This window comes from Leptosomus discolor, chromosome 17, assembly GCF_034619465.1.
Source record: "Leptosomus discolor isolate bLepDis1 chromosome 17, bLepDis1.hap2, whole genome shotgun sequence".
Lineage (NCBI taxonomy): Eukaryota > Metazoa > Chordata > Aves > Leptosomiformes > Leptosomidae > Leptosomus > Leptosomus discolor.
In genome coordinates, this window is record NC_141407.1 from 4401468 (window position 1) to 4541693 (window position 140226).

Consider the following 140226-nt stretch of genomic DNA (forward strand, 5'->3'; position numbering starts at 1 on the left):
AGTGCTTTCTAATATCCATCTAATGCAGTATCATGCAGCAGAGCTCTGAAACGCTGCAGCGATCACGAACATAGCCGCTGCTGGTAGCCAGCAACTTGCCAAAGCACGCAGACCTTAGCAAAAATGTTCTCGATCCAGGTCTGTCCCACCCTCCCCTGTACCACCAGAGTCAGCCCCTGTCCTCCGGGAACATCCACCCTGCAGAGGTGAAGCGGGTTAGTAGCAGAGGACAAGCGCACACACAGACATGCTCTTTATTACTAACCTTGGTGATAGGACTGAGTGGCTGTGTGCGTGCAGCAAAGCCCCTTTTTATTGTGTCTGTCAAGGTCAGAGTGGGAAAAGATATGTCAGAAATTCCCATGTGTCATGTCCACACAGCTCCATTGGTGCTGCTGTCCCACTGCCCGGAGAGACACAAAAGGCAAACTTCGCTTTTATCTCTCTGCAAATGCAGCCTGGTTATTTTTATTCCTGTATTGTCAGGCGAGTACAAAGGCAGAGCGAGAGACTCCAGCTCGGGGAGGCAGCGCAGCTCTCCCAGCCTGTCTGCGCTGCCTGCTCCAGTGGGGAATGGAGGACTGAGAGCTTCGCCATTTCCTCCTGCACCTGAGGAATCGGTCCTCCTGATTCTTTCCCGCACCCCGCCAAGAGAGCTCCTGCCTGGTGGGACGTGTGTAGCCATTGGCTTTCCAAGCTGGAGCATCCCAACCTCTCGCTCAGCTCTGCTTCAGCCTCTCCCCAGATACCCTGCCTGGGAGCGGAGGACTGGGGGAGAACCTTGGGGCTTGGTCTGTGCTACCCCATTTTCTTCTTCTCAAAGGGCTTGGCTTGTTTCCCGAGGCACACCAGCCACTGCCCATTTAACACTAACTACCACAAACACCAGAATTTACTTTTCTGGTTACATGAATGAAACTCAACAGTTTTTCAGGGAGGCCTGATGCTCCTCTGAGCAGTAGTGGCCCGAGGGCAGCCCCCCCAGGGCAGGCACACTGCTGGGAAGGGGGGCTTGAGCCCCCAACTCTTCCTTGCTGCCATGGATGGACTCTGCCTTTGGCAAGCTCTGCCCAGCAGTAACCCCACCACATCCTGCTCTCCAAGCTCACTCACCTTGGCATGGAACCTTGGTTCATGGCTAGGCCAGACTCAAAACTCTCTCACCAGAGAGGTTGCTGGGTTTCCTCCACACCATTTTACCTGGGCAGACACTGTACAACACGATGATCACAGCCTGGAGCACACCTCCATCCCGGCAGCACCACCACAGGCTGCCCAAGATGGGTATGGAAATCAGCGGAGGCCAGCCAGACCCATGGCCATGCCACACGGATTTCTGTGCCAGACTCAAGGAAAAGCCATTTTAGTTGCTGGCAACCAAACCGTAGTGAGGCTTCCACCCTCTGGGCTGGCCGTGTTGCTGCCTCCCCGAAGGACCAGGTACCCCACTCCTCTTTTTGCCTTTGCTTTGGTGGATTTAAAAAGCAAATCAGGGCTGGATGCTTTTTTGCACCACATCTCCCTCCTACCCACTCCAGGCCAGGAGAAGCTGCTCTCAAGGGCAGGACCAGCACGCTTCTTCCCCAGGGCAAAGGGCCCTGCAGAGCAGCCCAGCGATTGCAGCCGGGATCTGATGCCCTGCTAGGGTGGGTGGCCGCCGCTCAGCCCCCTGGGGGACAGGACTGGTCCTCTCTGCAGCCCTGCTCTGCTCCTTCCCTGTCACAAAGCCACTCTGTGCCCCCCACGGGATCAGGGGCACTCGTGGGCTGCTTGGATTCAATGCAGACTTGTGTGAAATGAGCTGCAGCCACCTCCGGAGCTGGAAACCAGCCTAACTAGAGCTGGGTGACTTGGGACACCCACACGCACATGCAGGGAGAGGGACCATCTTACTCCCCTAGACGATCTGGATGGCTGCATCCCCCATCCTCGGCCAGGGGGTGCAGCAGTGCCAAACCACCTCTTGGCTCCCCAGTCATGTGGTCATGTCCTGGGGACACAGAAATTAGAAATAACCCCACTGAGGTCATACTGGAGAACCAGGGCGCATGGCTGCAGGGTTGCAGGCTTTTGCTTTTCCCCATTCAGTATCCCTCACACCCCAAAGCAACTTGTTATATCCTCCTGAGAGCAGGGGAAACTGAGGCACAAGGTGATTAAGGATTAGCTGCACAGCGCTGTGCCCCAGCTGGATGTGGTGTGGCTTCTGCCACATCCAGAATAGCAGTACTGGGAGCTGCTTAGGGCATGTGGCTTCAGCCTGGGCACACAGCCCAGGTTGCAGAGAGATTTTTGCAGCCCCAGGACCTGCCCTGAACCTAAGCCAGGCACTGGAGGGGGTTTCTGCTGAAGCCCCAGCAGTTGTCAGTCCTTCCATCCAGCACACAGACGTGATTTGCTGCTACACCCCACAAGTCTGGGTTCCCAGTGCCATCTCCTACACACCCTTCCGACAGGCGGATCCTCTGCCCTCCCACCCTGCTTTGGAATGAAGTCTGGGAGATTCATGGGATGGAGGAGGACTCCAGACCTGTCCCCTGTGGCTTGAGCCCCAACAGAGAGGACGGCTGGGCACAGAGATGCTCTGGCAAGGGTGTTGGACTAGATGATCTTTCAAGGTCCCTTCCAACCCCTAATGTTCTGTGATTCATTGGCTGCGCAGTGTAATGTAAGGGCTCTGCACAGTGCCAGTCTTCCTCATGAATTAAAACGCTCTCATGGAGGGGAGCCTGTAGCACCAACAAGGTGACTTTCAGCACATCAGGATAAAATGAGGTGCAAGCCCCCACCTCCATCCCCTGTGTGGGCAGTCTCCCACCAGGCTGGTGTTCAGAAGCTCAGGTCCTCATTGGGATTTGGCACCAGATGGTGCAGAGCTGAACTCCGCAGATGTGTCTACTGCAACTCCCTTAGGGAGACCATCAGGGGGGACACCAGTCCCAAGATACCTCTTGACCATGCCGTGACAGCGTGGTCAACGTTGCCAAGATGGCAGAGTTTCACTGTCCTGAAAAGCTACGGGCTCCCTCTGAGGTTACCCTGGTGGTCTTCTGCCTCTCTGTCTGTCCTGGGCTTAGAGTCAGGTTTCCACCCACACCCTGGAGGGTCCCAGAGGACTTTGGTGGGTCTGGTGCCAAGTACCTTTGCCACCAGCGCTCTGGCAGTGGGATGAGCTCTCAGCCGAGACCTACCAGCTGGCCCAGCCTCACACATTCTTCTCAGGGCATGTACTCGCCCTGCGCTCTGCTCACCCCCTCCCCTGCCTTATCTTTAAAGCGATTTTATTTTCGGAGATTCCTTCTGCAGTTCCTTCTGTTCGCCCTAGTTTCTCTCCCTCTTTGAAGAGGTTCCAGCAGGGTCCATCAAAGGCCGAGCAGATCTGTAGAAGGGGAAATGCGGAACGGTCGCTCCAGCAGCTGCTGAAGTGCACTTCCGCTGGGTTCAGGCATTTTTTGTGCTGGTGTTTGTGATGTGGTTTTCAGGGTGGTAGGAAGCTCGTCCTCCTATTGCTGGCAAGGCCTGAGCTGTGCCCTTCTCAGACAGGTGTGACGGGGCATCCTTAGTGGGGCAGTGGCCGCAGAGGGCTCCTATGGACCTCCCACAAAACCCCATGGGCACAAGGAGGAACCCACGGCTTTCCTCTGAGCAGAGAGGAGTTTGCTTTAGGCGGCTATTACCCAAAGCAAACAGTGTGCCCGAATGTCCCACCAGCCCTGCATGACCATCATCAGCAGAGGGACCATCTCCCCTGACCATTGAGGCACCCCTGCACAGCCCTGTGCTTGATGTTGGTGTCCCACAATATGGTGGAAGAGGATGGGGCTCCTCAGCTGTGCCCCCAAGGGCTGGACGAGCTTCTCCCCATGGGACAGGACACCACCACCACCAGACTGCAGAGGTGCCCCTTCAATGAGCATTTTGTGATCAGATCAGCTCCTACCCAGCCCTGGAGAGCCAGGAGGGTGCCAGGGGCTCAGCCCTGCTCTCCGGAGAAATCCCCCCGCAGCCCCCCTGTAAGAGTCGGTCCAAAGAACAGCACTGTCTCAACCTTGTCATGGGGGATATGGACAATGAGGTACCCTGAAAGTTAGGCTAACATCTTGACATGAGTCTGCAGTGGCCTGCCTGAGACGCAGCTGCTGATCCTGGGAATGGAAAGCGGTATGAACACCCCGGGAGGGAGAGCTGCGTGGTACGAAGAGCGCCGTGCCGTTCTCCGGTACCAGGGACGAGCCTGAGCTGACCCGGTGGGCTGCATAACTGCCGTCATGAAAGACTGATCAGCATCGATGGAGCCAAGAAGAGGCAGAGACACAGAGGAGTAGCAAGGTGTGTTACTTGGCATAAAAGATGGCTCCTCAGCACCCGGACTTTGGAAGCTTTCCTCACCAAGGATCACGATGATTGTCAGGACCAGCGGGACGCTGCCTGGACCTGGGACCATCGGGATGCTTTGGACCCATGGTGGTAGCTATCGATCTCTGTCCTCTTTTTACTTTACTTTTCCTTTCCTTTCACCCTCTTTACCTATCACATGCTACTTTACGGGTGAACAATAAAGTTTCACTCTCAGATTGCAGCAAACCCCTTTGGTGTGGTTGCCTTAATTTTGCACTTCAAGATCACAGCAAACGAACCATCACGAGTCCACTGAGTGGACTGTGACACCCCCGACCCCTGGGAGGAATATTTCCCATTAGCAGGCTCTGATAAGTGGCAGGAAGGAGAATTACTCTACGTGTCAGGCAGTTTGCTAGAGGTTTCCACACTTAACATATCACCGCTATCAGCTCCCTGAAATGCACTGGAGGGGAGTGCGAAGGCGGCTGATTAGATAAAGAGAATCTGCGGAGGGGCTATTTCAGGCATATTTCCATCGAGTGAGAAAGTCTGCTTACAACGAGACAAGCGGAGGTGACAGGCCAGTGCTGTTAGTCTGACAGCGTCCCTCTGGCTCAGCCTGGCCACACAAAGCTCCCTCCAAAGCAAACCCCTAAATCCCCAGAGCCCTGTCCCACCAGGGCAAGAGAGACAGCAGCCACCACCCCAGCACAGCTTTCCATACACCCCTCAACATCAGCAGGGACCCCAAAGGCCAGACGCTCCTGTGGGGGTTGGGATGGGGTTAGTGCTGGATCCCCTCATCTCACAGCTCCTTGGGCACTTCCCAGCATGAGTGCTGTGCTTCCTGGACACCCCGCCCCGAGGACAGTGCTGGTCCCCCTGTCCTGAGCTTGCTGTCCTTTGGCCAGGGGTGAAGTGCTGCCTCCATAACCCTTCACGAACGTGCATGAAGCTGCTGCTGCCACAAGTGCCTCGGTGCAGTGGTACACACCTCGCCATGGCATGAGGCTTGGGCAGCATGTACATGCTGGTGGCGGATCCTCTGGGCACCATGCTTGCATGGCAGGCAGGAAGTCTCCAAAATGAGTGTTAGGATTGATTAAGTATCTGGAAGAGACGTGATGTGAGAAATTAGTGTCCAGAGTTAGCAAGCAAAGTTGCACGCAGGCAAGGAGACAGTGAGATCAGTTGGAGACTGGGAAAATTTGAGAGGTTTTGTTTGTTCGCTTTGAATTTACCAGCTTTGAAGTTCAAGGGGTTTTCTTCTGGGGATTGACACCATAAAGCATCTGTTTAGGAATGAAGGTTGTACTCAACACTAAAAATCACAGGAATGTGTTAGCCTTCAGTGAAGATGCTTGAGGTTTTGGCAAAGCACTTCAAAACAATGAGAGAAAAGAGAATCTTCCCCTGTTCATTTGAATATTTAATAGCACCTTAATTGCAGCTGGCCTGCCAGGACAGACTCTGGCATACAGCAGCCATTGGAAATCATGACCAAGAGCTGCCTTGGAGGCTGCAAGGGAGGCACAGAGCCTGATCAGAACCAGAGCTGGGACACGGTTCTGCCAGTCCGTGTGCAGGATCTGCCCCTGCAGCGCCCCAGCTGTTCTGGTTTTGCATCAGTTTTCATCTGCTTTGAGATCTGGGAGCATGAGGGTGAGCTGTGTCCTGCACACACACCGAGCCCAGACAATCAGCCACTCGCACATCGGTCCCTGGGATGATCCCATCATAGCCCCCTGCTCTCTCCACTCCTCATGCACCTTCTCCTTTGCTCCATGGGAAACTAGACTAGGGCCTTGTTGAAGAGATAAGCTGATGGAAGTGGCTGGGCTGGGACCTGCTGCTCACCTTTAGCAGTTGTATCCTTGGCCTGGTGAAGGCCATGGCTCTTCTCTCCTGGCCCATCAACGCAGCACTCTGCTCACTGCAGGCTCAGACACTGCTCAGCTTGTCCTCCCCACTATACTTGGTCATCAAGCTTCACACTAGGTTGAGCTCGGCTTATCTCATGGCAAGGGACAACTGTTCAAGATGGTGTGGCAACAAACATGAGAATTCCTCATGGGACCTGGTAGGCTTGGACCTTCCTCATGGCGCTGTCACCTAGAAGGGAGCAATATTCCTGCACGTCCTCACATCATGGCAGGAGACTTTCCCACATCACTATGGCCCATCAGACATCAGCAAATGTCTGATTTCCAGTCTCTAGTCTGGATACGCCCTGGTGGGATGCCATCTTGCAGACGGCAGCTTTCCCCTACAATACGTCCCCTGTCCCTAAGCAAGGCTGTGCCCCACAGTGTTTGCACTCAAGGGTTACCTTGAGCATCCCAGGGCAGCAACTGAGCTGGACACGCACACGCAGCCTGTGTTACCGCCTGTTTGTTGGCTGGAGGGAGAAATAAACCTCCCTGAAACCTCCCCTGGGAAACAAGTCCTGGTGTTGGTGGGACTCTGGCCCCAAGGGACCACCTGCTGGTCCATGCATGGCCATCACAGCGGCTGCTGGAGCTGTGCCTGCAGAGAACCTGTGTCCCTTGACAGAAGAGGATCAGGCTGGTCCCCACCTCAGTGCTGCAGAAGCTCGGGAAGTGAAGCGGGTTCAGCACGGCAGCTTCGTTTTCCACCAGCCGGTCCTGCTGCCTCTCTCGCAGCCTGGCTCGGTGCTATTTATACCTCGCTCCATGGCCACTTCACGGTGCAGAAAGGCCTGGTGGAAAAGCTAAGGAAGTGAAATTACTTTGGGGAAGAAATGACACTACCCGTTTATAAATAACCCAGGTTTCATTGATCTTTTAGATGCTCTCTTGGCAGAGAGTCCAATGTCATCGCTCCAGCAATGCAGACAATACTTGGGCATTGTTTTATTCTCAGTTACAGGGAAAAGGACAGCACCAGCTGCCTTTCTATCTTTAGCCCATGAGAGCACCCTTCAATTGTTCTGCACTTCGAACAATAGGCACATGTGTGGGGGGTTTAAGATTGCTGGCCTTACCAGAGCATTTCGCATCGAAATACAGCCTTAGAGACAATAGATTTCTTTCGTGCCCTGACTGAAGTGGGTGTTTATACGACAGAGAAGCCAGGGTACAAGAGCTCGGTCTTGTGTTTCTCGTGCATGATGGGCCAGCGAGAGGTTCGGCTCCCCAGGGAGCCCTCTGCACTCTCTTCCGTGAAAATAACTCCATTGTTCTTTCTTTATTTGGCTGGTGCCGAACATCACATCATCCCCTCTGCTCGCAGGATCAAGTTAATGGCTCTGGTACTAGTCTATTGCAAAACTGAGTTTCTGCATTAATGCACAAATATCCTGAGATGCAACAGGGCTGGCCAAAACCTCAGACTTGGCTAAGTTGGTTTCTCTGCAGCTGGAAGAGCAAAGGAAAATTGGGGCATTTATTTTTTTTGGCCCCCATTATAGGGTACCAGGGAAAGCGAGTGTGCCCGCCTGCGGTTGATGAGTGATTCTTTGAAGGCACGGACGGGCAGCCAGGCACCCAGCTCCGCAACCCGCCCGTCAGCTGCAGTGTATCAAATGCCCGTGCATAGCTCAGCAGCGGTGCGGGCAAACGAGCTGCTCGCTTTCTGGTGGCTCTGCCGGTGCGCTCGGTGCCGGGCTGCCTCTGCCCCGCATGGCAGGGGGACCCGGGCTGTGCCGTGGGCATCCCGGGTGCGGGACGTGGCTGCGTGGAGGACATGCCTGCCGCGAAGCTCCCGTTCACACGTCAGTCTCTGATGAGTGGGAAAAGCAGGGTCACGTCAGAACTATTTATTCCCCACCCCGTGGTGGCTGATGTTGTATTGAGTTTCAATTGTCTGAGCCCTGGGCAGCCTTTGAAAGGGGACGTGACATCCCAAAGCCACAAAGCCCATCTTTGAAGGCTCTTTAACAGCCAGAGGAGAGGTTTACGAGTATAAACTGCTTTTCTTTAAACTTTGCGGGACTCTATTTTTAGCAAATAAAGATAATGTCCCAGTTGCTGTTGTTCATCTTTTGTTGCATGTAACATGCCAAATACTTACCATGTCTGCCATATTTTTTTATCATTTAACCTTCTCTGAGCTGCATTGCAGTTCTCTTACGCTGTAGCAGAGATTATGGGCTATCTGCATGTATAAATCCTCCCTGGGCTACTGGATTACTTTGAGAAGATCTCATTCTCCAGACTGAATTTGGAAAAGGGAAAGAAAAGGCAAGTCACAGCTCTCTATAAAAAGATTTTTCGCAGTCTGAGCAGGGAACATTTGTTCTGGGAACGTCCAAGGACAGGGCAGCACCATTTCCCAACTTTTTGTGATGAAACTGGACCATTTTTCGCAATGTTTTGCTTAGAAACTCAAGCTTTTTATGCCCTTTCTCAGACTCTCAGAGCAAACAGAGAGGATGGGGGACTCAGGACCCTGCCAGGACAGAGGACTGAGAGGGGAAATGCTTCTGTTTAAGTAAAGGCTGTCCTTCTTCATAGTCATTAAAACTCTTGGACTTTTTTCCTCACTTCCATCCTTCGACCAACATGTGGGCAAGCAAGCAGCCCTTGCCCCCGCCGTGGGGGGGTCTAAGCAGGCTCCTGGCACAGGGCAGTTTTCCAGCAGCACAAGACTGAATCACCAGTCCGCTTTCAAATTCACAGCCTGGATCTGTATTAATTAAGGTGTGAATCCACAATAACTGATCAAAGGGACAGCACAGAGGAAAAAGAAAAGACTCTCGACTCCAGAAAAGAGACAAGGTGGGTGCATTAGAGACCTATAATCACAGAGCTTAGTTTCAGAGACAGATCTCTAAGAGCAGAGCTAAGAGGCTTGCAATGACCTGGACAACTCCTGGTGCTGGTAATAGGACAAAAAGCCGGTTGTCTCTCCGCTTGGCCCGGCCACCGGTGATGATTCTTCAGTGGAGGGCAACTGAGCGTAACAACAGCGTTGCCCAGTGCTTGCTGGAGAAACCCCTTCCCCACGGGCAGGCATGCCCCAGGGCCAGGGGCTGCCTTCGCACCCGCCTCTGAATGCGTCCCACGGCGGCGTGCCCCTGCCCGGGGCTTCCCCTTGCTGCCCCGGGGTGTAGGCGTGGGTGGCACAGCGTGCATGCGTGAGCCTGGCACCCTCCTCAGCTGTCATGCTCAAGGTTCATATAGATGTAGGTATAGGTTCATATAGATGTAGGTATATATATTCAGCCTTAATCCACCCACAGCCTCGCTGCAGGTTAGATGGGTCAGGGACGCCCCTGCGCTGACAGGCTCCGGGGGAAGGGCCTGGTGCAGGGCACTTGGTGCAGTTCCAGACTTGGTGCTGCTTCTGCTGCCGGGTAAGAGCAGCTCTTAGGGCAGACAGGAAACCAAGGCAAAGGATAAAGTCACTTGCAAAAAGTCATCGAGTCAGTGGCCAAGCAAGGAAAGGATCCCCTCCTCCCAGGCAGTCCAGCGACCCATCTTACAGCTCTGGGACAGCTCACCAAGGAGATGGGGACATTTCCATCCTGGGAGGTTTTCAAGGCTTGGCCAAGTAAAGCCACAGCCACTCTGCTGTCATGCTAGGGACAGCCCCACTGTGAGCAGGAGGTTGGGTTAGAGGTCAGCCCCTTCCCTCTCTCATTCCCTGACATGAGGAAACGTCCGAGAGAATCCCTGCTGGTAGAGCAGACAGAAAAAATTAGTATCTGCAGGCAGCATGCTGGAGTCAGTGTAATAATTCCCAATTTCCCAGCTTTGTGATTGCAGGATCTGAGCATCATACATGGATTTACTCATTCCACTCCCAAAGCTGCATTAGTGAAAAATTAAGTCCAAGTAAAGATGCAGGTCTGAGGCTGGTGCTAAGCCACTGTTCTGCTGGCTGCACACAAGTGTCACACAACCCTCTTGTCACCAGCCATCGACAGTTTCAAATGTTCATAATGCAGGTCGAAGCCCCACTGCTTTTGTTGGAGCCTCACAGTTATATCATAAATGCACTGTGAAAATGCTTAAGTGATTACATATTGTCTTGTGATGACAATAAATCTTTCTTCTAGTTACGCTGTTGTGTTGATGGTACCTTACTGGCAAAGGTGTTAGGGTTGTTCCCATTTATTACGCTTACTGTAAGGGCAGAGCGGGTTAGGACAGTTCCTTTGTACATTGAAACAAAAAAGCAGGAAGGACCTGGTTTGATTTGGATTTATTTACACATAAACAAATTTTATCTGTTCCTAATACAGACATTCCTGCAGAAATAACCCTCTCGATTTGTCACACTACCATTTCAAGCCCTATGGCTGGGAAACGAATATCTTGCAAGTATATGAAACTGCTCTGAAATCTGAGATTTACCAGATGTACTCAACTGAAGAGGCACAGAACAGCCCCCAGCCTTGGATCTGTCTGAAACGAGAGCAGAGAGCAACCCTGTCTCCTGACGCTCTGAGACAGAGTGTAAATACACATCTGAGGTGGGAGAAAAAGATCAGCTTGCGCTATGCCGCAGGGCGTCCCAGGGACTGCCCAGGACCCATGAGTGCCGCCGTACTGCGGCAGGGCTCACGGCCGGGGATGTCCCCCCAGGGACACCCGGGTGCTCTCAACAGCCTCTCTGGGAACAACGGGGGGACATCTGCAATGGGGGCTGCCAATGCGCTGGGCTGCATCCACGTACCCCCAGCCACCCCCTTTTCCAGGCCCTATCGGTGCAGTGCAGCAAAGGGATGTGGGCAAGGAAGATGCTCAAGAAATGGAAAACATGAAGATGTTTCCAATACTGGTTCAGTTCTGGTTCTTTAATTTCCAAAGCCAGGCTTGCAGTTCCTCTGCCTGCCCCTGCCTGCAAAGGGCAGTTTCAGTTCCTGTGAAGGCAACAGATGATGCAGCTCCAGTACAAGAGAAGGTGCCAATGAGTCAACAGGAAGATGTTTTCCATGGCTTTTGGCTCACAGCAGCCTCAGAAATGATGCTGGGGGCTTGCAGTAGGTACTCTGGGGGTAGTTCACAGTGCACAGCAAACCAAGGTCCAGGTTACAAGTTCTCCATGGTGAAAACATCAAGACACGCTCGGAAAGGCAAGGCAGAGCAGGGGCAAGCTGGCCTGCCCACTCCTCGGGACTGCCCTTCAGGCTTGACGGGTCCTCCAAGCTGGTGTAACATCAAATGAATTGGATAGCATCAAATGGAGCTGGGGTGTCGCTTCGGCTCTTCTCCCTCGGAGGCTCTCCCTTCTGTGGGAAAGGCAGACATTTGCAAGATGTCCCTTTTGTGCACCTGCAAGGATGCTGGTGGTCACCCTGAGGTTGGGCTCAAGCACCACAGGCTCCCTCAAAGAGCAGAGTCACCAGCTGCAGTGGCCCCTCCAGAGGCTGGGGCTCTCCTGGGGGACCGTGGTGGCAGCCCCGCGTGCCCAGCTGCACCCAGGCTCTCGGCATTCAGAGCTACACAAAGATGAAGTTGTTCAAATATCGGTTCAGTTCAGGTGCTTGAACTTCCCAAGCCAGGCTGGCGGTTCCTCTGTCGGCCACAGCCTGCAAACGGCCAACTTCAGCTCCTGCGAAGGTGACAGATGACGCAGCACCACCGCAAGAGAACGTGCCAATGAGCTGACGTGCAACCCGCCACGCTCTGCTGCCTGCACTCCGCCAGCCCTGCCACACGCTGTCTCCAAGGGACAAAACGAGCTTGAATCCATCGGTTCACCGGCTGAGGTCTTGTGACTGCCAATGTCTTCAGTTTTACGAAACACGGTTGCTTTCTTCTCGTTCAGTTTTCTTTGATCAACTCCACAATGTGTGGCTTGACTTGGGCATTCACAGAGAAGACACTCGCTGGGGTCCCCCCTCTGCACGTAGGAGCAGCAGAGCTCAGTGCTGCACAGCAGAAGAAAAACTGATGGACCATAGATTTTTCCATCTGGGTGAGGTTTGGCTGAGGGAGGACACTCTCAGACCAGAGAGCTGGAGGCTTTTGCCACCAGAGACAGAACCTTTCCTGGGGTGAACGCCTTGGCTGAGCAACCCCCTGATGACCAAAAATCTTCAGAGGCTGGCTGAATCCTGGAGACACAACAGCTTCTGGAGACATCTCCTTTGGACACCGCTGGGTATCTAGTGAATGATTCATCAGCAGTGGGAGATGGTCATCACCGCTTATACCTTTCTCAGGCTGTCCCTGGAGAGCTGCACCACACTCATCAGGTCGCTCGGTCCTGGGCCTTTCTCCCGCTGCCAGGATGCTGATCCTTGGGTGCGCATCAGAAGGAAGATCGCCGGCACCGCGGCAGGCTGGGAGATCCACGGGGAAACGTGCTCAGCATTTGCACTGTAGGGTATTTCTATCCAGCACAGCAAGATCTACCCTGACAACAGGCAGAACTACTGTTCCCCCAATACACCGACAAGACACAGTCTGGTCAAGCGCTGGTGACGGATCCATTCTGGAGAACAGCCCTAGCAAGCCCCTACCCGTTCCGCGGGCCGTGGGCACAGGGGAGGCTGAAGCACCAGTGCCCACCCCACTGTTGCGGCCGCAGGGATGGCTCCCAGCCCTGGCGTCGCCGCAGGAGCCACCGAGCCCCGCGCCAGCTCCGAGCCGTGTCCCCGCTGGACGCGGCACCTCCAGCGCCAAGGCGGGGGGAAGCCCTGCCCCACTCCGCAGGGGGGGGGTGTCCTTCCCAGGGGGTCCCACAGGCTCTCCTGGAGCCTGCACGGTGCCGTGGGTGCCGCGTCCTTCCTGCGGGGGATGACGTCATTGCGGCTGGCGATGACTCGGGGGGGGGCTCTGGATGTTTCCCGCCGCCCCTGGAAGCAGAGGGTGGCTTTCACCAGCCTGAGCCCCCCGCTGCGGGCAAGCGCCCCCGGTGCCCACCCCCCCGAGCCCCGCTAGCACTGCTCCCCCCCGCCTGACATCACAGCAAGACGTCACACCTCCCCGTGACGCACTTCCGCTCCAGTGCACCACGCCCCCCCTTGCTCCAGACACGCATGCGTGCTGTCAACTCCTCCCGCAGCTCCTTCCGCCCTTCGCTCCCGGTCAGCGGCATAGGCACGCGTGGTCTAGCCCCGCCCCCCACCGCGCTGAGAGGTCGGCTGCGCTGCCTATCCGCGTCTGGGGCGGGGCGGCAGTGGGCGGCCTGTCCAATCGCTTGGTGGCGGGCGGGGCGAGCCGGAGCGGCCGGGAGCAGGTAGGGGGCGGCGGGAGGTGCCGCGGGCCGGGGGTTCGCGGCCCAGCGAGGGGCCGGGTCCAGGGCAGCTCCCCCCGGGCGGGCCCGGTGCTGGGCCGGGCCCCGGCTGCCCCAGGGCGGGCCGGGCGGCTCCGGCGAGAGGGTCCCGCGGCGCGGCGCTGCTCAGGCCCGTGCCCTGCAGCGCCGCGAGGGTCCCGCATGGCGCTCCCTGAGGCGAGCGGTGGCGGCCTCGGGCCCTGGCGGTCCGCCGTGCCGGCCCCTGAGGCGGGGCGAGGCTCGGGGGCCCGGCCCTGCCCGGCCGGGACAGGCCGCGGGCTCGGCTGGGGCTGCGGAGGTGCCCTCGCCCGGCGCGGGGCTCGCGTGCAGCCGCCCCCGCGGTGCCCGAGCCGGGGCTGAGCTCGGTGCCGCCCCGGCCCTCCCGGGCTGCCTGAGCTGAGCGGGCGAGGCCAGGCTGCCCCTCGGGAAGGAGGGCGAGACGCCGGGGGCCCGCCGGGTGACTTGTGCTCTGCCTCCTCAGCGCTGGCCATGGCCGCCCTGTGGGAGGACGTCCTGCGGGACGAGGAGGCCGTCCGGGCGGCAGCGGCGGTGGCCGTGGACGCGGCGCTCCTGGAAGGGGTGGTGATGCGGACCGCCGGGGAGCCCAACGCGTCGCACGTAAGTGCCGGAGCGGAGTCACGGGGCGCGTTCGAGCCTGGCCAGGGTGTGAGTCAGCAGAGCGAGAGGAGCCGGCTGCCACCCCGGGGCGTGCTGAGCCCTCGGCAGCGCGCCGTGCTTTGCAGCGAGCGCCCAGCTGCCTGGCTGGAGCACGGCTGACCTGGGGGGCTGTAACTCGCCCCCTGTCCTGCTGATGAGGGCATCTCCCCGAGAGACAGCCCTGCGATACAGTTCCCCTATCCCAAGGAGAGGGACAGACGTGGAAAGGTTGGGGAAATCGCTAGGAGCCCTGCATGTGTGTGGTGATGGGGAGTTCATCCCTCTCAGCCTCTCGCCACCCATATCAGTCTTTGAACCAGGGGAGCGTCTCTCGGGAGGGCCTCTGGTTTTGGTGTGCTCCCAGCTACAAGTCAGCCTTTGCCCCTTACCTGGGATGGGGGTGGCTGATGCGTGGGATTACCTCTGGTGAATCTCTGGCAGCTGCCTGGGATGGGGGTGCTGATGGGGGCTCGGCCTGTTGGAGGGCGATGCCGTGAGGGGTCTCACAGGAGGAAGTGCCCCTGTGCAAGAGAGCTGGGACGCTGTCAGGGATGGGTCCCAGACGAGCCTCGGGGCAAGCAGGCAGCTGCAGTGGAGCTGCAAGAGGTACGAAGAGGGAGGCCTCCAGCACAAGGGCTGCTCCTTGGTGTCAACCCCATGGTCAGGTCAGAGCTCTGAGGGAACCTTGAAGGGTGAGAGGAAGAGGGAGCCTGGGAGGAGAGGCCGAACACATTGCTAGTGTCCCTTGTCTCATGTGAAAATCGAGGTGAATTTGGGAGCTTCTCGCTGGTGTAGTGTTTTGGCTTTGAGGGTAGCCCTGTGCCTGAGCTATGGGGGAGCCAGGGGTCTGGAGTCACCCTTGGAACACAGTGAGCGGGGATCAAAGGAAGCAACTCTAATGGCCAAAACCCAGGACTGGCAAATTCACCTTTTCTCTGAAATGGGCATTTTGGAGACAGTGCTCTCCAGTTAAGGTGGAAACGGAGCATCCTTCAGAGGGAAGCGCTTGGGCCAGCTTGAGCTCTGGAGCAGCTGCCTCTGCAGTGCCCCACGGACGGCTCGTGAAGCAAAGCCCTCAAAAGTCAGGGGTCAGCAGGGTTGAGGCCATGTGTCTGTCCAGGGTGCAGTGAGGAGGGCCGGGGCTGGCCTCAGCCTTCAGACGAGCAGAGGAAGCACCTCTTTAGCCCTGCTTAAACCGCATAGACCTGACTGCTCTGCTGCTGCATCCTTGTGCGCAGGTGGTGAATTACGCTTCCTTCACGCTGCTCCCATCCCCAGTACCAAGTGCCCTGTTTGAACAAGCATATGCTGTTCAGCAAGACTTTAACCTGCTGGTGGATGCCATTAGTCAAAACAAAGAATTCCTGGAGCGTACTCTGGCCAGGTAACTTTCTTGCATGTTTCATTTTAAGGAAATATTTTAAATGCAGGGCGTTTATCACCTTTCAGGCATTCCTACCTTCCATCCGTTCGCGTCCTTCAAGCTGAGGTGGGTGCTCCTATCCTCTGCAGAAATTGTCTCCTTTGCTGCATTATTTGTCCTAAGATTAATTTCCATCAAGTCTTGGTGGTTTGGGGTCTGCTTGGGCTTCAGAAGATGGGACATCTGGCCAAGAGTTGATTCCCTGCAATGATCTTCGATTTTGCTGGTGTTTCAAGCTTGTAAATTTGTACTTATGAGCTTGTTGGCCCCAGGGCCTTACATCCAAATTGCTGGAGGCTTCTTTGAGTCCTAGATTTAGTGGTCCCATTTTGCATCTGCCTGTGGCTGTTCGATAACCACCAGCTCTGCTGCCTGCCCACAGTTATGAAGAGAAGGTGTTTGTTCCTCCCCCCACACCTACCTCTGATCAGTCACCCCGTGTCCCCTGCTTTCCCAGCTGTGCCGGGAAGGAGACCCGCAAGCTCTGGGTGCTGGAGGACTGATCAGCTCGGGCTCGTGAACTCTGCTGGATTTATCTGTGGCTGTTGACCTCTGCTGGAGTGACCATCCCTGACTGTGGCCCCCATAACCTGTAGGGCTGATGCTTCCCCAAAAAACCCCATTTTCCTTCCTGCTGCCTGTCTGCGTAGTTGCTGCTGGTGCTCTGGCACCGGGACAGAGTGAAGGAGACCATTTTCCAGCGTCCTTTTTGTTTTGCTGAAGCCTGACCCCTCTGAGCTGCTTCAGTGCTTGTGCCAGTTCCCGAGCTGGCTGCAAGCAGAGCCCGTGGGGGCACGTTGACCCCTGGGGGTGAGGACCAGAGCGCCTGGGGCGTCTCGGGGCGGCTCCTTGGGGGTGCTGCTTACAATTAGCTCAGGGATTTGAGACCCTGAGGAAAAGCCGGAGCTACTCTAGCAGGGCCACTGAAGCACCTGGCACCACAGTGGATTTGGAGCCCAGCAGGACAGGGAATTTGATGAAGCTTGTGAAGCTGCTTCTGTGAGTGCGTGCAGGCACAGAGAGACGTCAGATTTCTTTCCTGTATGTGCAGAATTCTGCTGCATTGCTTTGCTTTTGCTTGTCCTGTCTCTCTGCCGTGCAAATGGAAGTCACCTTTGCACAGTGGCGCTTTTCGTAGAGCAGCTGTGCTGAGCGAACTGGGTTTGCATTATGGTTATGCACTGTGGCCCTTGGCGAAGAGGGCATTCATGGTGAGATGCTTAACAGTCTGTAGGACTTGGTCTAGCCACAGCCCTGCTGTTTGTGCTGGAGAGTGTCCTCCATAAGGTGTTTTATTTTCTGGAGAGGAGTTAATTTTCTTGTTCCTCTGTGACAGTGTAAGGGGGCTGATCTCGTCTGTCTTTCTCTCTAGCACCATCAAGGTAGACGACTTCACAGCTCAACTCTTCAGGATCCACACACAAGTTTTGGAGGAAGGCTTGGCTCAGGTACTTTGGCAGGAGACCCCAGCTGTCGAGGGCTGTGCCCCTTTGCCTCACGGTGGGCTGGCCTGATCTCTGTCTGCAAGCTTGCTGCTGGGGGCTTTGAAGTGTCCCGCAGTCAGGCTGGCCGCTCCCTGCGCTGCGACGTCTCGGTTACAGCCTGTGAGCTCAGGACTTTGCCCTGTTTGACGGTTATGCCCTTTGGTTAGCGCTGCTGGAAACAGCCAGGCCTTGACTGGGAGGATTTAATATAGTTTGACATTGTCCTCTGGGAGCCTCAGGAGAGCACGAGGATGTGTGCCATGCTGGGACCTGCGCCGGACGGGCTGTCCCTGCGGAAGCTCCTTTACTCTCATGGATGTTGTTTACTCCTCTGGAGTACCGAGGGTGGCTGTGGGCCCCTGAGCAAGGACCACAGCACCCATGGGCATGTCTTGCAGAGGTTTTTATCAAAAGGAAGGTGACTGGATCTGCCCCAGGAGGATTTTGAAGCGAGGTCATCAAAGGGATTTGCAGTTAAAGGCAATGGGAGAACCCACTTCACCTCCCCTCTGTTTCAGTCTGTGTTTTTAGGCATAAACCGCTCTGATTACATGTTTGACTGTGGGGTGGATGGGACACCAGCTCTGAAGCAGATAGAAATAAACACCATTGCTGCCAGCTTCGGAGGCCTCACCTCCCGCACTGTGGCGGTCCACGGGTAAGGGAGCATCTCTGGCCCGTGCCGCCGGGCGCTGCAGCAGCTGTACCGCATGGCCTGCTGCGCTCCGTGTCCGTGTGCTCTCCTGACTCCTGCTCCCTAAGTCCTGTCAGGGGCTGTCAGGGCATTTACAGCTTTTCTGTTTGTTTTTTGTTCCACAGGCAGGTGTTAAAAGTGCTGGGGAAGTCTAAGGAGGCATCGCGCCTGCTGCCCAACAACCCGTCGAAGGGGCTTGCCTTGGGCATTGCAAAAGCCTGGGAGCTCTACGGCTCACAAAGGTGAGGAGAGAGGAGGCGCTGGAGGATGCGTTGTCTTGCCTCCCCTGGGGATGCACGTGTTTGGTGTGGAAACTGGGCTTTCTGAAAGGTGCCTGCTTGCTAGTCAAGCCGCTCCCGAAAAGCCTGTGGCACCCTGGGAAGAGCAACGTGGTTGACTTGGTGCAGAAGGGCAGAGAGGTGCAGAGGGACCCTGGAGGAGTTGTGTGCTTCAGCAACCCTGCACAGAGCTCGCTTTTCCTCCTGCTTCTTCCCGTTGTGCCTATGCCCCGCGCTGGTTTGGCAACGAGGCAGGATCAGTGCTGTGCTCTGACCCTTAGAAACGCTGGAGAGAGCGAGCGGGAGCAGCGCAGGCAGCCTGAATCACAGAGATTGAGAGTTGGTGATCCTGGGAGCATGGGGAGTGTTTCTGGGTTTAATGATATCCTTGGTATCTCTTCCAGTGCTGTGGTGATGTTCCTGGTGGAGGAAGTCCAAAGAAACATTTTTGATCAGCGATGTGTAGAAAATGAGCTTTGGAACAGGTAACGGTTGAATTTTCTTTGAAAGGAAGGAGATAGTACAGCTTTGGAAAAGGGAAGCAGAGCAAACTGCTGCTGGGTCGTGGTGTTTCCCTCAAGGGAGCCTGTGGGATATCTCCAGGCTCTGCAGCAGGCACGGCGTGGCGGCGGGAGTGTGGGAGCAGGTCATGGAAAGGTGGCAGTACGCAGAATCTGCTTTTTGCTTTGTCACCTACTCAAGGATAAAGTCAAAACACTTCATAGTTTCTGGGGCTTTGAGAGGGCATGTCTTGGTATGTAACAGGGCAGCCTTTATCTTGGGAGTTAGGCTGTGGTCTGTAACACAGCGCTCTCCAGCATTCTTTTGGTGGCCGCCTGCCCAGCCTCAGCACCCACCTTTGTCTTCGCACCAGCCTCCCAAAGCCTCTTGCCAGCTCTTCGCTGGAAACACCAGCAGCCCTCAAAGCCTCTGCTCTGCAGGGCTGATTCCTTGCTGATTTTGTGCCTGTGTAGTCCTCAGAGCTGCACCAGTGGTAGCTTGGACAAGCCAATAAGGAGTAGAGCAGGGTTAGTGAGGATCCTGCTTGCTCTCTGACTTGGGGTTGGGCACAGGGTATTTCATAAAAGCTTAATTAACAAAGCTTCAAACCCGTTGTGAAAGAGCTGGGCGCAGTAAGCGGCGCAGCAGCGGGGTAAAGGAGGTGTTTTGATGGGGTCTAGCCCCGAGCCTGTGCTGGAGCAGCAGGAGGTGTGTGGCGCTGTTTCTCCACATCAGCAAGTCCCCGCTGCCGCCGTGTGGAGGAGAGGCTGTAAAGCACGAAGGAGGTAAAACACGCGGGAAGTCACTCCTCGGTGCGCAGCTCTTGGCTTTGAAGCCAACAGCGAGTGAGTCTGTGACAACAGTGAGTTGTGTAGGGATAAAAAAAAACAAAATAGAAACCCTTTAGGAGGTAAAAGGTGAGTATGGAGAAAGCCAGGGTGTTTAGGCATTTGTTCTGCTTCCTGCAGTATTTGGGCTGGAAACATAGGACAGGTGCTAAAAGCAAGGGCTGTCTCAGCCTGTAGGATTCCTCTGGTTCCATGGTATAAACCCTGAGGTTATTTGTGAAGGAGCCTACAGATCCTCCCTGCTGGAGCCACTGGTTCCACTTGTGATTTCTAGCTCAGGTAACTACGCCCAGCCTGGTGACTCTCCCACTCCTCTCTGAACAGGAATATTCGGGTCATCAGGAAGCGATTCAGAGATGTGTTTGAAAAGGGGTCTCTGGATGATGCCAAGAGGCTGTACATGTGAGTATGAGCGTTCCCGGCTGGGTGGTGGGCACCCAGGGCTCTACATGGGAATTTTCAGCCAAAGCTGGTAGTATGTTTTGAGTGTAGTGACTTGCTGAGAGCGCAGTTCTCTTCTGTGCTCCGGGCTGCTGCTGCTGCTTCCCCTTGGAGCTGAAATGATTTTGTTTGCACAGTGGTGAGATTTTGCGCACGCACATCAGCCCCTTACAGCTGGAAACGTAATTTTGCTCCTTCAAGCTGCAGCCTTCAGAGCTCTGCGGGATCTTCGCTTCCTCCACGTACATCTGCTATGAAAAGTCCTGCTATTGCAGAGGTGTCCACCAGGACATTTCCTGTTTGCTGTTCCGTGATGCTCTGCCCGTGGGAGCGGGGCTGGTTACTGGTGCTAGAGGAGGAAGCGCTGCATGTCTGTCCGGTGTCTGTAGGGTTTCAGTGCATGCAGGGTCTTTCCCGCTCCCTGTGGAGGCCGGGATACGCAGGTCACAGGCTCCAAGTGCTGGCAGTTGGTCCCAAGTGTGACGTTTCTCCTATTCCCAGGGTAATGTGCTCGGAGCTGTACAAGCTAAAGGAAGATATGGGTTCATGCCAGTGGGTTTTTTGTGTAGTTAGGCTAATTTTTCCATGGTTTGACCTTTGGTGCCTCTGTGGTGGTTAATTAACGAATGTATTTGTCATGGCCAGATGGTTGAGGGGAAAGTGTATCCGCTGTACTTCCTCCAGAGCATCCTCTCCTCTCGCTGATGAATGCCTTTCCCACTGCACTGCCTGGCTGCTGGCAGTATCTGTGCTGCTTTCCCTGACCACGGACAGTTTGTGTGGCCAGAGCTTGGGGGTGTGGTGCTGCAGGTATGCTGATGGCCCTGTCCTGGCAGGATGCTTTGGTGCAGCAGGTTGGTTAGTTGATGTCCTGCCTTGAATTGCCACAGGAGGAGGACCTTGTTCCTGCCGAGCTTCAAGAATCTCCCAGGCCTGGCTCCTGGTGGCAAAAGCTGTTAAAAAGATCAGGTTCTTACCTGCCTGCTGGGCTGGGTGCCTGAATTACTGAGATTTGGGTTAGTCAGGGCAGAGGCCGTGTGTCAGCTCCCTGTGTCTCAGGACAGGGCAAGCCAGTTGGGGCTCAGTGGAGAGCCAGCCAGGAGCAGAACAGCCCCGGAGGCCAAGGAGAAGGGGCAAATGCTGTAACGCGTTGCCTGCCTGACCCCTTTGCAGCCCCCTTGGTGCTGGGGGAAGAGGCAGGCAGGGACTGGGTTCACAGACCCGGGTTCTGTGAATGCTTCTGGTTTCTGTTCCAGGGACGGCCAGGAGGTAGCAGTGGTGTACTACAGAGAGGGCTACGTGCCCAAGAACTACGACCAGCAGGTCAGTCCTGACCGCTCTGCTCCAAGAAGCCGCCCCCACTGTCACACTGTGGCCTTGCCCAGCGAGTTTGAAATGCCCTGGGATGGCGGGGGCATCGCTCCTGGCCCGGGTGGGTTAGTGCTGTCTGGCATGGCTGATAGCGTGGGGAAGCTGGGGCTCCACGGTGCGTGTGGGCGTCCCTGGCACTTGTGCGATAAGAAAAATGATTTTTTCTTCCCCAGTACCCACTTGGGTGGTGAGCTGTTCCCGCAGCCCTGACCGCTGCTGTACCGGGTGGGTTAACACGGGTATGAGCATCTGCTGACAGGGTTTAGACCTGAGCTACAGATCACGTGCTGCCCTTTACTAGCACTGCGAGGCTGCGGGTAGGAACAATACAGACCAGATCTTGCTGTCGTCTGGAGGTGGCAGCACTGGACAAGCTGGGGAGGGGGTGCAGGCAAAGGCTGACTGACACGGCTGTGCGGTTTCCAGAGGTGGTGGGAAATCCCTGCGTGCATGTCCGCTTGTCTCTGGAGTGCCATTCCCACCACCCATCCCTGCCAGGTGGGGAGAGAGGAGGCAAATCCTATGTCAATAACTGAGCAGAAAAGAGTGGAGAAAACCTTATTCTTGTTTTGGTTTGTGTTGTTGTTTTTTTTTTTTTTGCTGACGGGTTGGTTGCGCTCTTCCTGTCTCAGAACTGGGAGGCACGGTTGTTGCTGGAGAGATCGAGGGCAGTGAAGTGCCCTGACATTGCTACCCAGCTCGCAGGCACCAAGAAGGTCCAGCAGGAGCTGAGCCGGCCGGGGACGCTGGAGAGCTTACTGCCGGGCCGCGCCGAGGCTGTCGCTCGAATAAGAGCCACGTTTGCTGGGCTCTATTCCCTGGACATGGTGAGTGTGAGCGGGGCTGGAGCGGGAGCGGACGGGCGGCTGCGTGCTTGGCCTGGGTGGTGCTTCTCGTTGGTTAAGGTGATGAGAGGGCTTTGTTGTGCTCCCTGGGGGACCCTGTTGATCCTGCTCAGAGGGATCTGTTGAGGAGCCCTGCTCCTCTCTTGATGCTTTGCTGTTGCCATCCTGTCCTGCCAGGGCGAAGAGGGTGACAGGATAGCTGCTATGGCTATTGCTGACCCCGACCGGTTTGTGCTGAAGCCGCAGCGAGAAGGTGGAGGTATGAGCTGGGCTGGGTCCGTGTGGGTGTTCACTGGGGTTTGTGCTGTATCCAGGAGAGGCAGTGGCTCTCTGATGGCTCCTGGTCCTGTGCTCAGGGATCAAAGGTGGGGTGGGGTGGCTTGTAGCTGCTTGTAGCCATGGGGACTGGCCGTTGCAGTAAGGTAGTGCTGCTCCTGCAGGAGCTCCCCAGGCCCCAGAGCTGGGGTGTGAGGAGGCAGCACATGGGGGGGGGGGGGCAAAGGCTGGGTCTGTTTGGGCTGCCAGGGCTGCGTAGCTGGGGCCAACGGCATCTGCTGTGCTGGGAAGTGCTTGACTTGCTGGTTTTATTGTCAGGGAACAACCTCTATGGCGAAGAGCTCAGGCAGGTTCTGGAGAAGATCAGAGACAGCCCTGAGAGAACCTCCTACATCTTGATGGATAAGATCAAACCACAGCCAACGCGGAATTACTTGCTGAGGGCTCACAGTCCCCTGCAAGTGTCCGAGTGCATCTCAGAGCTTGGTATTTTTGGTGTCTACGTCAGGTGAGGAAGGTGCTTGTGTTACGGGGTGGTTACCTGCTCCGCCTGGCGCTTGGGGTGGGAGCGTTTTCCCCTCTGTGCTGCCTGAGCACAGCAGCAGGGCAGATGTCTCTGGGGAGGTGGAGGCACAGGGGACAGGCGTGACAGTTCAGTCTCTGCCCCGTCAGCAGCTCTCTGAGCGCTGTGTCCAGATGCTGAACGGGTGCTCTGTACCTGCTGCCCAAGGGGTTGTTGGAAAAAACCGCAGAGCCGGGGTGGCGGTTACTGGTTTAATGGCCATATTGAACTGGTGTGTCTCGTCCCCAGTTCCCAGGAGCACTTCCCAGGTTCTGCATGCAGCCACACGCTTTTCTGAAGCCCTGGCGATCTGCAGTGTCTGAAAGCTTAATGCAGTCGTGTTCAGCCCTAAAGAGCTGCCACTTTTCTTTAAGCCCTCGCAGGCCCATAGAAGTGTTTCCGTAGCTTATACGTTCAAGTCCTTCTCGTACCGTTTCAGAAACAGATGCGCTCTGGCAGCGTTCAGAACCCGTGTGCAGAGCAAAATGGCCCAGCTGAGAAAGGGCAGTTGCTGGCAGGCACAAAGTGGGTGTAGCGCTCTTGCCAGCAGAGACTTCTGCATTAGCCCTTGGGGCTTTTACTTGCCAGTTACTTGCCCCGTGCTGTAGCAGGGACCGTGAATCAAATGGCCAAGATGAAATGCCGTAAGCTTGCCGCTCTGCAAGGGCTCAGTTGTTTTTTTTTTTGCAGACAGGGCAAGGAGATGGTGATGAACAAGGCCGCCGGCCACCTCCTGCGGACGAAGGCGGTGGAGCACGCAGACGGTGGGGTGGCGGCCGGGGTGGCAGTGCTGGACACCCCGTACGTGGTGTGAGGAGGTGATGCCCCATCCCGCCCGCCTCGCTCTGCTGCCTGAAGAGCTGAGCTGCCGCAGTGATGTTCTCCTTCGGGGGCGCTTCACTGAGGTCTGACGTGGTGGGGACTGAGGAGGGACGGTCTGGACACCACTGCTCAAACGTCCTGTGTGCCAGCCCCAGCTTCTCCTCTGCACTTCCTCCTGCAGGAAGAAGGGACGCCCTTGCTCTGCCTGCTCGGGGGGCCCTGCCCCCTGCGTGTCCCAGCTGTGGCCTCCCAGGGCTGCACTGGTCTGGGTATTCCCTTGGAGTCCAGCCTGCGGGCAGGGGTACCAACAGCAAAGCTGGAGGGTTAATGTGCCGCACTAGGCACTTGCTCTGCCCCCAGTTTTGTGCTTCTTGATGCTGCCTTATTTCTGGAGCCACAGAAAGCCAAAGCCTAGGGAATGGGAGGAGAAAGGTGGACGTGCAAGAGTGAGCCTTCGTCTGTGGGATTTGTGGCCCAGTGCCTCAGTGCTTTCTAGGTTAAAGGGGCCTGGGGCCCCTCCAGCCCTACTTCAGGTGCTGCTGCTGCTGCTGGGATTTCTGCTTTGGGATTTCTGCTTTTCCCTGAGCCTGAGGATCCTCAGGCTTCCTGCACCAGGGACAGCTGCCCCTGGTGTCACTTGCCCAAGGGCCTCTTGCTTGCTTTTGCTTTGCCCACCTCCTGTTTTGGGGGACTGGGTTCTCATCCCAAATCGTGCTTCTGTGCCTCACGAGGCAGGCAGCAGTGCAGACCGCAGCTGGCAGGCCCTGCCTTCCCCAGGGGAGGGCTGCATCTGCTCCCATTGCCTCGTGCAGCCTTGTCCAACAGCTCCCCATGGCATAAGACTCCCTCAACAATGGTGGCAGAGCCCAACACGCTGGCTGTGACACAAGGCTCCAATGCAGCAGGGTGTTGATAGACCCCAAATCCCTGAGGGCTTGTGCCAGTGTGTCCCTCCGCAGGTCGTGCACCGATCATCTCCCAGGGCATGTACAGCCAAAGAGGGGTGTTGGGGAGGCCCGACCTCGCTCATGGTCCTGCTGGGACGTGGGGTGGGCCCCACTGGGAGCTTTGGGGTAGGGGAGTGACAGACTTGCAGGACAGGCTGAGTGGGCACAGCTCCAGCTGCACAGTGCATCACTCTGGGACCAGCACGAGGGGAGGGCCAGATGTGCCCCCCTTCAGCTTTCATGACTCAGTGGGAACAGCACAGCAGGGGCGGGATGGAGGAGCGCAGGCTTTCCTTCCCCTGGCTTTTGCCTCTTCCTCCTCAGCCTGGCGGTTCAAGGGGAAAGGTGAATGATGCGCCTTTCTGGCCGTGCCCTGGTAGAGCACCCGGGCGGCCTCAGCTCTGCCATCGGTGACGCCAGCAAGAAGCAGCAGAGAGGGGTAATTCCTGCAGCATGAACACGCTGAGTGACAGACCTGCACCCTGCTGGGCACAGCGCTCCTGGGCAGCTTCAGCCGTCAGTCTTTCGCCTCAGAAGGCGCTCAGCTCTGTAAGCGTGACTGATTCTGCGGTTTCCTGGGTGGTGGGTTCACTGGGGGGGATGATTACCCTCAGCCAGAGATTAAAACGTACGTGCAATCTGAATGCTGCTCTTGTGCCAGTCTGGGCAGAGGAGATGCAAAGGGGAGGTGTTTGCCTCCTCCCTGGCTCGGCGTACGCCTTTCCCTGGGCTGGAGCTGTGTCCTGGCACGCGGCTCTGCTGCACTGGCCCAGCACAACCAGGGGGCCAGGAGCTGCTGGGGTGAGGGGGGCCAGGTATGAGTCTTGGGAAGACATGCTCTCAGCCTGGAGCTGTGCCTGCGCAGTTTGCTGGAGCAGCGTGGGCCCAGGGGTGGCTGCAGCTCCAAGAAGCAGGAGAGCACTGGAGCAGGGCCCGGAGGGTGAGGACCAGGCCTGGGCTGGAGGCAAGGCAGCTCTCACCAGCCCCCAGCTTCCTTGGCTGCTTGCAGGGGGTGCTGGTCTGTCTCCCTGGGGCTGGCGCTGCGGGGGGAGAGTTGATCACAGCTGGGTATCGCACTGTCTTGTGCTCCCCATGAGCCCTAGTGGAACAACTTGGCTGGAGACCAGGGAGAAACTGAGGCACAGGCTCCAGCCCTGGAGCCAGAGCTTCCCCCAAGGCAGAGCAGCAGCACAGACCCAGTCACCGCCTGTAAATCCCAGTCCGTGAAAACAGCACCATGGCAGTAACCTACCCCTCCCCCTCCCCCCCAGCCTACCCCCAGGTATAGCACAGCAGGTCCAACAGCACTGGCTGAGCACCCCCCTCTCCCTCAGACAAGCACCTACAACCCCTGCACATGCTCTAAGCCTGTTTCCATTTTGTTTCCTTGAATTTTATTCCATTTTGCATAAAATTCTGGCTGTTTCCAGCCAAAATTACACAGTAGACAAAGAGAAAGAGGAAGAGAAATGATGTGGGAATCTTTGTCAACAAGGTGGCACAATCCAGCGGTACAGAGCTGTAGGGGATGTGTGGGACACTGGCACATGCTGAGGTTATAGATCACAGACAAGTGCTGTGCCAGTGAGAGCAGCAGGTAGGAAGTGAGACTTGGGACTTGGACAACAGCCCACCAGAACACCCTCAACATTTGCCCTGGGACACCAGCCCCAGAGGCAGTTGCTTCATCCCTTCCAGCCCAGCCAAAAGTCAGGTCAGGTCACAGGTAAAGCCTGGTTGTTGGTGCTCGCCCAAACAGCTGTTGCAGCAAGTTTTAAAGCCCATTTCTCCTTTGGTTTTAGTGCAAAAATCAAACAGTTCACATGCAGTTTTCATACAGACATTGCAAAGGAGGTATCTCTTCCAGCTCAACCCAAGGCTGGAGTTAAATGTAATGCGGTTGAAGAATGGCTTTGGCAGTACCCTTGTGATGGTCAGGCTCTTGGGCTAGAGGTTTTGCGTTCGTTTTTGTTTCCTCTCATCATAAAGCCACGTCAGATTTAAGCAAAAGCTAACTTGAAACATCTTCCACCCTTTTTTTTCCTGATGAGAAAACATCATCTAGGACTAACGCAGCCCTGCCTGCCTGGGTTTCTTTGCTGGAGCCCTGGGCAGGGTGCGCGATAACCCAGCGCCTGGTTTGCGTGCGCTGGGAAAGGCGCCTGGGCCTCCCCTCCCTCCTTTGGTAGCGACAGCGCCCGCTCCTACCCCAGGACACACAAGGAGCACCCAGCTGCGAGCTGGTGGCAGCGGGGCTCCATGGAGCACGTCAGACCAAGACCTCCCAGACCGTCTGTGGCTCCCTGCCATGCCCACAGCCAGTGAAGGCCCCGGGACTGGCCCCCCCGCAGTTCGGGAGTAGCAGATCTTGGTACCAAAGAACTCTACAAAACCTGTTCAAAGTACAGAGCTCCCTCGAGCCTTGCCCCCTCCCTTTGAGGCTCGGGGAGCTCTGCTAGCAACAGGCTTGGGCAGTGGATGCGAGACTAAAACTCGGCTGTAACGGTTCCAATGGGTTTTTCGGTTCTCCCGCAGCTTGCGGCACTCCCAGGAGAAAAGGAAGCTTAGCTGGTGTGCGGGCAGTGGCAGATGCTCCCCCTCGCCCGCCTGCATTGAGTAACACCAGCACCACTTCCCCTCCAACCCCTGAAGCTCCTTCCCACTGTGCACAAGGTGCCAGGGCCCCTCAATTACATAAAGTTAATTAACACACACCCCCCTCCCCCTGCCCCAAAAAATTAAAAATCAAGAACAAGGTGCTGAAAAGGGAGGAGGATGAGTCCCTCTGCGCCCAAGGCTGAACCTCAGAGGTATGATCACCCCCCCGGAACACGATGCACACAGTCCTCCAAGGCATGGACAGGCTGGCGAGCCGCAGCCTCTCCCGAGCCAGCCTCTCCCTCATTCAGCACGTTTGTACATTCAATTCAACAGGTGAAGGTTTCCTTCCCAGCCGTTATTCCAGGGACCTGCTCATCAGGACACTGCTGCTGCTACAGTTCTGCTTAGCAGGGACAGGTCATGCTGCTACTGTTTAGTGTCACATCTGCTGTTGAAAAGGTGTTTTATGATGCCCGGGTTTGCCAAGGTGGAGATGTCCCCCAGATCTTGGTCATTTTTGGCAATCTTCCTTAATATCCTCCTGGTAATCTTTCCTGCAGTGACAGCCATGAAAGGAAAGCAGGAGTCAGGATCTCTTCAGCATCCTTAGCAGGAGTGGGAAGTGCCCAGACCTGCAGCATCCTGCTTGCCCTGAGGTTGCTCCCCCATGAATCTGAGTGGCCCTGGACAAGCAACTGAGGGCTGATTTCCTTCCACAGACCTCCCCAGCACTGTCACCGGCCCCTTACCTGAGCGGGTTTTGGGCAGGCTAGGGGCATACTGGATGTAATCAGGTGTTGCTATCGGTCCAATTTTCTCTCTGACTAAAAAAAATAAAATAAAATAAAATAAATAAAAGTGTTCACTGTAGGTACAGGAGATACCAGAGACGGGCCTCACGCCTTTCTGGCAGGATGACCCCAGCTCCCGGGGAACGTGGCAGGGCAGTGCTCAGGGCTGCTGCACCCGAGCCTGAGGGCTGTGGGAGAGGGCAGCACCACCGGCACTGCCGACAGGGCTGTAAGCACATCTTCCCAAGGCAGGAGCACGCATTGTCTCATTCTCTCCAGCTTCAGGAGACCTCTATAACGGCTACACCAATCACTGTTACCAGTTTGACAGAGCAAGAACAGAGCCACTGTTGGGTTCCTACAGAGGAGAAACTGCCCCGGGTCCATTTCATGTATTAAACGCTGCAATCTGTGGCAGCAAGGAGAGACCTCTGTTGAGACCAGAGCACCACCCCAACACCGCCACACGATCCCGGCAGCAAGTCACAATCTGGCAGGGAGAGCAGTGGGAGCGGTGCCCACACAGGAGAGCTCTGCTGCAGACAAAGGCCTGCCGGGTACCCCAGTCCTTCACGTGGCTCCAGCTCCCAAGGGGTAGAGGTGGCATCACATGAGCAGCCAAAGGCCAGGAGAACTAATTTTAGTCTTTGCCAGCCCTGCTCTCTAATCGGAGGGGGCACCTTGTCGCAGTTGTCCACGCTGCATTCCCCAGCCTACAGGCACCCTCGTGCAAGCACCCGAGCCCTTAACCCCTCTGTCACCTGCCCAGAACTGTCCTCCCTCTCCCTGCCACGTAACCTCCCAAATATCTGGCCGTTCCTACCTTGTTTTTTCAGCTCATCCGTCAAGTTCTTGGTGAATTCATGGCCATCCCTCAGGGTGACGAAGCAGTAGATGCACTCGCCTTTCAGGGGGTGGGGGTGGCTGACCACTGCAGCCTCCGAGATGGCAGCGTGCTCGAGCAAGGCCGACTCCACCTCCGCGGTGCTCAGCAAGTGGCCTGGAAGCCAGGAGAGGCAGTGCTTTATGGACCCGCAGCCCCCCAGCAGCTGGAAGAGGCCTGGAGGCATGAAGGGCCCTGAACTATAGGCTTGAGAGCATGGATGGCATTTGCTTGAGGAAAGACAACAGTTGGTTGGAGAGAAACTCGTTTCGGCAGTGCAGGGGCTGGGCTGCCCCAAAGGCTGTTGGGTATCACTTGGCTGCAGAGTGAGGCCACCTCCCCTGGCTGTTCTGCCTCTCACCTTCAGGCTTTTTTCTTTAACAGATCAGGAACTACTCACAGCCATGGGATTAAACAAAGCACAGGCAGAGGGGCTGGATTTGGTAAGAGGAGAGCTGCCCACACGGTCAGCTGGAAGGAGCAGAGGAGGAAGAGGCTGGATCGGCAGAGTCCAGGAACCGGCCCTGCCACGCACTGCTCCGGCTCAGTGCCGTGGGGAGATGAAGCGGTGCTCACATCTCGGGGCAGGGGCACAGCTCCTGTCCACCTCTGCTCCTGTACCTGCACACTGACACTCCACCCTGGGACTGCTGTCACAGCAAACCACAGGAACGTGGTCGGCTCCCAGAGAGATCAGTTGGTGGAGGATCAAGCCCTGCTGGTCAGATGAAAGCATCTAGTTTGATCCAGGGACAAGTACCGCAGCATCTCACAGCCAGCAGAAGTACCTGTAGGCTACAGCCTCCGGAAAAGGAGGGAGGGAGCTATTAAATGCAGTATATGGAAAACGAGAGGCTGAGAAGCAGCTGAATCTCAAATACTCAGTCAAGAGAGATGGGAGAATCTCCACTTCTGTAGACACAGCTCCAAGCAGCCTGATCCAGCTTCGGGGTTAGCCCTACACGGGGCAGCAGGTCAGATTAGGGACCGCATGGTCCTGCCCAACCTCTGTGATTCCCTGTGGCCCTAAATCCTTCAGCGCAGAGGCCCTTTGGTTGGTCAAGGACCTCCTGTAAGAGGCTACAGCGGGTTCCTTCCCGTCAGTGCACTGTCTCCAGAGGAAGTGATGCAGAAAGTCACAAGTGACAGACTCACTGTCTCAGAAATAACCCTGACCCAGCAATTAGATCCACTTTGAGGACAGGTTGCCGGGCAGAGTCACGGATGCAGAACCATCTCCCCTAAAAGCAAGGTGGCTTTTTAAACTAGTGTCAGAAACAGACGCAGCAGTGTCCCCCATAAAGCAACCAGTGTCAGGAAGCATATTAGTCCCCACTGAAGACAAAACTCATTCTTACCAGAAACATTCAACATGTCATCAATTCGCCCTGTGATCCAGTAATAACCATCTTTATCTCTCCTGCAACCTAAAAATAGCCAGAAATGACAGCGTGAGGAAGCAGTGCCAGCCCCCGCAGCACCTGATAAGGGATTCTGAAGCCAGGACACACGAAGATTTAAATTGCTGTCCCCAGGCCTCTGCAGCCACCCACTCCCTGGCCAACCTTACCATCGCCTGTCACATAGTACCCAGGGAACTTCTTGAAGTACGTGGTTTCAAACTGCTGGTGGTTTCCATACAGTGTGCGCATGATTCCTGGCCAGGGCTGCTTAAATACCTGACGGTGAAGAAGGCAGACCAGAGTCAGTGAGAGCAAAACCAATAACCCTGGCTTTGCACCGCGGCGACAGAGATGCATGCGATGACAGAGAGGCAGCCGTGACACTCAAGACAATTGCTGCCCAGTGCTGATCTACTGGGAAAGTCTCACCAGGCTTGGCATGGGGGAAGGAGCTCAGCTGAAAAGTTGCTCCCATCCTCTTGCCTTGCCCATGTGTGCAAGTGTATTTAATGATCAGTTTGTTCACAGCACAAAGCACCCAGGGAGTTATGGCAGTGAAGGGAGTTCCTACCACCCAAGGGGGTCCCTTGTGCGGACCCAGAGTAAGCAGACATGTGCATATGCGACCCAGGAAGGTCCCAAAGCTCATGGGGAATGGACAAGGGGAGGGTGGGGAAGATCAGCCCTTCTTTACCAGGTAGCCTTCTGCTTCTCCTTCCAGCTCTTCCCCCGACTCGTTCAAGATGGCAGGGACCACACCGAAGAAAGGGAACGTCTGCCATGGGGACCAGAGAGCAAGGAGACACGGAGGTGAGCCCACACACTAAAACCCCGCAAACCAGACAGAGCAGGAGGCAGAGCAAGGGCAGCTTTGGAGAGAGTGTGGCACATCAGGCTTGCGACCGCAGGCCGCACAGGGCCAGGCCTGGGACTTTGGGTGGTGGCCACCTCCCCACATGCACCACCGTCCCACGACCACCCTGGCAGCCTGGTAACCGCCAGGCCATGGTACAGACAGTGCCAGCTGCTGCTGCTGCGGTGCCTTGCCGTGGCCCCTGGGGAGGAGAACAGAAGTACTCACGGCAGAGCCTGGCTTCATGGGGGTGGCGGCAGGGAGGGGTGTCAGCATGTGGCCACCCTGCAAAGAGAGGCAAAAATAGGTAAGTTTGGGCCGCACCAGCCTGTCCCACAGCTGTTCGTATTGGCTGTGGTCAAATCATGTCCCAGTCAGATGCAGTTGTGGAGACGGGGCCTTGGGAAGGACACAGCAGGGGACAGGGAGCCTGTGTTGGGGCACAAAGCTTCAGAGCTGCTGGGGGAGAGGAGGCGGGGGAGAACAGGGTCCAGAGCAGACCTTGGCAGGGACCCCTTGGAGGGGAAGGTCTCCCCTTGGAGCCTGTTTGAGGTCCAGGAAAGGAAGAGGAGAAGGGGAAGCAACACTTGCAGGCCACATCAGAGTCTCCTGGGCAAGCAAAACTAGTCCACACAGAACCAAAGAAACGCTACAGCAAACCTGCAAGGACACCCTGCAGGGAGCACAAGGGAGAGGGAAGTCCCAGGGACACTCGGGCAAGGACTCACTGTCTCTGTCTGCCAGAACGTATCCACAATGGGACACCTCTCTTCTCCCACCACGCGGTAGTACCACAGCCAGGCCTCGGGGTTGATGGGCTCGCCAACGCTCCCCAGCACCTTCAGAGACTTCCTGCTGTGCCTGCAGAGAGGAGGGGGCTGGCAGGGGCTCAGCAGGCCATGGAGAGCAGCAGCTGCGAGCCTGCTGCACAGCAGAGCCTGCAGGAACCCCCAGGCTACCCAAAGTGTACTGGGGGCTTCCAGGCATGGTTCAAGACCCTTTTCTCAGGCCTCTTCCATGGGGGGAAGAAAGGAGACCTCTGTGATTTTAGTGTCTCCCACTCCAAACTCACACTTGACTCTGCTCCATCCCCTCCTTGGGCCAAGGAGCAGCACACAGAGGGGCCTTGGCCCAGCACACCTCTGTGAGCTTTGCGTCAGGAGCAGGGAGAACCTGCAATCCCTGAGCTCAGCTGCAGCTCACAGTGAAAGAGGAGGACCTGCTCAGAAGTGCCACCATTAAGTTAGCACTGGAGTGCAGAAACAAGGCTTGTATATTGCTGTGTAGAAGGTAGAAAATCCTGGTCTGTTCAGAAAATACACTGGGGAAGCTGCTGCTCAGAGAGGAAGCTGGGGCCCCCAGGCCCCCCCTGGGAGCCTCTGGCTGTGCCAGAGCCAGAGATCCCTGTGCCACTGGGGACTGGCACTCACTTTTTGACCGGCTCCTCCCCATGCTTCATTAGCAGCCGGATGGCTGTGGGCGCTGTATAGAACTTGGTCACCTTGTACTTGTCAACGATGCTCCACATTCGCCCAACGTCTGGGTAGGTGGGGACACCTTCAAACTGAGCAGGAGACAGGGCAGTGACACAGATGTTCCTTACTGCTACTGACCTGCAGCACCTTCCCAAGCTGGAGGAGCAGAGTGCAACAGGGAACAGCAGCTGGACCTTAGCATATCCTTACAGGAATGCCAGGGGCACCGTGCAGTGAAACCAGCCCAGTCCAGAGACCTCTCTTGCTGCTTCCTTGGAATGGATTTGGCATCACCCCAGCCCAGGTGTCCTAGCAAGTGTCCCCCAAAACACCCTAGCAGCACAGGCACTTCAGTGGCTGCCACAGTGACACAGTCCCACCAGCCCAGACGACCCTGCCCACATGGTAACGGGCAAGAGGTCCAAACACAGTGACAGAACCACAACCAAAAGCACCAAGAACTCCCAAACCAACTCCCCCAACACGATGGTGATTTTCCTGCTTGCATTTCCCCAGTGAGTCTTGGGCACAGCCCTCTGTCTCCCTGATCTGTATACAAGTTACAGCCGCACACTGCCAAGGGAGATACAGGCACAGGAGTTAAATGCAGGTTGTCAAGTCAGCATCAGCAGTGAAAACATCACTCCCTGCTGTTGATCCAGCTTTTCCATCACCCCGCAGCAGCCCTGGCTCCCCTGGTACACAAGCCTTGTACTTCTAATGGAAAGAAACAGGGGAGCATTTGAAAAATTAACCACTCACAAACTAGCCCCCCCCATCTGCCACCAAGCAGTCACCCACACCCTCCTAGGGGACCACCCCCCACTCCTCGCAGAGCCCAGGGCACTGCACGCAAGCAAGCAGCACGGTCATCGCAGAGCAATGCAGCGATGCAGCTCAGCACCGCAATCTCCGCTTTCTCAGCGCCAAAGCGCCCCGCTGCCATCCAGCACTTACTAACACACTAGTTGCCCCGTTTGCCAAGGGTCCGTAGGTGAGGTAGGAGTGGCCCGTTATCCATCCAATGTCGGCTGTGCACCAGTAGACATCCTCAGGTTGGTAATCAAACACATATTTAAAGGAGGTGGCAGCAAACAGCATGTATCCACCCACCGTATGCAGCACACCCTGGGAGGAGAAGGCATGCAACCGTCAGGGGAAGCTCCCACCAGGGCCCTCACCCTCCCAGGCCAAGCTGAGCATCACCAGTCCACTGAGCTCCAACAGCAGCTGAGCAGGAACGACCAGCACAGCCCCTTTCCCAAGTCCTCCATCACTCCTCCTCTTACTGGGGCCTCCCAACACGACCCTCACCAGTTCCCCCAGCTGAGGTGTTCCTGTGGTTCAGCCCAGCCCTGTGGCGGCGAGCTGGGAAGCATACCTTGGGTTTCCCAGTTGAGCCACTTGTGTAGAGGATGAAGAGTTCGTCCTCTGAGTCGCACCACTCGGGCTCGCACTCTGTGCTGGCGCTGCTCATCAGCTCGTGCCACCACACGTCCACGGCTGGGTTCCAGGGGGCCTGAGAAAAGCAGAAGATTAGAAACAGGCCCATCCAAAAGCAAGAGAGAGGGGGAAGGGGGCTGCAGCCCCAACCTCACCCCCCCCACAGGCACAGCTTCTGCCCCAGAGCTGCAAACCATGCACCAGGGCTGCAGCTCCCACTCCAGAAGCTCCTTTTCTCAGCTCACAGCCACGAGGAAAACCTTTAAAGACGGTCTGGCTGCCAGACCCGAAGCACATTGTCCAAACCACTGGTAATGCTGATAAATCCTTCCCAGCAGCAGCAGCCAGGAGAGGGCCTGCAGCAGCAGCTGCCCTGCAGTCTCGCAGCAAACAGGCTCCTCCTGCCCTCCTGGGCTGCCGCCAGCCGCAGCGGACCAGCAAAGCAGCAAGCCTCACTTGGCACAGCCACACACCCACCGGTCCCGCACACCTCGCAGGGAGCCCTACAGCAGCACGGCCCGAGACAAACAGGAACACGTTGAGTTCACACTGCTTGGCCCTACAGACCCAAAAATAGCTGTATCTGGATTTTAAGGTAATCACCCTGGGAAGAAGTGACTGCTCCAACACAGAACCACCCAGCACTGGCTGCCCAAAGGAGCTGCTTGAGGATGCCAGAGCTGTAGCAGAGCCACCAACACTTGTGGCTGATGGGCAGAGGTCACCCCGAGAGTTGTGTTGGCTGGCCAGCTCTCCGGGGTGGCACAATTCAGTGTAAGACCCAACTCCATCTGACCTTCTTGCCTTTTGTCAGAGGAGCCTGGGGACAGCTGAGCGAACAGCACTCCCCAGCCTCAGCACAAACCTCCATTTTCCACGTCCCTGCGAGGGCAGGCACGCTGACCCACAGCCTTGCAGCTCCCAGCTGCAGCACATCTCCCCCTTGCAGCGTTAGAGCCCCCACAGAGTCCCCACAGCTGCCTCAGCTGGGGGGCATGGAGACAGGGGGAGCAGCCACGGGGTCACACAGGGACTCTCTGCAGCCCTGAAGATGTTTGTGTACATTTGGTGGCACCGCGCCCCCACAGCCCAGCACGCAGCTCCTGCACACGTGCTGCAGGGGACACTAGCTGCTTGACAGCTCGGCCTAACTGAGCCCATTTGGAAAGCTCTCGTGGATCCCCAGGGCTCCTGGCTTTACCTGTGGAAGCAGTTTCCACAGGTCTGTCCCATCAGCAAGCTCCCAGCAAGGCACACAGTCAAACAAGCCCAAGGAAGGCTCACACCAGCCCATCCAAGAGTTGTTTCTTTCATCCCTCCTTCAAGGATCCCTCCATTTTCGCACCCAACTCTCACTGCCCCATGGAGGTGGTCAGACCCACGGCACAGCACGCAGCCCCTGAGGCCAGGCCTGCTTTTGCCTGCCTGCTCATGGGGTCCTGAGGCCACGGCTCCTTGGATGGGGCAGGCAGAGTCCACAGGGGTCCAGAGCTCCAGGTTTGCGCCCGTGGCACACCACTGCAGCCGGGAAGATGCGGGCGATCCCCGCCAGCCTCCCCACAAAGGAAAGGGCATGGTGAGAGCTGCTTTTAAAAGCCAGAGAGATGAACCATCGCCCAAACGCTGACAGCATGTCCTGGCAGTTCTGCGTTCCCCCCGGCAGCACGCCGACGGGTGCTCGGGGGCTTTCATGGATGCAGTTTGTTTCCAGCAGCAAAGTTGGTGGCACCACGGTCACCCCGACACCACGGGCAGCTCTGGCCAAGCAGTGAGTGGTCTCTATCACTAACATGCAACTGCCGGTAACCCGGTTAGGAAGGCACGTGTGGCCGTGCAGAGTCGAGCGGTTAGGAAGGTGGAGCGCCGGAGGGGGAAGCGGAGGGGAGGTGCCACGAGGAAGAAGGCAGTGCTGTGTGTAAATACCTTGGGATGGAGTCTCTGTGAGCTCTCAGTCTTTTTTTCCTGTTAAAAATCCACAAAGAGGGTGTGAAGGTCAAGAAGCAGAAGATCCACACCTGGCTTTACAGGCAGGGGGCTGGAAGCCCACAGGCTGGGAAACTGTCCTGGTAGGCTGGAGAGCGCTCGGATCTGGGGCCAGGCCAGGAGACACCCTCTGAGCAAAAGCCTGCCCACTTCCATCACCTTCCCTGGGTACCCACCGCCTCTGGGGAAGGTCACAGAGGCCAACCCTGCGCACAGCCAGCTGGGTGCAGGAGCCCAGAGCTGGCATACAGCCCACGGACCGTCCGACAGCGTTACACAAGCCAACGGCATGGCAAAAATGTGCTCACAGGGGAAAGCGATCTTTATTCAAGTGGTTAAACCTTAAGTAGAGCAGCAAGAACCAAAGGGTAAGAGATCCCCTCCAGCCTCCTCCCGGGACATTCTGCACAAGAGCCTCATCTCACCAACAGCAACCAGCACAGGGACAGGCTTCTCTGCAACCGCCTGACAGGGAAACCTCGCACAGGGAGGCTGGTCTGCTCCAGTTTCCCCACCCTTTTGCAGCCACCCTGCCCTCGCAAGAGAAGGGGCAGAGGAGGCCAAGGTACCACGGCCAAGCTGGCAAACACCGAGCAACACCCCAATAAAATTAACGCAGCTGAACGAGGAAAATTAAAGATACAGAATCTGCTGGACTTCTTGTTCCAGGGATGTGCACAGACCATCCCTTCTGAAAGCAGAGCCTAGAGCTCAAATGCACTCCCCAAATACAGCCCAATTCTGAGAAAGCAGCAGCCTGGGGATAACCCACTTCAAATAATCACCAAACACACAGGGACAGAAGACATCGTTGCAAGACGTGGAGCTGTTAGGCAGCTGAAAGCCATCTGCCTTCCCAGCGGATGAAGGCAGCCGGTAGCAGCCGGGCACAGCAGGGCTGCACCCCAGCCTCAGGAGCTCAGCAGGCAGCCACGGCTCCGTGACACCTTCTCCTTCTCCCACCCCCGTCTCACCACATGCCTCTGGCCCACATCCTTTCATCTGGTTTCAGTTGCAAGGCAAAGCCCCAGCCCCGACAGCTGACACAGTTGCTATGCCAGCTACCCAGAAATGGCACTATTCTCAGCGTGTGACTGCTGTCATGTTGGGGGGCTGGGTTGAACCCACACCACAAGCACAAATCTCCTGGTTTTCTTCTCCTGCTTCCACTGTCACAGCTACAGTGCAGGACGGCATTGGTCTTTGCACAAAAGGGGAAGCAGATACAGGGCGAGAAAGGAAAAGTCCTTCACTGGGCAGAAGAAAACAGGCACCTTGTCCTTGTCCTAGCGGCTTTGGAAGATGCACCCGCTGTGCTCTCAGAGGTCCTGCGGGCTGGCAGCTAGTGATGGTGTTAAAGGAAGCAGCAGGGAGGGGATCTTGGTAAGGCAAGGGAACCGTTTTTCAGACCACTCGCAATGCAACAACAGCAAGGAGGGGAGAAAACAGGAACAGGAGTCAGAACACAGGAGCATCCAGGGAAGCACTGCAGTGGTTTTGCACGGATTGATTTGCTGGGCTCGGGCCCGTAGCAAAAAAATCCCCCCTCCCATCCCCCAGAAGCATACCTGTACATCCTGGCACAGCCTTTTCAGCGGCGGAGACTTGCTGCATGTCCCATCCACCGCTATCTCCTCCCTCCCCAGATGCTTCACCACGATGCACTTTTTCAAAGGGGAGCCCCTGTGAAAGGCAGGAGCTGTCAGATCAGGCTGTGCAGGCAGGGCCTACACCTGCCCTTCGTGGGCTTTACAGCAGCACTGGCGGCAGAGCAGGGGCCTGAGCCGCTTCTGTTGAGCCAGAGCGTCCGCTGCCACGCAAGCTCCAGGCCCACCATGAACTGCCAAGGGACACCAGCCGCGGGAACAGAGCTGGGAGAACAGTAAAGGTCTGTGCACACCTTACTGAGGGTTTATCCAGTGTGATTCCTGTGGAGGAAGCGGGGATCACACAAGCATCTCTCAGAGGTCACTGCTGGGGAGATTCCTCACAAACCCCCAATGTACCCTCCTGTGACCACAAACAAGACCTCCCACAGCACCCAGGAGATATTAGGTGGCTGCTCCCATCCCTAGGCATGACCGACTGTCTGATTCAAAAGGAGGTAAGGCTTCCAAAGCCAGATTATACATCAAGGAAAACAGTGGGCATCTGTCCCCTCCTGAGGGCCACACAGTCTACCTATAATGCAAACAAAATGATCCTATCTCCTTTCAGCCCTGTCAGGGTATCATGACACTGTCTCCATCAGGAAATTCCAACTTCAGCATCACTTCTGTCCTCCCAGGTATCTACTTTTACAGATGTATAAACTTATGCTTTCAAGTTTTAGATTTTTAAATGCTTTTGAAGAGTTTGAATTTCAAACATGCAGAATATCTGCCCTAAATTTTCATGTTTAATCTAACTTACAAGACCATGTTGAGCCTCATACAAGCTACGCAGACACTGTGTCTGGAAGCCTGGCAGGGTCATTTCACCACGATTATTTCCCTTTCTGTAAAATCTGGTGACAGATCTGTCTGTCTCTATGGTTTACAGTATCTCAGTGAAGACGCTTAAAAAAAAATAAAGCAGCTTCACCATATACTTGTGCGCAGTCAGGCCTGGATCCTGTGCACATGTTGGTGCACGTCAAGTGCAATGCCTGTGCCTGTTTACAGAGCATTTCCCCAAATGGAATCATTTCTGGTTTCTTTCATTATTGTTGAATGAGTGGCTTTGGAGCAGGACTTAAGCCTCATCTTGTCGTGCCCCACAGCACCGTGTCCAACTGTTCACAACTGTTGTGGCGGTGTGTTATTCCCTCCCACACCAAGAGCTGCTGCTGCAGAACTGGGAGATCTGCCATGGGCGACAACGATGGTGGATCAGTGCCTCCAGCAAATCCTCTCATCCAACACACGGGCCTTCGGGTCAGAACGGACAAGAGGAAAGGTAAAAGAAAGCATTTTTAAGATGAGGGAGTCGAAGCACGTATTACTTCTGAAAGGGCCAGGAATGTAGCACAGCTCGTGTCTGACCTGCTGCAGGGTCTGCCCACCTACGGAAACTTCCACCCCCTGTGCGCAGGAGCAGACGCCGGCAGCAATGCCCTTCTTACAAGGGAGCCCAAACTTACTTGTCTTTACATTTCTGGAGGGCTTCATCTGCAATCTGCTTCAAGTTGACCAGCTTGTCCCCTCGATAAAAGGCATCTGCAAAATGGTGAGGAAAACATTAGTGGGGCTTCACAGCCAAGGAGGCCTGGGACAGGTGGAAGCCACGAGCAGCTTCAGGAGGGCAGAGCAGAGCTTGTGCACTGGAGCGAGAGAAAGCAGAGAAGCAGCTTATGGGAAAGATTTCCTAACACACACTTTTAGCCTAGAGAAACAGACACCAAGAGAAACGGTGAAATTCCTTCCCTGGGAGAGGTTCCAGTTTGACCCGACAAGCCTCTTGGGACTATTCTGTGGGAAATAATCCAATGCAGCCAGGACACAGATTGCAGTTTAGTGCACCCTTTCCATGCCATGAACCTATTAATAAACCCACTATTTTTTGCACTATTGCAAAAAACTGTTGGGGAAATGCAGTGGGCTTACACGCAGACACTACCACTTTCTCGATCCCTTGCTTTACAAGGCTGAGTTGCAACAGAAACGTCCTTGCAATTGGGAAGGGAGGGAATCCTCATATTAGGACTGCCTCATAAATAATACATCTTGCAAACACCTGGCTGATTTTGAGGAGGAACACGGATGAGAAACATTTGGAAACATGTTATTAGCAGCTGGTGACATCATGCTTTACAGGACAAAGTGGGCGGGCTGCTTAGATGCTTCACTGTACATTCAAAGTGGAAAACAGTACTCAAGCCCAGCTACAAGCAGTGCATCCGCTGTGCGGCAGCTCAGCTGAAGCACTACTCCTTCCTCTTCCTCTTCCAAGCGCATCTGGCTTTCAAAATAAAGAGCTTTCAGACAGGCCACGGTAGTGGTTCAGGGGTACAGACGCGTGTTTTACCTGCTGTGATGAGGAGAGAACAACCGCAGTCCAGAATTCGCTCGCAAAGAGAGTCTGCCGAGAAACCTGCAAACTGGCAGAGATCACACAACCCAGTCAGCAAGAACACAAAAAAACCCAACTCAAAAAACCCAACAGCAGCTGTGCAGGTCACCCATGGTAAATGACACCACCAGGCACTGATGGAGAGCGCTAAAGGAGCTCATTCCACAGTTAATGCAGGAAAGGGCCAGGAAACAGCAGCACCTTAATTGAGTCTCTATCCACCTCATGGTCAGCACCCACCTTTCCAGCTCCTCTCCTGAAAACAAGAGCTGCTCCCCCAAAGAGCTCAGCACCGAGAGCAACATAAAGGGCTTGTTCCTACCACAATGGAGTGCAGAGCTCCAATCCTGGCGCAGGCGAGCATGGCTACAACCAGCTCCAGGATCATCGGCATGTAGATGGAAATTCGGTCTCCTTTCTTCACCCCTGCGGAAGGAACACGAACACGGCGTTTGTCAAAATGAACATGCCACAAGAACAGGATACAGAAAGAAACTATTAAATCAACATTTATATGCACACAGTATGGTTTCAGCTGGAGTAAGAGCTGAACCAGTGTTGGGGTTTGCCTTTCAAGCCCTACGGCTCTCGTAAGATGATCGCATTGAAACTCCATGTTCTCAACTGGACACAGCCCTTGAAGGAGGTGGAAATGTAACAAGTGCCCACTGCTCATGGGAAAACCCCAGAACAGGAAGTTTGAGCACAGATTCCTTCCTTGTACAGATAATATGAGCAGCACTGATTAGTTTTCACAGACAGAGATGAATCTCCAAAAGTGTACTGCAGAGCAAATCTGCATCCACCCTGCTTTACAACTGTGGGAGCAGAGAGAGAGAAGTGAAGCATTTTGCACAGAATTACTCAACAGACTGGCAACCACCCAAAAACCAAACCCAATCTCCAAAACCCTGGTCTAATGTCTCCCCACTACCCAACACTCCTATTGCTTCAGCCGCGTACCTTGGCTGCGGAGGACATTGGCGAACTGACAGACTTTGTGCAGCAACTCGCTGTATGTGATTTTTGCCGAATCCCCAGGTTCATTGCCTTCCCTGGAAAAACAAGGTAATATTTGTTACTGTAAGAGCATTATGAGGTAAGAGTGACACTGCAAATTCAGAGGTACTTACTGCTTTGGACAATGTGTATGTCCTCACCTTGTCTTTCAAGCACAGAGTAACCAAACCCCAGAAATCCAATTCTGGCCTAAAGTTCCCCAACAGTAGGAAAACTTAGTCCGAAGTCCCCATCCCTGTGTAGATCATTACACCTGACAGCAACTGAATGCATGCAGTGGAAATACATGGTACTTTCCGAGAGGCAAGAAGGGTCCAACAGACCAAAGCTAAGGGTGCACACGCTCAAGAGCGAGCTGGGATTTACAGCACGGCCCCCTTGCTCACGTGCACTTATGGCTGCGGACACGACTGCGTGAAACATTGACCAACGCTGTTGTGCAGCAACAGGCAGCCCTAAATACCCACCATCTGATGGACTGGGATGGGATGCCAAGGGCTGTCTTATTTTCCAAGGTCACATATAAATATACCCACGTATATTTGTTCAGGGCCTTGCCTGGTCTGCATTATTCTCTGTGGTCCTCCATGAACCAGCTCTGGCCTCCTGCAGCCCAGGGGCCAGTTCAGTGCGACCTTGCCATTAGACACACCGGTGGGAAGAAGAGCCAAGAGCTGCACCCGGAGATGGAATGGGAATGTCGCATCCCCAGAGAAAAGGTTTGCTACCAAAGTAGAACCAGCTGATTTTAATGTGACACAACACTTCAGCCATGCAAATGGGGTGACACTCCCAACAGATCAGGAGATTAACAAAGAAATCAAAATGACTTCACACTTGGCAGAGCAGCCGTCTCCCACACCCAGGAAGGAGGGAGACACTTCCCCAGGTCTCTCCCCAGGGCAGCCAGCACAGAAACGTTAGTGATCCATGAAAGAACAGGGATATTGCTCTCCGTGATAGTCCCCCTGGAAAAGTGTTCCCTTGAGTATGTGCAGCCAAATGAAAAACAACTCCAGTGCTGGGGAGAAGCCAGGAAGCACCTCCATGCTGTGTCGTCCCTTCGGACTGCAGCCAAGCCCTGTCTAACTTGGGAACGAAAACCTCACTTCTTTAACATCTGAAGCAGTCCAGAGGATACAAAAATATGTACCGAATTCTAGCTAAAGCTAACCACCGCTCCCCCTTCCCCCTGCAACACAAACAGAAGGAGGGCTCCTGTGACGCAGAAACGCATAAAGAAACACCCTCATTCCTCACGTAATTCTGTGCCATTGTGTGTCAGCATAACAGTGACGACGTGCTCCAACGGCAGACGTGGTCCTGGTGGAAACAGCATAAGAGTTGGGAGAGCCCCACTGATACAAGCTCTGCGCCTCCTGCCCCGTGTAGGACACGGGTTTCAGAACTTGGGTACACGTGGATCATCCCATTCAAAAGCTACTCGTGGATCTGCTGCTTACAGACTTGACCTATCCCTCTTAATACCCAGTTGTACTCCTGACTTCCATGGCACTGCAGCAGTCAGGTCCATCGATATCAGCACTGACATGCACAGGGCGGTGTATCATCCCACCAGTGACTCCTGAAAGGGGATTCCCTGCTTGATCCCATACGGAAGTTTGGCCCTTGTAAGTACAAAGAGGAGAGAAACAAGAATACAAAGGAAAGCGTGGGAATGAGAACCTGTGCCCAGGGCAGGTCTGTAAGCAGACCTGGCACCCGAGCAGTTTCCTCTCCTTTCCCCACCATAACAAAGAGCACCACGTTGAGCTAAATGACATGGGAAACCTCCAGATGAGGTCCCTTACAGCAGGGCTCTCAGCTAGTAAAGAGGAACCAGGAAATCAGAGTTTCCTTTTTGATTTTATTACTTGAGGCTCAAAGATCCAAGAGCTGATTTCAGTGCTGGACTGAGCAGCTGTAACTGGTCTGGCTCAAAGGAAGAGCACCTGCCTCTGTTGCATCTGGCTGCACGCTGCGTGCCTTCACTCACCGTGCAGGGGTTTTTCTTGGTGCACCTACACTACGGGTGCAGCAACATCAAGGCCAGCGCTGTGCAAGCCTCCTTGTGTCCAGACGTGCAGTATCACTGTGTGCAGCTCCACCCCTCAGCGATGAGCCTTGATATGAAATATCACTTAAGACAATTATAATGCTTCCAAACACAAGCTGGAGCATCCCAGCCCACTGATCCTGCACCTGAAGATCTCTGCATGGGGGTCTGCTGGGCACTGCAGGCTGGCCCTGTGCAACCCAGCCCCCGGCCCCAGCATAAACCTGCAGAACAGGGCAGGGAGGGGGACTCCCCCTTTGCCGATGCTCTGCCGCAGCAGAGGATCTAATTACAACCTTTACTAAGAGAGAAACACATTCGGAGGAAAGACTAGCACAGGCTGTCCCATCGGGAAGGCCTCCCATGTAAGGCAGGTAGGCAGGCAGGCAGCCCGTGGCCCTGTGTGCTATTTGGGGGCTCAGCTGGGCGCTGGAGGTGAAGCACTCTTTTGGCTGGCAGCAGACTTGGCCAAGGACGCAGCAGAAAGGATATCAGTTCCCCGTGCCAGGGAAATCAGGTTTGCCCATCAACTTGGTGGTGCAATACCTGTCTAAGGAGGAAGAGGAAGGCTTTGCCGGGCGTGCAAAACTTTGGAGTCCTCCAACACAAGCCCTGCAATCCTGCACTCCGGGAAGGCTCAGCTCCCTGCCCGCGGCCTTCGCTGGCTGCATTTCTAATGAGCCTCAGGAGGTTCCACCAGAGCCTGGCCGTGCCCCACGCTGCAAACAGGTCTCCGCAGGCGCCTGTTCGCTTCAGGCTGGGGTGGCTGCTGCTGCCGCAGGCTGACGGTGGGATGAGACAGAGCCTATGCGAAGGCTGCGCCGAGCGCCCTACGCTTGCCTGGCAGCCATGGGGAGACGGCGGCCAGGCCACACCAAACCAGGTCTGCTTGGGTGAGCAGCCCTGCGTACCCTCTCCAGGCAGAGCTACGCTGCCTCCCACACACAGCACCCACGAGGGACACTGACCTGCCCCGAGCCACTGCTCGGACAACCCTGCTCTCCCTGCACACAAGAAGCGTATCTCAGATACGCCAGGTCCTCCCGCTTGCCGGGCTTCAGGAGGGAAATTCAGGCCAGGGAATGCACCCAGGCTTGTCCTCAAAGCCAGCGCATGTGGGGCACTGCAGGAGAAACACAGAGCAAATGCAAAGAGAACTTAGAACTTTTGCAAAGATTTTCAGAGGGCTTTCAAAGTCCCTTCCATTCATTCGCGTGACTGCGAAAGAGCTCCGCTAGCATCAGTGGGGGAAACCTCAGGCTTCAGATTTTAAGATGATCTTGTGCTTAATGGGAAGTGAGTCACATCCACATTTCTACAGGACAAGATGCCTCCTTTCACCGCATCTCCAGCAAAGGCCTCCAAGCAGTCTCTCAAGAGCAAGCGATTGCTTTAAGCCTCCCCATGTCTGAAAATAGTTTGGAGTGCCCACAGCTACACTCAGCAGGCTGCAGCAGCACTCAGAGATGGCTGCGTCCTCTTCTTGGCACAAAAGCCCAGACAATTATGTATTTTAGACGGGGCATTTAAAAGAATGCCCACTCGCACGCTACCAAGTACGCTGTGCATCGAAAGCACGCCTGTAAACTGGCAGCAAAGTTCTGCGAGCAGCATCTTCCCTTCGGCACCCATCGGATAAAAGCAAGAGATGTCAGTCCTGAGCCTCTCACACTGACTCACTTGTCCAAATGAAACTGAACAAGAAAAAATAAAATAAACCCCCTCGCACTTCTGGAAACATTACCACAGTGCTCACCTCCATACCTACAGCGCGCAGCCCAAGCCCCATAGAATCCAACATCCCCCAAATATATCCATTTTTAAGAACTGGTGATGAAAATAGTTGGCATACTAGCGATTGCTAGCGTGCAACCTTTGATCTAACAGCAAGCCTTCTTCTGAAAGAAAAAAACCAATTTTCAGCTCCCCAAACTTCTCAAATACATCATTAGATGAAATACGTGGCAAAACACAGTTTAGGCCTAATGTTCTTCTCTTCTCCCTCAAACCGAGTGCTGCATTTAGCAACAGGTAATCAGAATTTTACAGTATCATCTGGGTCACAGCAGGAACATATTTGAGTTTTTTTAGCACTTGAGAGGCCCGTGTTTTACATACTGCATGTTGCGTGCACGCTCAGATAGAGAAAGGCCATATGGTCTCCGCTGAACCACCCATCAACTAAGTAAACGCAAGTCCTTTAAACTAAACACACAGATGCTCAACTGGGGACCTTCTGAGGCAGGCTTTCTCCTAGAAATCTGTGCTTTGTTGAAAAAGTCAGGTTTCATGCAAAGATGACAGCTTTCTAGCTGCCTACAGCCTTTCCTTGCCAGGACCAGATAGCCCAAGGGTATCGGGGACCATCATGGAGCCGTGTGCAGGACAGTAGTGCCCAGCTCTGTACAAAATAGATCCCTATCAACATATTAAAGGAAGCACAGGCTCTGCAGAGCACTTATGCTGCTTCTTTCTGCCAGAGGTTAAAATAATGGGCTCTCCGCTGCTGAACAGGCGCCTTGATGCACACATGCCCCACAGCACGTGACTTTGGGGGCTCTACCAGCATCTCAGCAAGAAACGATCATGTGGAGAAGTCACCCTGGACAGGGGAGGAAGAAAACTTCAGCTAGGAAACCTGAACACTTGTCACCTCCGTGGCACATCCATGCCTACAAGAGGCTTACAGGCTGCCTGCTTGCTCAGCTGGGAGTTTGACCTTGGAGATGCAGAGCCACAGACCTGCTTTACCTAGTGCCCATGTAGCTAAACCAAGGTTAAGCTTCCCTGTGACCACGTAGGCTAGCAAAAGATTTAGCATTGCACGTACTCTGTGTAGCAGGCAAAGTGGCTTGTAGGAGCAGGCAAGCATTTCTTTAGAGCCACACTAACTCCAGAGTTGAGCCTGTGGAGCAGTCAGGGATGTGGCGCAGCCGTGCGGGAGGGAAGCTGCAGCCAGATGCACTCCTGGACATTTGCACCAAAGCAGGTTCAGAAGTTACTGTGCTCTGCCAAGCATCAGGGCTGCCTACAGGGCTTTTCAAAGCACTGGTCTGCTTCAAGCACTCGTCATGTAAGCAAGCGAGCCTTATGCTGCTGTCCCAGCAAGCTGCGCCCACCCCAGCTGGAGGATAAACAAGCAGTAGGGAGGGGCAGTAACTTCTTAACCTGCTTCATCTCGGTGGCCAAGGGGATGTGCACTTCCCAGAGCACCCGAACGGACCAAGTGAAGCTGACCTGAAAATGAATCAGCAATGCTGTTTGGTTTCCTTTCTTTCACCGGATTTCTAAATAAAAATTATTTGCATAACCTGTTTGAGTAACGGATGGATACAGCTTCCTTGTGCAACGCTGCCTCGGTATTTGCACGGAGCAGCAGGAAGCACAGGTTGCATCAGTGGGAATTATGGTTTTCGAGGTAATTGCCAATGATAATTGTGGTTTACAAAGGTTATAACACCACTAAGAGAAGCTGGTGTACAGCAGAAAAATGACAAAATGAAGCCAAGCAAGCGAAGTGTTACAAGTATTCAAGATCTGCCAGACTATCTGCAGATCCACAGTCAGTCAGAAACAGAAAAATCACAGAGCAAAGCAAACTAGGGCACAAAGCCAAAGCCTATCTGGCCCCTGTAAACACTCCCACTGAGGGCCAAAGGGGATGAAGATCATTTAAGTGTCTCCTTTAAGCTCCTGCGACCACATCACCCTCAAATAAAAGCATTAACCCAGAGTTACCAAACACAGCTGTTCAGTTTTCAGAGCAAAGCAAACCACCTGAAAGCCACCAGGTTTCATTCCCTGACCAGCCCACAAAGCAGTTTTGCTTACTGTAGGAAGAAGGCTCTCTGCATTTTATCTACAGGAAAGCACTCTCTTAAGAAAATACAGATTCCCAGCTTGAAAAAGGTGTTGGAAGAGGGAAAGGACCTTTCCCAAATGATGCAACGTCACAGGAAGAATTTGCACAGTGGGGAATCACAGAAAGCCTCCAGTAGAGCAGAGACAAGAACTGTGGGAATACTTGACCTAAAACATCCATCTCTGGTGCCATCTAAAGTAAAAAAGTGCTTAGAGCCCAAAGTCCCTCCTAAGCTGGTACACGAGAGGCGCACAGTGGAGACAGCAAGTGCTCCAGCTCCTGCTCCACCAGCAGCGTGTTCCCAGAGCAGGGCACAAGGCGAAGGAAGGAGCTTTCCTCTACCTCAGGCTCCTGCACGGTGGCACCTCCTCACGTGCAAGGTCGCCGGGGGCGGCCAGGCAGGCTCATGGCTTCCTGATCCACCCTGCGTCCAGAATTAGAGCGGCTGAAATGCCAGGCAGAGCTCAGCTGGCCAAGCTCCCGCCATCCAGGGAACGGGCTCACGGGGACGCCGCATGGGCAGCGAGAGCCCCGGGCCTTCCCGCCGCCTGCGCTGGCACGCACGGGCGGCGTGCTCCGCTGCCACGGCCGTCAGCTGCTCCCAAACCTCCTGCTGCCACTGGGCTTGGCTGTTCTCAGGAGACGCAGGAAACCCGCAGCCCGAAGAAGGGTCTGCCTAGAGACAGCTTGGTAGTTTGGGAACAGCAGCCACCAAAACTGAAAAAAGTACAATTTCTCCCTCCACCCCCAGCCTTGCTTATCCCATCTGACACAGGAACGGCACTCGAGTAGATATCTCCCTCTAAAATCTGTCCTTGAGAAAACAGATTATGCTGAAATGCAAAGTTTGGAGAGACCAGCTGTACAAGATAATCAGAAAAAGACACCATTTCATTGGGAAAAAATGCTTGTATTTGCACGGATTGTTCAATATGGAAATGCTCGTAGACAGACTATCCAAAGCAGAAGGGTCTCCACCGCTGACTCCAGGGGGGAGCTGGGGAGGCTGAAATGGGTTTACAAAAAAATCTGCATGAGAACATTTCATAATAACGGGATGGACTGCCCAGCCCTGCCCATGCTTGATGTCACCTATCTCCCACCACAGTAATGCACGGCAGCAAATACCCAAAGGAGTTCTGGAAAGGCTCAGAGGTTTTTCGAGTAAAAGGTTTACCAGAAAGCTCAGCCTCTATGGTCCCCACAGTCATCCTCGAATCCCGTTGCATCATGACAAGGATAAAAAAAAAAAAAAAAAAAGTTGTGTAACAATGGACCATAGCCTGGGAGGGGCTGGCGAAGAGGTTTTCCCCATATATTCAGAAATATTTGGCAGCCCTGAGAGAACACTGTTGAGTAAGTCTGGCAAGAGAAATCCCAGGAAAAAGAAAAATGTCATCAATTTAACAGCATCACCTTCTAAAATCATACAGTCAACTCTGAGACCTGCATTAAATCCACCCTATGATTTTCCCCTCCAGCACCCCCCATATGCTTAGGCAGGGCTTAACAAAGCTCCACTGTCAAATCCATCTCTGAGCCAAACCATCTCAACTAAAAGTCGATCATGTACCTATGATGAATGGGTTCCTATTGCCGTAAAGAAACCCAAACCAGGCTGGCACACAGCACCGTGCTGTGCCAAAGCAGGAGCCCTGTGCTCTGTAGAGCACGATGTGCTGTGTCCAGCCCCCAACACGCATCTTCTCCAGCCTGACTCAAACGCTCAAAGGCGTTACCATGACTGTATTTTACAAAACAGCTAAAATGGAGCTTATTTCTAAAGGGATGCTGGGCCACCATCTGCTCTGTGACCAGGGAATCAGTCTTCTCATCACCTCTAAAAACAGCCATATGGAAACGCAGCCTACATCCAACCAACACCCCGCATGGTTGCCAACATCCCATAGGAAAACCCACATCAATCTTTCTGTCCTTCCTTTTCATTACATACACTCTCAGCAACATTTTCTATTTGCAGCCTTTCAGAACCTGAACAAATACCAGAGGCATCTAAAGAAATAGTATTTACCTTGTGCAGCCCAACTGTTGTTCGCTTCACCAGACTCCAAGCAATGCCTACAGCAGAGCCCAGCTAGAGACAGACACTACTCCCAAATCACCTATTTATCCCTTGACCCTCCAGAATTTCCTCCAATTTTCCCCACTCACCTGCCAGGCTACATCCTAAAATCTGCTTCAAGCCCCCTTCTATAGACTGTAGGATACTCTCACATCTCTAAACTGACCAACACCTCCCAGCCTACTCTGCTGCTGGTTCCTCAGCCAACGTAAGGAAGCAAGTGAAGTCAATGTCATGGGGTTTGCACCGCCTGTGTTCACACTTGAGAGCCAGAATGCTCAAGCGTGACAGTTTTAGAGGAGGTAGGATCGACAGCAGTCAGCACGACCCTCTTCAAGGGGAGTCTACTATTACTTTGTCACATTGGACAAAATAAGGCAGTTTACAAGGAATATAGACCACATGCAAATACCCCGGTGACGGTGTCAGCAGCCATTCTGCACTGGCGGGTGCCTGCTCAGTGGCAAGAGGAATTCTGCTCCTCTGTGGAGCATTTTTCCTATTTGCTTGATATTGAGCAACCATCAAGTCAAGATGGTATGCATTACCTCTAATCATGTTCTCACTTTCATAAGTATTTTACAACACAGGAGAACAGCAAATGAAGAAAAGTTATAGCTTTTTACCTATTTTATTCAGAGGAAAGTTTAAGATTTTTAAACAAAAAAAATGTTAAAAGGTTTTTTGTTAGATTGTTGGGTTTTTTTAAACAAAATGATTACGTAGTGTTGCAACAGAGCTTGTATGCAAGACTTACGCAGTAGGTCAGAGTTTGCCTGACCTCAGCCAGCACTTCCAACCCTGCAAGCCAAATCCACAGAAGGCTGTAGAAGAACGCAGGAGTTAGATATGAGAGGAAACATTTTAAATGTTTACCGTAAGCAACATTTTCAGAGGAGCACAGACTATTTTTACCAGTCCAACGGCACGGGAGCTAGAGCTTATTTCCAGCACAACAGAGCTGATTCCTTGCTTAAACAATTTGGAGTCGGGCCACAAAACATGTCCTGGACAAAGCTTGTATGAGTACAATGGTCAACAAGCTGCCTGCAGCTGGGAAATGCCCCATTTGGGGAAACATTGCATCTCTGGATGGGGCATACTGCCAAATTTTCAAGACCTTCTAGAAACACTGAAAGCCATGCAAGCTGATGTCACTGGAGGCTCAAACAATATCCATCAAGGCTATGATAGGAATTTAAACTTAATCAGATTTTTGGTGGATATTTTAACTTCATGGCTCAGAAAACTTTACAGGTGATGGCCAGACGTCACCTGCTGGACTGTCATCTTGTTCTATACAAGGAACATCTCTTAGAAGATGGTCAGCAGCCACAGGAAAGCAAAACATGTTTCACTATCAGGTACCCAGGTATGAAAAAGTAACCAGGAAGGCCATCAGTTTCCTTGAGGGATTCCCCTAAAGAAGGGAGGTGACATCTGTGAAAATGACAGGCTTTGAATTTACAGAGAACTGCCAGGCTTCAGGATTTCGTATCACACCACGCTTCAACATTTACAAGTGACGTGCAGAAATGCAAACAGAACTGAAACCCTGCTCTGACTGTGTGCAACAGGCACAGGGGGAAAAGGCAAGCTCATTGTGCTGCTAGGAGTCAAGGGGTCTTGCCAAAGCACTGGCAATCAATACTAGAGCCTAATAGCTTGGAGCACAGAAAGCCCACCAGGCACAATGCACCTACCCACAAGAAAAGTGCCACATTTGGAACAAGCACCCACTCGTGCCTCTTTTGGCAAAGCCTGATCACTCTGTCCCCTGTAAATGCCACTACTCTGAGCAAGTCTCATTCACATCAAGCCCAAGCCCTTGTCCACTTCTGCTCCATTCACACCATGGTGCCAGGGGAGAAGACACAAGCCACTCACTCAGCTGAAATAAAACAATTGGGTTTTCTAGTCCGATGAGCAACCTGAAGGCTCTGATCTTTCATGTCCTGAATCTGTACAGGAGTTCACCATCCTCTCTGTCCACAAACTCCATTTACCCACCCCAAGCTTCAACTCTTCTGCCAATACTCACAATATGCATCCTTGCATAACTGCAGTCCTCCTCCCAACAGTAAGTAAACTATTCTTAAAACCTATCAAGGTGCCTGTAACATCTGCCAGCACTACAAGATACTGGTTTCATAGATGTAAGAAAAACTGGGAGCTATTGTCTGTGCACACACACCTTTCACTACTCCCCCAGGTAGTTACTGCACAACCACACACCCAGAACCATGCAGAATGGTGGCTTTGGACAGGATATAAGCCAGCATTTTAAGATGGGGGTGTAAGAAGCAATTAATGAAAAAATATTAAATCCTTTCTGCTGAACGAACAGAGCCAGAGCCTCTGCCAAAGCAAGGAGCAGCATGAGGAAAAAATACTAAATAAGAACATAAAAGGCACCACAGGTCTCATTTACGCAGTAGTATTGCACTTCAGCACAGGGATGTTCACAGCAGCTCAGCCAAGAGCCTCTTAGACTAAAACAAAATACCATGCTGGGTCAGAACCAGGATCTGGTGCTTCACCTCCAGGAGCAGAAGATGCTGTTTATGGAGGGCACAGGAGCCTGGCTCCCATCAGCAGTTCAGCTTCAATGTTGATCCTTGGGGGACCTGCTGCTGGTCCCAAAAAGCGACCAGTAAAAGCAAGGAAGCAAAGGGCAAGGCTAAACCAGCTCCACAGAAAGATCTTTCTTCCATTCACAGTTAAATTACTTTCTTGAAAAAACCTTCTGCAGGAAGCCTCTCAAAGGCATTCTAAAAACACCCGTATCCGCGTGCTCAGTGCCATCCACCTCACACTCCAGCAGGTCTGCCAGCAGGACTTCACTTCACAGCAGCTCCACCACCTTTCCCAGCAGACTGCACGGGTCCATACACAATGGACCCAATTTCACTGTACCACTAGGGACACAAGTCGGATTTACCAGTTCCCAGGACCCCCTCTATTGCCCTCTCTAGATGGAGTGGGGCTGGCAATCTCCCAGTCCTTGGCACGGCAGCCCTTTGCAACAACCCTGGCCAGCAGCTCTGCTATTTCACATTCAAGATCCTGCAGTCCTCTGGGGTGCATGCCATCTAATCCAGGGCACTTACTGACATCCAACTTGTTTATCTGGTCAAATACTTCCTGGATATTCCCTTGTATTTTTATAGACAGATGCTGTATCCCTGCCAGTAGCACTAACCAAGGGTTTCAGAGCAAAAGGCTGGGAGCAAACAGCTCCAATAACCCAAATGAAAGCTGCTCCCCTGATTCTAGGCTGCTGCTGGTGTGTTCACAAGCAGGAGAGCTTACACAACCCCTCTTCTTACTGCACAGCCATGAAGCAACCACACAAGTGCTGCCCGAGGACCTTCTTACTTTACAGAGTAGGAAAGTCCCATTCTGCCTACAGAAGCAGGATTACAGGTTATTTGCACTCAGTAAAAGCAACTTCCAGTGAAAATCTTCACTAATGCTGAACACCCTCCCACGGAGGCACAAGTCCGGGGTGCTTCTGAATGGGCAAAACCCCAGGAGACCACAGGTACCGGGTAATCAAGTGGTCACCAACCTTTTGGTGACCACCAACAGGACAATACCTGTCCCCTTCCTTTGTTGCACTGCAGAGAACAGCAGCATGGGGCTGAGAGTACTTGCCGGCTCCCAGCTCCTGCCCTATGATGGAAAAGGCTCTGCAGAGCATGGACAGGGCTTGAGATCTCCAGAACATCAAACCAACCATCCTCCCTGGCATCCCCCTGCAAACCAGCATGCACATCTGACAGGGATGAGTCAAGCTCTGCTTCCGAGTAGCCCTCAGAAAGGAAAAACAGCTTCAAGTGACTCCGTGCGTGCCAGATGAGTAACGTGGTGCTCAGAGCCCTGCCTCATGGGGGAAACTACACCCCACACACTGGAGGCCCACGGGACAGCACTTGCCTGAAGGCGGCGTTTTGCTGCTCTCACATATTTAGTTCACCCCTTTGGCACAACCACTCACCTGGTAACTACCTCAGAGATCTCACAGCAACATGGAGAATGTAGGATGCAGCACACAAGTGCTGGCCACTAGCAGAAACACTTGGGACAGAAGAACCTAGAGATATGACAGGAGAAAACTGCTGGATGCCAGGTCTCAGCACACACACGTAGCCTTTGGAAACAAGCTTCAGACCATGATCTCTGCATTGCCCAGCCCCTCAGGCCAAACCAAGAATCTCCAAACCCTTAAGCAGGCATTACCATCTTCCCATTTCATCTGCAACCAAACCCACAGTAGGGCAATCAGAGCAATTAGATGAAATTGGTTAATTCACAAACCAGCATAGCCTTGCTCTAAACAGCTCACAGCTGAAGACGGAGACTCCATCCACCAATGGAGAAAAGCCAGGGAGCTACGCCTGAGGACACGCTATGAGGCCCTCCTGTCCCAGTTTGCACTTATATACAAGCACCCAAACGCAGCCGCTGCCACAGCACTAACCACACCAGTTGGTGACTGTCCCAGAACCGGGAGAGGAAGAATTCCACCAAAGAAATCAGGAAAGCACATGACCTGGATGTGTCTGAGCTACAAGAGCTACTCCCTTTACTCCTTGTTTTAATACAAGGGGTCTATTGATGCTCCCACCATTCCCACTCTTGCATTACCCACACAGCTCAGAGTCAGAGAGGGCGCCACAAAGCAGCGGTGTTCTTGTTCGGAGGTACAGAAAACACTGCTCTAAAGCTTCAGGCAGATGCATCCAGGTTTGTAAACCCTCTCCCAGGCTGTCAGATTTCACAAAACCCACCAGAAGACAGCTACACGTTCTGTGATGGAAAGCTACAACTATCAGTGCCCTTGAAGGAGGGTGCAAGATCTACAGCTTAATAAAATACAAGTACGTTCAACACGTTTTATTACCTACTTCAGGCGCACCTGATCTGCCCGATTTCCAGAAGCAGAGCATTGTACTGTCCAGCAATGCTTCCAAAATAACGAACACCTGTCAAGACCACCAATTATCACTCCACTCTGAGCACAAGCAATGGGGGATGACATGAGTGGCTGAGGATGCAGCCCCGAAAGCCTCTCCGGTTTTCAGGGCTGAGTGGGGCCACCCCTTTTCCCACGGAGAATCCTCATCAGGGAAAGGAGCTGAGCTGAGCCTGGGTAGTGCTGTGAACATAAACCAAACACATGGCAACCTTTCCACAATGCTTCTCACTGCTGTAGAGCTTACTCAGATTCCCTGATGGAAGTGATCCCTCCACAGCAGCAACAAGGGAAGAGCAGCATTGGGTATGGCTGGTCGGTAGCACCCCAACACAGCTTTGGCTGCTCTCAGCAGCCTGCAGGCAAACATCTGCAAATGTGTCTCAGTGTAAGGAACATTCTCAGTGGTGAATTTTTGTTCTTTAAACTGTGTGATTTCAAGACGTACTTCCACTACCAGAAGAGTGTTGAAAGAGGCTGCTTCACTGGAAGCACGACAAGTCATCCAGGAAGTTACCAAAGAAACGAAGAGCCAGTTTGGCACAGGACACTCCAAAGCCCTGAAGCCAGCGGGAGCAGCAGAGCTGAGTGCCTCATGTGGAAGCTGGCTACCGTTAAGTCTGGATGTCAATAGCCAGCATCCTCAGTCGCAGCATCTGTGCATATGACAGTAGTGGGAGACTGGCACCTGCAAAGGTAGCTAAAGAGAAAACCAAAACACAGTGCTGATCTGGATAATGCAGAGAAGCACTCCACGGCGAGGAACAGCCACCAGATCGAGGGGCACCAGCAGGCCGCAGGGGCCCCAGGGACCCACAGGTGTGGTCTGGTCCCATTTAGTCCCAGCAGCACATTTAGACTGAACCAGTGTTTGACAATCTCTATCCTCTCTGGAATGCTGCTGTCCAAAAACTATGCTCAGTTTCTTAATAAAGAAACTCCAGAAGTGCTCTGGACATGTTTTGGTTTGTTTTCATGGGGTTTGTTGGTTTGGGGTTTTTGTTTGGTTTTAAACATGCTCTATAGTTGTTTTCTTCCTTACAGAAAGATTTCTGGGAAGAAATCTCACAGCTACAAGCCCTACAATCCTTTATTACACTTAAAACCCCCTCAAACCAACAAAACCACCTTCTCTGTTTTATCTTCACATGTCATGTTTGTTCTAGGCCCAGAATGGGAACCATAGACAGTTATTCTTTTGCTTAAACAAAGCTCTGGTAAGCTCTGGCAGCCTTTACAATATTCATTACTTCATACGCAAGCATAAGCAAGCAGAAAGCACTCTCCCAAAGACGGCAGAAGCCAGCAGCACCCTGCTAAGCCCACACACCTAGGCTACAGGGAAGCTAAAAATAGCGTGCAAAGCTCTACCTCCTGCCCCTGCCCCCTGGTTCCACCAGGCACCACCACTACTGCAGTACACCAGCACAAAGGCAAGAACTTAGTGCTTCAGCTATGCACGGGTTACACAGAGAACATGCTTCATCCAGGTACCTTCACACCCCATGGTCTAATTAGAGAGAGTTTTGTAATAGGTGGTGTTCTTTTTGAATTCCCACCTGGTTGTATTTTTACCTCCACAAGCTGCCCAGGCTGATGGTTATACGAGATTATTAACTGGCACTTCGGCCTAAGGGTTTGTCCACGCACACAGGTACGCCTACAGCACAGCGAAGGCACGCTCTGCTCCTGCTCTAATTAACACTGCCCACCACAGACCAAGTCCTCAGCGCTGCTCCAAGTCCCCTGCAAGTGCCCTCAGTGTCCCAGCTGGTTTGCTCTGTGCATTTCACCTGCAAGGCCCGCAAACGCCACCGTAGGTATCGACCTGCACAGTAACCAGGGTTACCCACTTCAGCCTTTCCATGCAATTATGAAAGAGATTTCACTTTTGAGAGCAGCACTTTATCAGAAACATTTCCTGGAGCTTCTGCTCCTTTTTAGGCCACATCAGCAACACCAAACAGAGAAAGAGGAATCAAAACCAGCAAAAACAGAAATACTTGTAACGTTCACAAGCAGCAAGAGATACCATAGTGAAACAGGCAACAGGGAAAACGCAAGCGTTTCCTACCAACTCAGGATGGGCGTTTTGAACCACCTAGTCCTAACAGCACCGAGAGGACAACACGACGACAGCACGCGTCACCGACGTACAAGTTCCGCAGACGAAGCAATCCCATGTACTGCCCTTTGTGCTGAAAGAGTAATTCCATGTGACCTGGGTTCAGACCCTCTGAGTGGAGCCAGTTTGGCCAGTCCTAGATTGATGGTGGTGCAGGAACCTTCAGAGCAGCTTAGCCGTAACAGATCCAGATGAACTGCTCACTCCTTCCAGTCCACGCAAAACTTGAGACAGCCACAGTCAGCAGCGCACTGCAGCTCTGAGGTTTGTCAGGACGCTTCTCAGAGACACTCAGCAAGGCCTTGAAATATTATTCACTTTTCCGCTATTTTCTCCTCTCTAAAGCAAAGACTACAGTTTTGTATCTTTTCAAAGCTCTCAGAGCTGGGCAGTCACAGATACCTCGGTATAAGCTCAGCACCTTTTTCCACCTAGCAAGGCACAGACTTTTTTAAAAGCAAGCAAGTGGCCAAGGTATTTTTTCCCAGGAATCCTCTTTGGCTTTCAAAGGCTCTCATTTCTTTTTTGACCTTTCATACAGTGAGACAAGTCTCAAGTGGTTCAGGAAAGCGGGCTCGTTCAGTAGTGTCAAACACACAATGTGAAAGGACAAGATGACAGCAATCACATTTGGTTACTGAAGAAAAGCATGTGCCCACAGAGGCGTGCGCACGGTCCTGGAGGAGTCATTTTTACACGTCCCAACCCTCAGCCCCGCTTCCTCAAGACCTCAGTGCCGCAAGTTCGCAGGTCACACGCGCACGTCACGTTCAGCGTGCCTCTTCCACCCCTCCCACCGACATTCCCAGCTGACAGCTCCAGACATCCCAGTGCCAGGTCACTTGTGACAGAACCACACTAGGAGAGTTTATCCCAAAATAGTCAGGGAAAACTGCCCGCTAAGGGGGAAGACAGACCTTGTTTTTCAGCACTGTGAACACCACAACTGACAGACACCCACCATTTTAATATCCGCTCCAAGTTTTGCTCAGCATCACAAATACTCCCACAAAGGCTGCTAAAATAACAAGAAAAGTCTTCACCAAGACTAAATTAAAGCTGTAGGCTGCTGCTTAGCTGTCTCCAAGATTTATGTGCAAGAAGAACAATGCACCCACTCCCTCCGTAAACCCCAGCATAGCTGCCAGCACTGGCCTGCCAAATGGCTTTGTTTGCTGACACACCTTTACCTGAACGAGTTTGCAAAGGAGTTTTAATTCAGAAGTTGCAGTTATTTTACGTCCAAGTGAGTTTGAGAATGTATTTAACTAGCAGGGAAGTAAATACTTTCCGCTATTTCACCTGTGTCTTATCAGTATGATTATTTGCTAGACATTACGTGCAATTCTTTTAGTGAGGAGGTAGCTCTATGAATAGAAACTCCAGTATAAACTCATTTTACAGTCGCAGCCAGAACTATACCAGTATAAACAGACTCTCTGTAGCGGGGTAGCCCCTAGTCACCTTTACATCAAGTGACTGCGGGGGACCCTTCAGCTGCACAAAACCACCTAGAGCAGCACAGCTGTTCATCTGCTCCCATCCGGTATTTTTATTGCAGGGACAGTAAGACCCCAGCTGCTCCGCTGCAGGGACTCCCCATAACCCAACAAGTTACTGCATCCCTACCAAGCGGCAGTTAACTGTGCTTCTGTACCGCCACACGCAGTCACGGCGATGCAACGCAAACGTGCGCCAGGTCAAGGGAAACGGCAAAACGCCCGGGTGAGCAAGGCACTGCGCTCAGTTTGGGGACATAGCCGTGGTGCCAGCTCAGCTAGGTCAGCAGGGGAGCATTAGTTCTGGATCTCGGACACCACGAGTAAAATCTATTTTGCATCAATACGAAAACTTCAAGTTTCACATGGCTTTTAATACTAGTAACTATGGTAAAAAAAAAACAACCAAACATATTTCAGATAGGGCTGCAAGTTAACTTTTCTTCCCAAAGGTAGGGCAGAGAAGCCAGCCTTTCTAAAAGCATCAGCGTTACTCACGCACGAGTGCAAGGAATCAATGTACAAGCTCAGGTTTTTAGAACTTTTCTGCCACAGGAACGGAAACTTGCCAGACTCACAAAACATGAAGACGGGAGATCCGGGGTTTATTAGCCTTTTGGTGTGGATGTTAGCTGTTCCTCATCCCATGTCTCTACCCACCACTACCTACTTCACTCGGGAATCGTGGCACCTGCCTCGATACTGTCTGACTGCTCTCAGCAGGTACAACTGCACCGGCAGAGCTGGAAGTCAGGAGCTTCCCACTGCTATGCCGGGCCACCTCAGTGCACCCCAGGATGGGCAGGGCAGCTCCATTGCAGGGCTCTTCTCAAACACACAGAACACAAACACCTCTTGTACCTATGTAAAGATTAAAGCCTGTCAGGTTTTACCATGTTTTAATTTACCTCAGTAGAAATCAACACTATTTGTACACTTAGCATGGTATTTACACACGTTCTCCACCATAATAAAAACAGAAATTTACCAGTAAAAAGCAATTTTGTCCCCAAGTTTCTTCTCATTGACATTTCTATCCAGGAGGTTGTAGCAGATGTTGGTGGTCGCCCCTTTCATCCACTCAATGAAGATCTTTCCCTTTGTCACATCGAAGTTGTACTTCAGAAAGGGTCCCCCGTGCTGACTCTTCCAGTAAAACTCTTTGGCAATGTCACCCCAAAACTCTGCAGAGGCAACGGCCACAGCTCACGACCCAGAAAGAGGGACGGATGAGGAAGACAACACCTCAGGGAACAACGGGGCCAGTCCCCACGCTCCTGCATCCCACGCGTGGGGCCCCGCCGCGGCACTGCGGCCCCAAGGCCCCCCGCAGCCCGGCCGCCCCCTTCTGCCCCCCGGCACCCCCAGCCCCGCTCCCCCCGACCCTGCGAGCTGCCCCCGGAGAAACCGGCGGTGCCTTGCGAGAACCGCTCCCCCGCCGGCCTCCCCGGCCCGGCCGCGGCCCTCCCCCGGGGGAAGCGGGCCTGGCGGGGGCTCCCGCCGGCGGCGCTCACCGTGCGGCTCCTCCACGGAGCGCTGGTAGAGGCGCTCGTAGTGGGACAGCGAGGGGACGTGCGCCGCCGGCAGCAGCTCGGACCGCGGCCGGTACAGCCGGGCCTGCTCCTCCGGCAACACCATGGCGGGGCGCCGGCGGCTCTGAGCGGGTGGGCGGCCGCCGAGCCCGCTTCAAAGCGGCGCGGAGCCGAGGGCGGGGACGGCAGCGGCCCGCCCTCACGGCGGCGGCGGGGGCAGCGCCGCCCCGGAGCGGCAGAGGCGAGGCCCGCGGAGCCCGGTAGGCCGACCCCGGGGCGGAGCAGGCCCGGGCCGGCAGGGGCTCGCCAGCACTCGGCGGCGGGGCGGCGGGCGGCGCGGTCCTGTCAGCCATGTCCCCCTGTCAGCCAGGACCCCACCCGTCAGCCAGGACCCCACCCGTCAGCCAGGACCCCCGGTCAGCCATGTTTCCCCCCACCCGCCATGTGCCGCCTGTCAGCCCTGTCCCCGCCGCCAGTGGTGTCCCCCGGTCAGCCATGTCCCACCCGTCACCCCCATTAGCGGTGTCTCCCCCTGTCAGCCGCGACCTCCCCGTTAGCCCTGTCCCCTCTGGTGCCTCTGTCAGCCATGCCGCCTCCACTAGTGGTGTCTCCCCGTCAGCCATGTCCCCTGTCAGCCGTGTGCCCTCCATCAGTGGTCTCTCCCTGTCAGCCCATGTCCCCCCATCATCAACCATGTTCCCCCACGCCGGCAGTGTTCCCCCGTTAACAGTGCTGGCCCGTCAGCCACATCTCCCTCGCCAGCGGTGTCCCCCGTGAGCCATGTCCCCTCAGGGCCAGGCCCCCCCCACTTTGCCAGGCAAAGGGGAAGAGCCCGGGGTGCCATCGATATCTCCACCAGCCCTAAAACAGGCCCAGAGACCATGGCCGCACTCAGTGCCTGGCCCCCTGCAGAAAACAACCTTCATTTTGATTCACAACACCACTTGCCCACCACTGACTGGCTGGGTGAGCACAGTGAGCCCCGCCAGTTCACTGAGCACCTTCCCCCCCTTGCAAAAAATTTTACAGATCTTGTGTAGTTGGTGAAAAATTAAACTTTTTTTTTTTTTCACCAAGAAGGCAGTCAAACGCTGGAACAGGAGCCCAGAGTGGCAGCAGGGTCTCAGTCCTTGGAGACAGTCAAAACTCAACCAGACAACCCCCAAGCGACCAGCCCTGTCGAAGCACAAGGTTAGATCTGGGGTCTCCCAAGGGACCTATGTGATTCCATCAGTCTCTGGCCTTAGAGGCAGGAGCTGCCTATGGTGGTACCTCCCGCAGCAGACACACTGCCAGCTCAATCCTTAACATCTCCTGCATCGAGCCAGGCTGCCCTGATGGCATTGCCTAGATAGGCTGCTGAAACCTGGAACATCTGTTCTACACTGGGGTCTATCACCCCTTCGAGCGAAGCTCTGCTGTGCCCCGGGAGCCACTTGCTCTGGCGCCGTAGGCAATTTTTGTAGTGGTTTGGGCTGGAGCCAAGGAGCGCTCAAAAGATAAAAGTCCATAACCTTGAACTTGGCACAGTATGCCTCAGGCTGGAGAGCAGTGGTGTGGTGTCAGCGAGCAGGTACAGCCTACTCCGGGATCCTTAGTGTTTTCCATGGTTTAATGCACTCCCTGGGAGCATTGCCTTGCTGTACGCTGCAGGACATGCAAACTGTGGGCTGGTGAGCATTGCCTGCCGCCCCATGCAATGTTCTCATCAGTAAAGAGGCCAGAAACTGTTCTTCTACAGACAAAAGTGGCTGGTGCTGGTGTGTATTTTCTGTTAAGGATGCTGCCTCGCTTTGAAGGGCACATCTATGCTGCAGCTCCATGCTCTGGTGTTAGTCTGCTGGCTGCCCACACTGCTCGAGAGCAAAGTTTTTTCTGTGACTCCATTTGGGAGCACATAGCTGGTTTCCTCCAAGATGAAACCCAGGAGTAATTCAGATACCTCCCTCCGTGGGCTGTATCCTGCAGGCAGCACCACTCCAGAGATGCTCTCTACACCTCTCCAACATGACCTTAGCAGGCTTTACACCCCAAATCGGTCAGCCGCCCTCACACAACGCCGTAGCACATGTAACAGCATACATACTTAGTGGTATAAAACCACTGTCCTGGAAAGCTGCAGTGTGGCCTCATATTATTCGTTTCACTGTTATTGACTATTTAATCGCAGGAAGGAATTTTTAGAGCTTAGAGTGCAGGGACTCAGTCTCTACAAGTAAACCACATGGATGTAGGTGAAGTCTGCAGTACAAGTCCACATCCATCTAGATGCTCAGTTTTACCACATTCACTGTTGGATTTTCAGCCTGTGACCACCAGTCTCTGAGCCCAGGCTCGCTCTGTGGGCAGACATAGTGCAGATACAGCCAAACCCTGCAAGGTATTTCCCTCTGCCAGTCAGTGCTATCCTTACCTCCAAGTTCCCTACTACAAAAAGAATTTTTTGAAGAAAAAGTCAATTTGTCCATGCAGCCTAGGCTCTCTGGCATGGAAATTTTTTAAGCTCCCAAAAAGCTACAGGATTTGCGCTGCTCCAGCACTCCCCTTGGAGTCATGATCCAGGCACAGCCCCATGAGTTTTGGGGGACACGTGGCACACCATTTAACAACCCCAACTGGAAATCACACTGATCCTCTCCTGAGAAGCCCGACAAACCCAGCACCTCTAAAGTCCTTCAGAAACCACGTCCCACTGAAAATTATCTATTACAAGTCGCCAACCCTTAGTTTTAGCAGCCTCCGTCCCGAGGATTTTGCATTTACCAACAAGGCTTAGCGGCTTGCTAACAAACCTTCCGTCCCCCTGCATGCCAGGCAGGGGACTGCAGCTCACCCCAGTTCTGGGGAAGAGCTTTGTCGCCCTCCCTGTCTCGGGAGGGGTGCCCCAGAGCCAATGAAGAGGTGTTTGCGGATCTGGGAGGCAGCCTCTGGTTTCCTTCGCATTGGCCTTTTGCTTTCAATGATTTGTCCAGCTGAAATTCTCCGCCAGGCTCAGTGACAGCATGATTTCTCTCCAGCAACTGTTGCCTGCTGTGGGCAGGATGTACCGAGCCATGAGGCCAGGGCAGCACCATGTCCCAGCAGCCCGTCAGCTCCCCTCCGTCCAGCATGGCCCAGTATGGGCTGCCGCAGCCAGGGGATTTTGTTGTTGTGCTTCAGCTGTCCGCAGCTGTGGCCCAGGACACTGCCTGATGGGAAATGGTTCCGTCGTCTCTCACAATGCACCTGCAAAGCAGAAAGCTCAGAATAGCCTCCTGGATGCATTTTCCTATGCTTTCTTCTCTTGCAGGAGTCCAATTACCCCCCAAGCGCCTGTGTACAGGGCTGTGAACCTCATAGTTGGTAGCATCAGTCAGCGCCCCCCGTGGCACAAACACAGCCCTTCTCACACTTTCATTTCAGTGGTCCACAGCTAAACTACGGGCATGTCCAGGCCTCCCTTCAGTGATTTTGTAGGCTTTAGGGAAAGGCCTCCTGCTGCGTGACCATGCTTTGCTACTCCAGCTCCCTCCACCCCAGGGCAGCTCGCATCCAGCTGCGCTCCTGCGCTGGGAGCTGGTGTGTGGTGGGGTTGGATGCTGCAGGGTTTGCTCCAAGCTTGGCTCCCAGCTCTCCTTCTGACTCACCAAGCAGCCCTGGAAAATCGGCTGCATTTTTGGGCCCTTCATTTCCTCTTGCTGCAAAGCATAAAAGTACATGAAGGGTACACCTTGATGTATGTTAAGGTCTCTTGTAGAAACTCAGAGGGTCAAAAAAAAGATACTGGCCAGGATAGGTGGTGCCTTGCTCACACTGTCTGCTTGGGATACACTGGAGACAGCCTTTCTTGTGCAGCACCTGCAGCTGCTCAGCGACTGTGGTGGGACTCTTCACTGCACCTTCCCTGACATGCAAGACCTCAGTCCTAGAGATGCTGCAGGTCGGGGAAAGAAACTGGAAAATCAGAAATGGCCCGTGTGTCTCAGGCCTTCTGTACGGCGGGGTGAGCGGGAGCAGCCTTGCATGGAAACTTGTATTAATTTGGGCAAAGCACTGACTTACCTGTGGGGCTCCAACTGGGGTCACAGGGCGTTCCCTTCTGACTGGCCTTATTGCCAGGAGTGTGTGAATCACATCCCTGTTCAAGCCAATAACTGAGCACGTCAGATATGTGGTAGCTTGAAACAAGCAGACCTCTCCTCCCCCCGCCTGCCCCCACTCCCTCTCCTGCCAACTTCATCCAAACTCCCTTGAACTCTAAAATCCACTTGCTGATAAATCCGTGTGAGTCAGGAGTGGTTAAAAGCTCCATGCCCCGCTGAGTGCATGCTAACAATGCACCTCGAAAGGTCTCTCCATGCTTCTCACCATCTCTGCCGCTACACAGCTTCTACTGAGACATGTCCCAGGCATGCCATGGCACGGCCCTCCCGTGGGAGCACACGTCTGGGGCACTGGTGAGGGTATCCAGTTTGCCTGGGACGAGGCTCTGCTGAGCATGGGCTCTGTGTAGAGGATGATTTGGGTCAGCTCTGGGGTCCTGTCAACGACAGCTGCTTTTCAGACCAGCTCTGAGTGAAACCTGTGGAAGGGGCTCTTCTGTAGCTGAATGTCTTTTCTTCTTTGCCAAAATCTGGGTGTGCAGGTTGAAGCACAGCAGGAAGGAAGCAACCCACAGCAGCGAAGGAAGCAACCCAGGAAGGCACAGGGGTGTCTGAGCAACACTGAGGTCAGAGTGATGACTGAGGTCCATGTGCTTGCATGGAGGAGGAGGACAGCAAGCCACCTCCTCTCCCGCTGCCTGTCCACTCTTTCCAGAGCATCTCCTGGACAGGGCAGCCTGGACCAGGGCCTGGTGAGGCCATAACAGGTCTGGCCTGGCAGGTTCAGCAGCTTGGTGATAGAGCTGTCAGTGATGGTAATCAGAGAAGATATCTTCTTAGCATGGACTCAACCCCTGGTGAATGTCACAAGCACAAACAAGCTTATGCCTTGCATGGACATGCCAGAGGCAGTGAGAGGCTTTATCTAAATATCCTGCAGTGGGAAGGGAATATTTTCTTGAACTACAGGCAACTGCAAAGGCAGGGAATCGAGGGTCAGAATAAAAGAGCAAAGACTCTGGAAGGAATCCCAAGTGGCACCAGCAAATGCTCCTGGGACCTGCAGAGCAGGCGTGAGAGAGGGAGCAGGGTGGATATCTGACAGCAAAGATCAGCTTACGGCCTGGCCCGTGCTGGCAAAGGGAAGAGCTCAGGTTAGCTACATTAAAATGGGCCTGTGGTGCTCGTTCCTCTCGCAGGTACTCATGCTGGCCCTTGCGTGGGAGATGACACCAGAAGTGGGCAGCGAGACCTCCAGCAGAAAGCTCGAGGCCAGCAGGGCCTTGCAGGGACAGAAGGGAAGGCACCATGCAGCACCACGGCCACTCTTGGGCTATCCCACTGGCATGCCCCTTCTCCCTCATGTGACGGTACCGTGTGGACTCTAACACTGTGGGTCCCCAGAGCAGCATCCTCGGAACAGCGAGGCCAGAGTGAGCCAGAGGAGATGGGGTGAGAGGATGTGACCGGGCTGTGGATCTTCCTGCTGAGGTTTTCTGTGCTCATTTTCAGCACACGGCCAGGCTGGGCAGCCCTTCATTTGTGCTGAATGAACCAGCCCATCGAGGCAACAGGGTGAAACACTGAATCGCACATGTCTTCCCGCTGATAATGCTCCTCCTCTGCGTTGGCTGCAGAGGAAATTTTAATCAGCACCATGATAACAGCCTTTCAGTCCTGTGGGAGTTATCAGCTCCTTTGTTTGTAAATGTAACTGCCCAACACCAATATGGCTCTGGGTTCTGGCATGTGCCGGCTCCACAGCCCTTTGACTCAAGTAGCCTCCCTCCTCTCCAGCCGCCTGCTCCCAGCTATTGGGGTGTTAAAACAGGCCAGGTTGTGCTGAGCACAAGCATGAGCTGCTTCCTTCCTGCCTCTGCTGTCACTGGGAGAGAGATCTCTGAATTTCAGGCTGGTTTAAGCTTCAAAGAGTAGCTGATAAATATGAAAGCCTGGTAATTTAGCCCTCTGCAGCGTACAGACAATATATTCATAATCATTTTACATGTAGATGAGCTAGTAATGAAATCAGGGTTATAAATCAAACCCACGAGACACGTTAGTGCTGTTTGCCTGAGCTTTTTGAACGATCTAGCAAGAAGAAAATGTCTGTCTGTCTCCTAGATGGGGCCAATTAACCTTATAAAGATGCACTCTCCTCGCACAGCGGCTCAGTTGTTTACTTGGACTCTGCTGACTGCTGCTATTTTCATTCTGGATTCAGCCGAGGCACGGGCTGTGGAGGAAGGGAAACCAGGCTCAGGAGAGATGGTGCCTTCATCAGTGGCACGTTAGAGGAGGTTGGGGTTTAATAACTGGCATCCCCATATGGCTTCATAGCTGTCCCCAGCCTTCAGAGAGTGTCTAACACCCATGACACAGCCACCCTCTTTCGTCCTTGTTTTACTGAGCAGTAAGAGACAGCTGGAGCTCTGGGGTGCTCAGTGACTGTGGCCCGTGGAGCAGCCACGTCCTGCAGGCTCCTGCCTGCACCTTGGGTAGCCCAGGCCCACACAGCCTGGGCGGGCAGGCGGCAGCGGCGTGCCCTCTGCTGCTGAGCTGCCAGCCGGGCAGGTCTGCCGTGCCAGGGCTCGCAGCGCCAGCCGTGCGGGGTCCCCAGCGCCAGCCACGCAGAGTTCTCGGTGCAGGGCGTGCAGTGCCAGCACCACAGGGCACGCGGTGCCACCGATGTGGGGTCTGAGGTGGCAGCAATGCCGGGCCTGCGGTGGCAGTGGTGCAGTGTCTGAGGTGCCAACAACACAGGCTGCAAAGTGCCAGTGTTGCAGGATCCAGGCATGAATCCACGGCAGCCAGGTCTCACGGCACAGCACGGGGTCTGGGCACACTGTCCCCTGCCACCATCTGCTTCTGCTCTGCCCAGAACCTGGAGCAGGCCGGGAGCTGAGCTGTACCAGGATGCTTCCCTGGTACCCAACAGCAAGAAAGCCATTACCTGCCTGCACAGGGGGGCTTGAAGCTGTAACCCAGCCGTGCCCCCCGCTACCTAACTCAAATATGAAGGCCGGGAAAGGGCGAGGACTTGCGTGTGGACACAGGAGGACGTCCCACGCACAGGCAGCTTGTGGGGGGGGGTTAGCAGGCCTGCACCAGTGCTTGGTGGGCACTGTGAGGGCGCTGATGACAGCACCCACCAAAGCTGGTCTGCTTTGTTCTTGCTTTGCTTCCTTCTGGCTTGGCCATGTCCTGCCCCGCACCACGTGGGGTTGTCCATATGCTGGGAGAAGGAGGGGGCCTGCTTCAGGGAGCAGGATTTGGGGTGGTGCAAGGATGCGCTGGTAGCCAGGCAGACCTGGGAACAAAGGGACACGGCTGGAGCAGGGCCAGCGTGGAGCTGAGGTCGGTGCTGACACCAGAGGGTGGTGCGGTCTCGTGCATCCCCAGCACCAAACCTCTTTGCTGCTCAGGCCTCGGGGCTGCGGTTCGGCCCAGGGACTGGCCATTTGCCACAAAAACCCAAAAACCTGTCGGACCTTGCAGCACCACGGGCCAGGGTGAAAGGCAGCGGGTGACTCGTCTGGGAGCTGCCTCCAGACTCAGTGGGGACAGGCAGCAGCTTGTCCCACTCTGGCCATGTCTCCGGTATCCAGGACCCCAAAACTGGGCTCTAGACATCGCTCACCTGTGGCCTCAACTGTGCCCTGTGCCATGGCGGGGACACAACTTTTGGGGACCCAAGGGGGCCACTGACAAGCACCCCATGCTGCCTCACATCTGGGGCTGAGGATCTCCGCAGTCAGGCAGATGCTGTGAGGTGGGGGCTGTTTCCTGCATCGCCCAGGACATTACAAAACCCCAGGAGCTGCATCTTCACAATAGCTGGTATCCCCAGGGGCTGTGGCTGGCTGGGAACAGGCAGGGCTGGGAGCAGGAAAGCCACCACTTGGAGGCGCATCACTGCTTTGACACTTGTGTAAGAAAAGGACTTGGAGACAGCTTTTGTGTATTTTTTCATAGAGATTTTTAATGTTTATTTTTTAACAGACTTGGTTTAAATTTTTGTTTTCTACAATAATTCAATGTAAAAATCCCAGTACAATATACAACAGTTTGAACATTTGGAATAAGAAATCCAGCTTGGGGAGACATGTAAGTTCAGCTAGTTTCTAACACAGGTAGCAAATTCCCTCCACCCTCCCCCAAATTCACCAGCCAAGAAGGCATGTGGACAGGAATGCTTTACAAATGTGACCCCCACCCCGTCAAGACATTGGCTGCCCTGTCCCTGCCCGTATTGCAGCGGGATGGTCCCTCAGACCCATCACCTTGGAAAGGGCAGGGTCCCTTCCACGGGATGTCCGGGAACCTCCGACATGGCAAGGCAAAGTCTGCAGGTGGGCAGGCTGGCTGGCTGTTGTGCGTGGGGGACAGGGGATGCTCTGAGTAGGCCCTGCATGCAGGTCCCTCAGGGTCTGGGGCTCCCTCGGGATGGAGAGGAGACCTGTCCTCCCCTTGGCAGCAGTGCCAGCAGCCTTGTACCCTAGTGCAGCTGTAAAGTCATTGGAAGGGGATGGCCCTGTCCCTGCATGGCCCAGCCCGAGGGAAGGAAAACAAAGATGATGCAAGTGTCCCTGGCTCTAGGGGCTGAAGGGTCATCTCAGGGATAGCTCACTGGCCTGGGATCTGGCGGTCTTTCAGGAAGCCACTTTGGCCTGGCCCAGGGTACTCAAGCAGCCTGAGATGGTCCTGCCTGAACAGCCTGGAGTGGTCCTGCTCAAGCTACATGTGGTGGCCCTGCTTGAGCAACATGGGAAGGTTCAGCTCAAGCTACATTGGATGATCCTGCTCAAGCAGCCTGGAGAGGTCCTGCCTGAGCAGCATGGGGTGTTGCTGCTCAAGCAGTGTGGGATGCTCCTGCTCAAGCAGCTTGGGATGGTTCTGCTGGAGCAGCATTAGGGTGGTACTGCTTAAGCAACCTGGAGTGGTTCTACTTGAGCAGCATGGAATGGTCCTGCTGGAGTAGCATGTGGTGGTCCTGCTTGAGCAGCACGGAATGGTCCTGCTCAAGCAGGCTGATGTGCTCCTGCTCAAGACATATAGGGTGGCCTGCTTGAGCAGTGTGGGGTGGTCTTGCTCAGGCAGCATGGGATGGTTCTGCTTAGGTAGCATGGGATGGTTCTGTTTGAGCAGCATGGGGTGGTCTTGCTTGAGCATCATAGAGCAGCTGCAGGTGGCAGGGATAGTTCCTCACGTCCTGCAGCATCCCAAGCGCTGCATTCAAAGCCATGTCTGGCCTTTGTTGCCCCTCTTGGAAATCTTCCACTGCTCAGAGAAGTCTCCCAAAGATGTGTGTGCTTGAAGGGATCCCAGAGGACTCTGGTCGAGCTCCATGTCCCAAAACAGTTATTGCTAATGCTAAATGAGGACATTGGTGACTTTATCTAGCTGAGTTGTGAAACCCTCCAAGGGCAGAGATCCTCCCACTTCCCCAGTGACCAGTTCCAGCTGCACCAGCCCTGTGGAGAAGTGTTTCCTGATGTCCAGCATGAATCTCCCTGCCTGCAAGCTGTGGCCATTACCTCTACTACAGAAGTGCCTTGAGTAGTGGGGATGGGGTGAGAGGCTGATTCTCCATCTGACCTAGCCCCACATCCCATCCCCAACAGTAAGGGCCCTTCCTGCTTGCATCAGGGATGACTGTGCTGGTGATGGCTTTCCTGGGTTGGTAAGGGATGGGATATAAGGCAGAGGAAGGAGGAAGAAGAGAAAACAACAGCAAGAGTCATGTGCTGGGAGTAAGAGTGCAGATAGGATGGAGAAGATGAATGGGAGAGGTCAGGCTGGAGAAGATGGTAGGTCAGGATGGAATTGGGAGGTGGTGAAGGAGAATGAAAGGACAGTGAGAGAGGGAGGTGTGAGGTACGGGAGGATGGTTGGAGGTAAGGGAGGATGGTTGGAGGTCAGGAAGGGGTGGAGGGTAAATTTGTGAGGTAGGTGGGACACTTGGAGCATAAGGAGGGATAGGGAGATGGGGAGGGGTGGAGGAGTATGAGAGAAATGACAAGGGATGGTGAGATAGCCAGAGGTCAAGTATGAGGGACAGGGCAAGAGATGAAAGAGCATAAAAAAGGATGGGAACAACGGGAGGTAGAGGTTCACAGGAAGGATAGAGAGGCTGAGGTCAAGGAATAAGAGATATGAGATGGAGGATGAGGAAGAAGGTATGGGAGATGATGGAAAGTGGAGGACAATGAGGTATGGGCAATTGAGGAAAGTGAGGGACAATGAAGAGAAAAAGAGAGGCTGGAGGAGGATGAGGAGGACTGGGCAGATGGTAGGAAGTGGAGGATGAGGAAGAACGGGCAAACAGTGGATGGTGTTGGGGCATGGGGAAGGATGGGGGACAGTGGGAGGTGGAGGAGGATGAAGAAGCTGGAGATAAAGAAGGAGGATGAAGTTGGGCAAAATGGAAAACAAGGAGAGATGAGATGGCAGGTAGTGGAAGATAAGGAGGGAGGGGGAGATGAAGAAAGAAGAGGAATGAGAAGACAGTGGTAGATAGATGAGGCTGATAGAAGGGGTGGAGAGATATTTAGCAGGGAGAGGAAGACAAAGACTGCATGGCAATGGAGGAGAATGGAAGAGGAGATGGTGGGAAATGGAGAAGCACAAGGGGGGAGTGGAAATGTGGAGGAGGAGGAGGTGGGATTGGGTGATGTTGGCAGCTGGAGGGATGGGGCAACGGTGGGAGGTGAGGGTGGATTTTGGGATGGGGAAGTGGAGGAGGATGAGGGGGTGAGATAGGAGGTAGAAGAGGATGAAGAAAGAAAGATGGGGAGAAGATGAGAAGTGGAGGAGGTTGAAACGGGTTGGGGTGATGGTGGGAGCATGGAGGATAAGCAGGGACAAGATGGTAAGATGTAGAAGAGGACATAGTGATGGTGGGAGCTCATGGAGGATTAGAAGGGATGGTGAGATGCTGACGTAAGGAGGAATATTTAAAAAAATGGCGGCAAAGCAGGATAAGGATGATGGGACAGGGTGGAGGTGGAGAAAGAAGAGAAGACATGAGGAGATGGTGGGAAGTGGATGAGGGTAACAAGGAATGGGATGTGGTGGATGAAGCAGGAGCACGTGAGAGGGATGAGATGCAAGTGTGACAGATTGGAAGGCGGGATATGAAGGGCAGCGGAAGAACACGGGAAGGAGGGATGGGAGGTGGTGGGTGATGGAGGAGAACAATAAGAGATAGGACAATGTAGGATGCAGGAGAACAAGAGGGCAGGAGAAGGCACGGTGGGTAATGGAGGAGCACGGCATGGCACGAAGGGATGGAACACAGCGGATGACAGCACACTCTGGAAGGAGTGGGGAAGGAGGGATGTGATGTGAAGGGGGGAGAACAGGGAGGGATGGGAGGTGCTGGGTGACAATGGAGCATGAGAACAGACAGCACATGATGGAGGATGGAGGAGCACAGGAAGGAGGGACAGAACGTGGCAGCTGATGGAGGAGCACAGAAAGGAACAATGGGACCTGGTGGGTGATGGAGTAGGATGGCAGGGAGGGATAGTACACAGTGGGTGACAGGAGCACAGGAAGGAGGGATGGGATGGAATGGGATGGGATGAGTGGACAACAGAGGAGGAGTGGAACACAAAAGATGGAGGTACACAGGAAAAGGGATGGGATATGCTGGGTGATGGAGCATAGGAAGGAGGAATGGGATGGGTGAGTAATGGAGGAGCACAGGAAGGAGGGCTGGGTTGGGTTAGGTGGGTGATGAAAGAGCAGAATAAAGAGGGATGGGACATGGTGGGCAATGGAAGAGCACATGAAGGAAGAAAGGAATGTGACTGAGGATGGAGGATAACAAGATGGAAAGATGGGACACAGGGCATCAAAGAGCAGGGATGAAAGGAATGGGACATGAAGGATGATGGAGCAAAAGGAGGGGTGGGTCATGGTAGGCGACGGAGGATATCAGGGAGGGACAGTTTAATGTAGTGAGCCTGGAGGAGGCTGGGACCTGCAGGTGACGAGGGCCACAAGGGCAAGAAGCTATAGGCAGTGATGGGAAAGTGGATGTGGGGTCCGCCTGCAGGCTGGGGTGAGCTGCTGGGCAGGATGGGACGGGACAGGGGAGGCGTGAGAAACACCAGCGTCACAAGAACAATGCAGAGCCGAGAGGAGCCTGGTGTGAGGTGACAGCCCTGGCAGTGGGGCCATGGAGGACCCATGGGCGATGATGAGGAGCCCTGGTGGCGTGGCACAGTCAGGGTCAGCACATGGGGATGTGTAAGCGAGAGACAGGCGGGTGAGGGGAGGATGGGAGAGCATCCTGACCGCCAGCTGTCAGGATGGCGGGCACACAGGGACAGGATTTAGATGCATCTCCCCACCCACGGGTGCCCCAGCCACCCCCCAACTCTCCTCTGCAGCAGCACCAGTTCCCCAGACAGGACACAGGCATCACGGTCCCCCCACCGCAGCACGGGAAGGCAGCACCGAGGGCACGGGTGACAGGTTGCAGGGCCTTTATTCATCACACGACAAGCAGGCATGGCACAGGGGGGCAAGACGGGGCGGGCAGGGGGCCCGTCATCGGGGCAGAAGGTGCCCTTCATGCGACCTTGGCATGGGCTGGCAAGAGGAAGCAGGAGGACAGGGCAGGGGCAAGCGTGGCTTTGCCAGAAGCACCTCGGCTTTGCCCCAGGCCGGGCACTGGCGTGTGGGGAGGACAGGGGCAGAGGCTGCGTGGGGGCCGGGGCCGAATCAGCCACCTCCACACCTCAAGCAAATTTTCCCCGTTGCCTTTGCAAATCCCTTGCTGGCCTCAGCTCAACCCCGCAGGAAATGCCCAGCACCTCTATTTACAGAGTAAGACAGAACCGACCAATATTACAAATAATTGAAAGGCAGTTGTAAAAATGAGAAACCACATTCCAAAAGTAGAGTCTTTTTTTTAAAAAAAAAAAAACAAAACAAAACCCAAAAAAACCCCAAACCAAAACCCCTGTTATCCATGAAAATGCTAAAAACCACCCCGAAAGGATCTATGTACAGCAGGAGATCGCCCACGGCAGCGCTGTGTCCGCCGGGGTGCAGGGACCCGACGTCTCCGTGGCAGGCAGGGATGCTGCCCAGCCCCGGCTGCTGGTGTGGGTGGGCAGCGCCTGCCCCACGCGTCCCGCACCCGGGGGGACAAGGGTCCCCGTGGGGCCGGAGAGGCGCTGCAGGAGCAAAAGGCCATCGGTGCTGGGCCTGCTGGGCCCTGGCTGATGCTGGTGTGTCCAGAGACACAGGCAGTGAGTGGCCGTCGCGGAGATGCTGACGGAGGCTGCGACGTGGCAGCGATGCAGCCTGCCTGCTGCGGGCAGCGTGCGGCTGGACGGGAGGGGGCAGCAGCTTCGGCAGCAGCGATGTTTTTGGAAGTGAAGCTGCAAGATGACAGCAACACGCAGAGGCCCTGGAGCAGCGTATGGAGCCCCAGAGCAACGTGCAGAGCCCCCCCGGAGCGGCGTACGGAGCCCCTGGAGCAGCGTACGTGGACTCCGACCAATGCACATAGGTCCTGGAGCAATGGACACAGCCCCAGAGCAACGCACCGAGCCCCTGGAGCAATGCACACAGCCCCCAGAGCAACGCACCGAGCCCCTGGAGCAATGCACACAGCCCCCAGAGCAACGCACCGAGCCCCTGGAGCAATGCACACAGCCCCCAGAGCAAGGCACACAGCCCCAGAGCAAGGCAGAGAGCCTCAGGAGGTGCAGGCACCTGCAGGCGGCTCCATCTGGGTGAATCCCTGCCTGGCCCCTGGCAGGCAGCTCGAAAATAGGTCAGGCAGCCGCCTCTGAAATTGCTGTTCTCTCCTGGGGCTGCACAGAGGGACCACCGCTGCTCTGCGTGGGGCTGGGACGCAGCCCCTCGGCCCTGGGAGCTCTGCACCGCTGCAGGGGCTGTGGCCGCTGCCCCCCTCCCTCCCCGGATAAGGCTTTTTCTGGTGGTGACCGAGGGACGTGCGGTGCAGACCGCCGGCCACGCTGCAGCCTCCCAGCCCACAATCTCTTAATCCAATTGGTGCATCTCCAATGTAGCTCATTTCGGTATTTTTAAAATGCACTTGGTTTTACATTGCAGGCTGTCCAGAGTGGGGCAGAGCCAAAAGTGGAGGAAAGAAAAAGGGGAGGAAAAAAAAAAAAAAAAAAAAAAAAAAAAAGAGAGAAATATGTATATTCAGCACTTGGAGGAGTAAATAACTACAAATGGCCCCAGAGCAGGGAGGTGGGTGCAATGCAGGGGGCACCACAGCCGTGGCCCCTCGGGATGGCGGCAGGAGATACGCCCGCCCATGAGTGTGCACACACACGCACACGCACACGCACACACGCCATCTCTCCCCACGCTGTGCACCCAGCAACCCCGTCTCTGCAAGCTGGAGGAGCCAGGGGGACTGCCTGGGCCCTTCCCAGCCACTACGGACCTCAGCAGCCCCCCGAGAGCAGAAGGGTGGCTGGGGAGGGCCCCCACACCCAGCCCAGCCCGGGTGACCGCAGGGACCTTCCCCGCCTCCTTCCCGCCCGGGGAAGCACACGAGGCCCGGCGGCTGATGCAACCGCGCTGCAATGGGGGCTGGCAGGGATGCGCCGGAGCTCCCGCGGGGCGGGCAGCGCTGGCAGCGGCCACGGGGACCGGAGCCAGCACCCTCCGCCCACGGGGGGCCAACACGGCATCACGCCTCCATCCATCGCGCCCGGATGGCGTCCCTGTCCCGCTTCACCCCAGCTCTGCCTGCCCTAGCTACACCAGCAGCCTCCCCAGGCTGCTCACCCCTTCCCGGCGCCCCGGCGAACCCTCGTCACGGCAGGGTCTCAGCTGACGTTCCCGGGGCGGTGGGCACCGGCGAGGACCCCCTCAGTGGCAGCAGCGGCTCCGAGGGAGCGGGTCTCCGCCCAGGCAGAAGGCGAAGCAGCCACCCCAGCGGGATGTCCCCACGCACCCCGGGGGCTGCCGGCCGCCTCCGCCGACAGCTCCACATCTGCTTCGTAAGCGTCCCCACGGGCGAGGGGACGGTTAGGAGACAGATGCGCCCGCGCCGCCTCCGAGAGGGGCCCCCGCGGGGCGTCAGCACGGGCGCTCTTCGGGCAGGAGAGTGCATAGCAGGCTCGCTGCGTCCCCCGGCCCCCCATCCTCACTCACTCGAGGCCCCCAGCTTCTCCTCCGCCCTGGGGGGGTCCGCGGGGTGCAGTTTGCACTTGGAGGGGGAATGGCGGACAGCGGAGCGGGACGGCCGGGCAAAGCAGGAGGTGAGGGACTGGGAGCTGCAGTCACACGCCGTGTCCTGCAAAGATAGACAGGGCATAGGGGGGTTAGAGGGAGTCGGGCACCCCAACCCCCACCGTGGTGGGACACCCTGGGGGGCACACTGCCTTGTTACCTCGCTGGCTATGGCCGAGATGAGGTCGGGGTCCCGCAGGGCTGCATCCTTACCCCCCTGGTTGGGGGACGAGGGCTTGGGGTCCTCGCAGCTGCTCTGCTTGAGGATTTTCTTGTTCAAGACACGGGAGATGTTTTCAGCTGGGTGGTGGGTGGCTGGGCTGGGGTGCTCGGCTCTCTTGCTGCCCTCCTCCCCGGTGGCCTCCTTCTTCTCTGAGGGGGCAGTGGGGCTCTGCGCCCGCCCGCAGACGTTCCTGAAGAACTCCTGTACGAGGCCGTACTTGGGTGCTTCAGGCTTGGCCCGGCTGCTCTCGGGGCAGCCTGGCTTCCAGATAGACTCCGTGCTGCCCGTGTGCTCCACCACGCTGAACAAGCTGGACAAGCCGTCGTTGATGTTGCTGAGGACGGGGCTGTCACGGGTGGTGGTGGAGCGGGCCCAGGCAGAGCCGTTCTGCTTACTCTGGTGCAGGTTCCAGAGACTCCTGTCCTTGGAGGCATCCAGCTTGGAGGAAGACCTCCTCTGGAGCTTTGGAGAGCCGTATTTTGGGGAGCAGCATGGCCGCTCAATCCTGGAGTGGACCTTATCCAGGGAGGAGGTGATCTGCTTGCTGCGCACAGACACGAGGGAGGAGCTGCGCGGGGACCAGCTCTTGCCGTGCACGCCGCCGCTGCGCGGCAGGTCAGTCTGCAGGCCGACACTCACCGTCTGGATGGTCTGCGTCCCCACGTGGGCCAGCCCCACCGTCTGGCTGGAGGCGCTTTTCACCTTCCTCTCCAGCGAGCTGGAGCGGATGGCCTGCCGCACGCAGTTGGTGATCTCCTTCATGTCGTCGCTCATGTTGCCGGAGATCTCCAGGTCGTGCAGCGATGGGGGGAAGCGGGGCACTGGTGGCACCGCGCTCTCCACCGTGCTGCCGTCCAGCAGCTCCCGCTGCTGCTTGGAGAAGTTGCACAGCCACTGGCTGTAGGTGCTCTCAGCGCTGGCTGACTCCTCCGGCTCCTTCGGCTTGGCCATGGTGAACAAGAAACCGGGTTCAATCATGATCTTCCCCTCCTTGTTGTGCACCAGAGGCGCCTCCAGCCGCCGCACCACTGGCGGGCTGTAGTAGATGCGGATCCCTGTCTTGTCAGGTGCAGTGTAGCTCCTCTGCATTTGCTTCTGGGCTGGATCATGCCCAGAGAGGCTGCTTGCCTGCGAGTAGTCCCAGGAGGAGATGCCCAGCTTCTCCTTGGCCAGGCTGTCAGGGGCAGGTTGCTCAATATTCACATATGTACAGTTTGAGGGAGGAACGCCGGCGCTGTCCCGGATCCCATTGGGCACCAGCTGAGCGGCCGCAGACACCTTTTTGCCCCGGGAATGGTCACCCAGCCCCGGCGTGGTCTTTCCAGGGAGGTAGGGAGAACAGTCGAGCAAGCTTTCGAACTCTGACATTGAGGAAACTGACTTGGTCCTGTGGGAGAAGAGAGGACGGGGTTCACAAGGGGACAGGGCAGTGGGTTGCAGGGCAGCAGGCACCCTGCTCCCATCCCAACGGGACCCTCCTGGGCACCCAGTCCTGCTCCTCATGGGAGCCCTTGGCCTCCAGGATAACCCTGGACCGTGGCTGCATCTCCCCCTGGCTGCCAGAGCTGCCAAGCCCGAGGGCAGCCCCACGCAGCCTCCTCCGGCCCCAGGCACCATGCAGGCACCAGTGCATTACAGAATCACAGAACGTTAGGGGTTGGAAGGGACCTCGAAAGATCACCTGGTCCAACCCCCCTGCCAGAGCAGGACCACCTACAGAAGGTCACACAGGAACGCGTCCAGGCGGGTGTTGAATGTCTCCAGAGAAGGAGACTCCACAGCCTCCCTGGGCAGCCTGTTCCAGGGCTCTGTCACCCTCACAGTGAAAAAGCTTCTCCTTACGTTAACGTGGAACCTCCTGTGCTCCAGTTTGCACCCACTGCCCCTTGTCCTGTCATTGGACATCACTGAGTAGAGCCCAGCTCCATCCTCCTGACACTCGCCCTTTATGTATTTATAACCATTGATGAGGTCACCCCTCAGCCTCCTCTTCTCCAAGCTCAAGAGACCCAGCTCCCTCAGCCTTTCATCATAAGGGAAATGTTCCACCCCCTTCATCATTTTTGTGGCTCTCATTCACCTTTTGAGGTTGGTTCCCTTGGCTTCTGCTTCAGAGATTGTCTCTTTGTCTGTGATTTTTTCATTAAGAGCCTAGAAGGACACAGAAGAAAGCTCTGGTGTCAGCAAGCACAGGACCACAGTACACAGATGGGCTGGAGCAGGGGCTGCACCCTGCTCCTCTCCAGCACTATCACCTTCCTCCACGCACCCAGGCCGGGCATCCCATTCCCAGGCCTACATGGGGCTCACTGTGCCCACATCCATTTTAAAGCAACTTTTTATAACCCCACGGAAGCCCTTGGGGTTCAGCCATGTTCTCCACCCTTTCTCCCCAATCCCTGGTGCTCCACTTGCAGCCTCATTTGCTGTTCAAGGAAGGGGGTGTTATTTGGGGTTCAGACAACCTCCCATTTAACCCTGAGCATAGACCTGAGCCCAACAAGCACCCCGAGAGCTTTCTCTTGCCCACCTCTTTCCAGTTGCTGCCATGCTTCTCCATTTCAGAGTGTTTCAGTGCCCAAGGGTTGGCTCCTTTCTGCAACTGGAGAACATGTCGGTCACTCAACATGCACCCCTCTGGGCAAGCAAAAGCATTTGCTGCTTGCCCGCGATCTGTGCCCCAAGAGGGCACAAACACTCTTGGGGCACACGTGGGGGGACAAGCGACAGAGGCTGGAAGACACATGCATGATGGGGGGACACCATACCTGGTTGATTTTGTTCTGCAGGTCCTTCGCTTGCTGCTCTGCCTGCTGCTGCTCCTCCTTGAAGCGGGCCAGCAGCTCCACTTTCTCCTGGTTCCAGTTCTTCTCGCTGATCTGTAGCTGCTTGGTGAGGTCCATGACGGCGCTGTAGGACTCGGCTAGGAGATGCTGGTGCTCCTCACGCTCCCTCTTCAACGCCACCTTCCAGTCCGGCAGCGCGCGCTCTGCGATCCCTTTGCCTGCCTTCGATTCCAGCTGCGGTGATACATGGGTGGCTGTTGGGGACTTGTGCCTCCAGCATGGTGCTGGGCACCCCCAGCCAAGGGGCAAGGCTGTGGGCATCCCGGTTCCCAGGGCAGGTCCCATGCTGCCCAGGTTGGGCAATAAGCACGTCCCCAAGGCCACGCTGCACAGCACAGCTCGTCCGTGGGCACAGCCGAGCCGCAGCCGGCCCTGGCTTGCAGCAGTGTCACGCCAGACGGCAGGACAGACGGTCACCCAGTGGGATGTGGGCTGAACGTCCTGCCTGCTCGGCCGTGCTCTGCCTGCAATCCTGCCTGCCCGACCCAGCTCCTGGAGAGGGGCAGCATCACCTGCAGGGCTGGCAGAGCGGACCCCGAGGATGCTGCTGCTGCTGCTGCTGGCAACTAGAAAGGCACCTGAAACTGGGGTGCTGCCACTGTGGAAGCTCTGCTCTCTTTTGCAGGGGAGAGAGGGGAATTGGGGACCACCGCTGAGCTCTGCCTGGAAAAATCCCACCTGGGAGGTGCTGGGAGGTGCTGGGAGGTGCTCTGGGGAGCGGAGCTGATGTACAGCCATGGGCTGCTGTCAGCACGGTGTGAGGGAGCGGAAAACCCTCATCGCTGTGCAGGCAAGGCTGGGGGACTGAGGGGACTGCTTCTGTGGGCAGGAGCTTTCCCCAGTGCCGAGGCTGCCCTCCCTCCACCCCCTGCCCTCGCCGCAGCCTACCTCCCTCTTGCAGCACCCGCCCCCACCCGCACCCTGACCTGGCTCTGATGCCGATCCCAGATGCCTGCGCTGGGGAGGGATGCTCAGCCCTGGTACCATCCCAGCCACCCCAGACAAACCCGGTGGAGGAATAAAGAGCATCTTCTGCTGCTCCACAGTCAGATTTTCGTGCCAGCCCTGTTGCTATAGAAACTCGCCTGCTCAAGCGGCTGCTAATTGAGATTCCCACAGTGCCACCCTGCCTCCCAGCCCTGCCCAACAGCCAGCGCTTGGCACGCTGGCACAGGCAGCCCCCCAGCCCCACCAGGCAAAGGGGAGCTCCACCAACCCGCGGGGTGCTCGGGGCTCCCACCTGGGCGATGTGGCACTTGAGCTCGGCACGCTCCATCTCCCAGGCAGCCTTGGCCTTGGTGAACTGCTGCTGCAGCTCGCTGGCGCCATGCCGCTCCTCCCGCAGCTCCGTGCACAGCTCCTTCAGGGTCACCTTCATGTCCGCCAGGGTCTTGATGCACTCGTTGGGCTGCCGGGGGATTGGGGGGTAAGCAGAGGGAGCTGGAGCCCCGCACTGGAGGGGACCCTAGAGGGTGGGACCCAGTGGGAGCTGTCCTCTCTGCATCCCAGCCTCACAGGCTGTCCACCCCGGGGGTGAGGGACAGGGGGTGCCACCAGGGCAGTGGACCACCCCTGGGGGTGACAAGCCAGTGGGGATCACCCCCTCCCAGACATGCACCCCATGCCATGCAGCCGCAGCGGGGGCTGATCCTGCCCACCCCCCGGGCTCATGGAGACCCCCGCTCACCGTGTTGGGGGTCCAGGTGTCCCCGGCACATGTCTTGTTGTCTGCCTGCTGCTGTGGGGCGAGCTCCTCTTCCTCCAGCAGAAGGTACAGCTCCTTCATGCTGTTCACCTGCGGGAGACACCACAGCTGGGGTGATGAGGGGACCCACAGCCCATGACCAGGGATCGGGGACAACCAAGCAGCCCTGGGTGGGACACGTAGACACGAGGGACAGCCCCGGGGATGCCCAACAGCATGGACCCCCTCCACAGGAGCTGAAGTGGGAGCCTCTCAGCCCACATTACCTCCAAAAAGTCCTCGCCCTCACTGTGCACCATCTTGCCCTGGCGCCAGCGCTTGAGGAACCACTTGAGCTTCATGAAGAGCAGGAGGAAGCTCTGCCTGAACTGCTGTGACTCCTGTACCAGCAGGTTCTTCTCCTGGCTCCAGAACTTCTGCTCTAGCCGCCTCTGCAGGTTCAGGCTCTGCAGCTCGAACTCCCGCCGCAGCAGCGCTTTCTGGTGGTCCTCCTTCAGCTGCAGAGAGACACACGGGCTCCGAGACAGAGGCTGGTGGCAGTGATGTGGTGCCTCCGCCACAGGGTCTCAGCTGAGCCTGGTGCCAGCACCATATTTAATACCCCTGGGGAGCTGCAACACCCTGGCAGCGGGCTGGGGACAGCAGGACCATCTAGGCATCGCCATGGATGGAAGCCCTAAATGCCTGCACACCCATGTGCAAGGAGGAGTATGCTCAGCCCCTGTGCCCCTTGAACAAGGGACAAGCTGGGTGAGGTCCTGGGTGACACCCGGGTCCCCAAGAGGGTCATCAGCCTGGGGCTGGAGGCGGCACGGCTGTGGGTGTGGGGACACCCGTCTCTCAGGGATCGGGGCTGCTGCCTACTCACCTGGCAGATCTTCTGCGAGAAGTTCTCCACCTCGTCCTTCCTCAGCTGCCTCTCCTGCGAGAGCTGCTCCTGCAGTCCCCGCAGGCTCTCGTTGGCCTCCGACAGCACCAGCTGCAGCTCCTTCATCTGCAACGGCAAGGGAGGGGATGGGGACAGGGGGCTGCACCCAGCAGCGCCCTCCCTGTGTCCCTCCCCAGTGGGGCTCTGCAGCTTCCCTTGTCCCCTGCTCTCAAGAGGGACAGCCCTGTCCCCAGCCCCGCTGGCCAAGGGGACACGGCTCCCCGCCTGCGTCGTACCTCGGTGGCATAGGAGTCGTTCTCCTCAGGCCGGCAGGTTTTGTAGCTCCAGGGATGCGGGGGGTCCGTGTCCTTGGCGTGGGGGATGCGGTAAGGGTCGGCGTCCCTAAAATCAGGCTGCTGCATGCGTGGGCAAGTTAATGAGAACAAACCAAAAGAGCGGGAAGAAAAAAAAGCCAGAAAACAAAACAATGGGTCTCCGAAACAGTAAAGAACTACAAGACAACAAAAAGGATGAGGAGGAGAAGGAGCTTCATCACCATGGCGGGAGACAATGCGGAAACCAAAAGGAAAGACAGGATGAGGAGACACGTGGCCTGGATTGTTTGGGGAAAAGGGAAAAAAGAGAGAAAGAGGGAAAAAATGTGCAAACACCAGTTACGGTGCCATGCAGTGACTGGGGGAGACTGGGACCTGGGGCTGGTGGGACGGCATGCAGAAAAATAGGACTCTGAACAAGCGAGTGTGCTCCAGAAAGGGGTCCCCTGGAGAGGAGGGGGACGGCAGGACACAAACTGCTCTTTGCTGCTCCAAAGATGCTCCCCATGGGATGCAGATTGGCCCTGGAGCTTTTGCTCTCCAAATCACCCTGCCTGGGTATCACTGGGGGCAGAGGCTTCTTGCAACAGGGGTCCCTGCAATTTGGGCTGCTTTCAGGAGGCTGCAGGCCGCTCTCCTCCCACCCAGCTCATCCCCAATAAGCAAAGGGCTCCCAAGCCAAGGATGTTGGGCTGAGCCGGGGGAGAGCAGCCGAAATGTCAGCCCCTGCTAAGGTGGGATCGCCCCTGAGAGCCCCTGGCCACGGGCAGGGCAGCCTCGGCACGACCAACCCGTGCCGGGATGCACCAGGATTCCCACAACCTCCTGCCCTGGGCACACTCTGTTGGAGCAGAGTCCTACCTTGTCCCCGGTGCCACTGGCATGCAGCGAGGTGTTAGTTTGGGTTTTGCTCTGGAGAGGCAGGAGGGAGGTTACATTGGGGAGCGGGGTTTGCTCCGTTAAAGCGGAAAGAAACGGGGCGGCAAATAAAGCGGCGGCTGCTGCAGGGGATGTGGGAAGAAGGCCATACCTGGAAGTCGGAGGCATGTTCCTTCTGCAGCCCCTCTTTGGTGGCGTCGTGGCTGCTGGGGCCAGAGAAGGGGAAGGAGTCTGTGTGCTCCTTGAGGCCGCCGGTGAGGTGGTCCACCTTCCTTGCGAAGCAGCCCAGGTCCTGCTGGAGCACGCCTAGCCGCATGAGGAGCACATTCATCAGCTTGGCATCGCTGGGGCTCTCGCCGCTGCTACCCACCGCCTCGCTCAGCAGCCCCCCCACACACTCGTTGTCCAGGCAAGCCTTCAGCCCGGAGGTGAAGCCGTTGGCATCCGAAATCAAGACGTCAATCGCTTTGCTGACGAGCGCCGCCTGGTCCCGGATGCCCAGCAAGGTCTCCAGGTCCTTGGGCTTGAGAAGCTTGATGGGACCATCAGGCGCCTTCCCACCGCCAGGCACCCTGTCCTGCCCATCGGCTTCGCCGCTACCCATCCCGTCCCGCCAGCTGGCGGTGGGGATGCACTGTGCCGAGTCGCCGGCCTCAGCGTCAGTCTCCAGCATGGGTCGGGTGGTCTGGCAGGAGGCCAGGTCGCAGCGCTGGAGGTTGGAGAGCAGCACGCGGTTCTCGTACTGCAGCTTCTTCACCTTGCCGCTCAGCTCGCTGATCTGCACCTTGGCTGTGGCCAGCTCCTCCTGCGAGGGCTCGCTGACCACCGAGCAGCTGTCCTCTGACAGCGTCACATCCAGCTCATGGTCCGACTTGTACTTGGTCAGCTCATTCAGGAGGAGCTTGTTCTGGTCCTCCAGTTCCAGCAGCGAGCGCCTCAGCAGCTCGGCCTCCTCCTCCACGAACTGCAGGTGCCGGCGCAGCTCCGCCACCGTGTCCCCCGCGTCCCCGCAGCCCGAGACGCCCGCCAGGAACCGCACGTCCTGCCCCGGTAGCTCTCTGTCACCCTGGCCCTTCATGTCATCCATCTCCGCCCGCAGCCCGCGGTTTTCCACCTCCAGCTCCACTATCCTCCTGCTCAGGATGTTGGCTTCCTCCTCCACCAGCTTGAGGTGGACCTTCAACTCGGCCTCCCGGGAATGGGGAGAGTCAGCCAGCTCCTCCACGGAGAGGGAGCTGTCGAGGTCCCCGTACAGGGACCTGTACTTCAGCAGCTCCTCCTTCATGCCGTCGTTCTCCTTGGCCAGCTTGGTCAGCTTCTTGCACATCAGGGCTGACTCCTCCTTGGCAAAATGCAGCTGACACTTCAGGTCTGCGCTGTCCTCCTGGGGACCGAGAGGACATGGATGTTAGAAACACGCTCCCAACTGCCATGGTGGCTCTGAGCAAGCCCCAGGACATGCCACCCTCCCATCCTGGTGATGTCGGGGCAGCCACAAACCCCACTCATGGAGGGGAAAGAACTCCATCCTGGAGGCTTTCAGGGAGAGCCTGGAGACAGGACAGGATACCTGGGTGAGGAGACCCATGGCTCCTGACCTAGGAAGGACATCGAGCCACTGCCAGGGATGCGGGGACCGAGCCCAGCCCTGCCACAGCCCAATCCACTGCGGGGAAGAGGGGGAGGGAAAGCTGCCAGATTCCACAGAGCAAAATAAAAGCCACCACAAGGTTTCCTCCCGAAACCTGGCAAGCGCTGACACAACTGGAGCTGCTGCTGCTGCAAACCCCCCGACGGTGCTCCGCTCCTCCCGCTCAGCCCCAAACGCTCCATCGAGGGGCAGAAAAGCAGTGGTTTTGGCTGGAAACGTCCCGAAGTCCCAGCCCTCGCCCAGCACTCATCCTTGCTGCCACTACCTTGCCAGGGGGCAGAAAACCCAGGCAAACCCTCTGCGTCAGCTCGCTGGTCCCTCTGCTTCTTGGGACTGTTTCTCCACGTGTTTTTTTTTTAAATTTAGCAGTTGGGATCTCGGCTGTTTGCCCAGGCAGACCGCTTCTCTGCTTTGGAAAGCTTTTTGGATGGAGGACCAGGATTTCCTGACGTCCAGCTTGTGGCTTCCTGTGCCGTGGGGTCATTTGAGTGCTCCAGGCTCCGGCACGGTGACTGCCCGGAGGGGACCTGCTGGGCTGTGACCCTCACCCCACACACCCACTGGAGCACCAGGTGAGTGCGGGAGGTGACTGAGCCCCTTGGCCAGGTGGCTGCTGGCCCCGGCAGCCCTCTGCCTGCCTGAACTCATCCCCTTCCCTGTTTCCTGGGCTGGCAGAAACAAGCTGTCCCCCTCTTTGGGTGCTCCCAACCCCTCAGCCCCCCATGCTTACACCCCTCCAAACCCCACAGCAGCTATTTACTCTGCAGGCTTCCCAGGCTGCTCCTATCGGGGCCGGGGGCAATGCAGGGGGGTGTGGGGGGGTGTCCCATGAGTTTGAGGTGTCATTTTATTCCCCAAATGCCCTGCTGTGACAACAGGACCCCCCCCTGCTGCTCTCCCGTGCTCACACACAGAGACAGGGCCTCGCTAAGGCGCATTAAAGCTGTGCCCCCCGCTAATTAGCTGCGGAGATTAGGGGAGGGCCAGCGCAAGCAGCTCTCCCCGCCGGGGCAGACATGACCTCAGTTCCTGTTTTTTCCAGGGGAGAAAAAAGCAGCAGCTCGGCGTGTGCCTCTGCCCCTTGGCATCGCTGGAGGGACACACACGTCCCCAAGACCACCTCGAGGTGGTCTTGGGGTCTGGGGCAGACCTCAGCATTGAGTCTCTGCCCCCCAGCTCCATTTTCGGTGGGTGCCGACGCTCGCCCAGCATGGCCGGGCAGGAAAGGGGCCTAGGAAGCCATGAGTCACAAGCTCCTGTGCCCAAGGGGCCACCGGGTCACTGTGACAGAGAGGCAGCGGCCAGAGGGGCCACATCCAGGGGCATTTGCACCCAGGGAAGCTCAGGGTTTGCTTTCCAGCACCAGCTCCTTCCTGGAGCATCGGACCCACCACAGAGCTGGGGCTGCATCCAGCCCCACGTCCCCAGGCTGAGAGGTCTCGGCTCTGTGGGAGTGTGGGAAGCAGAGCTGGGGGTTTACTGCAGTCCAGGGCTGGGGTTTGTTTCCTGCCCCGGGAGGAAGCAGAGGAGGGGCTGTATTTCAGCCTCAGGAAGGGGGGTGATGGAGGGACTCCTGGACAGACCCCTTGGCTTGGGGCACAGCTGGGTGTAGGTGCAAAGCCACAGTCTGTGCCTGGGTGAAATGGGGGGCAGGTCTCTGGGACCATCAGCTGGCCTGAAAGGACTCTCAAGGATGGAGAAGGGAGATGACAAATAAAAGACTGAAGCAGAAACTCTTTGAGGGACTGGGGATCCCCGTCCTGCAGGTGGGTTGTGCCAGCAATGACACAGGTCACTCGGAAACCTCGGGTTCACCACCATGAGATGCTCTCAGTAGTGCATGGCAGGATCGCCTTTATGGGCGTCTCCCTCCCTGCCCAGGCTTTGGAGGAGCAGATCTACTCCCCAAAATAAACCTTTCAGGTCTTTTGCCTTTGAAAGAGGATTTTTCCAGTATTAAAACACTGGCATTTCTATTCCCGCCACAGCAGCTCTGCCCCTCCAAGCCCCGGTAACAGCATTAGCGAGTCACAGCAGCTCAGCCCAACAGCAAGTGACAGCTGAAATCCTGCTGCCGCCGGCAAATCCCCCCTCCCCTGTGCTGCCCCAGCAGCCTGGCACAGGGCAGGGACAGCTCGGCCTCGAGCAGTTCCCCATGGGGACCCTCAGCTCCCCCAAACCCCTTGGGGCTCCCAGGCCACGGCTGTTGGCACAGGCAGGGGGGACCCAGGCTGCAACAGCCGCAACCCAAGGGCAGAAGCAGCTTTGCAACAGAAAAGCCAAAGTCCTTCAGCTCCTCACTGCAGTCCTGACACGCGGAAAGGGTTAAAGCCACCGCCTGGCCACTGATGCTCCATTGATAAATGAGACAAGGGAGCGGCTGAGGACAATAAGGATGGCCCAGCACATCAATCCCTCCCTTATGCAGGGTCTCTGAAAGGCCCTTCGAAGGGATGGCGCTGCCATGTCCAGATTTACTGCTGGGCCAGGTGTAAGTCTCCAGCTGGCACCAGGACCTGGGGTGCTGGTGGGCCACCGCGGCATGCCCCAGATGCGCCGGCGCCAATACCTGCACTGACGGCTTCTTCTCGGTCTTCCCAATGGAGCGAGACCCCCGTTTCTTCAGGGAATTCTGCAGAGAGAAGAGAGCTGTTACCCATGATGGTATGGCATCCCGGTGCAGATGGACATCAACGCCAACTTCTCCAGCCCAGGAGAAACACCAGAGCCCAGGTGGGCTGAGGCCTCTTGCTTTCAGGGACCAGCAAGCATTATATCACGGGTTTGGCCAAGAATTTCCCCCGCAGGCAAGCGAGCAGTCAGTGAGCAGGAAACGAGCTGTGGAGAGGCTGAGTCACGGTCCTGTCAGGGCTGGATGGAGCTGGGAATGCAACCCCAGGCCAAGGGATGGCTCTCGGGGCATCCCAGTGTGGGAGCAGCAGATGATGATAGTCCCCATTGCCTCTTCCCCAAGGAAGGAACATGTCCTGGCCACTCAGCATTGCGGAGGGCTCCTCAGCAGGATGATGTCTGCCCTCAGGGTCTCTGGGGACACAAGGGACAATCTCCAGGCTTCTGAGGACAGCTGGGAGATGGGGAGGCCAGACAGAGCAATAAGGGAGACTGGAAGAGGGGAAAAAAGCAGGCAGCCAGAGCAGGGCCAGTTATCTGGGGAGGAGAGCTGCGGGAAAACCCTCAAGAACATCCACGCAGCCCCCCATAAGTGCCGGCTGATCCACATGGCCACCCTGGACCTATTTCCAAGCTGGCGCTGAGGCCCAGCAGCCAAAGAAAGCAGCTGTGCAATGTAAGCTGCTGCCTGTGCCAAGGTGCAGGGCTCCAGGCTTTCCTATTAAGGCCACGACCATCGCTGGAGCTGCTGCTGCTGCTGCAGAGCCTCTCCCAGGGGCTGGCTGTGCCACGTCGGCATCCCTCGCCCCCACTGCGCTGGGGACCAGGGCTGGCAAAGGGCATCGCCCGGCCCCGAGCAGCCCCAAGCACAGCACCCCGGGTCAGACGGCGGCTGCCATCCCTCCCACCCTGGCTGCAGCCCTTGGGGTGGCCATGCCTAAGAGGCTCATCCCTCGATGCGGCAGGCTTGGTACGGGGTACCTGGACTGATCCCACCTTTCACCTGCCCCCCAGGAGATGCTGTGATGGGATAGAGCTGGAAGCGCAAATGCATGTGCCTCTGGGGATGATCTGCCCATCCCAACAATTATCCAATTATGGGAGAAACCTCTCGTAAGGGAGAAATAATCAGCCCTGAGGGGTGAGCCCAGCCCTGCACAGCCTCCGCTCCACGTTGGCTTGGCTGCTAACAAGCTCTGCCACGCTCTGCACCCTCCAGCAGCAGGGAGGAGGCGGAGGAGGGCTGTTAACTCACTCCTTTGTCCAATTAGCGCTCTGCAATCAGTGAGTAACCCCAATGCCCTTGCTAGCCTGGTGACATGCCATCCCCAGGCTCAGGGAGCTGCGCTGCGAGCTGTGCCAGCTCTCCTGCCAGCCGGCAACGTCCCCTTTGGGCTGACACAGCTGCAGAGAGGGGCCGTATCCTGTCCCATGCTCTTTTGCCAGGGCAAGGCAGCAGCTGGTGCTCAGGTCTCCCTGTGCACTGACCACGCAACCATTTTCTCTGCCTGTTTTCCAAGCACGACAGTCCTCCAGCCTGGCTCCCGCTGCTGCCATTTGTTATTCAGCCTGCGTTCACTGGCTGCAGGGAAGCCCATTTCATGCCTGTTAGCGGAGGCTGCGCAGCGGAGGGACAACGCACCCCGCCGGGGGGGATGCTGCTCCGTGCCACCCCATGGGAAGGGAGCTGCAGAGGGGATGGGTGCGGCCGCAGCCGGGTCCTGTGACTTGCCGGGAGCCGGCCCCAGAATTAACCGGAGCCGGCCCCAGCCATGCCGTGCGCTGGCTCCCTGCCCTGCCCCCCAGGGGAGCACGGCTGGGGGCAGAGAGAGCCCTCCCCGCGTTGTGTCCCCATCCCTGGCGGGAGCAGGGCCTGAGCTCTGCCATGGCACGTCTCCTCCGGCGTGCTGCCCTGACGGCTCAGCCAGCGATGCTTCCCGAGGCTCCCCGGGGACCGACGGCATCCCAGGCAGTAGGGAAGTGGGTTACAAGGGCGGCGATGGATCACGAGCCCACACTGTCACCGGGATGCCTTTCCTGTCACTGAGGATGACACCACTCCTGGCCGGGAGCTGGTCCCAAACCCGGCACGGCACAGAGCACACCGGACCCCTGTGTATGGGTACATGCACGGCACACAGCCTCCCGGGACACAGACGGGACCACGCACCATCCCAGCGCCGCGGTGCCAGCGGGACATTGCTGCCACGCACCCCGCGGCTCGGCCCAGTTTGAACCAGCAGTGGGCGGTGAGGATACGGCCAGCACCAGGCACTGTGCCAGGGACGTGGTGGACCCCACGCGTCACGCAGAGCTTTGGCTGGTGGGAGCTGGGCACGGCCCAGGTGGTCGGCTCTCCTCAGCTCAGGCTGAGGACACATCAGGTGGTTCTAGCGCAGGGGTCAAGTCCCAGAGCCCCCCTGGGACGGCGTGGAGCCAGCCCGTGCCCGCAGGGCGGGATGAAGCACGCCTGGCCGAGGGCAGGCGCTGCTCCGGTTTCGCAAGCATCTGCAGCACGGTTTGGGTTTCAGTGCAGCGAGCAGGGATGGGGGATCCCATGGGGCCAGGCCAGGACACCTGCTATGGGCAGAGCCTTGGGGACGCCTCCCAGTCCCCCTTCCCTTGTCCCCCTCACCTCTCGGAGCTTGTCCATCTCGTTCTGCACCACCTGCTTGGCCAGCTCTGTCTCAATGAGGCGCTGGCGCAGGTCCTCATTCTCCTCCTCCAGCCTGATCCTCTTCTTCTCCACTGCCTCCAGCTCATTGTGGAGCCGCACGGAGACGTCCTTGGCCACCTAGGGACACAACGTGGCTGTCATCAGGCTGGGCATAACATGAACGGAGCTGGGACTGCAGTGCCTGGGCACCTACAATCCTCGTGCAGAGATCACCAGGTGGTTACTGAGACCATTTGGAGCAGACATAGTGCTGGGTGACACCCTGGCCCCTGCACGTGTCCCTTAGATCGCGTGCTGTGACTGCCATTCCCCCTTCACCAGCTGCAAGGCTGCCCTGCGTCCCCATCCCCTAGCCAAACACGATGCCGCATCACCTTTTTGTAGTTTTTCCTCACACTGCGAGGCTGGAAAAGCCCCCACAAGGCTGGAAAAGCTGGCGGGCAGCACCAGAGCAGGCAGCCTCTCACCACAGGTGGCAGCTGTGCCGGCCGGGAGAAAGGCGAGCTGCTGCATCGCGTTACGGAAAAAACCAGCAGCTGCCCCCGGGGTGAAGGGTGCTTTGGTCCACCCTGGGCTCAGCCCCAGAGTCCCCACTCTCCAGATCCCTGCAAGGCATTAAGGGAGCTTAACAGCACAAAGTGTTCACTCCTGCGTCTGTGGGAAGGGAAAAATGGTCCCCAATGCCCCTGGTCCCCTGCCCAGCCCAGGGTACCAGCACTGTGGAGGCAGCAGCAAGCCCTGCTGCAGGGCTGGGGGCGCTCAGGCCCTGGGGTCAGGCCCTCATTTCCCCCAAGGAAGGGCTGTTGCTTTCTTTCCCAGAAAGGGAGAAGCTGAAGGGGGGTGTTTTTGGCAGCAGCACCCCAAGCTGGGTGCTGCTGGGCGGTTTGGGTAGGGGGCCAGCTCCCACCAAGGACAGACAGGGCAAGGTGGGTTCACAGCCCATCTCAGCTCTGGGACCAGCTGTTTTCTGCTCAAAAAACTAAGCTACTCCTCGAGCTGTTGCCCGTCACCCCCGAGACGTCTCTGGCTGCCACCGCACCCTGCTCCTGGCAGCAGCCGTGTTGGCAAGAGCTCTCAGCAAACACTCACCGGCACCGGCAGCTCCTCGAGGGCCAGCAGCCGGCGAAGGCAAGGCAATGTCACCCGGCAGAAATCCCCTTGTCCCTGCCCCAGCCTGCCTGCCACAGCACCGGGGCTCTGCAAGGCTTCCCCGACGGCCGAGAGGAGCAGCACCCAGGTCCCCAGGATCCCGGTCCCCACGCTCCCTCCCTGCGCACTCCTGCTGCTCCAGCCTGCGGTGGTGGCCCTGTCCCATCCCCATCGGTGCAGGATAAGGAACCTTGACCCGCGGGCACACGGCCGGGCTGGGCTCCAGCCTGCGCAGGATGAGCCTTGCATACGGCACTGCGAGATCCCCATCCTTGGGCAACACTGGCCCTCTCCACCTCCAGGATCCCCCAAAACGCCCCCATGCCCAGACCACCTGTGAGCTGAAAGCGCTGCTCCCCACTTCTCATCTCACCATTGCTAGCCGGGGAATTGTGATGCCCCCATTAACAGCATAACCCGAGAGAGCTCCCTGCACCCCAACATCCCCTGCCATCCCCTCGTGCCTCACCAGCCACCATGTCCACACCTCACCAGAAAGCACTTGGGGGGACCTGGGGGACCGCCCGGATGGGGACGTCACCCTCCCAGCCTCACCTTGACGTCCTGCTCGAGGCTGTGGATGAGCTCGCCGTCCACCTGGCCCGTCTGTGCCACACGCAGGCTGCGGCGCTCGGCCTTGCGCAGCCGGTACTGCAGGATGCGGCAGGTCTTGCTGGCCTGGTCCAGCTGCTGCCGGAGCTCCTGCAGCTGGTAGACGTCTTCCTCCATGTAGACATCCCTCATCTCCAGCATCTCGGCGCGCAGCTCCTCGATCTCATCCTGCGGGGAGATGTGTGTTAGAGGGCACAGACCCCGCAGCTTGCTCTCCCTTCTTTTCCCCACGGGACACCTCCCCATCACGGCTCCCCCGCCCTCCTCCATCCTCATTTTCACGGCCTTTCAACCCCTCAGGTCAAACCCCACCCTTGCAGGAAAATGGCTAAAAGCCATCTGGGCCCCATCACCCACCAGCGAGCCGGCAGGGGACAGCCAACATGGGTGCCTATAAATATTTGCGGTGAAAGAAAGAGGAAGGTGGGGGAGGGAAAGGAGCTGCAGGAGCAGCACAGGCGGCAGCCGCGGCAAGAAAAATGTAGGTCGTCTTTGGAAAAGATGTGTCAGGGAGGCAGGCGAGGAAAGGAGGAGACGGCAGGCGAGGACAGGGCAGGCAACACGGGGACACAGGCAAGACGCCATCAGTGCCAGGGACCAGAGGTTGCCCCTCATTTTGCCACCAAGCAACAACTGCAGGGCTGGGGACCCCTTCCACCCCTTCTGGGTCTCAACAGCTCTCATGGTGACAACCCTCTTCCAGCCCAGCAGAGCCTCCGACGCGGGGCTGTGCCATCACTGTCACAGCAGGGCCAGGGGTAACATCCTGCTGGCACCAGCGCTGACCCATAGCCTCCTCTGGGTCTTCGGCACATGACTGCTGTGGGAACCCCTGCAACAGCCCCAGCCCCACCTCCCCAACCAGCGCAGGGCTATGGCCACCAGGGATGCTCAAGGACTGTCCCCTCTGGTCCCTGGGGACCCACACAGGCTGTGCTGCCCAAAGCTGTTTTCACGTCCCTATGAACACAGTCTCCACCCAAATCCTCCAAGCAAACACTCCAGCCATCGCACTGGCTGTTCTCCTCCTCAACAAGACCTGGTGGACCTGGCATGCTCCTGAGAAGGGACTGAGCATCTGCTTTGCTGCCAAAACCCCCTGCTACTAACCACCTCCCATTGCCACCAAATGCAATTGCCACTTGAGAGGTGAAGGGCTCAGGCTGCCCCCTTGCACCGCGGCACAGCCTGGGAAGGGACAAGATGAGGATCCAGTGCAGGCAGTGGGGACTCACGTCCTCAGTTCAACGCATGTCCCCGATTGACCCCAGGCACAGGGGGACAGGACCCCGCTGCTCCCAACACCGTCCAAGACAGTGACCTCCAGCGAGAGACAGCAGCACCATGCCGGCTCTGCCAGGCACTGGCACACTCGCCGCCACGCTCGCCCGGCCCGGACAAAGCCCCAGCTGCAAGAATTCCCCCAAAAGGCGAAGCCGGGCCTGGGAAGGGGGGGCAGCAGCTGTGGGGACAACTCACAGTCGCTCACTGTTGGCTTTAAACACTATGTGACAAATAAGGAACGTCAATTAGACAATCCCAGATTATCTCCCGGCCCAGGCTGCTGGAGCCCAGTGGCACCGTGGCCACCAGCACCCTGTGGCCCCCCGCTGCTCTGCTTCTTGCCGGGGGTCTTGAGCACAAGAGCAGTGCAGAAACAGCCCCGAGGCACTGAGATGGGCAGCGGGGCATCCCGGGGACCCCTGGTTGGCCTGCTCCAGGGACAGCCAGAGACTGTCCCATTAAGGGGCACTGCAGGCATGTGTCAGAAACACCCCCAGGACAGCTCAGTCACGAAACCCCCCAGGGACAAACTGCACATGCTGGCAGACAGCCCTGCAACGGCTGTCATGGACCCTGGGCCAACAAACCCGATGGAAACCCACCGCCAGCACTGCCCACCCCACATGCCAGTGCCATGGCTCTGGGGAACACAGCAAAACCCCCGTAAGCCAAACCAGCCCAGGGAGCTGGTTTGTGGGATCTATTCCTTGGGAGCTTTCATGGGAACAAAAGGCATCATGCACTGCAGGCCAGCAGGCGCCCTGCAACGAGGTGGTGGAAAACAACATTTCACCACCAAAGTCACACGAACCGTGGCTTGAATGTGATTGCGGAGGCACGCGGGGCTGCCTGCGTCCTGCTCCAGCGCTGACCGTACTGGCTCCCCTTTGCCATGCAGCTTCCGCAGGCAGCAGCCGAGCAGGGCAGGGAGCAGGGATCTTGGAAAAAGCCCAACCAAACTCTACATTTGCTGGAAGGAAGCCTGGGCTTGACGTGCTAAGAGCTCCCGCTTGTTTATACCTCGGGTTGTAGCAACCGTTATTTTAGGGGGAGGCCGTGTCCAGCACGAGCCACTGCTTGGGCAAAGCCCGGCAGCACAGCCCGGAGCTGCTCCCTCGCAGGGTGCTCCCGTGAGGAGTGGGGCTGGGGGGGTTTGCAGCAGGGCCGGCACTGCGGGGGCCAGGAAAGCGGTGCCTCCCTTCGCTCCAGCTGCAGGAATTCACCCACACCCCATAACGCCAACAAACCCTTCGAGTGGCCGCAGCCCGGCAGCCACACAGCCCGCCCCAAGATTGCCCCTCGGAGGCAAGCCATGCTGCTAAGCTGCAGTAACTGGATTAGGATCGGTGAGCAAAAAAAAATGCCAGCAGACTGGAAGAGAGCTTAGGACGGCAAAGCTGACCCTCTCCGCGGCTGGGCTGCGTTGGGCAGAACAGCCCCGCGGTGCCTGGAGGCAACGTGTGGGGTGCACAGAGGTCCCCTGATGGCTTCGGGGGTCCGTGACGGCTGCTGAGGCTCACCCTTTGCATCTGCACCTTTCCTGGAGCTGATGCCCATCTTTGCAAAAAAGATCCCGTTAGCTAAAGGCAAGAGCAGAGCCAGGAGTGGAGAGAAACACCCTGGAAATATCCCAAATTCAGGGCTGGTGTTGCAAGCATGAAGCACTGTAAGCGATGCTAAATAAAGATGCTAAAAGAAACAGAGACGAGGTGGGCAACACTGAGGATGAGATAAATGACTTCTTTCCAACACAACCACACCCGCAGGCTGCTCACCACCTCTGGATTATCTGTCCATCCACTGCTGCACCCCTGCTCACCCCATCTCTGCAGCAGCAAAGGTTTCATGGGGGTTTTTATGCCAGAAGTCACCTGTCTTGGAAAACGACGCTGGGGATCTGCAGTCCAGGGAGCCTTTTTGCAATGCCCAAGGGACAGCAGTGTGCAGAAGCAAACACCCCGCTGGTGTTTGCAGGAGCCAGGCTATGCCTGATGGAGGAACCCAAGAGACACCATCAACCTTCTCCAAGCAAACCTCAGAGACACTCGTCTCCCTGGGGAGATTATTAAGGTAACTAAGAAGCAGCAAGGTGGGATGCAAACCGCTTGGTTCCAGTTCAGAAAAAAACCCATGCATTTTCAGAGCAGAAGGCAACAGCTACAGCCATGTCCACACACCCACTTGCAGGACATCAGCTCCTCCAGGAAGGGTAAGACCTGGAAGGGGCTGAGCTTTAGGGTGATGGCCCTGAACGGTGGCATGGCAGGAGGGGGAGCAGTGGAGATGGCAAAGCACACCTCAAAATGCAGATCAGACCCATCGCGGGTTGCGGCAGAAGAGTTAAACCCTCGGATCTCCTGCCCAAGGGGAGTTACATGGTGGCTTAGGCGCCTGCAAGAATGCAGCAAGCTCAGACCAGACCCGGGGACTCGCGCTGTGCAACGCTCACAGCTCCTCAGCAGGATTCACTATCTTTTAGAAGCAGAAAGCAGCAACGGATACAAAACAGGATCATGCAAATAACGACATGGCTGGCTGTCGTGCTGCTGACAGCACATACACCCTCAGCTTTGGCAGCCCCGGGCTCTGGGGCGCAGCCAAGCAGCAGCCGCCTGCCCGCAGGGGACAGGCAGCCCTCCGGGGAGCACAGCCCTGCCTGCATTTGCACCCTCCACCCGCACCCCCAAACCCCAGTGCAAGATGCAAAAGAGGAGAAACGGTGGAAGCTGCCTGTAGGTTTTGCATCGACGCCTTTGTGCAGAGCTCAGGGCCGCGCTGGCAGTGGGTGCGCCCACGGGAGAGCCTGCAATCCCTCGTGCAAAGACGGGGATTACCATCCAGGAGCAACAAGCACCGCTTCCTCAGAGATTACAGGACAAAAGCAGCAGCTTTCAATTAACTCTGAGCCCTCACCAGACAGAAGAGGGAATTATGCTATAATTTGCTAGGGAAAAAATAAAATCAAAGGATTCCTAAAGGAAATTGCCCGGGGTGCCCAGGCACGTCCCCTGCCAGCAAGGGGATCCCAGGAAACAGCTCACATCGAGCCTATGCTGGGGTGCAATGGGTCAAAGGATGGGTAAGGCACACCCTTGTGTCACACACAAAGGTTTCTTTAGGTGCATTACCAGCAGCTCTAGCCCGGCTCTGACAGTAAACGTCGGCCATCCTTCCCTCCATGTCATGCTGGAGCTCAGTGCGGCAGCCTGGGCGCTGAGCCCTGCCCCTGGCTGGCACGGCAGCTCCCGCTCGGCAGAGAGCACAGCACGTCAGCGAGGGAAAAATCAACATTTCTCAGCTTTACACCTGCCCCCATAAATTAACAGGCAGGCAGCTGGGGGCTCTCGGCAGCCAACCCGTGTCGTGCAGCATCCGAAAAGGCAAGAGGCTGCAAAGCCCCTTCCAGGGTGGCTGCTGGGGGGGTGCTGCATGGCAGAGCCCTGCTCCCCAACTCCGCCTGCCATTACCAGGACCCCTGGGCACATTCCCTGCCCCTGTGGCCAAGCAGGACCCGGGCAGCAGCAGAGCTGGGACCGAGTGCCAACCAGGCTGCCCAGGCACAACCTCCGGGTGCCCCACGCAGCCACGAGTTCCCCTGCGGGATGCTCTCAGCGAGCCCTCACCAGTGGCATGCACCAGTCGCCGGATGCCTTGGGGGAAACAAGGCGCCCACCCACCCTACATGTTTCTCCACAGAGTTGGGAAATGCCCACAAACCCCGAGGGACACAGGGTGACATAGGGCAGGGAGCAGGCAGGACTGCGCTGCTGGCGTTACGTGGCTGTCGCCTAAGCCGTTTCCTGTGGAGAGGAGAGGAAAGGGTTTGCAGGCACCCCCTCCCCTCCCTCCAAACCCTCTCCCATGCCCACTCTTTGTCTGCCTGTCCTTCCGCAGCTGCTGCCGTATCGCATCTCACATTTTCCAGCCTGCTGAGCAGGGCCGGGAGCTGCTCTCCATTGCATGGCTCGGCAACAGCGAGATGGGGCAAGGACACCCGAGACGCCTCCTCCCTCGCTGGGTTGGCAACCTGCGCGCGAGAAACAGCCCTTTTTGGGGAAACGCTTGAAATAAATAACCCATTTATGGGGGGGTCACAGCAGGTGCACACACCTGAGAACAGGGGCAAGAGGAGACACCAGCCCACTCAGTACACCCAGAGCAGGAGAAGAAAGGCAGAGCCTTGCAAAAACCTGGGTTGGAAAGAGAAATGGGTGAAGTGTCCTTAAATATGTACATTCATATTATGGCAGCCAAGGAAAGATGCAACGTGAGCTGGCACTGCTACAGAGGGCTGCGATGCGCTCTGCTGGGAAGCTCCAAAACCCAGCGTGCATCACACGGACGTAGTAGCACCATGCACGTCTGGCCTGTGCCAAAATGTCATCAAAACCCTCCCACCCCCAAAACCCCTCGTTTCTCTTTAAAAGGACATTAGGTTTTAGCTGGGTCCAATGAATAAACGAAAAAATACTCATTTACAGCTATTTGGGTGACTCCTAGGAAATAAGTCACCTCTGATAAGTCTGATTCATCTCTACCCAAGGGGAGGGGAGCTGCCGAGACCAGAGGCTATCTCTGCAGGGTCCCTGCACACTGCTCTCCAACCTGGACTGCACAGCAAGGTGGGTGACACTGATAACCTGGGTTAGGGCTTTATTTTTGCCGTAAGGCCCCAAATCCGACAAATTTTTAGCAGAGACAGCACAAGCCAGCACCCTGTTGCAGCCCAGCACAGTTTTCTGCTCCTTGCTGAAGAAACCAGGCAAATCTTCCACCTGTTTTTGGAGCACAAGGGGTGCGTGCGTCTGGCTGCAGCTTCTGCCCAGCTGGAGCCAGGGTACCAACCCGGCGCACTCCTGCTCAGGTGTCAGGAGAAGTGAGGTACAACGCTGAAACATGGCTATAAGCAGGATGCACGTCAGGGAGGAGACCCACGCGCTGGTGTGAGCACACATAGGAGATGTCGCGGTCAAGAAGAGAAGATGCCACCAGCATCCCACGGCACTGCTTGGTGCACGCCTCCAGCAGCTCTCCGCCCTCCCCATTGCTCCTGGCCAGGGGATTTCAGTTGCCACCCCTCACGGCAGGTAAAATACTCGCACCCCACACACCTGCAGCTTGCTGGGAAGAAGATCATGTGGAAATGGAGGAAGCAATTGCTTGGTCCACAGGAATGGCAGCGTTTGCACACACGTTCCTGGAAACCGGAGGGGCCTCATCTGTATTTTTCCAGCTCTCAGTAAATCAAAGCCCCTAAGCTCTTGCTGCTAATTCTGGCAGGAGCTGGGACACCAGCTGTGAACCAGGGCTTTGCTAATGGACAAAGGGCCTGATTGAGCATCTTCAAGCACATCACCCAACGCCTAGCTCCCACCTCGTAGCTGTAATCCCAACGCATTTACAAACTTTGGCACCAGTGGGTAGAAAGCTGGCCTGATTTCCAATCTGTGACATCTGAAGAGCAGCCAACAAGATGCAGTGCCTACCCCTGAACCTGCACAAGCGTCTCATCCACAGCTCCACCCCGAAGAAGAGCAGAGGGTGCAAAACGCCTGCAGCCCACCAGGATGGCACCTGGTGGGTGTCTGTGCCACCCTGCAGCAGGCAGCGTGTGCTGAGGTGCATCAGGTCGATGTGTGACCAGAGGCAGAATGGCTCTGTGGCCCTGTCCCCACGCAGCAAGTCTGCTCTGTGAACCAGGCAGCCACGCCACACGCCTGGAAAAAGGCCCCAGGGAGCACGGGAATCGGTGGAAAGAAGCGAGCTGGAAAATCTCCCCAGGGCCAGGTAGCATCAGCAGGCAGGGAGGGCAGCGGGGAGCATCCCACCCTGTGCCAGGCTGAACCATGCCCAACTGCGCGGGGTCAGGTCATGCCAAACCAGGCTGAGGCAAACTGTGCCATGCTCAGCCATGCCCAACTGGCATTCGCAGCCCAGATTTTTGCCAAACCACAGCTATGCCACGCTGAGTCGTGCCTTGCTAAGTTGTGCCAGCCCATGCTGTGCTGAGCCCAGCCGTTCCAAGCCAGGGCCATGCTAGACTTGGCCACGCTGTGCTGAGCCAAGCTGCACCCATCTATGCCATGCCAGGGCAAGCCATGCCCAGCTGGGTCATGCCAGGCTAAGCTGGCCCACGTTGTGCCAATGTGTGCTCTGTGCCAAAGCGTGCCATGTTATGCTGAGCCAAGTGGCACTCAGCCATGCCACACCATGCTGAACCATGCCCAGCTGGGCCTTGCTGTGCTGAGACAGGCCAGGTCTTGGGCCCACTCAGGCCATGACGTGCCAAGCTGAGCTTTGCCCTACGTCCAGTTGGGCCACGTCAGGCTTAGGCAGCTCATGCCCTACCTCCAGCCATGGCACACTATGCTGAGCTGAGCCAAGCCCAGCCGCAGCATGCCAGGCTATTCCCAGCTGTGCCACACTGTGCAGAGCTGAGCCCAACTAAATGGTGCCAGGCCACATTCCGCGATACCATGCTGGGCTGAGCCATGCCACGCTGGGCTGCCCAACTCAGCCAGGCCAGGCTATGCTTGCTGATGTCATGCCAGGCTGAGCCAGGCCATACTGGGGTGAGTTGAGCTGAGCCCTGTGCCCAGCCATGCTCAGGGATGCTGCACTGTGCTGCATGATATCTGGGGGTGCTGAGCCATGCTATTGCCCAGGGATGCTGTGCCATGCTTTGGGATGCCGCCTCATGCCATGTCACGCCATCCCCAGGGGTGTTGTGCCGTGCCACTGCCCAGGGATGCCGTGCCATGCTGAGCCATGCCCAGGGACACCACGCGCCGTGAGGACCCTTACCCTGGGATGCTGTGTTGTGCCCAGGGATGCTAAGCCACGCTGACCCTTGCCCTGGGATGCCACACCACGCCTTGCTATGGCCAGGGATGCTGTGCCATGCTGAGCCATGCCCTGGGATGCCATGCTATGCCCTGCCATGCCCAGGGCTGGTGAATCACGCTACGGACAGGGATGCCGAGCCATGCCCTGGGATGCCAGGCTGTGCCACGCTGCTGCCCAGGAATGCCGTGCCCCAGCGAGCCGTGCCCCGGGACGCTCTGCCGCCGTGCCCACCTTGAGATAGTCGTTCTCGGAGCGCAGGTCCTCCAGCTCCCGGAGCAGCCCGTCGGTGCCGGCGTCCAGCAGCTCCTCGGTGAGGTCGGAGAAGGCGAGCGAGGTGCTGAGCTGCAGGCGGCTGGAGGCCATGGAGGCGGCCGAGGGCTCCTCGGGCAGCGGCGAGGCCTCGCCGGCCGAGGGCGGCGGCGGCGGGGCGCTGCCGGGGGACTCGCCGTCGCTGCCGCTGAGCCCCAGCTCCAGCGAGAGCAGCTTCGCCTCTTCCGAGGCGCTGCAGTCCGACACCTCCGAGCTGCTGTCGGTCAGGCTGGCCCCCGGCACCGACCCGGGCCCCGACCCCGGGCCGGGGCCCGGGCCCGGGGCCGCCCGCCGCGCCCCGGTGGTCGCCGTCTCCGCCCCGCGGCACCGCCCCTTCGCCCGCGCCGCGCCGCGCCCCGCCGGCCCCTTGCCGCCGGCCCGGGCCGCCGCCGCCGCCCGCTTCTCCGGGCGTCCCTCCTTGCCGCCGCCCGCCCGCCGCGGGTGCCCGCCGCCCGCCGCCAGCCGCGGGGCCGCGCCCGGGTGCCCCCCGCCGCCGCCGCCGCGCCGGCTCTTGGCCAGCGACCAGCCGGGCACCTCCTTGGGGCGGGCGGGTGACGGCGCCCGCTGCGGCTTCTTCTTCTTCTCCGGGAGCGGCGGCGGCGGCGCGGGGGGGCCCTGCTCCGCCGGCGCGGCCTCCATGTCCCGCTGCGCTGCGCTGGGCTGGGCCCCGGCTGCGGCTGCGGCTGCGGCCCCGGCTCCGCCCGCCCCGCCGCCGGGCGGGGACGAGCGCGGGCGGCGAACAAAAGGCGGCAGAGGGGGGAGCGGGGGGCGGCCGTGCTGGCGGCAACAGCGACCCCTCCGCCCGCCCAGCGCCGCGCCGCCTGCTGCCACCCCCCCCCCCCCCACCGGCGCATCCCTGAAGGATGAGGGGCACCCCCGCGGGTAAGGGGTCCCCCGGGCATCTTGAGCAGCGCAGGTCCTTGGGGGCAGCCTCCTGAGCGCGGGGCCCCCCCCCCCAGCGCGACCCTCTGAGTGAGGGTCCTTCCCGTGCATCCCAGGGCGCTGGGGCAGCCCTGTGGGGAGGGGGCACCCCGGGACATCCTGGTGGGTGGGGGTCCCTGGGACACCCCTGAGGGTAAGGGTCCCCCGGGGGGGGGTCTGGGGAAGGGGGTCCCCAGGGCATCCTCAGCAGTGCAAGTCCCCTGGGAGTCCCTGTAAGCACAGGGTCCCTCAGGAGTTGAGGGTCCCCAGTGTACCCTATGGGTAAGGGTCCTTGGGGGTCCCTTTGGGTCCCTGGGCCACCCCTGTAAGTGCAGGGCATCCTCGGAGGCAGAGGTCCCTCATGTACTCCATGGGCAGGAGGTCCCCGAGGCCCCTCTTGGTGAGGTTCCCCTGAAGCACCCCTATGGGTGGGGGTCCCCTGGGGTCCCCCCCACCACGCTGCCCAGGGCCGGCTCCAGCTGCCTGCCGAGCTGTCGGGGCGCACACAGCCCCACACAGTGCCTCTCCGGGGGGAAGCCATCAGCGGCGAGTGCCTGCGCGAGTCTGCTCCCACCCACCAGCCCGCGTCTCTCATACGTTACAACCCGGCCCCAAACCCACTGCGAGCATCCCAAGCCAAGGTTTGAAAAATGCTCCTCCGTGCCTGCCCCCGCGGCAGCGCAGGAAGCGGTGCTCTGCCGCCCCGTACAGACCCCCCGTACCCCCACGCTGCTCAGCTTCAGCTTTTAATGCCCGTCAGCACGACCCCAAGGCAACAGCTTCTTTTCTCCATCGGCAAAACTGAGCCCAACCAAGGCGCAGAGCCCACCGCACGTCTCGGTCGGCTTTTGCCTGAGATAAACACATGGGGTTGATTAAGCCATTGCTTGACACCCCTCCTTGCTCGGCACACAGCCCCCTGCCCTCCCTCGGGAGCCTCCCCAAGCACTGGGCACCCTCTGGGACACGGGGTGGGATGGCAACCCCACTTTGCCCTAAATCAGCCGTGCATCCAGGGTAGGAAAGCCAGGATTGTACAACAAACCCAGGGTTTTGTTTCAGGAATAGCTCCATGCTGCTCCTGGCCCGAGTGAGCACTGTGAATTGGGTGGGTGCCCCTGCCTGTGGCTTGTTGAGCCCCTCCTGCAGCTCTGAAAGTCCCTTGGTGGTGGCTCCAACCAAACAACCGCTGACGCCCGTGACAAGAGGGATGTGGGTGGAGTGAGGGACCCCAGGAAGTCGAGGGGGTCTCAGTGCCCCAGCCCCACGCTGCAGCACAGCCCCTACACCGGGCGAAGGTCCCTGGGCACTCCTGCCCCTTCTGGGCTGAGTCACAGCCACGGACACTGTTTTCCAGGCTCTGGCACATCGCCTGATCCAACACCTTGCAGGAAAGCAGGTTGAGCTGTCACAAGTCTTATCCCACAGCCCAGGGCACGAGGGATGGATGGAGGGTGGGATGGAGCTGCCTTTCCGTACGTGCTGCAGAGCAACACGTGCCTAGAGCTAACGGGAAGGCTGCTCTTCCCCACAGGCCTTGCAGCATCGTTAGCAGAGTTATGATTCAGTCCTGCTGCATGACTGCACATGCCCCTGCGCGGGACATCAGGCCCTGACCAACAAGTGCTGCGCTCATTAATGAAGATCATTATTTTCCCTCTGAGCAGTGGTTAATTGCGCAATGCAAAGCACGCCGCGGGCTGCCCTCGTGGAGCCCAGAGCAGCAGGGGAACAAGAGATGAAGGCAGCATGTCCTCAGCCTTGTCCTTGGGGACAGCCCTCAGGGTGCCATGAGGAGGCATGTGATGTGCTCCCAAAACTGCTCGGGGCTGAGCACAGGGTAAGATGGCCTTCCCGGAGAGCAGCTTCCTTCAGCGAAGCCCATCTGCCACGATCTAGCTGGTCTCATCACCCACCACCCACTTGCTGAAGCTGGGGACTCACCCCTGCACTCCCAGGACGGCTCTGGCTTGTCCCCACTCCTGTCCAGGTGGCCTTGGGTTGTTGTGCCCCATGGTGGACATGAACCTCATTGCAGCAGGACACGCATCCAGTGGTGCACATGCATCCCATGACAGGCATACTGCATCTCATCACCTTCGCAGCACAGCGAGCAGGCAACAGGCTCTGGAGGCAGGCGAGGGCCCGGCTGAGCCAGCCCCATTCTGGGGCCATCGCCTGGGGGACAACCACTCAAAGGCAGAAACACGTTTGGGGTGGAGTGGAAGGGTTTTTAACAGACTGAAAAATATCCCCTGAGGCTGGAGGCAATGCAGGCGGCCAGGTTCAGAGCTGAGCCAACACTGCCCTGGGCCAGACACCTGGTCCTGCGCTCACCATCCCCTTGGCAGGGTTGTGGAGATACCCTGGAGGACACAGAGCCCTCCAGGGCCTGGGCCACGCCACCTAGTCTCATTGATGGTCTGTTGTAGTGGCTGGTCTTGAACGAGCTGCTCCCAGGAGAATTATTCAATAAATTTGAATTAAATGCGGGCGGGCGGCTTTCTGAAGCCTCTGAAAGAAAAGCAATGAGCTTAACCAGCCCCCTGGGCCCTCCGGAGGTCTGGCCAGCAGCCAGCCAGAGCCAAGACTCAGCGCATCCCTGAGCAGTGCAGAGAGAAAGATCTGCTCATCGGTGTCTGCCACTGGAGACAGAACTCGGGCAAGGCAGGAGTCCCCATGGCCCCACATGGGGTCCCTGGTGGGTGCCAGCTCCTGGCACAGAGACACCAACCCTGCAGGTTCCAGCTACCACCTCCCAGGCCACCACCTCCCAGTGGCTGCACTGGAGGAAACCCCACCAAGCTTGCTGTGGACAAGGGCAGAAGCATCCCAGGGGTTCAGGGGGATGTACCCCTAAATATGTGTCCTGAGTGCAAAGGGCAGAGCCCAGGTGAGCACTGGGAAGCAGCAGCAGGTCTTCACAGCCGAACACCTTTCTGGATCAGGTCCTGGGCTCTGCACGCTGTCTGCTCCCTCTCCGCTGGCTCTCAGTGGCAGCACTGGCTTCACTCCAGACCTCTGATGAGGCTGTTAGGTGCATTTTGGGTTAAGATGCTAAAAACCTTCTAGTAAAGAGTAGCAAGCCCTGGAGTATGGCAGGAGGCAGAGCCTGAGCCTTCAGCCCCCAAAGGTGCAGCAGGACCCAGTAAACCCACATGCTGGCCCAGACCATATTGATCAAAGCCAAGAAAACCCCATAAACTGATGTATTTCTTAGAGAAAAACCATTTTAAAATATGTTGTAATCCTTAGAGGATATTCAGCATCCCCCTTGTTCAAACCACGTTTGAATCTGATATTAAGCATTATATATACACACACACACACTATTTGAATGACAAGTATTCTGATTGTGTTATTTTTAAACGCCTGCATGTGTTGCTTAGTGCAAGTGCCATGCTTTAACCTCCCCAGTGCTGCTTTCACTGGTGGGGTTTTTGCTGCCAGGGAGGGACCTGGGTAGGGACAGGCGGACAAGGGCACAGCCAGCATCCCAGGGGAGGCTACGGGAGCAGAGGGGACCGTGTGTGTGGCCTGCCATGCCATGCTCACACCTGGGGGAATTGCTTTGCCTCCCAGCTGCGGCACATCTGCTTGCAGAGCTGCTTGCCGTCATGTTGCATCGAGGACAGTCTGCGGCAACCATAGCAACGGGGCTGCCTTGATTTTCCACCTTTCCCAGCAGAAATCATACTGATTTCTCCCAAATTCGCTGCTGCCTGAGAGATGCCAGCAAAAACCTCTGGCCAGGCAGGAGACAGGGGTTGATCTGCCCGTGGGGAAGGTACCCAGGCTGGGGCTCTGCTGTCCCACGTCAGGTAAGGACTCTGCTGTTGGGCCCAGAGAGCAGCTCCAAAAGTTCCAGGCTCTCCCACCTCCACCAGTCTGAACCTCTGCAGAGCCCTGAGCTGCATCCCAAACCCTGGTGCTCTGCATCCAGCATCAGCAGGGTAGGAAGCACTACCTACCTGCACCAACAGCTTGGATCTCACAAGAGAAATGAGGATGAGCAAGAGCCGAGCATCCAAATATCTCTGGGGTCAGCAGCAGCTTGTAAGCAGTGCCAGGACAGCATTGTACAGCAGCACAATGGTGTTGCCCGCTGAAATGGCTTACTGGGGTTTGGAGATGGGGGACCCTGGGTCCAGGAATGGTCATGGGGATTCAGGGTGTCAGAGGGGCCCTCAGAGATGCTAAGGGCACCCTGGACCAGAGCAGCAGCCGGTTTGCATGGCACACCAGCACATCTCACAGACCTGCGGGAAGATACAAAAAAATGCAAAGATGAACAAACCAAAAGATGTACCCCAGAGCTCCCTTCCCTGGCCACGAGCTGCACCCACTCCTGTGCCAGCTGGTGTCAGGGTTGCTGCAGCTGTGGCACCCACTGCTCTGGTGCCAGCTGAGCCTGGCCCTGAGCCCCACAGCCTCTCCCCAGTCCAAGCCCACTTTCCAGCATGGCGGACTTTGCAGCTCACGCTCTCCTGTCATCACTGGTGATGCCCGTGGTTCCTCACCCTGCCCTCAGCGCAGGTCTTAAATCTCCACAAAGCCCCTCAGCCCCCTTAAGGCATGCTCTGGTGGGGCTCTGGGTTGCTTTGCTGCTGCTCAGTGCTCCCCGTCTCTCTCCAGCAGTGCTCCTGGGAGCTGCTTTTGGCGGGGGGGGGGGGGGGGGGGGGCTCTTGCTCTTAGATTACCAAGCCACCACACTCAGGTGCAGGCTGCACTCCCCTTGCACAGCTTTCCTCTCCCACATGCTGAGAAATCTGGCTCTGCAACTGCAGCAGCACAGGAGCGTAAGGTCAGGTCTCGGGACAGATACAGGCAGCACACTGAGCCCCCCAGCCTGCCTGTCCCCAACGCTGGTGACACCGCAGTGTGGCAGGATGGGGATGTTCACGAAGAGCAACGGGGAAAAATTTGTTCCAGGAACTCAACACAGCTCTCAACACATCTCACCCGTGTTTTACCGTGTGGGCACCAGGGTAAGTGCCACTGCACTGTGACCCGGGACCCAAGCAGGCAGCTGGCCCTCCCAGGCTAGAGATGGGTTCCTTGGTCCAGGAATGGTCACGGGGATTTAGGGCATCAGAGTGGTCCTCCAAGATGCTGAGGGCATATCCCAGTCTGCCTGCTCCCCCAGCTCAGCTTCACAGGAACTGCTCTGTTTGGGACAGGGGCAAGGACATCACCACGGCCCAGGTGGGTCCTCCCACCCGTAAGCCTTCTCCTGGCTCCACACCCCAAAACGCCAAAGCAAACCAAGGTCCTTAGCAAGCACACAGTTCTGCAATCAACATCCAAATCGGTGCTTTCTGCCCCATTTCTCACTGGGCTGCTGGCCGACTGGGCTGCGTGGCTGCATTGCCATCTGGCGACCATGTGAAGTAGCGCAGTTGCCCTTGAGCCGCTGGTAGCAGCGCTTCCAAGAGAGCAGCTCCTGCGAAAGGCGTTCCTTAAAAACAGGTTACCGAAATGACACTTTCCAGTACTCTGCAGAGACAGGAGTGCCTGTACATCATTATACAGATAAATGTTATGACGTTCGTATCTATACAGAGATGTGACGCAAAGTTGCTTCCTTCTTAATACTTTTTTTTTTGGTTTGTATTTTGCATCCCCGTGCCAGTGCTTTTGTGCCTTTCCCTTGGAGTGAGGGGCAGAGACCACAGCTCTGCCAAAGCACCGTCCAGGGCACCAGTATCAACCTGTTAGCAAGACAAAAAGTCTTCCTTTTGCTCCCATCTCACTGATGGGGCTGCGGTAGGGAAATGGTGACACTGCAAAGACTAGGCTGATATTTAAAGGATGCTACACCCCCCCCATACCCAGCAGCACATTTTAGCAACACTACAAGTACAAAGCCCAGTCAGGGCAGCCCAAAGACCGAGCTGGGAGCACAGGTGTGGGCATTGGTCCATCTCCCCTACAGCCACCAAAGACAACTGAGGCAGAAAGAACCACTCTGTGGTTCAACCAAAAGTTTAAGAATACACATGGAAAAGCCTAAACAAGTTCTTCCCTTTTCTTCACTTGGCCATTGAGAAGCTACCTCCTGCTATATGAAAGTTTTCAGGGTTTGACAGGCACATTGCTGTGCTGACCACAAATGGACTTTTAAGAAGTCTCTAGTACATATACCTAGCTTTTTAAAAAATAGAGAAAGGAAAAAAGAAATCCAGCAAAGCCTGAATCTGTAGCAGGGCTCAGAGCTTAAAGCTTTGAGCCCAGCTATATTTGCACTCACCCTTTAGAGCACACTTCGTAGCCAGAGCCTAAAGCAAACCTCAACAGTAAAAAGGAAGAGAGTTATAGAAAAAAAATATGCTTTTCCTTAGGAAAGCCTCAAACTACATATTGTAGGCAACATGAGGCCAACATTTAGTAGCAGGAGAGAAGCAGCAAGCAAACACAAAGGAGAAAAACCACTCATACATAATCCTTTCTTTTGTGGCTCATAATAGACCTTGGTCAATAATCTCTAGCAGTTGAACTAGGAACTCATCATATAGGCTCAACTCATCCAAGAAGCACCTCCACTTAGCCAGCTACTAGCACGGTCCCTGAGGGCACTATTAAGTCTGAACCCTGACAAGCCTCACCTGGGACCCCACTCACACCCTCCACCTGTGGTCCTGGAGCTCTATTTAAGTTCAGCTGCAGCCTCAACCCCCTTTCAGTTCTTGGTTGTGGTACCTTCTGGGATGGTCTCTCTTGTTGCTTCTTAGAGATGATGTTGGGAATTTTTTTGTTTATGGCAGTCATTGTTTATATCTGCTGTCCTCCCAGAAGGCTGTCTGAGCTCTGTAATGGCTCTGTAACCTGGTGGCTGGCTTGTGAGCAGCCACCTTTGCATGCAGAGGAAATGTTTGTGGCTGCCAGCCCGAAGGAGGTGCATGCCTGAATTATTTCTCTTGGGAGGGGAAAGCCTCAGAGAAGAGTTATGTTGCAGTGGGCATTTTTCCTAGTAGGAGGTATAACTCTTGCTGGGAAACTTCCAGTGGCTGTTGTGCTGCTGCTCCCCATGGCATGCTGGGGGGCGTACCCGGGGGCTCTGGCATGGGGCTGTGGTGCGCGTCCTTGGGCAGCTCATCCTGCTTGCTTCGGTTTGGTGCTAGCTTGGGTGACCTGCAATCTTGCTCAGCATGACCTTCATTTAGGAGAAAATTAGATACAAATTCTAAGGGTTTGGAAGAAGCAGCAAATTGTTCTGCATGTTTTTCCGTGCCCTGGGCCTGTGGTGGTAATGTTGGCTGGTTGCCTGCACCTTCCTGTGCGAAGCTGTTTGCTCAGGCAGCTGTTGCTGATCAGGCTCAATGAAGAAACTTTCTGTTCCCTTGTGGGAAGGGAAAAGGGCTGGGAATGAAGACTGGGGCTGCAGGTTCCTGTAAGGAAGAAGAGGAGTGGGAGTGTCCACCTGTGAGGAAGATGGGATATATGTAAAAGGCAAGCCAACAATTTAAATGAGTTTTTCATTTTAAATACAGGCTTCTTTTGATCAAGTGAGGGAGCCTTCCACCACTCCATCCCCTGTGCCCTAGATCTACCATTTCCTTGTCTTTCAAATCTGTTGTGTGTGCTGTTTAGAGACTACTTCTAATTGCCAGAGTGGAGCTCAGGCTGCAAAATCCAGAGGAGAGCCAGTGCAGAGACCAAGCCTTCGAAGTTCAAAGAGGCTTTAGTTCAGCCAAAAGAGAATGGCCTACTTACAAAATCCCCCTGAATTCATGTTTTGAACAGCCTCGGTGTCTGAAAGTGCTTGCATTCAGAGAATGAGGAAGGCTCTGTCTTTAGCGATTTGAGTTGTGACTCTTCTCCCTCTCCTCTGCAGTACGTGGGTACCGCAGCCTTGGAGCAGCACTGCTGGAAATGCTGCTGTCCCTGCCGCTGCCCTTTGGCCTGTGTTCTCAGTGTCTCTCTCCCCAGGTCAGTGTTAAATAGAGGAGTTAGGATTCCTTTAGAGGAGTGCCTCTTCAGAAATAAAACTTACACAGGTAAGTGTAAGGGTTTTTACACATTTTTCTTGAAAGCTTGAACAAAATGGGATTTTTTTAAGATTTAGGCATTGTAAAGCCTTCAGAACATGCAATATCAGCAAAATCAAACATGCTTTTAAATAGTAGATGCTGTGAAAAAGAATCATGTTGAATAACAAACAATTATATTAAGATATGTTCCCAGTTCACTTCTAGCCTAAACCTTAGATTGCCTGGCTCAGCTGTGTTGCTCTGTCCTGTGCACCTGGCACCCTTTCTGGGCAGTGTGGGAAATGTTATGATGATGCTGGTGACAGAGGAGGGTATGAGGTAAGGTGCCTTCAATGCTGTCTGCACTGAAGATGGCAAATAAAGTTCCTGTAATGAGTTGGCTGGTGCACAAGAGCACGGCTACCACCTTTGGATGGACTCAGAGTTGCTTGGCTCTGGGCAGAAGCCCTAATGACTACTCATTAATGGAAAACCTATTTCAGTTTAATTACAGAGAGTTTGTGCTTCTGAAATAGAGGGTCTGATCTCTAATCTTGCCTCTGCTATAAAGCTCTAAGCAAGTCCTACAGTGTTGGTAGAAATTTTAGTCTCTCACCTGATCACAGCAGACTTCGAAATGTGATTGGAGCTTTTTCCGTGTTGGGCTTGAATTCCCAAAGGTCTGGATGCTGATGGCAAATCCTTTCCATCTTTGCCTCTTGGCTGCTTTTCCCAAAAAACAAAGGATGAGTCATGCTTGATTATACCATGAATTTGAGGTATGGAAACACTGGGGAGCTGATGGGCTGATAGTATGATAAACAGGTTAATAAATGTTAGAGAAAGCCCATGAAAGTGGACTCTTGGGATGTTTTGGGAGGTTTAAGCTTGTAGCGAACTCCCTGTACAGGCAGGTCAGCCTTTCCTGGGTGGGAGACAGCACAAAATGCTCATGGCTGAGAAGAAAATCTGTGCAAAACAGGCTCCAGGACCTGAAATACCAGAACTTCACTGCAAGGGCTGCTTCATTCTGGGGATGGACAAAGCAGGAGGGTGAACCTTGGTTTTTGCCATGCTGAGCTCCACAGGGCTGGACTTGCAGTGGTTGTGAGCATCTAGTGAAGATGGATAAAACCACTGCAAACTCCTCTGTCTGCTGGCTCCCTCCTCTGAGAGGTCTAAATGGGCAGACAGAGGTATTTTCTCTCCTACCTGTGTCTGATAATGGCTGTGGGATGAGCATGTACAGTGCTTTCCCCATCACCAAGTTCTCACTTGCTCTGTTTGGAAAAATAAATCAGCCTGGATGTTAGCTCAGCAGGATACCTGAAAGCTTAATGGATGCCTGACACACCACATTTCCAATGTGCTGGTATAAATTGAGCAAATTAATAACCCTCTGGGGCTGATATCTAAAAGAATTGGAAGCACTGAGCTCCTACAGTTGCCAGCCGGAGGCTATACTCTAGTTTTGGATACATGTATGGGAGATGCAGTCAAACATCTGGGTCTCCTGCCTTCTCCTGCAGACTGCCGCTTACCAAAGGGGATTCTCAGCATGGGGCTGAGGGCGCTGCGCTGCTGAGTTGTGTAGGTATGAGGCACGAGCTGCTGAGTTGTAGAGATGATTTGATATGCTTTATGTCAAGTGTTTGTAGCAGATAGCAGCTGTTTGCTACTCCTACTATTTTCTCACTGCAGTGCTGGCTAGGAAGGGTGATATTTTCGTTAAAAAGGCATAAGATGTTTCTAGGGGGAGGAGAGTTGGTGTGAAGGCCCATCAGGAAAAGCTGTGCCATTGAAATGGCCTCAGGTGGTGCCTTTCTGGAGGGTGGAAGGCATTGGGTGCCTCTATGCCCTGTGGTGGGACCAGGCTGGTGGCCTGCAGCAGCCATGTTTGGGACCCTTGGTTCCTCTGGTTTTCCCTGTATCCCAGCAAATCCTCTGCAGCTGCAGGCAGGCTCCTAAGACAGAAATCATGCTTTTTCAATAAACCTAGGTAGAAAATAAGTCAAATGTCATTTTAAACCCCCTGTTTTTACTTTTTTCTGAGGGGTGGTGATTCCACCCTCCCACATGCCTTCCGGGAAACCTCGTGAAGGACTGGCCCCGTGTCTGAGCCTGGCACAGCAGGAGCCTTGCCTGCATCCCCTGAGTCTGGTTCCCCTCTTCCTTAACATACAGCAGCCCTGTTCTGGGAAATCTTATAAATATGGGTGAAATCACTCAAGCAATAGCTGGTCCACTTTAATCATCGCCTCCAAAGGGACCAAAAATATAAAAATTTGAGATAGTGAAAATTTTCTCTGGTCTAGACTTCTCTTACACATCCTTGAGATGTACGCTTTTGGGTCTGCTTCAAAGGGCACAGCTTTTGCAGTGTGATGCAGGATGCTTTGCTTCCTCCTGGGAAAATCAACTCACAGTGGGGCTGTGACATTGTGGGGGGCTCCCAGTCACTCCTTGCTGCTTTAGTTGCACTCAGGAGGCAGTGTAAGCCCTGTAAAGCTGCAGGGCTGGTTCTGCTGTGCTGTGGCAGCTGCTTTGCAGGGATTTGAAGCTCTGGGGAAGTAATGGTACTCTTGGAACTGGATTTAATCTAAGTTGGTGGTTTTGCCAGTAGGTTTTTTTCAAACTGCAGTCTCCCACGAGATGGTGCTGTGGGATAGGGGACACTGCCACCGAGCTGTGACTACAGGGCCCTTGCTGTGGCTTTATGGCACTGGGTATAACAGGAAATTAATTTGTGGCTTCAGTAGAGGAACTGAGGATTTCTCGCAGTGTTTTTGCAAAGGTCTCTTCAGGGAGAACAGATGGGGAGTGAGCAACATTGGCTGCAGCTGGGAGAGTCCCCTCCATAGGAAAACCCAATCAGAGGGAAAGTAGTCACCAAATCCTGTTAAATAATATATAACAACTTGTGCTGAGGCTCTTTTCACTCAAATTAATGCTGCTAATATGATGCTCAAAATCTTTATGGGCAAAATGGAAGAACACCGTAAGTGTAAGTAAAGCCAAGAACACATTGCTCGTATAGACAGTATTGTAATAATCTAATAATTATTAGGTGAGATTGGTTGTTACAGAACAAGAAATAATGCAATTAAAATGTTTATACATGCACTTGGCTTCTACCCCTTTTTGGGGAGGTTATGCTGATCCCTGGCTTGCTGCCCTGGCTTGCTTTAGGCTCCTCTTGGGGTCATTTCTTTATATTTGTTAACATGCCTTTACACCTTTACTCTTTCACTGTTGAGCAAAGAAGTCTTTGCACCATCGCTGCTTTTTTCATGGTCTGCATCTGTGTTATGTCTAAGTTTTTCATATGCAGTGGCCTCTTCATATATTAGATTCTGTGTCTGTCACACCTAAACCCAACTTTGCCCAGTTCCAGGTCTGCATTTCTTTAACTGACCATTAGTGAGTTGTTTATAGCTGTGGGGTTCACAGTGGCAGTCTGTGCCTCAGCATTTGCCACCCCACACCTGCATGCTTCTGTGCTGCATCCCATTTCAGTCCTGAGGTTTTGCAAGCTTGGTATAAAGCTCACAGCCTGCTACTGGTGATGGCAGTGCTGTACTACAGGGTATGTGGGTACCGTGGCCGTACAGACACTGGAGAGCAAGCATGGGATTTCTGTCCCACAGCCATTTCTGTGCCTTTCCCTGCCAGTTATGATGCTTTGCACATGGGAGGGCTGTTTGGGGCACTTTTGATGCTGAGCTCCTGATCTCTGAGAGTCTTGTTAGGAAAAAAATTGGTTTTTTCAGTAGATGCTCTGTCAAATGATGTTCTTCATTAATAGTGATACCTTTGATCAGTGTCATGGAAAATGTGGACAGTTCTTAGAAGGTCTGGTATTTTACAAAGAAACTGAATGAATGAGCAAATATTTGCCACGGGGATCCTTCTTTCTTTTAAAGCAAACACTTGGGTTATTCCAATTGATGAAAGATATTCTAGAAAATACAAAAAGATCCCGGAATCATGTGTCAACCTGTGGTTTTATTTTTAATTTCAAAGCCTCTCCATCTAGAAATAAAAGTATTACTGGGGTTTGATCTAGAGTCCTCTGAAGTCAAAGGAAGATTTTTTTCTCAAAGTGATTCAGTAGCTGTTAAACTGGATAGTGAGGCTAAATAATTTAGTCAAATTCCTACCACCATGTTTGCTATCTGAACATGGTGTGAGCCAAAGGGTGCACTGAGATATCCAGGAATAGAAATCCCCTCAACTTCCAATACACAGGCTGGGTCCAGCAGCAGCTGTGCCACTGCTGCTTTGTCTGGGTCCTTTAAACCTTCTTTTGTGGCAGCTGCTGGGTTTTGTCCATGTTCCCACTGTAGGGGTGGTGTGGGATTTGTCCCACCCAGGTGTAGAAAGCTGATGAACAGAAGTGTGTACTCTTGCCTGGTGATGCCTGTACCCCAGGAGAGCTGTTGGAGACTGCCAGAGGCACTGTGGTCTCACTGGGTTGAATTGGTGCAGTTAGTTAATTCGCTCAGTTGAATTTGTCTTTTTCTGTTTGTTTTTATTCTGAGGAACAGGCTGGCCAGGTAACAAGCATAACACAAATTGCAACCCATTTCTGTAACATGCCAAACCCAAAATAATCCTGGGTCTTTTCTCATGCTATTTGTTGATCAGCTGGGCTTTCTGTTACTGTCCAAACAATGATTTTGAGTTCCACTTCTACAGTAATAAGGAAGATGATCAGTTGCATTTTTCACCAAAGTATGTTTTCCTCTTATTAATTTATCTAGCCCAGTCACTCAGGTGTGATCTTCCCCCAGCGCTTTCTCTAATGAACTGGTTTTTGATATTGTACATGTCTGCTCTAAGACAACAGCGACTTGTTACTTGCTGTTGGCAGAGTGATGTGGTCGTGCTGAGTCCTTGTTCTTGGCTTGGGGTTATTTGGCAACAGCAAGACCCAGGGTCAAGGCTGCAATGCGATGTTGACTTCCTGTGGCGAGGCCACCCACCTCTGACTCACACGTTCTTCTCCTTAGGCCTTACCTGGGGAGGACAGCTTCTGCAAAGAAATAGTCAGCTCCTGATTTTGTGCTGATGACTCATCTCTGATCACTCCAGTCCTTTCTCCTTCTGTCTATATGAAAAGCTCAGCCTGTCTCTTCAATGTCCTCTAGAGATGCAACCATCAGCTCAATCTCCACGTGGCTGAGACCTCAGTATCTTCCCCATGCACTTTCCTCCATCTTCCTCCTTGATCAGCTGCCAATGCTGTGATTATCATTCAGGTCAGCTCCCTGTTGCTGACTGACTCAGATTTCCCTCTGGGTCTTGATGTTGAAGCTACTTCTAAATTTTGCAGACTTTCTGCTTAACATTTCTATAATTCAACCCTTCTGATCATCTAGGCAGGTAGGGTGTCTGTGCCTGTTAGCTTATCTAGGGCTCATATGTTTCTTCTGGTGCTACCAGGTACACACAGGGGGAGATATTAAAAACTTTCATAGCCACAGTGGGTCTAGAACTTGACCAGCTTATTGCAGGTTTTCTGAGGATTCTCTTTGTGCATAGGCAGGTTTGTGGATACCCTTAAGCCAACTCAAATTACTTCTCTTACTGGGCTTCCAGAGTAATAGAAAACCTGGGAAAGTGCCATGAATCCTGTTTTCTTCCCCTTCCCAAGATTTTTTTCATTCAGAGTCGAAGAGGGGAAACATAGATAAACTCAGACATGTCAGAAACTTGGGAATGTGACTTCATCTCCACTACTGCCCTGTCCTTGCCTCAGCAAATGAAGTTCTGCCCCACTCTGCTCAGTCAGAATGTTTCTCTGAGAATCTTGTTTTTACCAATTTGCTATGACCACCCCTCCTCTGTCTCCACCCCTGTTGCTCCCCTTCCCTGTCACAGCACAGACATGCCAGCAAAGCTGCTGTCTTCACTCTTCCAGGCTCTTCAGTATATTCCTTCCCTGATGCCAATCTACCCTTTCAACAAGCATCTTTGTGGCTTCTCCTAAGCAGTCTCCCACAGCTGGACAAACTGCCTGTAAAGACTTGCTAGACTCCTCACGGTGGTCCTTTACTTTCTTCCTTTATCTGTTTTGCACCTTCAAATCGTGACATTGGGTAGACCACTGACATGGGATTTTTGCCTGTGGGCCTGCTCAGTATAGTCTCCCCCATTCCTTATTGCTTCTCTTGTCTTACTGAAGGCAGCAATAGATCAGTGAGGGAATGAGTGGCGTGCAGGAGACCAGCAGCTCTTGCTGCTCTCAGCCCAGGGCCTGGAGGTCTACTCCCAATTCCCTCTGCCATCCCATCAACTTTGCATGTGATACCTTCATTGTCTAAGGAGGAGAGTTCTTTGCTCTGTACACCGAGTGCCTAAAACAATTGAGTCATAGGCCGGTTTTTACAGCCATTAGTGCAAATAATTGCTAATTGCATCCCAGAGAAGTGGCTGTCTCTCAGATCAGTATGCAGAGAGAAATTGAGTGTGCTGGACAGGGGTGATGGTGGCCCAGATCTTTCTGGCATGCTTTGTCTGCCCGTCTAATAGGCTTTGTTTATTAGTGTTAAGTCACGATGCCTTTGGTCACCACAAATGCAAAGCAGAACAGTTCAGACTATGGAAACTGGGTCAAATCACTAAGGAGGAATACAAAAGACTAGTGTGTGAGCCTGGGAGGTTGGAACTGAAAGGCCAAGGCACAAAATGATGACGGAACTAGGAAGGGTATAGAGGATGAGAAGAAGTTACTGTGGTACATTAGATGCAAGAACAAGATGAGGAAGTGTTGGTCTTGTCCTGAGTGAAGAAGGAAGGTTGTGGATGAGCAGTGCCCAGCACATTAGTGTCTTTCATGTTGAATTGCTTCAGCTTCAACTAAAATGGCCACATTGGAGCCAACACAGAAGAAAGCAATAAAAAGAAAATGTATTGTTCTCAAAACAACTAGGTGCAATGAAAAATCATGGTAGGGTATGTAGAGAAAAGCCTGAGGCAAAATCAGAGCTGTTCACCGCTATTTTTGAGACCTTATGAAGAATGGGTGATATCTCCTGGCAAAGATTAAAAAACACTTTCGAATGGGGCTAAGGAAACTCCATGTACAGACTAGCAGTTTAATTTTATCTGCCAGGAAAATAATGGAACGAATAATGAAACTGTTAGCACATAATGAGGAGGTCAGCATCCCATGGGCTTTGTCTAGAACAAATGGCTTTCAAAACATTTTGATTTTTCTCCTGTGAGTGTATAATCCAGTTTTACGGTCAAAAGAAAAGCAGTGGATATTGTATAACTTGGCTTTAATAAAGCTTTTGATTTTCTTCAATTATATTTTCATAAGCAAGGTAGAGAAATCTCATTAGAAGAAGTTTTGATGTGGTGGCTGAAAAACTGGCTGGAAAGCCATGCTAGAAAGCTGTTTCGTATCAAAACAGCAGACTTTGCAAAGTGGGGTTCTGCAAAGATTTATCTTGGGTTTACTGGGTCAATCACTGTTTTTGTTAATGGTCTCAAGGATAAGAATAGAGATTGTTCTTATTAAATTTGCAAATAAGGTCAAGTAGAAGGTCTCAGCTGCAAATATGTCAGAAGGATTAGGATTTAAAACTATTTTGAACAAAGAGGCGAGGAATAAAATGCTCTCCATGCCCACTGTTCATGGGAGAAGTCATGGTTTTAAGCTTCATCTATTTAGACCATTGAGTGCAACTTTCCAATAGGAAGGATAATCATGTGCTGGCATCCCTTGCTTAAGGGTAGTGCAAAAGCTTCAGCATATGCATGATAGGAAAGAAGGAAGGAAAGGAAGAGGAAGGAAGAAAAGAAGTAAGAAAAGGAGATTCAGATACAATTTGTGTAAAGGCGATTATTCCCCAGTGCAGAAGGATGGCCTGTTGAGGTCTCCTCCCTCCTTGTTTCCTCCTGTAAGGCAGGAGAGGGTGGTTCGGTTGCTGTCTGTGATCACTACGAGCAGTCAGGAACCAGCCCTGTACGTGGGTGCTGGAAGGCAGTAACTTGCTTGTTCTCCTGCTGCTGACTTTCATCTTTTCTTGTTTTATAGCATATTTTCTACCAACTTGCACACCACCAGAGTATTCAAAACACTGCTTTTGCTGTTTCTCCAAATTTCTTTGGTTGAGGGGGTGAATGTGGGAATTCATAATGTGCCTTATCAGCTACACAAGTTAATAATGTGGATCTTGTGTAATTTGGACCACTACCAAGGAATGAATCAATGATGCATAGATCTAAGTTCACTGAATTCCCAGAAGTAAAACTCCTCCAAAATTTATCTGTATTTGGAATAACATTTTCCTATAATTCACACTTTTCTATTTCTGGACTGATACAGCCTAACATGTTTTTCACTTCCAGTTTTGAGCTTGAAAGAGGCATCAAAATGAAAAACCGAATTTGGTAAACAGGGATTTTCATTTTGGATTCTATAGAGAGAACAAAATTTACTGTGCATGGGAACTCTTACTGGTCTGAAGTGGTTAATTTGCCTTTGTCTTCAGGACACATGACATCGGATTGCATCAAAGTGTGCTCTTAAGTAGAGATGGATCAAGACTTGACATCCCCCAACTTTAGGTTTGCTTGGGAGCTGGGTTAGACTTCTGTGGTAGGAAGCACTCCTTCCTAGAGCCAAGGAATACCCATGGGGCTTTCCCAAAACCTTGGGTTAGGACAGGTTTTTTTGAACCTGGACCTGACCTGGATCCTCATGCTGCATCTCAGTTTTTTCTGTGAGGAGAAAACTGCATAAAGGGAATCTATAGGCAAGGAACATATTGTGCCACATTGTAATAAGATTGAGTTTCATCAATATTCAGTACTAGTACATGCTGGGTGGTGTTAGGGACTGAGCAGATATTGCTAGCACCAGCTGTTGCTTTATGGCAGTTTTTCATGCTTAACAGTAGGAGGCTAAACTATAGCATCGTGCAAAATGGAAAGCTATCACGAGCTGTGAGCAGCACAGCAAAATTCATGCAAATCCCCCTTTGCTCATTAATGGATGTTTGTTTGTACCAAGGAAGAGCAACCTGGTGGTCTGGGGCTGTAAGGAACATGGCTGTTTCCCTGCACTATTAGAATTTCCGTATAACCGTGGGCAAGTCTCTAAGGTGTAATTATTTTAAGATAATTAGGTCCACAGAAGCCTTTACTTTAAGGTTGTCTAATGCATTATAATGTCTTTTAAAACACTGGCCCGTAGGCTTCTTGAAGATGAGTCATCTGACTAAAAGCATCTGTCCATGTCTTATTCCCTCACGCTATGGGGGGGGTGGGGGGTGGTGTCTCTAGTTCTCTGGGCCTTTGGGTGGGTGGCATATGGTTCCCTAGGGCCTTGTCACAGAATCTACCACGCTGCACCAAGGAAAGGTGTCCTCAGGCTACGTGCAAGCAACCTGCCCAACTTGCCTTCCATGCCTCTGCATGCACTTATTTTTCTAAATTCTCAATCATCTCCTTTGCAAAATGACCTTGTAGGTCTTTGTCCTTTTTGCAGGTACTTTGAAAAAAGATCTTGCGGGCCTCCTTGACTTACAAGACCAAAAAAACCCCCAACAAGGTCTTCAGGGATGAAAAGTGCTGAAGGTGGAGGCCGTATTTCCTTCTGCAGTGAAGCCCAGCCAAAGACCTTATGGCTGGCATACAGGTTGTCCTGGGGCCACCACCAGCACTCCACAGCCAGCACCAGAAAAGGTAGGTCCAATGTCACCAGGATATTCCATAGCTGCCTTGACAATTTCTTGGATGACCTTGGCCAAGCTCTCCAGCTCGTCCAGGTCTCAGTATCTTTTTATGTAAAGTAACAGTTCTCACTTTTCCACTCACTGTCTGCCTTGAGTAGTCAAATCGAGATGTTCAGTCCTGGGATGTCCTTTATTTCTTATTGTGACTGATCTATTACATGGGGAAACTCAAAGCTTGGTGGTAGTCAGTGTAATTTTAGAACTACTGGGGATAAAGTGCTGGGGCTAATGTCTGGAGAAGGTGGCTTTTGGTCCTTTAAAATCCAAGGACAACTGGAAATTCTTTTTCAGATTTGTATTTTCAAAGCATATATGAAATCTTATGAAATGTTCTTTTGACTAAGAGTAGATGATGCTCTGAGGTTAGAACCTGCTTTGGTTATAAGTCTGTAGTGTGTGGTCAGAAATATCGTTCTTGAATAAGTAAGACGTTTCCCCCAAACACTATTGTTATTGTTAATGGCAGCTTCTTGCCATCATACAGAATTTCAATTTATGGGAACATTTTTTTGAGAGCAGGTCTCTATGTTGAATGCCTTTAGGCTAATTGAACTGAAGCATCAAATTACAATTAAATCAGAGCTCAAAAATGGTTGTAATCAGGACTCATTGAGGGTTATTATTATTACTTTTTGTAAATCAAGATATAAGAGCATACGTCCCGTAAAATTCCAAGTTTTACTTTTGTTCATTTTCTTCTACCAAAAGACTAACTGGAAAATTATTGGATTTTGTTTCTGATTTGTGAGGGTGAGGGATGTGGCATCAAACAGCAGTTTACATACTTTCTGGTCAAATGACAAGATGGTGCCTCTGAGGAACAGGAACATACTGGGTTATGTGCCATTTGTCAGGGGAGGAAGCAATTTCCCATGGTGACTAAAGGCCTCTGTTCCCCTACCAAGGTCAGCAGAAGCATTTGCTGCCTTTGGCTACATCATAATTGCATTAATAAAGACTGCAGCTCCCAGGGATAAAGGCTGCAATTAGAAACAGTATCAGAGCTTTCATTGCTGTCTCTGCAGTGTACCCCTGCAAGCAGACAGGCTCTGTCTGAATTTATCGATGCTATTCCCTGCCTTTGAAAAAGTGGCTCCCACTGTGCTTTTGCCACCTGGCAAATCTCTCTACAGTTGGAAATAGGTGCTGTGGGTACTAATGCGGAGATCAGATCTGCTCCCTGTGGTTCTCAGCTGAGGAGAGATGTCAGGAGCTACGTAGTCCAGCAGTGAAAAACCAAATGATTTGGAGGATCAGCTGGTTCTTACCGGGAAGGAGGTGATCACAATCACTGTGTTTTGATTGATTGGTGAAATGGCATGTCTTGGTGTAACTTCTGACTGCTCTGCCTACCTTGGCTGCTCTTTCAGGTTTAAGGTTGTCTAGGAATGACAGTATCTGCACAGGTTATCCTGCTAGGGACCTCTGAACCTCCACATCACTCACTTAGGTGACAATCATTTGGCAAACCTTAGCTGGGTTGTCTACAAATGGCTCTTCGTTTTATTGCAAAACTGTTGAATACGATGTTTGAGGACCTGTGTTCCACAACATCAACTGAGAATTTATAAATGCGTGTCTGTGTATACACACACATAGAGCTGCATCTGCACATATGGAGAAAGAAAGGCACAAGCCCAAATGAGCACTCACGCTGGGACTGTCAGTGACCTGACAGCCGCTCTACCAAGGCTCATGCCATCCATCTAGCAGGCAGGCTCTCCAGGGGAGCTTCTGCCTGGCAGAGCGAGGCAGAGCTGCTGCTGAGCTTTTCTCTTCTGAAGAGTCACTGCTATGTATTACTGCCTGCTTAGTAGCTTATTAATTTTCTCCAAAAGTTGAAGGTACTGGGAAGGTCTTAAATAGCTTCTTGGCTGCCTCATTGCACTTTGTGGAGTTGTTGCTCTTCAATATTTCAACTTAAGTAAAACTCCTTTTAAAGAAAAAGTAGTGTGGTAGTTTACTCACATTTTGTATTTGGGAAGTGTGGCTAGAGGTGTGTATGGAGCAACATGCAGGAGAACAGGTGGTCTCCTGTGTTTATCAGCGGTCTCCTTGTAGTCTCCAACGAGGAGGGGCACAGGATGGATGTGCAGGACACAGACTTGACCCGTAGCTGGAGTAAACCAGCCAGGGCCCATGCTGGCTTCAGTGGAACAGAAGATGGAAAAACTCCTATCCAATAACAGGAATATATATCTATATCCAAGGGTATCGAGCACTTTGGTTAGTCTTTAATGCTATTTCATTCTATGTCATACTCCACAAAGTAGGAAAATGCTACTGTTTCCTCTCCTCTTCACATCACCACCCACCAACCTGCTGCAACACACCACTCCTCTCTCCCTTTTCCCCTTGCCAGTCTGAGGAACCTTAAATGACCAAAAAAACCCCATCTGGTTCCCACAAACATGATCGGATTTTGGGCCGTTTCCTCAGCATAAGCTGGCATGGTTCCATCCTCCACAGCAGATCAACTTGTCTTGCTCTAGCTTTGGGTTTGTTCCCATATGGTCAGTGCCCAAATTTATATTATTTATACTGCTGTTGTGCCTCAGGTCTGGGACCTTTTTGTGCTAGCTACTGTGCAGAATCGAACAAAACTGGTCCCTGCAGTGGGGACTAATACATGTTAGTACTGATTATGCCTAATACCTGTCTGTATTTAAGTAATAGCCCAGGAGCTTCATAGTGTTTCTCTAGTCAATCACTGGCCCATATCTCCTCTCCTGCAGCATTTGACCGTTTTCTTCAAGTCCCAAGTGGAGTCATGTGCTTAGATGAAAATCACTACTTTTAAAAAAGGAAATTGATGTTTATATCACTGTTTTTGTTATGAAAACTGAACTTTCTGAAGACTCAAATCTCAGTGGGTCTAGCAAACTGAATGGCTTTCTTATAAGATTAAAGTTAAGACATTTACAAACTTGGGCTGAGATGAGAATTGGGACTAATAGTTTGATAATTACACAATTCTGTTCCAAGAAGTAGTTCATAGTGGAATTATACACATTTATTTTAAACTGTCTGTTTTCTTATTTACCTGGTAATTGGAAAAAAAAAGGATTAAATTATGTTCATCAAATGAAATATCTGTAGCTTTCTTTCCTGCAATAGTCAATGAATAAGCAATAGGAAGTCATTTCTCCTGAACTCACCTGGGCACTCAAGCTGTGCTGTCTGTTCTTTCAAGATGTCAGCGATAAAGTCATCTGGACCAGTGGAAATGAAATGTGAAGGAATTTCCACCCTTTTGATGGAAGCCTGGGACCTTCTGGTGGCTACTGCCACAACCCATGATTGCCTCTCACAAGTCAATATAACTGAACACAGAAAGCACAAAAAGAGCTTATTACCTCTAGGAACCGTGTTAGGAAGACTGAGGTTTTCACTGTGCAGCTACTTTTGAAGAATTTTGCTGACCATGTTCAGAACTCACCACCAGGGTTGTCTTCTACATTTGGAAGCTGGATGATATTAATGGGTAGTACTCATGATAATGAAGAAGCCAAAGCCAAGCAGAAGATGCTGTAGAGCTAAGCAAAGTCTCCACAGGCAGTTGGGTATGGAAAAGTTAAGTTTGGAGTGAGGGGAAGAAAAGAGCATTACTGGAAGAAAAGCTTCTCAAAAGTTTGTTCTGGTGGAATGACCAAACTTAGTAGAGTTGAACTGAGGGTTTCTGGCCTCTTAAAGTAGCAAAATAGCTTCAAATCAACTAACCTTTCATTTCTAAACAAACACTAATAATAATAGATCAATGTTTAAAAGTCAATTGCAATTCATTTAAGCCATGACCTTTAAACCCCCTGGAATTTATCTGCTCTTCTCTCTAGTGACACAGCAGAGCTCCCAAGTCTGCTCAGACAGAGAGGGAAGCTCTCTTCACTTTTAAAAACTGCACTTAGCTCTTTAAAACCAGAAAAATACTGTCCTAAGTGTGGCTTTCTTCTGAAAGAGGGAAGAATTCCTTATCATCTGCAGAATTGTCAAGTAAAGAAGTGATGAAAAATACATATACCCATCTGAAACTGAACATTTTGATGTGCTCTCCTACCATTTCCCACAGGTAGTTACTACTTATGTGACAGCCACTTATGCCTTTTGAAATGAAACATGGCCACCTACAGTGTACAGGATACAGTAATCTAGAAGGACTCAAAAAAAAAAAAAGAAGAAAATCAGTAAATTTATGACCATAGCTCTGCTGTATAATCTCAGAGTCTACATTTTTACCCCCATTAGATTTCTTTAACTCCATGGTTGTTATTGAAGCTTTTCAGTGATGGCCGCATCTTTCCTTCCTGATGGAAGGCAAAGGTACATCCTGGGGAAGCCACCGAATTTGAAGGGGCGTCAATAGGTTGATGTCAGGATATCCCCAACAAACTCAGAAACAGTCTCTGTAGACCTTCTAGGCAATAGTTTCCCTGTTCAAGTATATTAGAAATCAGCCTTATCTGACATACAAAGGAGCTAAAATGGAAGGGGAGAACCTAGTGAAGCCCCTAGATTAAAAAGTGGTAACAGCTTTGTGGGAACCTTGAAGTTACCTGGTGCATGTTGAAGTGTTTTAATTGTGCAAGAGAAAGCACAAAACAGATTTTTCTCTGTAGTATTAAAGTATTAGGCAATGACTTCTGCTGCATGAGCTGCATGTAGGACAGCTTAGGGGGTGGTGGGAGGACTGAGGCACCTGCAGCTGCCCCCAATGCTGCTGGTGCCAGTCTGAAGGGCAGTGCTTGCATCCACTTTGTCCTGGTGAATCATGAAACTCCTTTATCTTTCTAAGTTTTGAGTCTCAAGGAAGAATTTTGTGACTGTTTTAGAAGACATTAGAGTTGGGAGTTTGTTTACCCTGGGGAGGACTGATGTGTATGGTACTTCTGTAAGGAGCTGCATTCACGTTACCGTGATCCAGAGAGTGCAATGATGTTTTCACTAAGCCAGATGCTGAATTTTATGTACTAGTTACAGGTAAATACAGATGTCAAAAAGTAGTAGCGTGTAACAGTGGAATGACTTTGTAGTTAGGCTCAGTAAACAATTATTTCTCAGCCTGTAAGTGTCCCAGGCTTGATTTGCTGGGAGTGACGAGGTCTTTCTCCCTGCAGACTGCACTGGGTAAGAGGGAGGCATCGTTTTATGTGTGGGCAGGGTTGGTCTTGGTGACCATCTCTGATGCCTTTCATAACAAAGGGAAGAAAGATCTGTCTCTAACTCAGAGTTAATCCATTAACATCCTTTTAATTATGCTGCTGTCAATCAGGATGTGAGTGAGCATGTCTGTGCACCCTGACCATACTGATGTACTAGTGAACCTGGGATGCTTTCTATGTAGGAGGAAAAGAAGCTTCCAGAAAATGTACCTGCTGAGGCTTTCCAATTACTGCTGCCCTTTTTGTGCTTTGTTCATTTTGCATTAATTTAAATGAGTTCAGAGATATCAGGTTAGCCAGGACAATAAATAAATTAACCTTTATTAATTACACTATTTAGGACTGATTAATTTTTTTTCATTTCAGTATTTGTGATTCACCAGCACTATTTTCTGCTCTGTCTCTCTGCCTCACAATCTGTTTGTCTTGAGTTTCAGTTTATTGTTGCATCTGTTCAGGATCTTTTAGTACAGGAGAGAGCTATGACTAAAGATTATAAACACATATAAACGATGTAGGAATAAACTTGAGAGGCTTTGGCATATTACCTTGGGCTCCATGCCATGCTAACGTGACTATTAGGATTATCGAGTCTAGAGCTGTCTCATATCTGTCTGCTTTGGACAAGAACTGGTGCTAACAGGCAGCTGTCTCTGTCTGTCCATGCTGACACACTTTGAGCATGACAACATTCTTGACATCACTTTGGGTCCTGAGGTACCAGGCTGAATGATTCCTCTCTGCCAATACCAGAGAGTACTTCTTGGTGAAGCACTGGTAGCGTGGGTTATAACACACAGCTACCCTTCAGCAACCAGATTTTGAAACCCTGTTTTTTGTTTGATAGACATCAATTGTGCAGTTTGCTTGTTGGACGCACCTGACACTGAGCAGAACCTTCCTGACTCTCAATTTTGTGGAATTAGACTGAGGATGGCCCGAGCTATGTTTCTACTCTGATAAGCAGACTACAGATCTAATGTCCTCTGTCTGGACACCGTCTAAACACCCCAGTAGATAGGAACAAGCACGAGGTTACTATTACAGCTCTCACCTTGCCTTACCCAGTCTTGGCGGCCAGTAGAAGACAAGGCCTTCATAGTTATATTTGCATTTCTCACAACTCTGAGTTTGTGCTCTGTTGATTTTTCCCCTCTTGATGAGTCAGAAGAATAGCAGAATCATGGAATCATAGAATCATTTTGGTTGGAAAAGACCTTTAAGATCACCAAGCCCACCACTAAACCATGTCCCTCAGCACCATGTCTGTATGTCTTTTGAACACCTCCAGGGATGGTGACTCCACCGCTTCCCTGGGCAGCCTGTTCCAATGTCTAACCACTCTTTCAGTAACATCTGACCGAAATCTCCCCTGGCGCAGATTGTGGCTGTTACCTCTTGTCCTGTCATTCGTTACTTGAGAGAGGCGCCCAACACCGGCCTCCTCTCAGGCTCCTCTTCACTAGGCTAAACAACCCCAGTTCCCTCAGGCACTCCTCATAAGATATGTCTGCCAGACACCTCACAAATTTTGTTGCCCTTCTCTGGACCCACTCCAGCACCTCATTGATGTGTTTCTAGGAAAGCGCTTGCCCATGCCCTGAAATGCTTCAATTAATTGTAGACAAGCTACTCAGAAGAGAAATTTATGGAAGGGAAAAGAAGTCGTTCTGGGAAGTGCAGCTTGCTCTCTGCAGGGCAGCGGTGTTTCCAGGGGATTTTGAGCCCATTTCTCCTCTGAAGTGAAGAGGTTCCTGGCTTATATGGAGACGCATTTGTTCTCAGGAGTCTGACTTACTGCTGGCTGTGCTGTTGAGTACACCACGGTCAAATCCTGCAGATGCTCACTCTGATCTCCCTGGAGGCAGTGCCTGTGTCACCTGAGTGAAGACGGCTCAGTGGGTGCACCTCTCCCGCATGCTGAAGTGGCCTGGAGATGCTGCAGGCAAGTAAGTCTGGTAAGACATGGTGGTGGTGTACAAAGGGAAAATTAATGCTGTAGGAGTCCACAGAAGGTTAAAACTCCAGCTGAGCTGCTGCTTTGAGAGCTGAAACTACTGCGTCCCCCGCAGTGGCTCCCCGATGAGGACACATCCAGTGCAAACCAGCACTGATGGCAGCTTGCGCTCAGAAAGGCTCTGCCACCTATTTATCTTACTGCTGGGGTTGAACCTATCGTTACGTGGAGGTTCTTTATCACGGACAGTGAAGCAGTGTCTTCAGCATGGGATCAGGTTTGTGCTTTGACAGGCCCTAATAAAGCCATTTTTCTTTTGCAACCTCGACCAGCCAGGTCTGCTCTGGTTGCTGATCAACAATTTAGCTTTACTTGGATGACTTGGAACAATCCTGCCTCTTTCAAGGCTGAGTGGAAAAATGTTCCCAGCATGTCTAAGGGAAGACCTCAAAGATTTGTCTACACTTCTTACGGCTGGCGCATCCCGCTGTGCATTTCATTCCCATGTTTGAATTCTGAGCAGATAGCAGTTAGCCTTCACCAGAATACTTTTTTTGCAACCCCATCAACATATCAGAGAGCAATATTAATGCTTTAAAGTGCAAGTCCCAGACACCCCAGCTCTGCTAGGAGCAAGGACCAGGCTAAAGCATCCAGTGGTAAATAAGCTTAGCAGATTCTTTGTAAAAAAATAAGAAAAGGACCACGTTGGAATAAAACAACAAAATGTTTGTGCACCCATTTGCCTTTGTAAATTTGCTAGAAAAGGGCATACATGGTTTGCACATAGCACTCTCTGTTTGTAATTTGCATATGTCTGGTTTTCTGGTTTGCTTATATCAATGTTTGTTTGTCTAACAGAAGATGCATTACACCTCCCCGCAAAACTCGCCTCTTGTTCTTTATGCAGCGGTGGGTGCTCTCGTATCACCGCAACCCAAACAGACATTCCGACTTAGTGTGTGGTTTCTCTTTCTTAATATCTGTCTTTAGACATTCCTCTAAGTAAATAAGAATAACATATCACAACCTACCTTTATGTGGGGAGCAACTGGGCATACAATGCAAATTTCATAACATGCTACTGGGATGCGCATACCTATTCCCTCTGAAAGTGAATTGAATGAATTCCTGTTTGGTAGCGATAGCTGCTGGACTTCAGCTCAAACAATGACTCTATCTCAAGCTTTGAAGTGTCCATTTCTTATTAAAAAATATCATTAGTCTACAGCTAGGGCGAAGTTCTCAGAAACCTAAACTTGGAAACCAATAGCTGGCTTTACTGGAGAACACAATGAATTCATAGCTGTTTTCTTTTAAATGGGTAACGTAAAAATAAATTTAAAACCCCCAGTCTTGACTCTAAACAGTTTTTTAAATTACTTGTAGGATGTCAAGGTTGCCTATTGTCAAGATAGGCTGGTGAGACACGAGTTTGTATCAGTCACATTTCATAGTTTTGTGCATTAAGTAGGTGAGAGGGTAAAAAACACATAATAGAGGTGGTTTTGACAGAGTAGATAGTGGGACCAATAACTTCTCTCCACCCACTCATCCCCTCCCTTCAGGCTCTTGCAGACAGAAGTCACAAAATCAAGAATTTTTCTCTTTCTGCCTGTCCTTTACAACTTACCGTGAGCTGCGAAGCCATCTGGAGTTGTAAGACAAAGAGCAAATCCTCATCAGAGCTCTTTTGCTTCTGTACATGTCATTTTTATGGGCAAATAATTAATGCCACGTGGGTTTTGAAAACAAAGGTGATAGTTACAAAAATATTTGCTGGTGAGTTTTGTTCGTTTCCAGCAGCCTTTGCTTTATGCCACAGGACTCAAATAGCAGGTACTGCTCCTCTCCTGAAATAGCCACGGTGAAACATGCCTCGGATGATTTAGCAGTATGTTGAGGAGTAATTGCTAATATTTTTTTTTTTCATCTTGACAGTGAGTGGCCTCTATTGTGCATACCTTGCAATTAAAATGGAAAGGAGAGACCTTGTATGAAGTTTGCATCCTCAAACTTAATGTACTGCCACGCATCCCTGTTAACCATTCTTCTGCTGCAGCTACTTAGGGATTCAAATGAAGTTTTCTGATGAAGAACTTCAACCAGCCAGACACTCAAACATATGTTACGATGCCAAAGAGCCCTCTGTTTGCAGTTCCTTTCTGCCTCTCCAGAAATGTGGGCTACAGAAAGAACGAACAAGATTTTGAAATGCTAATTTCCAATATCATTAAAATATAATGCTTACTTGTCTTTTATCAACAAGCTTGTTCATCTCTGAGATTCGGCTTGTCATGCCTAATGGCATGTGCTGTATCAGTTGTCCTCTGAGGCCACTGAACAAGGGTGACTATTAAGACCAGACAGTCAGTGTTACCTGACCACGGTCACTTGGATCTCTAATATCTCCGCTTATGTCAGAAAGGACATCACTGAAGTGCTTTTGAGGCTAATGTTAGGGAGTAGCACCAGGGTGCTGTGACATGTCCTCTAGGGGCACTTGCTGCTTTCTGACTTGCTAATCTGATTTCTGTGCATTGCTCCTAGCTTGGTGGGAGCTGCTCTGATTTTTATCTGTTAAAGTCAGACAAAACTCAAGCACCGTTTTTGCGTACCTCGTTTGATTCATCTACCCCAAAGGTTCAGAAGAACCAGTTCCACTCTTGCAGACAGGAATAGATGTGTAATTGCAGAGAAACTTCTATCAGTGTAATTGGAATTAGCACTGGGAGAGGAGGCCAGGGTAGATAATACTAGTCCCCGAGTTTGTAAAGATTCTGGATTTTTAAAGTTACTTGTCATCTGTAGGCACATGAGAGCAACGTGCTATTTTAATTTCTTATTTCATCCTTTTTTGAACAGGTCACAATTGCCTTGTTCTTACCTCCATACTCACTGTCATGTCTAGTGCTGTTTGGAGCCAGCCCAGCCTGGTGTTCAGGAACTTGTCTGCCAATTTGCAAAACTGAAGCTGGTGTCAGCAGCACTAAGTGACCCCTGTGCTGGAGCTGCCAGGTGCTGCATCACTTCCATCCCCAGCACTTGCCCATGTAACCTCTATCCAGGGAGGCTGAGCATATTCTGCTTGGTAAAAGTAAGTTTGCAAGGTTTCACTGAGAGCATAAGGCCTTGAATTGAGAGTCTGCTACAAGATGCTCCGAGTTCACTCCTGACCTGACCGTCCTGAAGCTCATGGAGTTCCATTAGCACAAATCTGGTCCAAAGAATTTCATGTGCACATGGATATCTTGCCATAAGATGGATCATAGGCAAATGACTCAGAAAAATAAGGTGATTAGTGATGTCTGTATTCACCTAGTTTTGCATCAAAAAAGAGCAGAAGGTAGAGAGTTCAAAGTGTGTAGAGCTCTTGTAGCCTGTAGAGCTGCCAGAGATTACAAGTGTCAGCTAGCCACATTAGTGCTGCACCAAATCTCATAGATTGCTGATCATGACATCTTGCAGATGGATCTGTCATCTAAGAAATTCCTCTAAAAAGATTTTTCAGAGTGGATCTCTTTCTCACACTTAACAGCTTCCAGTCTCCAGCACCACATACCTTAGGGAAGGCTAGATTTCAGATTATTCTCCTACCATAACGATTACTTACACTTTGCTCTGGCCTCTGCTGAGGTGCAGTGTCTGTATCACGTGACCGCATTGAAGTAATTTATTTTACTAAAAGTCAGCCGTTTGTGGCTACACAAAACAAATCGAAAGCTCAAACTTTTCAAACCACAGGCAGATGCAATTTGCAAAGCAGCACATTCACCTTCCATCAGTGCTCCAGAGAGAAAGTCTGGAGAGCGCCACGTAGATGCTTCTTGGCTGATTTTATCTACCAGACTGGATTATTGCAACAGCAAGATAAAGGGAAAGGGAGGGTTCAAAATGCATTCACTGTCATAGAGATATACGTTGTGAATTTGCCATGAGTGTGTAGCAGGGGGGTTATTTTAATTTGTATACAACAAGATTTTCAGCTCCACATTTGTCCGTGCACTCAGTACTGCTATACCCAGCAAAGCTCATGTCCTCGTTCTCTCCCACTTATCTCCATCCAGGCAAAAGGCCACACGTGCTGTGGTGAGTTGGTGGCATCACTGCTTCAGTGCCTGGGTGGACACCAGGACCTACAGGCAGGCAAGCAGCCACGAGCCAGGAAGCAAATACCACCTTGCAGGGCCTGTCCTTCCCTTCTTCTCTGGCCGGTGGGTCAAGTCAAAAGCCCTGGCTAGCAAAACAAATGCTTTCTGGGGAGCAGCGCATTGTGCAGGTCTGGCTTGGTACAAAGTGATATTGATCTCGTGTTAAGGCATTTAAGAATGGCTGCAATACAAAGAAATAAATGTCACGCTCATAAATAAGAGTTGAACTATTTTAAATTACCCCTGCAAGATAATTAGAAGCTATTACAGCTCTGGATCCACGTGCTCCCTGCTTGAAATATATCATTTGGCAAGCAGATAGCCCCTTTCTTCTCTATTTTTTTTTTTTTTTTTTTTTTTTTTGCAACCTTTCAAGGGGCATAGCAATAATATTGGATGGAAATGAGAAAGACGCTCATAGCATGAATTGTGCTTTCCTACAATGCACCCAGAAAAGGCTCTTTTCTCATTCCATATCAATAAAAAAGGCTAAAGATAGAGGGCAGAGAAACAAAGCCTTAAGCTTTTAGGAGCAATCTTTCTAAACTTGCTATCCCATACTGCTTTTTTAATTAAAAATTTATCCTCCAAATGGCTTCTGGTTTCCATCTGAATTTGGCTTTCATTTACCTTTCAGGCTGGCATCTATTTTAGCAAGTACAGCAGCACTGGGAGGGGGGCGGGGGGAACGGTCTCGCGATCAGCATGCGTCTTCACTGTTTACCTACATCCTTTCATCTCACTCCTCTGCTGCATATGCTTAGCATCTGGCTGCTAACCAAACACGTTTGACTACTGTCTACAAATAACATGATTCCAAATATAAAATATTCTGTGACTCCCATTAATCACAAAAAGAAAAAGAACAAAAAAGAGGAAGGTTTTAATGAACTGGAAGTTTTCCTGGGAAGATGAAGAGCTCTATCTGATTGCCATGAGCCAACTAAAGAAAGAAATAAATCCACAGAGGAAAAGAGAAGTCTCAATTATAGTATAAAGGACAGTGCACTATGTATTTTAGATAATAGATTTAAAATTATACTGAGTCAGCCTCAGTGATGGCAAAACAACTGTGGTTGTAGCCTCAGCCACCACAGAGCTGTAATCAGAGGGGTTTAGGAAAGAGATGTGAAGATGCTTTTCTGACAGCAGTGGGCTGCTGGGGCACCCTCAGCCCACCCCGTGCGAGGGAGCCTTATGGCATCCCCGTTATGTTTGCTGCTGGGGATCACTGAGTGCCATTGCAAGGAGCCACGGTTTACAGTAGTCTCTGATCACATCCCACCTTGCCTAGCTCTGTGCCCTTTACCAAAGCTGAGAATAAGCTCAATTTATTTGCTGGCATTTGGCAATCTAGATATTAACTTGTTTTAAATTTATTTTGTGCACCTGCATTTCTTAAAGGTTGGGGTATCATGTCAAATTACTGCAGCTGCCCTTTCTTCTGCACTCCCAGGTTAGAAATGGTGACTTTTCTCTGGCACCCAAAACATGCCCATTCCCAACACTAGCTGGGCTACTTTTTCCCAAGGAAGCCTGAAACCCCCGTAGAAAAGCTGCTCAGTGTTTGGCACATGGAGAAGGTCACACTTGATGAGATAAGGAACGTTATTTTCAAGCTTATAGTCAAGTATTGCAAATAATTACAAAATAGAGCTCTATATTTATGTAGCTTAGTGTTATTTTAACTTGCATTGATCAACGCTTGCTTCCAATCTAATGCATGGAAAATTCTATCAATGATAATGCTTATTCAGTGCAAATCTCTGTTAGAAATAGATCCTCAGGTGATACATCCATGATGAGCCATTTTGAAGAGGGTATTATATGTCTCTCACAGCCTTTCGGGAGGGAGGAGAAAAAAACTACTTTGAGACAATAGCAAGCTGATTCAATAGCTGCACGAGAGAGGCAGGCTCATGGTGCAGCCTTTCCAATACAAGCTGAGAATCGCAGGGCTTTTATAAAACACAAACAATTTAGATGAAATGAGAAGGAGAACTAAGAGAAACTAAGGACAGGCCCAGCAAAGGCCAATTAGAATGAGATGAATGCAAATCTTTGCAGGAGTTTGGAAGGAAACGAGGGCTGAACTGTTCCATCACTGCTGCTGCTGGCCAAGTTGTTTGCTTTCAGATTGACAACCGGGACATGTAGCTGGAGTGTTGATCCCTTCTAAAAGATGAATGTTTTTGTGGTCTCTTGGAGCTGTTTAACAGACCCACAAGGCTGCATGAAGCAGAGACACCTCTTCCAAACCAGGTACTTGATCCAGCTTCCTGTACAAACGCTGGCAGTCCTCAGTTGACTGTTCTTATCCGGGAAAGTAACAGCTGAAAGGTGTCTTTCACCCTTCTCTTAAAAATTATAGTCAAAATACAGCACGGGGAAGTGGTTTGCTTTAAAAGGTCACACTAGTTTGCGTCATCTGTATGACAGTACATGAGCCTCTCTGCTTGTGCCGGGAGCTACTTTTGCAAGTGAAAGCAATAAAATGTGCATCCAAATGTTACACCGCCCAAAATACCACCCACAAATGACAGCGCTACACAGAGCGGAGACACAGCTGATGTGCAAAAAAAATCACGAAGACATTTTGGGGGCTCAGTCCAGCTGTTGGGTGTCCACCCTCAGCCCTGCACAACATCTGGCCTAGAATCTGTGAACATCCCCTCAGAACAAACCAGGTGTGGAAACCCTCTGCCGAGTTAATCATCACTGAATGAAACCATTTTTTTCCTGAATGCCCTTTGCTATTAAAGTAGTTCACAACTAGGAGGGGGTGAGACAGCAGGGATATAATTAGAAGTGCATTCATCACTCCCGCTGGTAATTGTTTTCTAAGAACGCATAGAGAAACGATTGCTTTCTCGTTGCACTGCAGGTACTAGTCACAAATCTCATGAAGCTGGTGAGCCCAGCCCGGTCCCTGGTGATGTTCGTCTCCACGATGGACCCCACGGCTCCATGTCCACGGGGCATGTGGCAGCAGCGGCAAGGAAAATGAGACCCCATCAAAAGAGATCTATGGGGCTGGGAGGAGGCTGCCTGCGGTCACAGCCTGGCCCCAGTACTTGCAGCTGCTTTCTGACCCACTGAAACCTGGGACATCTGCAAAGTGGAAAAGAACAGAAAATGAAGCAAATCTGTTTCTTCAGATTTGGGATTTGGCCTACACCTTCGTTGTGACAGCATGCACCAAACCCAACTTATTTTAGAAAACTGTGACTGCAAATGATGCATTTCTTGATCTGGCAGGGAAGGGTTTAAAAGTCTTCCTGGAAAAATGAGGCCAGTTGATTTGTGCCTTGGCTGTTTATCACACAAAATCAAAGTGGGTATAAAATGCTACTGACTCAAAATGGCAACACTTGCTACCAGCTGCAGAGTGCCTCTTGTCAGTGCCCCGACGCCTACCCTGCGGTGAAGTTTGTCTTCTACTGAGCAGCCCAAAATGGGGTGCAGATGTGAATAAGTTCTTCCTTTGATTTGCTCCTGTTCCTGTGGCCACAGCAGTGACTCCCAGCCAGGGTTGTTACAGGGGGATTCCAGGTCAATAATAAAGAAATTAAATGGAGTAGGCTCTTGCCCCTCCATCCCCTGTCCATCCTCCTGTATGTGACAGGGCTGCACTGGCACTCATCTGTCTGCAAAAGCCCCTACGAGCCACCAGAAATAATTGAAAGTACTAATCTGGATTTAAGGACAAAAAACTCCCAAACTGTAAACAAATGCACAAGCCTCCACCATAAATAAATAATTAGTATATGCTCCCTAAGCAAATCAGAGCAAAAAATCAAACCAGAACAAATAAATAACTAACCAACACTCTCCCCAAAAAAGTGCTAGGAATCCCCTGCCCTGCAAAGCCTATCTCATACACTAAAGACCTGCGAAGAAACGGTCAAAAAAGTGAAACAGTTGTTAAAAGTAATCAAAAGTCATTGCTCATAGGTTTGAAGGCAAGGAAAGGTTTTGCTCCCGAACGGGGTGCACACTGCAAGGTTTCAGCCTGACAGCTTGCTGTTGCTGTGTCCCCATGCAGCACCCTGGGTGTCAGTGTTGGTGGGGGAATAGGGGATCCCACTTGGTGTGGGTGGCTGTGGTGGGTGGCTGGCTGGGGGGCGTGGGCAGCCATCCTGATGACCTCTATCCTGCACCCGGCTGCCTGGCGAGAAGAGTGGACCACAACCTCATAATTTGTTCTTCCCTTCATCCTGCTCCCGTGCTCTGGAGAAAGATCGGGTTTTTCTGGGAAACTGGGGTATCTGTGGAAAAACATCTGGGGAGGAGCAACTATGGCAAGCAAGTGCTTCTGCTCACAGGCAGAGGGCAGGTCACTCTCACAGCCTGATGATGATGGAGCCAGCCCTTCAGCCGTGTGATTCATTCACTGCCTTTACAAAAGTTCTTTTGTACAGAGCTGGCATAGTACAGGATAACATGCTCCTTCTGCTGCTGTTCAGACATGATACTTTCACTGAAAATTGCAAGCCAGTGTTTTGTTTTGTGATTCTTTTAATTTGCTGCACAGTCCACGATGCATATGATTGTATCCTGGAAATTAACTTTATTGTGGTATCCCACTGCGTGCAATTAAAAGGGGCTCACTGTATCCCTGTAAATGCTGAGTTTTACCTGCTATCTAAGTGCTGAATAGAAAAATCCATTCCTCCGTGAGCTCTCCTTATTAGTAAACTCTAATAAGCTATTGAACAACACCCCGTGCAACAGTCAAGAAACCTGACTGAAATAACAACCCCTTTACTGAACCCCAGACATGTCAAAACCAGATAATCCTGCAATTCATGACAGTAGATGGTGCTCTTGGTTTGCATTAGCTGCCTGCAGACACAGCATGAGATCGTCCACTCTTAAGCCTGTCCCTAGCGAAACAGTCCTTCAGAAAGCAAAGCTGAGACTCCTGAGCATTTTATTAGCTCCCCTAAGTCTCCCAATGGCCACAGCCCCCAAATCACCACGTACACAGTCCACTGACGCGTCCTTCAAGAAGGTGCTGGGGCTAAGTGTGCATATAGGCAACAGGCCAGCATTTCCCTGGCTCCTTGCAACCATAACAAGCACCAGCTCCTGGAGAGGTCCCTCTGCAAAAGAAAGGTGAAGCCTCAAGAAAACACAGGCAGCACTTGGCTGTGTCTGGGGGCTGGTGTTGCAGCCCACAGCGGGCACAGGCATGCTCTGCAGGAGCACCAGCTCCTCCGGCCAGCCAGCGCAGCGTTCACAGCTCTGCAAAACCCTTCTCAGCTCCAGCCAGTTCATACTTTTGACAGGAGGAATAAAGCAAGATTTCTGTTTCATGTTGTCCTCTTTGTAGGAAGCTGCAAGCTGGTCGCAATGGGCTGGGAAAGTTTGATGTGGTGGTGAACACGCACCCACCGCCAGGGCAGCACAGCCCTGGCACAGGCAGCTGGTGCAGGGACGGGGCTCTCCCGTCAGCTCTGGGTGAGGTGGCGGCTCTGCCGCTTTGCTTTGTCCAGCTACACATTTTAAATCACAGCAATGTAGCAACCACAGTTTCCATGTTTAGGTTTCACTTCCAACGAGGGGCTGCGTGGGAGCTGGTGACACTTTGTACCTGAAAGGATATAACAGCAGGTAGACAAGGTAAAGCCTCAAAAATACTTTCCAAAAGGATAAACACCCATATGAAGTCCTCTGTGGGGACTGTTACAATTCAGGGTGAGAATTCAAAAAGGCCTTAAAAAGCAAGATATGCTGTAAAAGGCTTGGGTGCCCAGCGCTCGTATAAACAACTCCTTTTCAGTCTGAACATGTACTTCAAACCAAACTGTGCTCTGTGAGAGTTATTGATTTCTATAAACTATATGCACACACTATAGCCCATGGTTGAGCACCACCAGTTTAAGATTATACTTAATCTATAAAAATATTTCTACTTAAGCAAGTGGTGCTCCATCATAAAACAGAACAGCTGTGTGTGGATATAAAGGAGGAGAACAGTGATGGCTCTGCACATGCAGATGTATGTTGCCTGTATGTGCCTGCATGCTTGTGCACAGGCACAACTGGCATCTTTTAAATGTGCCCCGTTGACTGGACATTAAAAGGCTTGAAAAAAAAGAAAGAAAAAACGAATGCTTCTGCAGCTTCCTCTGCACTAATTGAATTTCTGTCCATAACGTTTGCAGACATTAAGAAGAGCCTGCATAATTACCTTTTCTCTTGAATTTTTTTTCTCCTCTCCATTTAAAACTCATTGTGTTGTGTCATTTTATAGGCGCCAGGAATAAATCTTTTGTCAACTCTATTGCATTATTATGCAAAGTACACAAAAAGTATAGGAATAAAACAGCTCGAGAGAAGCCGAATGCTGTTCCTTTCAGCCTTCCCATTCTGCCCCAGCAGCAAGCCTCCAAGTTTGCTAACACAACTTTTTTCTCAGAGAAACTTTTTCACCCTCGGCCATTGATTGCAAAGAGTTCACTTGACCATGCTAATGCCGGCTACCACGAAGTATATTTACCGAGAGAAGAAAGACTTGATGAAGGTGCCATCAATTATCTCTGCAGAATTACTCCTGGGGGGGGTGAGGGAGCTGCTGGGCACCGGGAGGATTTCTTGGCAGGAGGAGAGAGGTCAGCTGCAATAAACTCCCTTCTCCCCCAGGGATGGAGACACGTCCCAAGAAGAACCATTTTAGCAAAAACCAAATCGCTGATGTTCAAAAATATTCCGAAGGGCAAAGCTCGAGAGGTAAGTGGGAACTTTTCATCCCTTTCAGGTGGTCTCAGCAGGCTGTGATTAATCTGAGGAGCTCAGAGAGAGAGCTGAGGTGTGGGAAGAGGGACCTTAACCTGAGGATGACCCTGCCCAGTCCCGCTGCCACCGAAAATACAAGCCAGGCGTCTTCCAGCTGATTGTAAAGCTCTGAGTAAGAACTCTTTTAAACACATTAGCGGGTGCTTTAACTTCTAACCCAGGCTCGTTAACATTGTTGGAACAGAGCTTTGCTCCCACAATGTATCCACAAAATGGAATTAAGCAGCTTAATTAGGCTGGGTAAAGCACAAAGAGGGATTTAAGAGCGAGGGGACTTGGCGGCTCTCTGCAAGGTGACGTCAGGGGCCACTGGAAAAGCTCTTCCACCCAGCTCCGACCCTGGAAATTTCTTCCCCTGGAAGAGTGGTGGAATAGGAGGTTTGCTCGGGATTTGTTTGGTATGTTCGGGGTTTTTTTCTGTCCTACCATAAAACACTGCAGAGACCTAGACTCACAGTATGGGAAAGTCCTGGCACTCCTGCCACCCATTTCTCTTTCCCTTCTTGTTTCACCTTATATAAATAATGGTCCTTTGCCTTGGAGAAGAAAAGTACAGTGACTGACTGTGCTGGTGAAAAAAAGAAAAATTAAGGGAGAAAAGAGTTGGAAGGGAGCCAATAGTAAACTTGTACTTTCTTGGAGGTAAACGATTACTCTATGTTCACTTGGGGAGCTGGCTCCAGGGGCTTACCCAAATTTATCCACTCACATCTAGCTACTACAGTCAATTATTTTCAGTTGACAGCACAGAGAGTGCAGTTTGGTGGGAGAAACCCTTAGCCCCCATGTCAAACTGAAAAGTCTAAAATACTGTATACTTCATTGTTTATTTACTCAAGTAAAGTCTTTAAATGAAAGGTTGCATGTTCTGCACATGCCTCCTGGAGCCATCCACTGGCATGGGCCAAAGTGGAAGACCTTTTTGGTCCAAGGGCACCACCATTAGAAGATCCTGCTTTGTGACTGGAGGCTGGATCTGAGCAGCTGGTGTGAGGTCCTGGGAGCCTGGAGCAGCTGGTGTTGTTCTGGTCGGCTGTGCAATGACTTATCTCTGCTTCAGAGGCGCCAAAGCACCGTGGGAAAGGTGGAGGAGTTGCCAAGAGAAATGTCTGGCTCTATTTCTTGGACAAATTCAATGCTTCTGGGAGTTCAGATGGAGACATGCATCCCTGGGAAATGTTTACCATGGTTGACGGCATTAATCTCCCAGAGAAGTTGTGTTGGAGAGTGTGATGATTGGGCTGACTCGCCCTTCCTTGGCACAAGCTGGCCACTTGTCCTGGTCTCACAAGGACCCTCGCCACAAGTCCAGCTTGCTGCTGCCCTGCCCCATGTGCTGGAGAGCCACAACCATCCATGGCCCCAACCTGCTCCACCGCATTGCAAGTCCTGAGCCCTCATACAAAGCTGAAGTCTGTATCATATGAAATACTAATGAGATCAGACTAATCACACTCCTTTGTGATGGGAAAATATTTGTTGCTGTGCCTTATCTTGCCCCTTTCAGTACAATTGGTTGCAAGTATTTGATCTGCTTTCAGGCTGCTGTTTGCACACAGTGACGGAAAAGGGGATGCGAGCATCATTGCACAAACAGCTTTCTGTTTGCGTAGCTGTTTGAGAGCGGCTGTGCCATGCACGAATGCCAGGACGAGCAGAAACAAGTATTTATGAATTATTTACATTTCTTTAGTTGTTGTTCATCATTTGTTATTTTTCTGTTTAAACAGTTTGTCCTCTGTTCCAGGAGCAGAAGGAAAGCCAAAATGACTTCAGTGACAGCTCAAATATCCTACAGAATGACTAGTAAGTAGTCAAAGTAAACAACTTATGATGAAAATACAGCCTGAAAATTATTCATCCCATCCACACAACAAATTGGTCAGAAAAAGAAATTTCTGTTCTACAGAAAACCTTCAAATTAAAAACCAAAGAGAAGAAAAATTGTTTGCCTTTTCCATAGAATAAGAATGTTACAAAAAATAGAATGAAATAGTTGATATTATTGTGGTTCTTTGTTTCTAAAATGTGAGAACATCAGAATCACGCAGAAAAATAAAGAATTGAGTCAGCTAAGGAGCTGATGTGATGTTTTCTCCTTATCAAAATGAGCGAAGCACTTTATTTTGACTTTTCCCCATCAAAAATGTTGTGGAAATCAGCAGTTTCCTGTGCAACATTTTGATGAAAATGAAACCCACATTTGCTAACGGAACACCACTCCAGCGACAGCTCTAGTGACTGCCTGCAAGTTACAGGCCTGATCCTGACACCAGTTTCCCCTCAGCAGAAGTCTGTTGAGTTAACTGAAGCTACTCTGGGTCTGCACAAGGCTCCATTGGCTCAGAGATACCTCACAGAGTCTTCCTGAGCTGGGAGGGGGCTGTGCTCATCGCTAATTTATTCTCCATGAATAATTCAACCACTCCTTGTCATTGCTTTGCCACAGGTTTCTGCCATACGGTGCATTTGATTTTATCATCGAAAACTCAAAACTGGAGATGGAAAGAGTGTAGCATGGGTTCCCATCCCCCAGGCCAGAAATATTCCCCACACTGTGTCGGCTTGGGGTGCAGCGCTGCCAGTGATGGACACGAGCCTGGCCCCACCAGCAGCACTACAGCAACTCAGGGCGCATGTCTACAACTTATCCCCTGAAACCAAGAAGACAAACATGGGTTGTGGAGAGCTATAACATTACTGGGCTTGAATATTTGTATGTTAGTTGAGGGGTTTACTGCAAGAAAATAATAACTGGTTTCTCAGCATAGGCAAGATACAGATACAGATAAAATTGCATTTTTATGTAAATAAAAAATGCAGAGAGAAATGTTCTTCCTTTGCCCAGCTTAAATATGAGAACATACTGTAGGGTTTATTTTCCAGGTGAATTGTTGGAGCTTTAACTCTATAAATAAGCCTAGCTCCATTGATCTCAATGGCACGATTCTGATTGACACCTACTGAGGATACATGCATAAGTATTTTCCATAATGAGCTCCTTCTGAGCCCACGATTGCCAATTGATGTAGCAATTACATATTAATATGTGTGACTGTGCACAATCAAACTGGGCTAGAAGGGATGCAACCTTTTGTTTTTTAAAATTAATAAAATATTTATTGCAATCAGCTCATATCTCCCAATTTGTTGCCAATTAACTAAAGTGTTTAGTGTGCAGATGATTGAGGCTGCAGCCACAGGGCTACACTAAGGGAGCAAATCGGAGGCTTCTTGCACTGAATTTCTCTGTTTCATTCTCTCCAGGTAGGAGCAGAACAGCAGGAGCCGGGAAACGGTAAGGACTTTCCTCTCCAGGGAAAGACATCTCCAGTCATCAAGAGGAGACGAAGCTAGCAGACAGCAAAAACACCCCACAGATTAAAACTCAAAAGTGCATCAGGCTAAATTTCTGTTGATGAAGACCAGAGATTTTGGCAAATAAGCTGAAGCAGTCTTTTTAATTATGTTTATTTTTTTCCAGAAATATTGATTAAATGGGGAGAAGATGAAGAGTGACACTAGGTTTTAAAATATGTTTGCCATTCAAATACAAATCTTGATTTTTTTAGCTGGTCTGGTACGTGGTATATGTTAACCAAATATTAGGGGATCCCAGTACTATGGGACCTCAAGGCATGGCAGAATATATAGATACTTATATGGCAGCCAATAAAGGACAAGAAAAGTACCTGCGATGATATCTTTGACTAGTAGAGAGCCTTCCCAGCTGCTGTAGGCTACACTAATGCTGCTGGAGAGATGACTTAGCTGCTTGACTGGCAAGTGCAGGCTTTAGTGGTGGTGTAGCAGCTCCTCTGGAAGTCAACGACGACAGGTTTGCCTTGAGTAGGAGCCTTTAAAGAACATCTACCCCTGTCCGATGCTTTGCTCCCGACCCTTTCTGTGTGCCTTTCTCCTGGGGGTTAGCACGAAGGGCATGGCTGACGTCTACGTGTGCAAGCCAGGAAAAAATCCCCAACCCCCAAAAACCCGAGTTCTTCCAGTACTTGAATTCTCACTTGCATCCCATAAGAAGTTGGTTATTTAAATTACATTCACAGCCTTAATGCCTTGACTCCTTTTTAGAGCATTTTCTTCCCACTTGTTTATTTTTAATTTAAACTAATGAGCTATTCCTGCATTCCATCCTCTGTGTCAGGGAGCAAGATTAGTTAGAACTCCTGCAAGTTCTGGAAATGAGCTTATAAAATCTTTACTTGGGATGTTTCAGGTGAGCACACGCCTTCTGGAGGAAGAGCCAGGTTCTATGCTGAGGGAAAGAGCAGCTCCTGTTTTTTTTCTTTTTATGGTTTCTGTTCAGCTTGTTTGAAGTCTATAATGAGGGACTGTCTCTTCATCAAATCTGTCTAATGGGATCTTTGATCTCCATTAGGAACTGGAGCTCAGCAAGGAATCAGCATCAGTAACGCACTTCATCTGAACCTCCCCGCTCCGATACAAAAATGGTGATTCATCCGCCAACCAGGCCATTTTTTTCAATGAACTTGCCATTCACGGGAATTAGGTCTAGTCCATGCTCCTGCAGCTCCCATAATTATTAATAAACGGAATGTCTGCATCTAAAACAAAATCAAATCACATCTTCTTTCCTAAGACTGGCCGGGCAGAGCAAAGCAGACTTTCTTCTAGCTAAGGGATAATAAGAGCAGCCAAGCCCCGGCAGCGTGAACATTTGACGTGGGCTCACACGAGCAGAGTACGAGGGGACACAGGACATGGGAGGTGTCAGCAATGTCACGGCTTCCCTGCTTGCACCCTTGTGGGGAGCTGAACTGTGCTGCACTGAACTGAGCTGGACCCGCCTTTTGTAGCATCCTCTGGGGTCAAGGCACCTGCTTGGAGCTACACA

General features: G+C 53.4%; 3 protein-coding genes across 6 annotated transcripts; 1 reads left to right on the plus strand and 2 right to left on the minus strand.

Annotated features, from left to right (window-relative positions):
* The first annotated feature begins 14019 nt into the window (after positions 1-14019).
* GSS (glutathione synthetase) lies at positions 14020-25317 on the plus strand. The gene is made up of 12 exons (XM_009960478.2): positions 14020-14148; positions 15426-15571; positions 16983-17058; positions 17613-17752; positions 17914-18030; positions 18471-18551; positions 19740-19817; positions 21113-21179; positions 21860-22054; positions 22250-22331; positions 22667-22856; positions 23601-25317. The coding sequence occupies exons 1-12, from the start codon at positions 14020-14022 to the stop codon at positions 23722-23724; spliced, it is 1425 nt and encodes a 474-aa protein (XP_009958780.2). The 3' UTR covers positions 23725-25317.
* A 2301-nt stretch (positions 25318-27618) lies between these two features.
* On the minus strand, positions 27619-59422 carry ACSS2 (acyl-CoA synthetase short chain family member 2). 2 transcript variants are annotated; one of them, XM_086474605.1, is made up of 19 exons: positions 59299-59422; positions 58773-58968; positions 41125-41216; positions 40484-40587; positions 40117-40189; positions 39233-39308; positions 37680-37794; positions 36052-36090; positions 34067-34204; positions 33643-33813; positions 32641-32774; positions 31939-32071; positions 31439-31495; positions 31052-31132; positions 30525-30633; positions 30313-30381; positions 28895-29071; positions 28030-28104; positions 27619-27834 (listed from the first exon to the last, which is right to left on the minus strand). In XM_086474605.1, the coding sequence occupies exons 1-19, from the start codon at positions 59420-59422 to the stop codon at positions 27707-27709; spliced, it is 2091 nt and encodes a 696-aa protein (XP_086330731.1). In that variant the 3' UTR covers positions 27619-27706. The 2 variants fall into 2 exon arrangements, with proteins under 2 accessions (XP_086330731.1, XP_086330730.1); XM_086474604.1 differs by lacking the exon at positions 36052-36090.
* A 14046-nt stretch (positions 59423-73468) lies between these two features.
* MTCL2 (microtubule crosslinking factor 2) lies at positions 73469-99287 on the minus strand. 3 transcript variants are annotated; one of them, XM_086474697.1, is made up of 16 exons: positions 98571-99287; positions 90153-90377; positions 88407-88565; positions 85710-85772; positions 81641-82873; positions 80572-80691; positions 80276-80401; positions 79674-79904; positions 79390-79497; positions 78943-79110; positions 77625-77876; positions 77387-77458; positions 76937-77007; positions 74794-76243; positions 74556-74697; positions 73469-73497 (listed from the first exon to the last, which is right to left on the minus strand). In XM_086474697.1, exons 1-16 carry the CDS (start codon positions 99285-99287, stop codon positions 73469-73471), a joined length of 5166 nt encoding a protein of 1721 aa, XP_086330823.1. The 3 variants fall into 3 exon arrangements, with proteins under 3 accessions (XP_086330823.1, XP_086330822.1, XP_086330824.1); XM_086474696.1 differs by lacking the exon at positions 73469-73497 and having other exon boundaries at positions 74548-76243; XM_086474698.1 differs by lacking the exons at positions 73469-73497; positions 98571-99287 and having other exon boundaries at positions 74548-74697; positions 79674-79937; positions 90153-90350.
* Between the last annotated feature and the right edge of the window lie 40939 nt (positions 99288-140226).

Excerpts from the sequence above, each read along its gene's own strand:
- GSS (XM_009960478.2), top strand. The coding sequence starts at position 14,020 with ATGGCCGCCCTGTGGGAGGACGTCCTGCGGGACGAGGAGGCCGTCCGG. Across the intron at positions 15,572-16,982 it reads CTGGAGCGTACTCTGGCCAG|CACCATCAAGGTAGACGACT; the intron begins GTAACTTTCTTG and ends CTTTCTCTCTAG. Across the intron at positions 22,332-22,666 it reads GCCGCAGCGAGAAGGTGGAG|GGAACAACCTCTATGGCGAA; the intron begins GTATGAGCTGGG and ends TTTTATTGTCAG.
- ACSS2 (XM_086474605.1), bottom strand. The coding sequence starts at position 59,422 with ATGGTGTTGCCGGAGGAGCAGGCCCGGCTGTACCGGCCGCGGTCCGAG. Across the intron at positions 58,969-59,298 it reads CTCCGTGGAGGAGCCGCACG|AGTTTTGGGGTGACATTGCC; the intron begins GTGAGCGCCGCC and ends TTGCCTCTGCAG. Across the intron at positions 28,105-28,894 it reads GGATGAGCTGAAAAAACAAG|TCAGAGAGAAAATTGGACCG; the intron begins GTAGGAACGGCC and ends TATTTTTTTTAG.
- MTCL2 (XM_086474696.1), bottom strand. The coding sequence starts at position 99,287 with ATGGAGGCCGCGCCGGCGGAGCAGGGCCCCCCCGCGCCGCCGCCGCCG. Across the intron at positions 85,773-88,406 it reads AGATGGACAAGCTCCGAGAG|AATTCCCTGAAGAAACGGGG; the intron begins GTGAGGGGGACA and ends TTCTCTCTGCAG. Across the intron at positions 82,874-85,709 it reads AGAAGAAGCCGTCAGTGCAG|GAGGACAGCGCAGACCTGAA; the intron begins GTATTGGCGCCG and ends CTCGGTCCCCAG.